This window comes from Monodelphis domestica, chromosome 3 (assembly GCF_027887165.1).
Source record: "Monodelphis domestica isolate mMonDom1 chromosome 3, mMonDom1.pri, whole genome shotgun sequence".
Classification (NCBI taxonomy): domain Eukaryota; kingdom Metazoa; phylum Chordata; class Mammalia; order Didelphimorphia; family Didelphidae; genus Monodelphis; species Monodelphis domestica.
The window spans coordinates 74,271,982-74,392,330 of record NC_077229.1 but is presented as its reverse complement, the minus strand read 5'-3'; the positions used below and the strand labels follow the sequence as shown (position 1 = coordinate 74,392,330).

Sequence of the window (120,349 nt, the reverse complement as noted above, 5' to 3'; positions counted from 1 at the left end):
GATAGGGGAACGGTAACTGCTTTACACCTCAGTTACTTAATAGTCCCACTGGTCCCATCTGTGATCTCCTAGGAGGAAGGGTGGGGTACGGGTAATTTAGCTGCCATTTTCTGTAAGTGAAGAAACAGGCTCTGACTGGGAGAAACCTGAGGGCTTTGGGCTGCCTGACCCTTCTTGGCCTCTGCCCACGTCAGTCACGCTCTTGTCCCTGTCGTTTCTGTCACGCCGCCCCCCCCCCCCCCATTCTCCAAGAGGTCTGAATGTCCCTCCTCTGGTTCCTTTGCTGGATCTTCATTCAGGTCCCACCTGCTCAGCCCAGGGGCCCCCAGGACTGTCCTGGGTCCTCTCCTCCCTCTACTGCTTCCCTTGGTGATCGCAGAGGCTCCAGTGGCTTCCATTATCATCTCTGTTTAGTTTTCAGATCTACTGACCCAGTCCTCATCTCTCTCCTGTTCCCCAAACTCACATCTCCGAAGTGTCCCCATCTTCCCCCCAAACCCTCCCTTACTCCTAACTTCCCCATAAATGTTGAGGGCGCCTTGACTGCTCCTTCTCTCTCCCAACTCCAAGGCTGGAGCTCTATCCATCGGGCCACCTAATTGCCTCAACTTCATTCCTTTTGACGGCTGTCCTCCACATTGGGAACAGTTGCCCTGCTCGCTTCTTCCTCCTGTCTTCCCTCAGGCTTCTGCTCTAATCTCTCCCCCTCCCTGTTAAAGCCAGTCGCTTCACCTATGATTTCCTCCAGTTGCCCTGGATAGAGTAAGAGGGCTCCTCTGTGTGTTTGTATGTCACCTCCACATTCAGACTGTGAGCCTCGTGAAGACAGGCAGTCAGGCGGGAGCCGTGTCTCTGCCTCTTTGTACCCTTGAGCTTAGCACTGGACGCCTCCCACAGGAGTTCTCCATGTTCTCCACTAGGTGATCTCAGAGCCAATCGATCAGCGAGAAAAGGCAGCATGCATGTGCAAGTACAGACAGAATAAATACAACTTCTGTGGAGAAGCTTACCTCTCTGGGGACGCAGTGGGCAGGAAAAACGGGGATGGAGGCAAGATGGGTTCAAATCCAGCCTCCGATACTTAAGCCCAATCACCCCTCTTAATCCTTGGAACCGATAGTATTAATTCTAAGACAAGGTGAGGGTTTAAAAAAAATGGGGATGGTTGACATAAGGAAACTGAGGCAAAAAGGTGAAATGAGTTGCCCAGAATTATACCAGAACAGGCACAGAAAAGTTCCTCAGGAAGAATTTGAATCTATCCACCTGGAGGCCTTTTTAAAAAAGTTGATTTATTTTCTTAAAGCTTACTTTCCAGTGTTAGCATCCAAAGTAGAGGGCCAGGCAGTTGGGGTCAAGTGACTTGCTCAAGGTCACATGGCTAGGAAGTGCCTCTTAAAAGCCAAACATGAGAATGAACGTTTTATCCTACCGGCACCAGAAGTCGCTGGAGTTTATTGAGTGGGGGATGGCTGGCTGGTCAGCTCTGCACTTAAAGAATGCTCCTTTGGCCACTGATCCCATGAGCTGCCCAAGGTCTCCGAGTCAGTAAGTGATGGCCCTGGGACGCTGAGGCAGCTTTCTCTCCTTGTCCTTGTGACGGGGCACCGCAGTGTCCCAGGTCTCTGCCAGATGCTTAGCTCGGAAAGCAGGTGCCTCGTGGCCATTAGCGGGCTCAGCCTGTGGCTGGTAATGAAAATGTCTTTGGTGAGAAGGTGCTGGTGGGTCTGGCTTCTGTGGGTGTCCTTTAGCTGGGATCGCCTCCTAACAATGAGGGCGGATGGGCCTGGGATGCGGTTATCAGGAGTGGCTACTCGAAAACTGCAGGGAGCGCTGGGGATGAACCTGAGAGGTCCAGATGAGGAAATGTCTGCAAACCTTAAAGCAGCTGGGTGGCTCCAAGGATGGACGAGCGCCCAGCCTGCAGACCGCGGGCTCTCCCTCACTGGGTGACCCCAGTTCCCTAGCCTTCAGCCCTCCTCTGCCTTGCAACTGGATCTTAAGACAGAAGGTGAGTAAGAGTTTTTAAAACCCAATACTATGTAATGCCATGATAGTAGGGAAAAGAATTCCTTCGGAGGTTCCCTCCAAATCTGAGATTCTAGAATGGCACTCTGAGTGGGTGATCCTGGCCGCCTTCCCCCAGCTGCCATCCCTGAGCAGATGGCCCTAACTCTCACCCAGGCCCGGCGACAGCTGTTGGGCTGAATATTGGCCTCCGAGACGGGCTTGTGGGAAATAGGAAAGAGGTTTGTGTTGGGCCCATGGAGTTTCCGACTGCCCAGCATGATGGGAAATGACAGGCGAGCCAGTACTTCTCAAGGAATTTCCAGGGATGGTGAAACCTGGTTTTGCTCCCTAGCCTGGCCTGTTTCTCTGGTAGCACCCACCCCGGGGGTGAGCTGAATCCATGGGCTGAAGGGGCACCTTCGCCTGTCTCCAAGTCAGCAGGCAGGAAAGGCCGAGGAGCGGGTGGCCCGGCCATTTCATTGTGCCCTCCCACAGCTGTTGGGAAAGCCTGTCCCCTGATCGGCTGCCACCCTTCTGCTGAAATTTGAGGAGAACCTGCCAGAGATGGCTCTCTGGTTACTGATGAGCCCTGCAGCAATCAGATAGGGGACCTGAGCAACTTTGGAACAGCCCACCACTGAGCTGGAGGTGGCCAGGATGGGGGGAAGGCCTCCTGTGCATTGCCTCTCATCCCTGAAAAACCAGCCAGAAGAAAGGAACTGGAAAGGCTGGGAAGGGGCCATTCCACTCCTGAATGCCACTCAGCAGGTTGGGCCCAGGCCAGGCCTCCTGCTAAGCTCTGGGGGAGGGGGAAGCTCGTCCAGGGTCCAGTTTCTGCTGCCTGGCCAGAGTGAGAGCCATTCTGGGCATTAAAGAGTCTGACCCCATTCATGGGTAAATATTTATTTCATTGTCACCAAGCGCTGGCCAGACACTGTGCTAAGGAAAGAAACACTTGATGAAACTAGCAATGGGTCTTCTTTGGAGAGGGTTACCCCATCTACAGATAGGTATAATGGAGGTAGAATGGGAACTCCTGAGGGCAGGGAATTGAACTCTAATCAGTTAAATGTGTTTACCCTTACCTTCTGTCTTAGGAGTGATAGAAAGTATCATTTATCAATAAAGTAACAGCTGATAGTATCAATTCCAAGACAGCAATAAGAGCTAGTTTATTCGAACTTGCCCTGGGTCACACTGCTACGAAGTATGAATCTAAATTTGAACTCAGGACCTCCTGTCTCTAGTCCTGGGCTTCATTCGCTGTGCTACCTAGCTGCCCCAGTCAAATATTTTTTGAAGTGTCTACTGTGTGCTAAGCACTGGTGATACAAATACAAATAAAAACAAATATGGTCCCTACCTTCAAAGAACTTACACTCTAAGGAGGGAAGACAATACCCAAAAGGAAGCTAAAAAGGGGGGTGCGGTAAGCCATGAAGGGGCCATATTGGAGAATTCCAAATATGTATGGTGGGAAATAGGGAGAAAAACTGCTGAACTCCCTCCCGGCCTTTTTTTTTTTAAACTTCACCTTCTCTTAGTCATAACTAAGACAGAAAGGCAAGGAAGGGTTAGACAAAGGGGGTTAAATGACTTTTCCAGGGTCACATAGCTGGGAATCTGGATCAAGACTTGAACCCAGAACTCCTCATTTCCAGGCCTGGTGCTCTGTCCACTGTGCCACCCAGCTGCCCCCTGAGCCTCAACTTTAAAGAGAAGTGATGGAGCCCATGGCCCTGCTCTTCTAGTCAAAAAGAAGGGATCAGGAAGTATTGATGAGATTTGAGAACCAAGCAAATTCAATTTTGCAGAATAATGAGATTTCCCAGGGATAAGTTTCCTGGGGGAAGAAGGCATGATGGGAAGAACTTTGGTCTTTGTGTTCACAATGCTTGGCACAGTGCCCGGTGCATAAGTAGATGTCAAGAAATGCATGTTGAATTGCTGGGCGAAGCCAATTGGAGGTGCTCTGGGAAGACTGGAGGGGGAGAGAATACACCTCATCATATATGTATTCTCTCATTTCTATGGCCCTTGGGGAGCCTGAGCAGTCTAACCAGCTCCTCCTTACAGAGAGGCTGAGTAAAGCAGTGGGTCTTCCTGTGGGGATCCACCTCAGCTAGAGAAATGAAGAAGTAGGGTGGTTCTGGAACCATCAAATAGAAGCAGCATGGGGCAGCACACAGAGCACTCCTGGGCATCCATTTCCTCATCCATAACAGGAGGGGGTCTGGACTGGGTGGCTAAGGTCCTTTTCTAACCGTAAATCTGTGAACCTGAGAAATAAGGAAGTAGAATGGCTTAGCCATCATAGCAAATGGAGAAAGGAAGTGGGGAGATTTGGAAATCATTCTAATGGGAATAATAAGGGAGTTACCTGCTCAGTTATACTCCTGCACCTTCAACTCCCTCCGCACTCCAGACTCCCACTCAGACCATTCTTGTAGGTGGGTGAGCATTCTGTGTGTCAGGCTAAAACCCAGAATCATCTTCATGATTCATGATTTCCTTCCTTTTCCTCCCCTCCCCTTCCCTTCCCTTCCCTTTTCTTCTCTTCCCTTCCCTTCCCTCCTAATCCTTTGTCCCCATGCCACTTTCCAATTTTGGTTCAGAAAACAATAAATCTTTACTGCCAAAACACAGATCACCCAATCCTATTTGAGTTATCTTCCCCTTTAGAATGTAAACCCCTTGAAGGCAGGGACTGGGTTACTTGCTTCCAGTGCTTAGTTATCTGGCAAATAACATTTACTACCTAGTGTTTCTTTCATTCTGGTGGGATGGCTTGGTCATCATTTCTTGGCCATTTCACTGGAGAAATGAGAAAATAGGATAGTCTCCCAGTAAGCATCGTCCTTTTAAACCACTAAAGGAGGTGGGGTGGGTTCTGACTCTTGTAAAATAGGCCTGGAAAAAGCTGCCCATCTCATCTTTCTTTCCCTAATAGAACTTTCAGCTCTCCTCCTGGTCCAGCTCACAGATCACCTCCATCCCCCTTGGGTGCCCCGACTCCCTCATCTCTAGCTTTTCTAAGAGGCCAAAAGGAAAACAAGTCAGGTGTGCCCAGATCAAGACCAAGCTCACCTTTCAATCCTTTGAATTTGGAGGTTATCATCACAAAGAGGCTATAAATGAGAAATCCTGAAGTGGGGAGGAGGAGGGAGATGGGATTAGATGAGTGTGTGGAAAAATGTAAAGAGTTCTGGCCCCGGGAGTCTGGGGTCTGGAGTTCGAATGTTGACTCTGGACAAGTCACTTGACTTCTTTGAGAGACAGAATGGCACTGAGATAGCCTTTTCAGGTATGCTGGATGGGGGGGGGGGGCAGGGTGAGAAGAGACACAGAAGTGATGGCATTTCCTGAACCCTTCTTGGTTCAAACCTTCTAAGGAAAGTCTGGACCACAAGAGTTCCAGCCTCGAAGCCAACCCTTCCGGGTAAAATGGTCCCAGGAAAAAGAAAGCAGCCACTCTCTCTCTCTCTCTCTCTTTTTTTTATTTGACTCCCTCTTTTTCCTGGGTCAGAGGGTGGCCAGATGGATGGGGTGGTCTTTCAGAGCCTCAAGGACTCCTGGGGGCTGGTTCAGAATCCCGAGTTGCCCGAGAGGACAAGAGCCTCGAGCCTGGCGCCCTCCTCACGGGGGTCTCCTACTGTAAGGTCTCCCAGCCCATGTAGAAACGCACTTCACAGCATTCTCCTGCTGGGGGGGACAGGGGAGTTTGAGATCAGCATATAGTCCCGGCCTGGACCCCTCCAAAGAGGAGGAAATCATCCCCCCGGGCAGCCGGTCTCATTGTTGGGAGGCTCTGATGGCCGTAAGGGATGAGATTGCAGCCCTCTCCTCGGCTTGTTGGACTGGAGCTGGGGGCGCTGCTCTGAGGTATGATTTGGAACTCCGGGGACCAGTACTAGGCTCTGTGTGGGATCTCAGGTCTAACGCTTTCCTCTCTCTTGACCTCAGTTTCCCTGTCTGAAAAGGGGGCGGGGTTTCCCAGGCTAGTGGCGGTGGCGTGTCCCCCACTTTGGGGAACGGAGAGGCGGCCCAGGGGCGGAGCCTGAACCTCCCCCACCAGCTGCTCTTCCTCCTCAGTGCTGCCCACCCACCCACCCGAGCCGCCTGCGGGGCCCCTCCTCCTCCTCCAGCTGCTGTTCTTGCCCCTCGGTGCTGCTGACCCCCATCCCACGGCCAGCTTCGGCTGCTGGCGGGGCGCCACCTCCTTCCCTCCTTCCTCCTCTCCCTCCCTTGCCGCCTCCTCCTCCTCCTCCTCCTCCTCCTCCTCCTCCTCCTCCTCCTCCTCCTCCTCCTCCAGCTGCTCTTCCTTCCCAGGCTGCCCACCCTCCTCGCCCCCCTCCGGCTGCCGGCGGGGCGCCTCCCCCCCCCCTCCCCCCCACCGCGGCGGGTGACGTGCGCTCGAGGAGGGCGGGTGGGCAGCCGGGCAGGAGCCGGGCGAGGGTTCCCCGCGGGCCCGGTGGCGGGTGTCGGGCAGGCATGGCGCCGGGACCGGGGCCCGGGCCGGAGCCCATGCCGAGCTACGCACAGCTGCTGCAGCGGAGCTACCGGAGCCTGCTGGAGGCGGCGCGGGGCTGTGCAGACTGCGGCTGGGAGCGGAGCCGCCGGAGCTGGGCCCAGCACGCGCACCTGGCGGCCGCCGAGCTGCTGCTGCTGCTGCTGGCCGGCCTCGCCTGGACAGCGCTGCGCCGCGCCGCTGCCGCCGGCCTCTTTCGGGTCAGTGGTGCCCTCCGGGTCGAGGGGGAAGGGCAGGGGGCGTAGGCCTGGCCCAGGGTGGGGGGCTTGGGCCAGCGGGGGTCGGGGCCTACCCCAGGGAAGGGGCTTAGCCCGCAGCGGTGAGCTCAGGCCCCAACTGGGGCCGGGAGGGGGCTGCTCTGTGCGCAGGTGCAGGCGCCCCCCGGAATGGGGGACTGGGCCACCGAGGACCCCCTTAAGAGGAGCCCTGGACTTACGCGCCCGGGGGAGGAAAGGGGCGCTCACGTGACCTGGGTCGGGTGGGGGGGACGCCGGGTCGGCTGTAGGGACTGGCCCAGGAGCCGCTGGGGGGCCCGGGCGGGAAGGTCCGTGGAGCGACCGAGAGAGAAGAGATGGCCACAGGGATGAGGTTGAGCTGTGAAGGGCAGTGTTCAGGCGCCTGGGAGCCCCCGCCCTGCGGCGTCCTTGGAAGGTGACTGCGGGGAGCCCCGGTGGCTGGGGTCAGAGCTGGGGCTGACTTTGCTTTCCCGGGCTCCCTGGGGAACTGGCGGAATGCAGGCCCCTCCATCCTGTGGCCTGGCCCTGTCCTCCGCCCCCTGGTGCTGAGCTAGAGGGGGCCGACTGGGCTCCCATGACCTGCCCCAGGAGAGCAGGGGGCCCCTTCCTGGAGAGGCTCCAGGCCCTGGACACCTCCCGACTCCCGGCTCTTGGCTCTCAGTCTAGAGAAAGAGAGATTTTGACACACGCACGCCCCAGCCCCCAGGATTCTGCTGTCTGGGGGTTGGCTGGAAGCAGCCCTGGGAAACTGCACAGGGGGTGGGGAGGCTGTGCTAGGGGATCCAGTGACCCTAACAATGGAGCCTTTCTCCACCAGGGAAGAAACTGTCCCTTGTGTTCCCAGGACATGGGACATAGTGTCAGCTTGCTAGGAGGACCCCCTGGGAGGGGTCCTTGTTCAGGCTCGGGGCCGCAGCCCTGAGTCAGACCCCACACCCTCTTCTAGCTTGGGTCTGGCAGTCTTATTTCTTAACCTCCACACCTCTGCTCAGGCTGAGAAAACTAGAGTTTCAGGACTCCTAGACCACCTCCCTTCCTGAACAAGAGTGATAGGGAAGCCTGAAGCAGCCTCCCTCTATTTGGGGAAGCTTGAGAGTTGGGAATGTTTCTCTTTAGGGTGGCCACTGATGCCCAGCACCTGTGTGCCTGAGTAGAGCAAGTCTGGTCCTTTCCACCAAATATTTGGAGAAAGCTGTTTGCCCTGCCCCTCGCACTTTCAGGGCTTCTTAACCTGAGAGCTATGTTTTTCCAAACTGATGATTTTGTGTTAATAGAATTGGTTTCCTTTGTGATCCTCTGTTGCATTTTCTGCACTTAAAAATGGGATTCTGAGACCCGGGGTGCATCGATTTCCCCAGACTAAGGCCAAAAGGAACCCCAAGATAGCATACAAAAGGTTAAGAGCCCCTTTCTGGAGTCTTCTCTTCTGACTAAATCTCCTTCCTGCCTGCCTGCCTTCCTCCAATCCAGTGCCTCAACCTCTCAGTTGCCCCTCATCAAACTTCCACTTACCAATGTCCTTCCCTAAAATGTGATGTGCAGAATTGGACCCAAGCTTCTACATGGGTCCTTGGTCCAGAGCAAGTCTCCCCGGGACTGCTCCCCCTCCCCCTTCTGCTTATTAATGAAGCCCGAGGTCTAATGAGCTGTCCGGTCACATCATTGACTCATCTCAAGCGTGTAGGCATTGTGACTTCTGGCAGGCTTGCCCCAGGCAGACATGGCCCGGATCATTGAGATCCAGGGATGATGCGGAGTCCTTGATCTGGCCAGCACAGCTGACCCTTTCTTGTCTAGTCCTGCCCCACAGCTACTAACACAGGGGCTCCAGAATTCCTTGGAACAACATTTCTTTGTGAGTGACCTCAGTGTTATGGGAGGGCACCGGGTTCAGGATCTATAAGCCAGGAAAGGAAATGCCCTTCCCACGACCCTCTGCCTTTCATTCAGGAAGGTCTGGATTCTGAGCTGGGTCTCAGCAGGTGGCCAAAGAGAGCTGCCCCCACCTGGGACTCTGTAACTAGCCACCTATGATGACAGAGCAGCTCTGAGCTTTAAGAGAGATGCTTTGTGAGGGAAGATGGAAGGGGAGCCTCGGGAACTATGCCCCAGAGCCTGGGCTCCTTCCATGGACTCCTAGGTTCTCAGTTAGGAGGTGGCACAGTGGGTAGAGTGCCTGGAGTCAAGAAGATCTGAGTGCAAGAGGCAGCTAGGTGATTCAATGGATAGAGAGAGAACCAAGCCTGGAGGCAGGGGGTCCTGGGTTCAAATCTAGTCTTCCTTGGCCGTGTGACTCTGGACAAGTCAATTCCAATAGCCCCAATTTTATCACTCCTCTGCCTTGGAATCAATACTTAGAATCAATTCTAAGACAGCAAATAAGGGTTTTAAAAGAAAGAAGACCTGATCTCAAATCTTGCCTCAGATAGTTTTCTAGCTATATGACTGTAGACAAGTCACTTTACCTGTTTACCTCAGTTTCCTCATCTATAAAATGGAGATAGTAATTATACCCACCTCCCAGGGTCATCGTGAGGATCAAATGAGAAATCTGTAGAGAGCTTAGCATGATGCCTGGCATGGAGTAGATACTATAGAATTGGAAGTTACCATAAGAGAGAATAAAGGAAACTAGAATTAGGAGGGGGCACAGCACACATCTAATCAAACCTATACTTGAGCAGGAACCTCCTCTTCAACTTGCCAGATTTGTGGCCATCCAGCCTTTGCTTGAATGGGGCAGCCCAATCCCCTCTGGGGTAGCTGGGAATGTTTTGCAACTCTCCCTTTGATCCCTGGTCTGTTACTGACCCCACCAAACACTCCCCACCCCAGTTCTGCTCTCTGGGGCCAAGGAGAACAAAACTAATTCTGCCTCTTCATGCGAGAGCCAGGCCAACACTGGAGAACCCAGGGGCCACGTCCCTGTCTCCTCAGCAGAGGGTCTAACTAGCCTCTAGGGCTTCTTTCGGAAATCCAGGACTCTTCTCTCTGGGGCAGCCCCCACTTGTCAATGTGTCTTAAAATGGGGCACCCTGAACAGAAGGCAACAGGACCTTGCACAAACGATATGATGCCTACAGGGGAGAGGGTGCAAATTTGGGTCTGAAAGAGAGCAGAAGATGGAGATGGAGGGCACAAGGGCTGGATAGGGAACCCCATTCTCTAGGGAGAAGGGAGTGAGGTGGAAAAAAGGGGAGGGGAGAAGGGCTGGGTGTGCCAAAGAAGGGAGCTGGACTGACAGCATCTCCCTTCTAGAACTGCCTGGGAGGGGCTCTCTCAGCATGGTTGCCAGTGGAAACTGGAGTGCCTCCCCTGTCACCATGGCAACATGGCCCTGCTCTGGTACCCCCTTCCCATTTTGGGGGAAATGGAGGAGGGAGGGCAGGGGCAAGAGTTATTCCCAGAGCCCAGAATATCTGATCCTCATCAAAGGCCACTCAGGGATTCCTGCCCTAAAGCCTCGGGACCCCTCCTAGTGGAAGGCTAGCCTCTGTGGGGAGGGGTAGAAGGAATCACCCCCTTAGCCTCTTCTCACAATGTGGCATTCTCCATTCCTCCCCTCCCCATCTCCCTTCCATGCCCTTCCTGCCTCTCTCTGTCCTCCTCCCAGTCCCCTCTGCCTCTTCTCTTACCTACATCCAGACAGCTGAGGTCTAAGTTTAGCTAAGAGTGTGGGTTGGATGAGGAGGGAGGGAGAGAGGAGGAAGGCTGGGAATTGTTGAGGAGATAGGGCCTCCCCTCTGGTACTGCCCCAGGGTCAGCTGGTTGGGCAGGGAACAAGAATCAGGGTTGCCTTGGTGGTGCCTGAGGTTCTCTGCCATCCCAGCCGCTCCTGGGGCTGTGGGCACATTGGCTGCTTCTCACTCCCACACTTCAGCTCTTCCCCCGCCTGGACCAGTCTAGGGTAGCCCCATCTGGGAAAGGGTTAGTTATCAACTATTTCCCCCCTGAGAAAGCCCGTCGCTCTGCCAGGGGGCCAGAAGGGAGTCAGCTGGTGCCTGTGTGGGCATGGAGAGCCTGCGTCCGGTAGCTCACGAGCCAAGCAGACCTTGAGACCTTTTAAACTCAGGGTTCAGAGCTGAGGAGACCTTAGAAATGATCTCGTCTATCCCCCCTCTTTTTCTAGTTGTGGAAATGAAGGCTTCAGCCAGGAAATGAGACTTACCTTTAGTTAGAGTAAAAAAGACAGCTCTGTTCTAACTCCATAATCATTTTGCCATAGAGTGCCGGCTTTACCATCCCCATCTTGTGGATGAAGAAACTGAGGCGTCTAGAGGGGAAGAGCTTTGCCCAAGGTCCTAGTTGGCCTCGTCCAATGCTCTTTCTACTAACCCTGGCCTGGGGGAATGCTGGTGTGTGAGACTGTGCAATGCCTCTCAGGCTCGCCCTCTTCTTCCACAGCCGCTGGCCAGATGGTGCCAACTGCAACCCAAGGATGCTGCCAAGATGCCCGAGAGTGCCTGGAAATTCCTCTTCTACTCCACAGCCTGGGGCTACAGCGCCTACCTGCTCTTTGGCACCAACTACCCCTTCTTCCATGACCCACCTTCTGTCTTTTATGGTAGGACCCCGTTTCCTCTTCCCTCCCCAAACCAAGGACCCCTCTCAGCCACTGTGCCCCCTTCGCATCTTACCCTCCCACCCAATCCCCATACTGGCATGTACCTGCACTGTACTGAGCGAGAGAAGGGACCCCAGGGCTATCCCTAATCTGGGGGGAGATTGCCTGCCTTGGGGAATCCTTTATCTAAGCAGGCAGGACAGAGAGCATTCTAGGGGATCCCCTGGATGGGGGGAAGAAATAGGGGGTACAACAGTAATGACACTGCTTGGAGAGTGTAGCTTAGAGCAGCTTTTGCCCTTGGGATAACTGGAGACGTGGGTGAGGTAGGTCAGGGAAGGCTGCCTGTAGGAGGTGAGTCATAAGCAGGGCTTAGGAATAGCTTTTCTATCAGGGACTAAGAAGGGAACTTCTGATCTGATTCTGGACATTCTTCAGGGATCGCTCTGTCAGCTTACAGACAGATTGCTGCTTGTGCTTATTTTTAGGTAGGTGGAGGATTAGGGAGGGCACTTGCAACTTGTGGCTAGGAGTCATGAGTTCTAGCTTGGGTTCTAGCTTCTTTCTGCCCCTGCCTTTTGCTATGAACTTCAGCAAGTTCCTTCCCTTCTTTGTGCCCCGAGGAACGAAGCAAAATGGGGTGAATTCTGCCTGTTGAGCAGTTTTAATAAGACTTTGGCTAGGAAAGGGCTTGGGGGAGCAGGGATCTGAGGGGTGACTGACTGTTCCTTTCCTAGACTGGAAGCCAGGCATGGAGGTACCCAGGGACATTGCTGTGGCCTACCTGCTGCAGGGCAGCTTCTACGGGCATTCCATCTATGCTACCCTCTACATGGACGCCTGGCGCAAGGACTCAGTGGTGATGCTCTTACACCATGTTGTCACCCTTATTCTAATCGTCTTCTCCTATGCCTTCAGGTCAGTGTCACGAGTTCAAGGTCCAGATCTATCATTGACTGTGTGTGACCTTGGCACTTGGTCTCATTAAGCCTGAATTTGCCCCTCTATAAAGTGGGTGAGATGGTAGAATTTGACTAGACAGCTTCTAAAGACCTCATAGCTCTGACTTTCCAAGGTCTCTCCCAGCTCTGACATTCTCTGTTCTAAGCTCCCTCCCAGCTCTGACATTCTCTGTTCTAAGGACTCTCCCAGCTCTGACATTCTCTGTTCTAAGGGTCCTCCCAGCTCTGACATTCTCTGCTCTAAGGACTCTCCCAGCTCTGACATTCCCTGTTCTAAGCTCCCTCCCAGCTCTGACATTCTGGGTTCTAAGCTCCCTCCCAGCCCTGTCATTCCAGGTTCTAAGCTCCCTCCCAGCTCTGACATTCTAGGTTCTAAGCTCCCTCCCAGCTCTGACATTCTCTGTTCTAAGGACTCTCCCAGCTCTGACATTCTCTGTTCTAAGGACTCTCCCAGCTCTGACATTCTCTGTTCTAAGCTCCCTCCCAGCTCTGACATTCTCTGTTCTAAGGACTCTCCCAGCTCTGACATTCCCTGTTCTAAGGTCTCTCCCAGCTCTGACATTCTGGGTTCTAAGCTCCCTCCCAGCCCTGTCATTCCAGGTTCTAAGCTCCCTCCCAGCTCTGACATATTAGGTTCTAAGCTCCCTCCCAGCTCTGACATTCTAGGTTCTAAGGTCCCTCCCAGCTCTGACATTCTAGGTTCTAAGTGAACTCCCAGCCCTGTCATTCCAGGTTCTAAGGTCCCTCCCAGCTCTGACATCCCTGACCCCACTCCACTCCACCAGGTACCACAATGTGGGAATCCTTGTCCTCTTCCTCCATGACATCAATGACGTCCAGCTGGAATTCACTAAACTCAACGTCTACTTTAAATTTCGAGGTGGCGTCTATCATCGCCTCAATGACTTCATCTCTGACTTGGGTTGTATCAGCTTCAGCCTTAGCTGGTGAGCGATGCCCTGGATTGACGCTTCCCCCCACTGCCCACCTGCCCTGCTGCCCGGTCCCCTCCCTCGCCCCTCTATTTCACCCTGGCTGGGTCAGGCAGCTGCAGCACACGGGCATCTCCTGGATGGTGGACAGACAAAGCATTGGACTCATTGGAGAACTTCCCAGTTCTAATGGCCACTGGCTCACTTGTTTCGCTCTGGGATGCTGGGCAAGTGGCTTCGGCCCCCCAAGTTCCCTAATCGTCCTACTCTGTGCCTTCCACCTTCTCCCCAAGGTTCTGGTTCCGCCTTTACTGGTTCCCTCTCAAAGTGCTGTACGCCACGTGTCACTGCAGCCTGCTCTCCGTCCCTGACATCCCTTTCTACTTCTTCTTCAATGCCCTGCTGCTCACCCTCCTGCTTATGAATATCTACTGGTTTCTGGTGAGCCCTGGGGAAGGGTGGGTCTGCCTCCGACCAGGGCTGCCTTGGTGGGGTAAGCCTAGAGGAGGGGAAGGGGCTTGGGGGGTGCAGGAGAACAGAGAGGAGGCAACCATGACATTTATAAGCATGCATGTATGTAGGATTACATGGAACATGATCTATTTAGAAGTTTCTTTTTATTATTTTGCCTTGAAGTACCATGATTATTATACATTCATAAATTTTTATAGAAAATAGAAATGCTACTCTACTTACAAATGCTAGCCATCTATAGCATTTACATATCATAGATGATTTATATTATATAGTATTGCCCAGCACATAGTAATCACTATAAAAATGTTAGCTATTATTATTGTCTCATTGATTCTCTCAAGAACCCTGAGAGGGTGGTGCTCTTTTAATCCCATTTTAGAAATGAGGAAACAGAGGCAGGCAGAGGTTAAGTGACTTGCTCAGGGGTTACACAGCTAAGAAATGTCCAAGGCAGGATTTGAACTCAGGTCTTCTTGACTCCAAGCCCATTGCTCTCTCTACCTGGCTGCCTGTCTCTTGGAAGGGTCTATCATCTTTCTGGCAATAATTGGACTGAGAGGTAAAAGGCATGATATTGGGGTGAGAGTTCTGAACTGAAGAATCAAGAAGACTTGAGTTCAAATCTCATCATTGAAGGAAATGTAGAAACTTTCTGAGCCTCACTTTCCTTCTCTGTAAAATGGAAAAGCCCATATGTGATGGGATGACTGGGGATAATTCCTGGAAATGCCAGTTATTATGATTACTGTGGGGCAGCTGGGTGGCAAAGTGGCCAGCCCCCAGCCTCAGATACTTACTGGGCAAATCACTCAACCCTATCTGCCTCAGTTTCCTCATCTATAAAATGATCCAGAGAAGGAAATGGCAAACTAATCCAAGTATCTTTGCCAAGAAAACCCTAAATGGGGTTGTGAAGAGTAGGACATGACTGAACAACAATAATCTATTATTCCAGTGCAAATGAAACCCAAATCAGAGAAAGGGACATGTCCAGGGTCACACAAATAATAATAACAACAACAATAACAGCAAACATTTAGGTAGTACTTATTGTGGGTCAGACACTGTGTTAAATTAGCTTTACAAATATTCTTTCATTTATCCTTTACAAAAACCCTGGGAGGGAGATGCCGTTATCATCCCCTTTTGTAGATGAAGAAACTGAGGCAAGTGGGTAAAAATGGTTTGCCCAAGACTGGGGCTGGATTTGAACTCAGGCTTAGCAAGTGGCAGAGTCAATTTTGGAATCTTAGTCTTCTGAATCCAAATCCAATAATCCATTGTCCCAACTAGAACATACTGCCTCTTTTGAATAATGTCAGTCCATATTTTCTTAGAACTCTAGAGTTAACAACAAGGTTTCCCCACAACAGATGTGGGCATCACAAGAATTATTACCACTTTAGAGATAAAGAAACTGAGACTTGGTAGGAGAGGGGTTTTGTTGTGGTTCCACGGCTGGTGAATAGTCTTGATGAGATATGAGGGATATGAGCCCCGTACAGGACAGCTACCTGGGTGACGAAGGGCTGTGAAAGCCTTAGTTTCTTCTTTGTTGTTCAGTTGTTCCAGTGGTGTCTGACTCTTTAGGATGTTGAGCCTGGAGTGGTTTGCCATTTCCTTCTCCAGCTAGTTTTACAGAAGAGGAAACTGAGGCAGACAGGGTTAAGTGACTTGCCCAGGGTCACACAGCTAGGAAGTGTCTGAAGTCAGATTTGAATTCTGGAAGATGAGTCTTCCTGACTCCAAGGCTGGCCCTCAGTTTTCCCATCTGCCAAATGGGAAAATAACTCTTGCTTCCCAGCCAGGGTAATTAAAAAAAAAATCAATGAATGTCTTTTTTGCTTTTGCATAACTTTCCCTTTTGCTATTTCCTGCCTCCCTTTTCTCCCCTCTTTGCCAGCCTTTGGTGTCCTGAAATGAAGGAAGGGAGGTGCATTTCCTCTTCTGTGCCCAGGATCTGAGATCCCAGGACCGTTTTCAATTCAATATAAATTCAAGAAGCATTTATTGCAAAGACAGAAATGAAACAGGCCTTTCCCTCAGGGAGTTTCCATTCCTTCTTGAGGGGGAAACAGCCTGGATATCGCCTAGAGAATCCACCAAGAGTGGATGGAAGGCACTAGCTTCGGGGGCGCAGGGGCTGGGAAAGGCTTCTTGCAGAAGGTAGAACTTGAGCTAAGCGGGGAGATGTTTTGTTCAAGGAACAGCAAAAGGGCCAAGGTCCTTGGATCCTAGGGTTGAGGGGAATCAAGCAGACAGGAAGGGGCTGCTAGGTGGCCCAGTGGATAGAGAGTCTGGCCTGGAGATAGGAGATCCTGGGCAAGTCACTCAACCCTGTTTCCCTCAGTTTTCTCACCCATAAAAAGAGCTAGGGAAGGAAATTGGCCAAGAAAACCCTAAATAGGGTTGCAAATATTGAACTCAACCGAGTGCCAGGACGGGCCAGCCTGGGATCAGAGGGGCAGAGCCAGGTGGGCCCTTGAAGGGCTTTTCTCACATTCTTCCTTGGAGGGGAAGGGAGAGAGGAGGAAGAATTTCCCCCTGAAGGTTGTGGAAAGTCATTGAAGTTTCCTCAGGGAGAAAGTCGCTGAGTTTTAGGAAGGGGAGAGCTGGTGCCGGGGGAGGGGGATCAAAGGCCCGCTGACGAGGGAAGCATGGATCTAGTGCCAGGCTAACAGGCTGACAGCGGATGAATGTTTGTGCTCAGATCCCTGGGAGGGAGATGCTATTATTAGGCCCATTTTGTGGATGAAGAAACTGAGGCAAAAGAGTGACCCCAGCTGCCTCTCAGAGGTGGGGGCTTCAAGCCCTGCCTCTGCCGCCTCCTTCACTTGGGACTCCAGGCCAGCTGGAAGGGCAGGCTTGGCAGTTTCTGCAAAGGGGCCCCGCTCTGTCCGGAGGCTGGGGATGGAGGAGGGATGCGGCTGCCGTTTCATCTTTGCCCCCTTGTCCGTTTCTCGACGCCCCCAGTACATAGTGGTGTTCGCGGCCAAGGTGCTGACGGGCCAGGTCCGAGAGGTGAGCGACGTGAGGGAGTACGACGAAGCCGGAGACGGCGCCCGGGCCCTGGCCTCTGGGAAAGAGGGCAGCTCCCCGCCGCCCCCCAAGCGCTGGAAAGAAGAGTGAGTAACCATGGCAGCCTCGGGCTGGGGGAGGGCTGAGGTGGGCAGAGGAGGCCGCTTCAGCTCCCTCTTCCTTTGTCCTCTCCAGGAAGCCTTTGAGGAACGGGCTGGTGAAAGACAAGCGCTTCTAGGGGGCTGCAGACCCCTGGGGCCGCTCTGGCCAGTGCCGTCTAGTGCCCCTCCCCCGCCCCTCCCCTCCCCACTGGCCAGCCCGCGCTCCCTGCCTGGGGAGGGGAGACTCCCCCTTAACCCCACCCCCGGGAATTCACAAGGCCGCATCCGCCCGCCGGGGCTGAGGGCAGGAAGGTCCCCCGGAGTGGGGCACTGGGATGCGAGAGACGGCGACCCCCCCCCCCCCCTCGCCCCATCCTTCTGGGCTCCGGATGGGGAGGGGGAGGCGCTCTCACACCTCCCTGGCCAATGGCGGGGTGAGACCCTCCCGCCGCCCCCCGCCCCGTGCCCTCGCGCCCCAGGGGTGCCCTGAACTATAAGTGGGCCCGGAGCAGGCGCTTGGCCAGCGGCAGACTTCTCTAGGGTGGCTGGAGTCAAGGAAGATGCGGTCCCTGCAGCAGCAGCAGCAGCAGCAGCTTCTCGCCCCCCTGCCCTGGCTCCTGCTCCTGCTCCTGCCCCAGTCCCTGCCCCCGCCCGCTTTGGCCCAGCCCCAGCCCAGCCCCCTCTCCCCCCAAGGCAGTGCCCTGCTCCAGGCCCTGGGGCTGCGGCCGCCCCCGGGACCCCCTCCCACCCGGCCCGTCCCCCCAGTCATGTGGCGGCTTTTCCGAAGGGCCCCCCAGGCCGCAGAGAGCCACGGGGCCGGGGGCGAAGGGCCAGAGGTGCCCCAGGAGCCCGAGCCCCTGCCCTGCCACGTGAAGGAGCTGGGCGTCCCCGGGAACATCGTCCGGCACGTCCTCGATGGCGGTAAATGGGGGATCGGTGGGCAGCTCCGTAGGAGAGGAGGGAGGCTTCCCTTAGTCGGGGGGAGGGGTGCTCGAACTGGCCCGGCTCGCACAGCCTAAATGCGCCCACGGTGGCTCCAGGTCCTGCTCCCGGCTTCTCCCGGCCCCGAGGGCGGGGCTCGGGGGGGAGGGGGAGGGGCTCCGCCCAGTGCGCCGCTCACCCGCCACTTTGGACCCTAGGAGCCGCTGCCCCACTGGAGCCAGCCCTGGGCTCCCTGTGCCTGGAGAAGCCTCTTTTCTTCAACCTCTCCTTCCTAGAGCCTAGGGAGCAGCTGACGCTGGTCCGCCTGGAACTGAACTTCGGCGCCCCCAGAGCCCTCGCCGCTGGCCAAGGCTGGGAGCTGAGTCTGTTCCAGGGCCACGGCTCGCAGCTGTGGGGGCGGCCCCTGCTGAGCCGGCCGGTGCCCGCGCTGCGTGAGCCGCTGCACTTCGAGCTGCTGGGCTTGGGCCCCTTGGGGAATGCCAGCGTCCCCCAGAACCTGAGCTTGGTGCTGGAGCTCTCGCCTGCGGGCGGAGACAGCGGCTTGCCTCGAGGCTTGTGTGCCGAGCTGGGGCAGTCCCTGGAGGCCTCCCTGCTGGTGGTGACCCTGGAGCCCCAGCTCTGCCGGCCCCCCCTCAGGAAGCGCCGGGCCACCCACCTGGCCCCTCCGGAAGGCCTGGACCCTCCCTGCAAGGCTAGACAGCTCTACATCAACTTCCGGGATGTGGGCTGGCACAACTGGATCATCGCCCCGCGAGGCTTCATGGCCAACTACTGCCAAGGGCACTGCTTCTTCCCCGCCGCCACCAAGATGTCCAGCTTCAACCACGCCGTCATGCAGTCCCTGATGCACTCGGTGGCCCCGACCGCGACGCCCCCGCCGTGCTGCGTGCCCGTCAAACTCTCGCCCATCTCCGTGCTCTTCTACGACAACAGCGACAACGTGGTGCTGCGGCACTACGAGGACATGGTGGTGGACGAGTGCGGGTGCCGGTGAGCGGAGCCGGCCCTTCCTGCCTGCCTGTCCCCGCGTGTCCCCGCCCCGGAACCCTGACTAATAAAACTGCTGGGTTGGTTCGGCTCGGGTTTCGCCTGACACTTTTTGGCCCAGAGAGCTTTCGCATGCCCAGATTCCCCAGCCTGCAGGGGGAGCCCCCTGGGGGCAGAGCCCAGGCGGGAAGCGGCTAGTATTTGGCTCCTCGACTTCCCCCTTATCTTCTGGCTGGACTGGCCCCTAGCAGTCATCTAAACCAGCCCTCCTGCCCCCCAAATAGTGCAGCCTGCCGCGTCCAAGCCGGGTTCCTGGAAGGCAGACCAAAGATCCATGTTTTCTCTTGCTTTTCGGCCTACTCAGTGTATTTAATGGGCATTAAGAGTTGGAGTTCATTTCCCTTGAGAACAGGAGTCACTGCCAGAAAGAGCAGAATCCAAATCCTAACATGACCACGAGACCTTGGACCAGTCATTTTACCTCAATTCTCCAGTAACCAAAAATGATAGAAGGTAATATGGATTGGTGGGTCATTGCCCATATGGTTACCAATACCAATGAAATTGCCAGTCTGGTCCCTGTCCTAGTTGCTAAAAACAAGGCTTCACTTTGCCATCCGGGACATGATAATCTTGATTGATTTTGCTAAAGACAAGTTTTCCAGTGGCTGCTGAGGTCAGCTACTAAGGGATCGTTTTCCTACCGTTTCAGTTCAGGTCTGTTTCTCTGGTTCACTCTGGAAAACAGAAAAGGTGACCACCTAGGGACGGGCCACATAGTAGGTGCTACTCAACTGGGCATTTGGAGAAAGTCCTCTGGACTAGAAGGATTGGGAAATATTCAAAGGGCTGCTTCTGCTCCCAAAGGCAGGGTGTGATAGGAAGGGGCTGTGGGGGAAAAGAACTCGAGCCTCTCTTCTGGACTGCCCCTGTTGGCCAGAAGTCACCTCCAATGGCTCTTGGGAGATGAAAGGCTTTGGAGGAACAGGCCTAGGAAAGCAGCCTCAACAAAGCTCCCATTTCCTGCCTGCCTCTCCACATTCATCTCAGGAGCAATTTGCAGGAAGCCCAATATTCAGAAGGAATCAGACTCTGCAGCTCCCTGCAAGTACTTCCTTTGACCCTCAGGGGAGGGGAATCCAGCTTGCTGCTCAGGACTTCACCCTGGTCCAGGCACACAGGTCCCCAGCAGCCTAGCTGAGTAAACCCACTTCTGTGGATCAGCATCCTTCCCAATAACTTCCAATCATTGCAGAAAGGAAGGCCAATTGCAGTCCTGAGCAAGTGAAGGGATTCATTAAAGGGGTGGAGTCCCTCTGCTTTGCTTACCTAGTAAAGTGGTCCCCAGGGCTTTGGGAGCTTGTTGACTACTTCCCTCTTAAATGAATTCTAGCTCCAAGTACGAATGCAAGAGTGTTTTTATTAATATTTTATTGATGGCAAACAGCTTAAAACAAACTGACCAAAAATCAAAAGTAACATCGTGCTGACACTGATGTTCATGGGATTTATAAAACTCAGAGTAACTTGCTACAAAGAAAAAAAATTAAAAGGAAAAAAAAAGCCACAGAGCAGAGGCAAAAGCATTCCAACCAGTGAAATAAGGAGGGGGGTGGGGGTGGGGGGACATTACCCAATGGATTGCATTGCAGAAAGGGTTATAGTTTAAACCTATTTCAAAACTCTATGCACTATGCAGCCTACCCAGAAGGAAGAAAAAAATTTTTAAAGCCCTTCGGCAATGTTAATAAATAAAAGAGTCCATCTCACAGGAAGGAAGGTGGCCCATATGTACCCGTTATCTGTACATTTTAGATGTCTAAACTCTGGAGGCTTTTTTCTTTTTAGGATAGAATGGCCGATTTGCTGTTCGGGTGGGGGTGGGGGGGTTAGGTTAGGGTGAGAGGGAGAGGGATTTTGTGGTGGTGTTTTTTTGTTTTTGCCATCTGTGTAAGCTTCGGGACAAAACCAAAATGGTGGTACTTCCTGGTACCGCAGGTCTCAGATCACCAGCACTGTTGTCCAGAACAGAGTTTGGGGTGGAAATCTAATGACACTTGATCACTGATCTCTGAAAGGAAAAGGGTAGGGAAAAGTCTTGGAAAACTACAGATGAAGGCAGATTTGCTTAAGTGGTCGGCTAGAAAACCTCAAGGACAGAAACCAGAGGGGTTGGCTTTCAAATAAAAAAACAAAACAAAAGAAAACAAAACAAAACAACTACTGCAGTTTATAGCATTTTAGTATACTGGCAGGAGGGGCCAATTTAGAATTTCTCTAAGTGATAAGCGAAATAATTTGCCCCCATCTTTCAGGCCAGAAACCCTTCATGCCCCTTGATCATAAAGCTAACTTAATTCTGGAAGGTTTAAAAAAATTATCTACATTTAGTTAAGTCACACTCTGCCGACCCTTGCCAATTAGGAGGTAGACTTCTTCCAAATTTAGAGAGTTTGACAACAGGAGGACAAGAAGTTGAATGTTCCCAGCACTCAGTTTTTCTAAAAAGACTGCGTGAAGTCAAATAAGAGCCCCAGCAGTCCTGTCTGGAGTTGCCCTATGAGTTTGGGTAGAGCTTAGAAAGACTGGCTGGGTCATTTAAAATGTGCTCTCTGATATGTCACCTCCAGCATCTTTTCCCAATCATGAGGATGCTGTAATTGGTGTTCCACACCTGGAGGGGTCGGTCTCCAAGGTTTCTTTCTTGGGCCTTGTTTGTGGTTGGTTTGTGTTTTTAAGGACTCCTCCAGCTACCTTTGGAAAAGTAGAAAGTCACCAAAGAAGCCACCAGCTATTTAAAAGGCCACCTTCCAACAACTGCCGGTTTGCCCATAACGCTTCCTTCCCTTTTTCAGCCCACTTCAGTAATGTCTTTGAGTCTTTACTTCAAAACCAATATAATCCCCAGGAGCCCCTACTTTTCCCCTTCCTCAGTAGGAGTGAACAGGGCAGGCAGCCTAGCATCTTCTCCTCCAGCGCCACCATGGCCTGGAGCCCCATCCCCTTGTTAAGCGCACGGTTCATCTTACAGAAAAGGCTGGTTTTCAGAGTAGAGTCCAGACAATAGCCTATGAAAAGTATAGAGAAAAATGTGAAAGCCTCCTCAGGATGGACCCCATGAGGTATCAGGGCCTGGGCCCCATTTCCCTCACTGACTGTGATCCCTTGTAGGAAGAAGAGGCTGAATGAGGAAACTTTAAAATTCTCTGAAAGTTCTTGTCCAGGTTGGTGATTCTAATTTAGATTTCTTAAAAATTTTCTGGTAAGATTCTTTTATCTCCCAGGTCCACCGCTAAGATTTCAGAGACAAACTTTAAAAAAAAAGAAAAGAAAAAGAAAAAAGTGCTCCTTTGAAGAATCTCTTAAAAACAAACCCAAAATTTTTCTTTTAAATGAAAAACCCTTTCAGAACACAGGCAACATGATGACACTGAAGTTTCAGAGCCAGTGTGAACAACAAACCCTGCATCTCAGAGTGGAGCTCTGGCCATCTGCTGCTGCCAAATGTGGTGGGTTCTGCCAACTGTAAGAAGGAATCTTGTCTCTGCTTCTAAAATGTGAACAGTTTGTCCTGCTAAAACATAGTCCCCTTAAAAAAAACAAAAAAAAAAACAAAACAAAACTCTGAGATGAGGGTTTGCCATCCCTCCTGCTCTGAACGGTGCTGCCCTGTTCACAAACCAGAGTATGGAATGAAGTGAGCCTTGCTGAAGGCCCTTCTCTCTTAGCTGATTGGGCTGGGGGAGCAGGGACTCAGCTGACCATTCATTCGGTCAGGGCGAGCTGCGGGGGAGCAGTCTGGCGGGCCGGGGGATGCTGAGACAGTCCCGCCTTCCCATGGCGGTGCAGCCAGTGCTCTGCTTCTCTCTCCTCTTCGGCCATTCTCCTCGTCTCAGTGTGCTAGCAGTGGTCTCTCTCTCTCTCTCTCTCTCTTGCTCCTTCCTCTCTTCTCTCCCCATTGGTTGGTTTCTCTCTCTCTTCTCTCTCCCCTGTTGCTCTCACACAGTGATGCTTCAGTTTTAGCAGTGGAAAACAGGTATCCATTTTATTTTATTTTTTTATTACCCAGAATAAGATGCTGATGGACTAAGCTCCACATAAGCTTAGCTCTTCTTTCTTGACCTAGGAGGAGGAGAAAGTGAGAAGGGTTAGAGCTGGGCACAATCTTCTGTCAGATTTAGACAGCAGTTTCCATCAGATTTGTAAAACTCATGTTTTGCTGCCTTATATGAGGTCAGAAGGATTTCCCTATTCTCTGATTTCAGAGAATAGCACAGGATAATACAATACAAGGGAACTGGATTTGGATCCAGCTGATCTAGGTTTAAATCTTGGCCCTGACTGTTACTAGTTGTGTAAATGAATTCAACTTTGTCTGTTTCCTCCTGGGAAGAATACATGGACTAGGGGCAACTAGATGGCTCATTGGATTGAGAGCCAGGCATAGAGAGAGGAGGTCCTGGGTTCAAACTTGGCCTGAGACACTGACTAGCTATGTGACCCTAGGCAAGTCAATTGCCTAGCCCCATGCTGGTGAACCTGTGGCACATGTGTCAGAGGGGACCACTCCCTTCCCCCTCTCCATATGCACCTGAGGACATTTTATCACCTGCCCTTCTGCCCATCAATCCAAAGGGAGTGCTTCCTCCCTCCTCTGTCTGAGGTAAAGGGGCAGCTCATATGTGGAGTGAAGGTGATTTGGGCACTCAGTCTCTAAAAGGTTTGTCATCACTGGCCTAGCCCTTACCACCCTTCTGCCTTGGGACAATTTACAGTATTGAGTCTAAGACAAAAGATAAAGGTTAAATTAAAAAAAATTTTTTAAATAAAAAAACACCAACTGCCAGGTCAAAAGGTTGCCATAAAAAGAAGCGCTTAATTTGTAAGTGGCAATAAGCTATATAAATGTGAGTCATTCACAGCTACTCCAGTCTAACCGTACTATAAAACTACCTGAGATACCTGTGATTAGAGACAAATCACTTGATCCCTCAGTTGTCAAACAGAGGCAGCAGCAGCTCCTTTTATAGGGGGTTGTGAGGGCCAGAGGGGATAGACCAGGTGAAATGTGAGGGTTTAAACTGCTGACCTGCACTCCCGCATGAGGCATGATCATTCTAGAATCTATTTACTGGTGGAATTGCCTCTTCTCCCTACTAGAACTACAACTCCTCCATCATTGTATTTCCCCTTTGAACTAGCACAATGTCTTCTGCTTAGTGGACCCTGAAAGTTTGATTAATGCAAACAAGGCAAGTAGGACTATCCCAATTTTATAGAATAAGAAACAGAGACTCAGAAAAAGCAAGCTGTCACAAAGCTAGTAAGTGATGGAACCAGGATATGAAGCCAGGCCTTGCCTCATTCCACTTCATTTTCCATTATTTCCACTCCAAGTGGTAAGTTTTTTTTTTTAAACCCTTACCTTCTGTCTTGGAGTCAATACCGTGTATTGGCTCCAAGGCAGAAGAGTGGTAAGGGCTAGGCAATGGGGGTCAAGTGACTTGCCCAGGGTCACACAGCTGGGAGGTGTCTGAGGCCAAATTTGAACCCAGGACCTCCCATCTCTAGGCCTGGCTCTCAAGCCACTGAGCTACCCAGCTTCCCCCCCCCCCTTTTCCCAAGTGGTAAGTTTCTAAGACTGAAATTATGTAATATGTAGAACATAACCAGTGGGGAACTAAAAGGATTAGGCCAAGACCTAGAGAAATGTGGATTTGGGAATTTGGAAACATTCTTGTCTTTACCAATAACCTCATAGTCAAAGAGGTGAAAGGCCCATCTTCTAATTAAAGGGTACAATGTATTGCAGGATAATCCATTTTAAAACAAATTCTAATATGGTACTCCAAATGTAAAGGGGGGAGAAGGAGGGAAGAGAATCCTCTTTTTTGAAGTTTTCCTTTTCTACAGTTTTCCCTTCCCACAGCACTTATATGGATTGTCTAAGAGCAGCAAGAATATAACAGTTAGGTTTGTTAAAAAGCACTGGAGGGGGCAGCTGGGTAGCTCAGTGGATTGAGAGCCAGGCCTAGAGATGGGAGGTCCTGGGTTCAAATCTGGCCTCAGATACTTTCCAGCTGTGTGACCCTGGGCAAGTCACTTGACCTCCATTGCCTAGCCCTTACCACTCTTCTGCCTTGGAGTCAATACATAGTATTGACTCCAAGACGGAAGGTAAGGGTTTAAAAAAAAATTAAAAAATTAAAAAAAAAAACACTGCTAACAAAGGTTCTAAAAGGAGCTTACATGGTTCCAACATCCTTCCCCCAGAGTTGACATGGGGATGTCAAAAGAATACCAACTAAGGAAAGCAGGAGACCAGAAGTGTGGTCATGGCTTTCCCCTCTAACTAACTTGGTGGCTTTGGAAAAGCCATTTTATATGAGAGCTATAATCTCTATAAGATGAGACTAGACTGTTACCCTAGAATTGTAGTATGTTCTCATCTGCTTCTACAAATTTAAGTTTTCCATTAGAGCCATTTCTAGGAATTTGATGTTTTTAGGTGGTCTACGATTTGGAAAAAAAAGAGTGAGAAATTAACGTTCTAAGGTTCAGGCCTGATGTGTGAGAAGACTTCTGTAAGACAACAGAGCAAGTCCAAAGCCAAAAAGCACACAGCTCCCTCAGTCCCTACCCCGCTCCCACCAGAGCCCGCCTTACACTCTAATACTGTGACAGCCCTGTCACTCCACCGTGTTGGTATGCCCGTTCTCCTTGGTATGTAGAGTCTTGTGACAGAGCCACATCAATCTGCGATTTAAACTCATCACCAAGGTAACTGTCCTGAGAAAGAAAATTGGTGGGGGGCGGTTTAAAATCCAGCATTAAGACCATCTGGCAACCTGGAGACCCCTCCCCCTTCATAAAGGATCTCAACTGACTTTCCCCAACCCCCCTGCAATCTCTTACTATTAGAGCTGAAGTGCTAAAATGCAATTCTCAGGGATGTAGCTCAAGGCACAAGGCTCTTCAGGGGAGGTATGTAAACAGCCAGAAGGAAAACCCACTTGCAACCTGGTTCCCACCTTTTCTGCCTCTAGCACCTACCATTCTCTCTCCCTTCAAAGAAGGACAAGTTGAACAAAATAAGTTTAACCAATAATGTTAAATGAGATCTCACTTACCTGGGATAATTCTGGTTGGGAGAGCCCTGGCTGGCTCATCTGTGATGGCTGACTCATGGAAATATAGCCCTGAGTCAAAGGACCCTGGGAGAAGGGCTGGGATACCACATCTTGACTGGCCTGACTATTTGGAAGATTCGACTGGCTAGTTCCAGGTATCCCAAAGCGATTTTTCTGGCGTCCCCCACGACCAGTTTTCCCCTTTGGTGTCCCACGGCCTAAAAAGAAATAGTCCCATTTTTGCTTTAGTCATTAGTACTGTCATTATTTAGTCATTATTACTGTCATTATAAAAGATTTAATAGGGCTAGGAGGGATCTTTGAGACCAGTCTCAAAAAAATGCTCATTTTACAGAGGAGAAAACTCAAGAGAATGGAAGGAACTGCCCAGCATTATACAAGCTTAAGCATCAAAGTGAGGATTCAAACCAAGGCCCCAATTCCAAAATTCTATACAGTATATACACAGGTGAATTAAGTTGACCGTTACAGTTTCTGCCAGAACACGAGGGAAGAATGGCAAGGGCCTATACAGGATTATTCCCAAGGAGATCTTAAGTAGGGAAGATACCTGCAGCTGGTCCATTGGCTTGGCCGAAATAGCCTGGTGGTGGCATTGGTGGCATCACAAGGTTGAAAGGAATAGGAATGTTCATAGCAGTGACATGACTAGGTCCAGTGCTAATCATCCCAATCTGATCGTGAGTTTGAAAATACATGTTCGATGGACGTCCTAGAAAGTTAAAACCTTAAGTTGTTTACCTACACAATAATATAGGCTAACACATTAATAATGCTGTTTCCTAAAGAAGAGGGTTGGCAAGCTCTCCAAGGAATAAAATAAAGCTCTAACCCTATGAAACAGAACAGAGTGAAATTAGACTAAATGAAGCTTCAAAGCAAAGAGATGACTAGAAAGCTTCTTTTGAAGTAACTAAAACAGGTATAGGGTAGGAATTTGAGTCATGAAACAAGCCAGTCTCCTATATTATACTTTATCAGGGTTGGGAAGAACTTCATCTTAAAGATGGCTAGATTGAGGAATTACTTGCCAAAGTAGTCACTTTTTTTTGTGACTGTGTATTACCTCCAGCAAGCCTTTGCTAAAAACATTTCTTAAATTCCTCTGTGAGAACAGTTTTTTAAGACAATTCAACAGGCCACACAAGAAAACCAGTCTTAATATTTTGTAATCACACCGAGTTCTTGACTAGAAACATGCATATCTATCAGGTTTGGGTCCAAATGGTTTCAGACAATTTCCAAAAATCAAATCTATCTTCTAAGGGTGAAGATCTGTCACCGTTCAATATATTTAAAACAATTAAGTCTTCCCCACCAACAGAGAAAAGTGATTGGGAAGGCAGATTTGGGCTCGATTTCATTCAAGTGTTTCCCACATTCAGAATGATCCAATAATGGCATAAGCTGCACTTAATGAGGCAGTAACTTTTTCCTCACTAGGGGATATTCAAACTAAGGCAGGATGACTACTTGCTGGAATGTTTTTGAAAGGATTCAGGCAGGGGTTGGATTAAATGACTCCAGAGGCACTAATTTAAGAGTCTGATCCCCTCCCCCCCCCCCCCCCCCAGTCTAAAAAGACTAAAAAGTTAATGGCAGGACTAAGAGAACAAGTGCATAGCCTTCCAATACTGTGGAAGGGGGCAACATTTACTTAGATACCTCATTTTTGGACATTTTCTTTAAGTCATATTAGAGTATTGAATCCTTTACCTTAGACCTACCATGTAATCAACTTGCCTTTCAATAGTTTAGAATTTAGCTGGAGAAGATAACCATCAAACAACAGTAAGCAGCACAATGTCTTAATAGGAATGATAATAATAGCTGACCATGATGCAAATCATTTGACACAGAAATGGATTCTCAGCACCAGTGGACTACAGGACTTTTGGATGTTCTTTTACATGAACTACATTCTCCAGGCCTAGAGGCCAGAGTTCTTTACCAAGTACTGAGGACATAAATATCAATGGTATAGCAAAGAATTCAGAATGACAGGAGCTCAGGAGCCCAATGAAGCCTAGTTCATGGAGAAACCAGGATTTGTGTTGTCTTGGGTGCAGCACTGGGGTAAAAAAGAAAACCTTATATATTCACACTATTGAATCTGACTCTCTTTTAACAAATGAATAAACAGGCTCAGAGAGGAAGCAGTATATGTGTCTCTGATAAAGCCAGGGTGGCTAGCTAGCAGTGCTACTCATCTGACCTTCTACTAACTACCCCAAGGGGAGGGGCCAGGATAAGGAAGATCGTTAAGAGCTGGGGAGAAGAGTTTCTATTTACTGTGGCAAGAAATAAGGAGCCCTTTGCTCAAGGTTCTGTGTGTGTGGGTGTGGCAGTAAGTACAACTAAGAGTAGTTGTGCTGTAAGGTTTGTTGACCAAGCCCTTTAAGGTGCAGTTACTTCACCTGATTTGTATGGAATTACCAGGGTCTAAAAGTAAATATAACTCTTATCTTCATTTTGAAGAGGAGCTAACTGGGACTCAAGAAAGTTGAAAGCTAGGAAGTGAGAACTGGAATATCCTAGAAAGCCAGGATTTCTGACTTTTTCACTATCATTTTGACATTTTGAAATAGGTAATTCTGGGAGATAGGTAATTCTGTTGAAATGGACACAGAGAAGAAAATTAATAAGGAAAAATGTCTGGAGGGGAACATAAGGAGCTTGGATATAGACCAAAATAGAAAAGACAAAGACTGAGTACTTTCTGAACATGATCCTATTTAAGCCTCCCAAATTGGCCTGAGAGTAGGTATTTAGGAACACTCATTACTGTACCACTTACCCAGGTGCTTCCTTGCCCCCTGTGGCTCAGTTTTCCCCAGGCCCTGGATGCTGAACTCATTCTTATTCCTGGGAGAAGTATCCAAGGGCCCCAGTATCTTTTTGGGCAGGGACCATATGCCCACCAAGGTCCCGGGGGCATTGCCAATCTGCCTACTCCCTTCCCTGTCAGCATTCAAATACCATCTAGGTCCTTTCATCTGCTGTAAATTGAACCGACCTATATCTCTTCTCCAATTAGAATGTGAGCTCCTTGAAAGCAGGGAATGTCTCAGTTTTCTATTTGTACCTTCAATGCTTAGCTTAGAGTGAATACTTAAAATTTGTTTGATATATTATAGCTATTAATACCAGAGGTAGGATCTGAATTCAAGTCTTCTTGGCCTTGTCACACTGGCACTACCCACACTGTAACCCACTGCCTTCTAATATACTTTCAGGAGACAGCAGATCCAAGTGAATAGTTCAAGATCTTTGGGAATTCTGAGATGCTGGGAATTTTGGTAAGGATACAGGAATAGAGAGTGGAGACCAGGAGTCATCCGGGAGCTGCCTAGTCTCTAACTTTGGAGAGAACAGAGGCTCTAAGCCTGAGACATAAGCAACGGGAAGAGAAAAGAAGGGAAACCAAAAGAAAATGAGGCATAATGGCTAAAGAGGAAGGAATATCCTAAGAACCAAGGGGAAAAAAGGATTTTAAGGAGAGGTAGCCAATAATATCAAATGCAAGAAAGTTCCAAAAGAATGAAAAAGGACAAAAGTACCCTGGATTTGGCAATAACAAGGCAATTTCAATTGAGTACACGAAGAGAAGATGCAAAGCCTGATGAATAGAGGCAAGGAGAAAGAAACAGAGAAAAATGGAGGCAGACAACAGATTGCATATTAGAGAAGTTGGAATAAGAGGGTATCAGGGAATGCAGGGTTAGGATTTTTCTTCTTACCTTGACTGCTCCTATCATAGACAGATCCTGGGATGATAGCTTCACGTGCATCATACATGGCTGTAGTCATGAACCGGGCTCCCTAGAAATGTAATAGAGGTTGAGAGTGTATTGTACATCACAGAATACTTAGATTTACCTTAAGGTTTGCTAAGCACTTAACAAATACCATCTCATTTGAAGCTTACAACACCTCTGGGAGGTAGATGCTACCATTATTCCCATTTTACAGTTGAGGAAACTAAGGCAGACAGTAGTTAAGTGACTTACTCAGTCACACAGCTGGTAAGGCTGAATGTGAACTCAGGTGTTATTGACTACAAGTCTAGTACTCTACTTTGCCACCTACTCCTAGGTATTATATGCTTGAGTTAGGGCTGCTAGTAAGAACTTAGGCTAGCTAGATCAAATAAGTTAATGAAAGAAGCAATAATATATAAAAAGTTTATCAATTAGAATTTAATCTGGGTCTCTCTTCTCTTCCACTTGGGTTGAAAATATAAAAGTATAAAATGTTTATGCCATTGGCAGGGTTTCTCTAATACAGTAGAGCCCCTTATAACCATGGGGGCTCATTCTAAGACCTACTTCAGATAGTTGAAACCTGGGATATAAACACTTGCTGACTCCATAGAGTTGAACTCTCTTTCCCTACTCCTGAACCTCAGCTTGCTGCTCAGGTCTCCCACCCCTGCAAAAACAAAAACAACCCAACTTAAAAAGCAGACCCTCTGGCAATGCTAATCTGGGATATCTATGTGAATTATATTCTTTGACAATTGCTTTCACATCCTCCTTCTAGTACCAAATGCCATTAATGACTTTATAGCAGTGTAATAAATAAGAAAAACTCCCAATTCCACAAAACACTTGGGTAAACACTTCTAAAGAGTCCCTATCTTCTCCTCATTACTCCATTTATAGCCAAAATAGCAAGTAGTATCACCTCCTCTTAAAGCAAAGATATGTCTTAACTGGGTAGAGGAAAAAAGATACAGCTGTATAATGATGGATACAAGCAAACACCTCAGTTTTCCTTCTTAAGCAAAAAAATAAGCTTGCTTTGGGAATTCAAAATGATTTCTACCACTACTTTCCCTGTTTTGTTTTTAAATAAACTATGTCTTAGTTATTCAAAAGGTACCTTAATATTCTTCCATTCCACAGTTCTTAATATACTTTCTAAATGATTAATACAGCCTGATTTGACACTGAACATCTCAGGACAAAATAGAAAGTGACTTTACAAGGGACAGCTAGGTGGCTTAGTGGATTGATAGCCAGGCCTAGAAATAGGAGGTCCTAGGTTCAAATCTGGCCTCAGACCCTGGGCAAGTCACTTAACCCCCATTGCTTAGACCTTACCACTCTTCTGCCTTAGAACCACTACACAATACTGATCTGAAGACAGAAGGGAAGGGTCTTAAAAAAAAAGGAAAGAAAACAAAGTGACTTTACAGGCCCAGCAAGTCCATGCTACTCATTTGTCAGTTTAGACTGAGAAGTGAAGTCTTTTGTCCAAGGTTCCCCTTCAGTAAGGAGCAGTCAAGTATAGAACTGAAGCCCTTAGGCTCCTTCCTAATCTTATTCTGCTGTTCCTGGCACTGCTGTCCTGCTTCTTTCTCTGGCCTGCCCTCATTTCACTCAAGTCAAACATAGAATCGCTTACAGGGTTGATGGTATTGACAAGTTTCCGGGGCTTGCTGAATTGCATGAGGCTTTCTCGGAGGTTGTTCAGGGGTCCTTCTACCAGTACTTTTTGTTCCTTGTAGTAGTTCAATAGATGATTCCAAAGTGGTTGCTTGGAGAGAGCTTTTGGGTTGCCAACAATAATTACTCCATATCTAAAAAACAGTAAAAAAAAAACACCACCACAAAACACCCTATGTATCATTTAAAGCAGAAAATAGCAACATAAAAAGCTTCTTAAAAACCACATGCATTTTCAATGCAGAAATGCCCTCAAGAGTTAAGAGTGCACAGATTAAAATTCGAACCAAGAGGGGAGTAATTTGACAGAATTTCAGTTGGAATGAAACACTTGAATACAAAAACAATCTCCTTTATAACATATCCAGGTGATCCCCCTGACTTTGGTTAGAGTGCTTAATTGAGGCAGTGAATTCACCACTTCTACTTTTGAGTAGATCTAAAAGTTGGGGAAATGTTTCTTTATAGCATAAAGGCTTAGTTGGCTTCTTTGAAATTTCCTGTCTGCCTGTCTCTGGAATCAAGCCCAAGGATTTGTCTCTATATCATACCACTTCACTCTCAGGTTGATTCTTCAGTACTTCTGGGGCCCTCAGTCCCCTTATGATGCTTCTCTGGAGGCTATCCAAGTTAAGAAGTCCAGAGCCCAGAACCACATGGGTTCTAGTCAAGGCATTGATATCTCTCCATACACAGCATATCTCCAAATCTTCTCAGACCCTCAGACTACCAGAACTAGAAGGATGATTAGCAGATTGAATTATCCTCTAGGTCTGGAGGGGGTCTAGTACTCAAGGTGGCACACTAGCTCAAAATTTTCATTTTTCCATTATGTCCTGACAGAACCTCCCAACCAAGCTAATCTATCATGTATTCTAGCTAAACCTCTTATTCTAGGGGTTCATCCCAAGGTTAGAGTACTGAAGAAGTGCCCCCCCCCAACCCCCCACAGACTGCAAACCCAGAAGTCTAGCTCATTCACAACCACAAAAAGCAGCCTTCGAGGAGGGCTCTTTGACCCCATAGGCCTTCTATAAAAATGTTAACATTTGGAAGGATTCTCTACCATTACTGCTTCAGAGATTCCAGTGAGGCACATAGAAGGTTCCTCAATGAGTTAGAGAAACTTGGGGTTGAAGCATCCTATTCTCTCAGGGACAAGAGGCCTTTTCTGAAGAAAGGCCCTTTCTTCTACAGAAAGCTTTTACTTTAAAAACTGAAGCTGTAAAGGGTTTTGTTACTAGATAGGTCAGATAGACTGCTGGTTTAAGTGCACAAGGTGTATCTAATGCTAAGAAGAGGCACTTCTACAGGAAGAACTGTCAGATAATGGCCACATTCAACTACTCACAGTATTTCCTAGAAAGTGTTGCTATAAGTGGGAGGTAGGTTTGATTAAATAAATCTAACAAGAGGCTTCTACTCTGGGAAGTCTTGTTCTAACAACAAGACTAGGAAGAAGACTTTTCCCCAAATAAGCATATGAAACTGCTGCCCCAAATCAAGGTGTTCCAAACTTCTTCCCACAACTATCATTCTCCATAAGCAAAGCCTACATCAAATAAAAAGGAAGAAAATGGTTGAAATCTTTGTACCTAGCTCGAGTAAGAGCCACATTAAGACGCCTGGGATCATTTAAAAATCCAATTCCTTGGTGCTCATTGGCTCTCACACAGGAGAGTATGATAAAGTCCTTCTCTCGTCCCTGGAATGCATCAACACTAGCTATTTCCACTTCCTGAAAAGAGAGAAGCACCACATAATCAACATGTTGAAATGGCTTAATGAATAACTTTTCCTTTCAATAATTAAAACAAGAAAAATCCTATCAAGCTATGTCAATCAGAGCTATTATAACATGCTAAGTAGATACAGTATTGTCTTGTTTATGATTCTTGAAGAAGATAACGATCTGATGTTATATATATACATGTATATATATTATAAGCCTTTGTTAAATGGTGGCTGAGGGTGAGATAAAATCTTATTAATAACATGGATAATATTTCTATAACATTCATAAAACACTTCTGAAACATGTCAATTAAGCATTATTTTTATTTTATAGACTTAATTTAACCACCATTAATAATCATATCCAAAGCAGAGATAGTGAATTAAGACATAGTCTATGGCCTCAAGGACATAGATTCAACAGGATTAAAAGGATTGGTGAACTAAGTCAAGAACTTCTGTTCTGGCATATAGAAAACCAGAGAGTTGGGACCTGATGGTTTCTAAAGTCCTCAAATGTTTTCTGATTTGAACTCAGGTCACATGACTCCAAATCCCACATGTTTTCCAGGCTAACTCAGTACCTGGTTACCCCTAGAATCCATGCATGCAAGTGTGTTAACTCTGTGTAGCCATTCTATGTCAGAACATCTCTCTCAAGCCTCAAGTCTTCATTTGTCCAACTACTGTGACAAGGGAACCCCAAAGGTTCCTTGCTAGGTGATCCCCAATCACTGGGGACATGCAGCCATAACTCTAAACTCGCACCTTAAACAAAGGCGACTACTCTTGCTGCTACCCTATGCTGCCAAGTGTGGACTCTGGCACAACTTGGGTCTTGAGTTTCCTCTGCCATTTCCTTCTGGGTCCTTTTGGGGTCCTGACCCACTCTGAGCTTTTGCCATTTGGCCTAAATTAATGCTTCTGTGGGTATGCACAATCTCAAGATTCTGTCTAGGTTTTGGGTCTCTTCCAGTCTGGCCCATTCTACCATTTGCCACTTGAACCCCCATCATAATAAACCTCAATTTAGAAGCCCAGATGCAGGGGGAAGGTGGGTGGCTCAGTGGATTGAGAGCCAGGTCTAGAGACGGAAGGTCCTATGTTCAAATCTGGCTTCAGACACACACACATACACACAGCCATGTGACCCTGGGCAAGTCACTTCACCCCCATTGGCTAGCCCATACCACTCTTCTGCCTTGGAACCAATACAGAGTAGTATTGATTCTAAGGTGGGAGGTAAGAGTGTTAAAAAAAAGGAGATAATCAGACTCATAGACCCGTAGCATCATAGATGCCTACACCAGGGGACCTCAGAGGCTACCGGGTCCAACCCCTTTAATTTTACATGAGGCAATGGAATTCTAGGGAAGTACAGTGACTGGCCCACTGTTAGGTAATAGGTATCAGAGCAATGACTCCAAACCAAGCTCACAAGTAAGCTGGCAGCAGGCTTGAATGAATTCCATCTGTTTTCTGGCACTTCTGGTCCCAACACCCTCTACCATACTTCCTCTTTTCATATGGTGCTGTACACTATTGTCTTACATCTTCACTATTCTCTAGTGATGTTTTTGTCTTTAGATTTCTAATTTGTCCCTGACTGAATTTACTTGACCCATTTTTATAATGTCATGAAAAAGCACAATATAGGGCAAGATGGGATAAAGATACTATGAAAATGTTACATTTCAACAATATACCTACCTGGTAGAGTTTTGTATGCAGGGAGCCACTAAATTGCATGTATTGTACCAGATAAGATCGCTGACCTTCATAAGGTGTAATAATACCAATTTGATCTGGCTTGGCACCAGCTTTTAGTAGCTTTGTAGTTATCTTTTCCACATTTGCTGCTTCGGTTCTGAAAAGACAATTTTTAATTAAATTAGATTTTGCTAATTTTTACTCAATAGGAACTGTATACATTTATGTGTATGTGCATGTACACACATACACATGCAACCAATATGTACAATAATAACTCTACTTAAGTCTTTCCCCTATCCCTTCCCACTTTTGAGAGGCATGCATGGAATCCTGGCTCCTATAGGGCTATTTCCCCAGAGCACAAGTTCTGGTAATTCCTACCAAACTTAAAAGGCTTATTAAAGAGTAGGTACAGTAACAATCATTTGAGTACCAATCTATTTAACTTTAGAAAAATATAGGGAGCTGGTCTCATTTACTGCCATTGAGGAAAAATAGCTTCTTGAAGGCTGAGTTTTGCTATAGGGGGTAGGTAGTTTTTTTGGAGGCCACAGACAATTTAGGAAACAGATGACTAAGGAATAAAAGGTATATAATTGTCACTGGCAAAGGGATCACTTATACATTAAAGCATGGGTCTATATAGTATTATACACAGAAGATCACTAGAGATCATAAAAGGATAAGGAATGAGCTTGGGAAGGTATCTTACAGGAATTTCATCAGTTATTACTGAGATTTGAGAAACATTAAAATAGCTACCTCTTCAAAAGTTAACTAGAGATTCCTTACAGGAAAAGACACCTAGGCCTATTTACCTGTTCAAATAAGAGGTGCCTGAACTGGCAATTTCTTCTTGGCCCTGGGTCACATAGAAGAACATTGGTTTATCTGGCTGGGGCCACTGGAAATCAAATCCCTTTTTTACACGATCAGCTATAATTTGAAAAGAAAGAGCCAACTGTCATATCTTCCATTCCAACTATTAAGGTGAGGGCTAAAAGTTGATTGGCTGCTTAGAGTTACAAAATACGACTTCTACCTAAGACATATATTGATTCCTTACTGTGCTATTAGGTTCATCCAAAACTTGGTGTTATATGCAAAATTATTCAAGCAATTAAAAAATTATATTGATACAGGGACTATATTAAAAAATGCAAAACTTGTTAACTGCTTAAAGATCATGGGGTAGGTTTCTTTGGGATGAAAGAAAGGATAAACAGGAAAATTTATCTATTTGCAATAGACATGTTTCATGGGCTCCTGCTATCATCTGGAAAAGTTCTTTACCTGCAGTAACACCATTCTGAAGGGACCCCTCATAGAAGATGTTTGATGGGAAAGCACTAAGGGCAGGGTGCATTCGATACTGCACTTGCAGGCGGATTGGACGGATTCCTAATACCACTAGCCGCTCAAACAGCGACTGAGACAAGCCTGCTTTTGCAGCTTTCTTGCACATGACCACAGGACCCAGCTGGCAATGATCTCCTACGAGGATCAACTGTATCATGAAAAGAGAACACGGACAACTTTTAATCACTTTGAAGAACATACACAAGAAGGAGGCACACAACTAAAAACGTGCAATGCCCCAAAATTTGGCTATTAAGTTAAAATCTTTTGGTTCCTAAAGAATTCTAATTTACCTGTTTGGCTCCAAGAACAACTGGTACCATACACTCTGGTTCAGTAGCCTGTGTGCTTTCATCAATTAAAATGGATCGGAACTGCATCTTGGCAAGCCTTGGATCACCTGCTCCCACACACGTGCAGCAAATCACATCTGCATTCTAGACAACAAGATCATAACTATTTCAAACCTCTAATCTTTACCATCTATCTTAGCTAATACCACATCTCCTAGACAACATATACACAATTTAACAACAAGTTCTCTAAGTTTGCAAAAGTATCATTTAAAAAACAAAACAAAACTGTGTGCCTTCTGCTTTATCTTTCATTTGGTGTGCTCTCTAACCTAAATTTCTGACTGTTTTATGGATGAAAACAAGCAATATAGGTAGAAGTTAGCTCTCAACACTACTGATTTTTCTGAGGGAAAAATATATTAAATTCACTTGACAATGAAATGAGAATGAGCAAAACTAGCTGGGCGAGGGACAGTGTATATAGAGCACCAGGCCTGCAGTGGGGAGGACCTGGGTTCAGCTCTGGCCTCAGGCATGAAAAAAAGAGCAAGGTGATCTTACAAGTCCCTTGTGAAATTCTTTCGATCAGCTGCCACCATTTTAAAGAAAGCTGTAAACCCCACATTTAGTATTTAAGGTACTATATTCTAAATGATCTTCCTTATATAGTCTTTCTGAGCAGAAACAGAAAAAATGTAATTGCATAAACACCTTAGTGAAATAGTCTCTATTGGTTTTGAGAACAAGACTTCAAATAAACAATGCATATCTAACAGGAGGCAAAATGCCTTAATCTGTATTATGAGCAGACTTAAACTGATCCCATGATGTCAAAGTTGGAAGAGATCACAGATGAAAAATAGTTCAAGCAACACTTTGAGAATCTACCCCTTTCTACAACACATTCCAGTTGTCGTGTAGCTTTTGCCTGAAGAGTTCTAGAAAGAGAACTTGCAGACTACTTTTGAGAGGCTCTAATTGTTACAAAGCTTAAAAGCTTTTGCTCCTAGTCCCGCTCTGGTACACCAAGCAGAACAAGTAATCAGTCCCCATGTGATGTGACAACTCTTCAAAAATCTGAAGGCAGTTTTATTCTAAGGCTGCTTTTCTCCAAGCTAGACATGCCCTAAATCTTCAACCAATTCTTATGTAGAATGAGCACTTTCCCTAGATGAGGGTAGCCTTCATTTGGATATCCTTCAATTTATCAAAGCATGCTCAAAAATGAGGCACCAGGAAATGTAATATGAACCTCCAAATGAGGTCTGACAAGGGCAAAATACATCAGAACCATCATTGTCCTAGTCCTGGACATTACCTCTCTAGATACCATTAGGTTTCTGGTTGGCACACCACTTTGCTGGCTTACAGTGAGTTTACAGACCATGAAAATGCCTAAATGTATATTGGATGACTGCCATCTGCATACATCTTGTATCTGTGAGGCTGACTTGGTGAATATGCAAGCATAAGACTTGAAATTTCAATTGCATAAATGAAGTCTTATTATTAGATTCGTGCAAGTGTCTATCTGGCAAGACTTTTTTTTTGGTTAGTCAATAATCATTTTACTAAGTAGTTCAACAGCACAGTGATGAGAGCATTGGATATGAAGTTAGGAAGATATCAGTTCAAATCCTTTCTTAGATACTTGTTAGCTGGGTGATTCTGGACAAGATGGAAGATGGGAGTGTCTTGTGTAAGCATCAGCAAGGAATTGAGAGCTCCAGGATCAAAGAGTACATGAAGGAAAGAGAAGAATGTATAAGAAGAATGGAAAAGGGGGCAGCTAGGTAAGCACAGTGGAAAGAGCACTAGGCCTGCAGTGGGGAGGATCTGGGTTCAAATCTGGTCTCAGACATTTCCTCAACATGTGACCCTAAGCAAGTCACTTAACTCCAAGTCTTTGCTGTTCTTCTATCTTAGAATTGATATTAAGACAGTGTGAAGATTGGATTTAGCTCTCCCCTGATTGTAACAATGAAGGTAATTAGGTCTTCCTTTACTGGGAAGATTAAATTGTAATCAGTATTTTAAGTAGATCTACCCATTTTAACTACAAAAAGGCATTAAGTAACTACAAAAGGTGAAGTAACCAAAAAAAGGTATGATCCAGGAGAAAAGTGTCTTCTGTGATTGTTAGATGTGAAATTTAGGGGAGGTGAAAGAGAGATAGAGATAAAGATAGAGATAGAGAGAGATAGAATGTGTGTCCTTTTCTCTCTTCCTTAATATCTTCCCTATATTGTAAATAAACTACCCTAAATTCCACTTACTTTAGTCATTCATTTTGGGATTTAGAAATTAAATCCCTGGTGACCACTAATTAAAATTTTTTGGCCTCAACCACAAAAAAATTTTACATAACAGAAAGTAAGGATTAAAAAAAGGATGATGAAAAGGGATGAGTTGGGGAGAAGTAGGTTATGAAAGGTATTTAAAATATCACCCTGGATTACAATTCTAATAAGTTAAAAGAAGAAAATTAGATTAGTTTGCTACAACTGTTATTGAAGAATCCATCCTAGTCCTTTGTAATCCAGGTTTGTTTTTCTAGACATTCATTAATAATATTTTCTATAATTATAACTTCTATTCCCCAGTCCCACAAATTGGGAAGTTTATCCTAATTATACTGCATCCTCCCCTTATTCCATTCTCCATAATTTTTATAAGACCAATGAAAATAGTTAAGCAATTACATCCTAATTTTTAGCACCTGAAGATATAATTTATCATTAAAGGCAACTAGATGCTCCCTTACTATCTGTCTACTTATCTTAAACATTAGCTGCCTATTAGTACTGCTTGTTTTAGCCTTTCCAATTCAAATGTTTTTCATTTCCAGGGAGCAGCAGCCCTGTCCTACTCCCCAGTAGAACTCAAAACCTCCCTTCATTGTTAGATTATTTATTTTTAAACACTATTGCTATTCACTATTTTCTGAAAACAAAGATTAAGAATATAATTAATTTCATGTTTTCATTATGGGCATGTGTCCTCTTCCCTCCAAAAGAAATTGATTTAAAAACAGAAATGAATTTTGGGTTTTGTTTCCACAGAACTAGTGCAGGTCAGTTTGAATGATTCTGTTGCCTGGCCTTACTTCTATCCTAAGCTGGTCAGCAAGTTGGTTGTGCATCCACATTAGTTCCTTCAGACACCTCCCTCCCTTTTTCTCTCTTCATCAAAATGGCTCATCTTTAGACTACCATTCCCAAGAACTTTCTGTACCTTCAAGGCTGACTTTCCTGCAGACATTTTAGTTTATGAGATCATGCTTGTATTTCACCTGAACCTTCTGAAAAGGTATGTGTCCATTCCCTCTCATTTCCATAAATGTAAACTCCCAATAATTAGTTTCCTCATTGTGGGTAAGATTTGCATCCATAATAAAAATTTCTCCTTTTTTTTTTTAAAAACCTTCTGAGAGAAAACTCATTTTTTAAAATGCCAAGCCAACAATTCACTTTGTTTTGGGCAGAGAGGCATCCATATAATTAAAGCTTCTCTCTATCAAGCTTGTAATGTTTCCCAAATTAACCGAACTTCTTTTTTGCAGGTGATCTAATGAGAAATCATTTCTGTTTCTGCCAATGCTTACCCTCCCCTCCCCTCCATGGTTCCTTAATTTTCTCATCTTCTTAATATACAAGACTCTCCCGACCAAAAAAACATATCTACAATCACCCCCTTTAAAGTTTAACTATGCTGTTTCTTCTAATATATACCTTTCCAGGGGCATATTCCAGTCTCATTTTGCCACACCTCAGTGATGCCTATATGAGGTCAAATTTGCCTCCTTGCATCCCAACCACTAATTTATATGCTTGGTACTCATACTTGGTGAAGATAGCAGAGGTCACTGCTCTTTATAACTAGCTCATGTCTCCAGTTTTACTATCTCTGCTGATATATTCTTTACCTTACATTATAGCTACTTTCCCCACTTTGGTAATGTTATATAGCCTTTCCCACTTATAAAAACAAACATTTTCTAACATTTTAAGCTCCACATTCTCTCCCTCTCTTTTCCCCTATCCCATTCTGAATTCTATTTGGTATCAGTTATACAGGTGCTCATTTTAGTTACTCTTTATGGTTTCTTACTTTCTCTTTTTTGGGCAACTAATTGGCAACACAGTGCACATAGCACCAGGTCAGAAGTCAGGAAAAAGACTCATATTCCTGAGTTCAAATCCAACCTTAGATACTTATTAGTTGTGTATTCCTGGACAAGTTACTTCACCTTGTTTATAGCACCAGTTTTCCTCATCTATAAAATGAGCTAGAGAAGGAAATGGCAAACCACTCTAGTATTTTTGCCAAGAAAACCCCAAAGAGGGTGACTAATTGAAACGACTGAATAACCAACCAAATTTTTCCTTTTCTGTTTACAGCCCATTTTAATTAGAATCATAATACACCAGACAATATATTCCTACTGACTCTTGAGATGCACTCCCTCTCTGACCAGGAATTGTCATTGCTATATTTTAAGCTACATTTCAGAAATCCAGGTTTTTATCAAGAATCATATTCTTAATCTGCTCTTCACTTCCTACATCTGCCTCTCTTCTGAAGCCCTTATATGGACTAGTAACAGTAATGATCCATGGTCCTTTCCAGCTCTAACATTCTGTGTTTTTAAGTCAGTCTCACATTAATACCAGAACAAACTCCTCAAGGGCACAGACTGTTTTCTTTTTAGTTTCTGTAGTGCCTGGCACATCATAGGTACTAAATAATGGTTGCTGAATCGAACTGCTATACCACTTACCATAAGCAATTCTCGTTCAGCAGTACGTTTCAATGCTCGATAACGCTTTTCATCAGCAGATGAAAGTTCGCCTGTTTCATCTTTCAATTGTTGTAATTTCTGGAGTTCAGGCATGCTGTAATGCAAAAAAATTATAAGGACCTGAAAGTAACTGTTCCTCTACATTTTGAATCAAAAGGAAATGCTAGCTCACTGTGATTATCAGATGAAATATACAAGAAACTTCAGGTGACCCAATCTAGAAGCACCCTGTGGACAATTTCTTACCTATCCATGTTCCTGATCTGGTTGTGCAGAGCCAAAAAAGATACAGGAGAATCAATTGCTTCTCGGCTTTTAGCGCAAAGACGAACAACTTTCAAACCAGTTTGATGAATCTTCTCAGTTAACTGATCCACAGCTATATTGCTTGGAGCACAAACTAGCACAGGCCTTAAAAATAGAAAAGGCTCGCTATTCAAAGGGGCTTGAACTAGTAATCAACAGACAATACTGTTCAGTTAAAAAAATCCACCACAACACAATAATATATCTGTGATTTTATCAAGGTTATGGAAATTTACTATTAATGTAGAAATCAAACTCTTCTGTGGCATAGATAACTTCTAGGGAGGTCCAGAGGTTAAGCGACATGTCCAGTGTAAGACAGTATCAGAAGCAGGATGTGAATCCAGAACTTTCAGACTCTAAGTCCAGCATATTATCTGCTATTCCACTAAACCTCTACAACACAATATCACTGTTTTTTGCTTGTTTGTTTGTTTGGGGGGGGGGGGGGGGGTGAACGCAAGCAAACATTGATAGTCAGAAATGTTGATACAGGAATACACAGTATTATATAATGGATATCGCTACCATTTTGGAAATACCATTAACAGTATGCCATCATAAGCCAATCATCCAGCTACATGGCACAGTGGATAAAATACTGGACATGAAGTCAATAAAAGCCAGAGTTTCAAATTCTGCCTCAGATACTTATATTTGAGTGACTCTGGGCAAGTCACTTAAGTACTCTCAGTCTTGGGAGTCCTATATTGACAAATAAGGATAATACTGCCAGGGTTATTATGAGGATCAAATGAGAGAATTTTAAAAGAATTTTGTAAACCTTAAAATGCTAGCTTTTATTGGTCAGTTAGCCAACAAGCATTTATTAAGTGCCAAGCACTGTGCTGAGTAAGCACTAGGAATACAAAGAAAGGCAAAAGACACAGTCCCTACCCTTAAGGAAGGCACTAGAATTATGAGGAATTAGGAGGGGCTCTCTGCAATAGGATTTCAGGTGGGACTTGGGGAAGCCAGGAGGCAGATGAGGAAGACCATTCTGGAAGGAGGGGTGGGGATTTAGGCTTACAAGGGCTTTTTAACACAAAAAAGAGGCTTTGATGGTTGATCATGGAAGTAAGCAGGGAGCTGGGGCCTCCATTTTAGGAAGACCTTTTTTCACCTGATTGGGGATGGGCTTGGAAGCAGACTGAAATTTTATGAGTATCAAGGAGAAGAGGGTGACTGAGACTCTCAAGGCTGCAGAGAGATCAAGAAGGATGATGCTTAAGCAAAAGTCATTGGCAATTAAAAGATCACTGGTAACAATGGAAAAAGCCGTTTTGGTGGATGGCACCATCAGAATCCAGACTCTGGAGAGTTAAGGGAAAAAAATGAGAAGAGCATAAGTCAAAGCACCTATTAGAAATAGTTTTCTCAAGAACTTTAGCCACAAAAGAGAAATGTGGAATGATACTCAACGGATAGAAGACCAAGTGGAGATGTTTTATGTTTGTAGATGGGAGGAAAGCAGCATGTAGGTGGGAGAGCAGGGAGAGTGAAGATGAGTTAAAAGAGTAAGGGGTAGCAGTAGGGGCAAACAATCTGCTGGATAAGATGGGATGGAAGGGGATCATTTGTGCATTGAGGGGATTTGCCTTGACAAAAAGGGTTACCATGTAAAAGACAGGATGAAGGTACTATTAAAGACACAAATCAGACAGCTGATAACAATCCAACTAAATGTTCAAACTGGTGGTATCAACTCTTTTGAAGATGTCCCAAACTATAATTGCTTTCTTCCATTATTTTTACAGAATGAATGTTAAGCATTGCATGTTATTTATTGATTCTCAGACTTTTCCTTACCCGCTTTTTTTCCCACACAAATGCTGTTCAAAGCCAAGTTAAATTTACATTCTCTTGCCTATATTAGGGTTCGTAGTACCCATAAGTAATGGAATAGTCAAAAATGAGGGAAGAGAAAGCAGGAATAAAGGAGTGCTATAGAGAACATCTCCTCTTTCCCCCCTTATACAATGGGTTGCCTTTCTAAGGTTCCTTCCAACACAATGTCCTGAGTTCAGAATTCAAAAGCAGCAGTACTGTCTTTTAATTTAATTACATGAAAAGGACTTCAAAGTAAGGTAGTAAAAACCCATTATTTGAACCCTATACATAGTATTGTAGTGAGGTTCCAGTGTCAGCAAGTAATATAAATTATAGCAAAGACAGTCTGTTGAAAGCAACTTTTTCTTTTTCAAACTTTTTTACTTCTGCCAGTAGAATTATGATCCTTTTTGTTTCCCAGATTCTTCTCAGCTCTTCCTCTCCTTTACCTTACATACCCAATCAGTTGCCATTTTTACCTCCACAACCTAACTCCCCCTTCCCCCTCTCTAAAAAATCCTAGCCTTCCTTCTCAGAATGAATATTGTGTATTGGTTCCAGGGCAGAAGAGTGGCAAGAGCTAGGCAACTGGGGTTAAGTGACTTACTCAGGGTCACATAGCTACAAAGTGTCTGAAGTCAAATTTGACCCAGGACCGCTCATCTCCAGGCCCGGTTATCCATCCACTGAGCCACCTTGCCTCCCTCTCCAATTTCTTTCTATATTATACTAGCTTATTTCAAGGTCTGTATCTCTTGCCTGGATTGTTGCATATGCTCTAGAGCAGTGATGATGAACCTTTTAGAAACTGAGTGCCCAAACTGCATCCCTCTGGACACATACCCCAGACAGGGGAGGGAGTGAATGCTCTCATTGGGCTGCTGGGCAGAGGGGAATAGCCCCCTTTGGCATGTGTGCCATAAGTCCATAGGTCCACCAACATGACTCTAGACCATACCACACATAGAAGGATTTATTTTCTTTAAGTCCAGGCATAACCATGTCACCCCCCCCCCTCCTTCTTTGGCTCCCTATTTCCTAAAGGATAAAATATAAACTCTAGTAGGAATATGGTATGGAATTTGGGTTTCCCTCCCCCAATTCTGAGGCCGAGTCAAATCAATGCCATTCTTGTATCAGACAGCAATTCAGGATAGATAATGCTTGTGGTTACAGAACAGAAGCTCTTATTTAGGGCTAATGCTTTTATGAGGACTGAATAAATGTCTAAGTAAATTAGCATCACATTCTGATCAAGTGAGATAATCCATAGTAAACTGTAGATTTCTAGGTAACAGCAACAGATAAGTTCAGAAAGGTCAAATGTCTTGCTTGAGGTCACACAGGTAGGACTCTGCCCATTTTCCATGCTTGGAATGTGTTCCCTCCTTACCTGGGTCTCACAGAATCATTCTCCTGTTTGCCACTCCTATTGGAAACTAAGTTCCTCATGTAGGCAGCTAGGGGGTGCCATAGTGCACAGAGCATTGAGCCTAGCTAGAGTCAGAAGGAGTGAAGTACAAATCTTGCATCAGACACTGATCCTGGGCAAATCACTTAACTCATTTGCTTCAGTTTTCTCATCTGTAAAATGGGAATAACAACAGTACCTCCCTCCCAAGGTGGTTGTGATATTTATAAAGTACTTTGTAAACCTAAAAGTGCTATATAAATGTTAGATCTTATTACTGTCTCTAGGGATGGTTTCATTGTTTTTATTATTTCCAGAGTCTAACCCAGTGGTGTACAGGTGCTTCATTTATGCTTCTAATTACTGTCTGAAAAGAATATCTTAAACAAACATACCCATTGCCTTGCCTAGCCAAATGGTAGACAATTGTAGCTGATGTTACAGTCTTCCCTGTACCAGGTGGTCCCTGGATGAGGCTCAAAGGTCGTTGCAAAACAGTCTTTACTGCATATACCTAAGAGGGAAAGAGGTTGTTCATTAAAACCAAGCAAAGAGTTCTGTTCAGTTTTTTCATTCCTGCTAAAATGCAATATATCAATAATTTATTGAGTTTGTTGAAAATTGAGACCTGAGAATGATTGAGGTCAGGGAGTCCTTGTGCTGTAAAACGTTTTGGCAGTTGGCATTTAATAATCACATCCTCTACTTCATGACCCAACAATTTGTGGTAAATGTAGCCAGATACTGAGGTTTCATCTACAGCAAATGTTTTTAATGCACTCTGCATTCTGAAAAGAAAAGACACTCAAGTTTAGCAGAAGCTATAATCAGAAATATGTTTACCAGCTTCAAAAATCATTAAATAAGATTCTGAGAGCATTAATCACATGGTGAAGGCATTATTCAGAGATGACAAATATGTTTTACTCAAACAACTAGAGTTTGGGATGTCAGATTTTGGAAAGAATACAGACAATTTAGAATACATTCTGAGAAGGGTGACCAGGAAGGATGGTGAGGAAATCTATAACTGTGGTCAGATATTTGGCTGGGACTATAGTCTTAAGAAAGAGGGGTGGTGGAGGAGATGGGGGACAGGGATGATTAAATTGTGAAATTACAGCAAGACAAAACATCTCAGTTAGGAAGAATTTCCTAACAAAGAAAAAGCTATACAAAAATTGTAAGGGCTCCACTGAAAAGTGATAAGCTCCCTGTAAGTGGTTTATATATCATGTATATTGTGAAAGGAATTCATTTTTTTGGGTACAGGTTAGACTACACAGCTCTTCAAACTTCTAACAAATCATGATACAGATCAACTCCAACACTACACAGAATACCTACCTGTCAAATGAAGTGGACTTCCATACAAAATCCACTTGGAAGTTATGAGTAACTTCTACAGGGGCCCCGACACTACTCCTCAATTCAATTGCAATTTCATCACCATAATCTGGACATCTGAGTTAAGGTGTCCTAATTAAAAGTTATTAGACTCCTCACCCAAATTCTCAAAACATTCGACATTTTAAATGATTCAGATGGCTTAATATTCGGAGCCATATTACAATTGGCTTGAAAATCTAATTAAAACCTATAAATCAGTAAGTTTTCAAAGTGCTCTACACATGATTTCTTTTGATCCTAATAAGCCTTTGAGGTATAGTGCAGGTATTACAGTTCTATTTTAAAGATGGGAAAACTGAGTCTCACAGAAGTTAGATGGCTTGCTATAATGGTCATATGCTTGTAAACCCCAGAAATGAGATATGAAACCAGGTTTTCTTGGATGATGGCTTCAGTCTTAACCTTCACTCCTACACCTGGCTCTCATCTTGCCTCCTACCAGTGCTTTCTACTGGTTCAAGAACATCCAAGTACATCAATCAAAACGCCTCCACAGTGTGCTAGGCCTCAAAGGAGCTTATGTTTTAGTAGATAATATAACCTGTAGGAATCTTGACTCATCAAAAAACTGTTCTAATCATTGGCTTACCTGTCTCCCCAATAAAGTACCCTTTGGAGGCTTTGACCTCCCTAACCACTATGCAAACTCTCACTAAACCATTTCTCTCTTACTGCTAAAAGGATGTTTTTCTTCTGTAGCTAACTCCAATGTTCTGTTAGAAAGGCCATATATTAAAAAAGGTTTTCTCCTTCCAGTTAGATCCTGGCTCTGACCTGTCTTTTTCAATTCTGACCTATCCTCCCTGCTATTTCTTTTAAGGACATAATCAGCAACTACCCATGGTCTCCCTCACATCATTAGTCTAGGTGACCTCTCTCTTGCAAGTCTATGACTTTCAAGTCAAATCTCATCTCACTTAGTGCCCTACCCTTTTACTCAATCATACTCAAATTTTGGCTACCAGGGTAAGATAAGCTTCAGTTTTAGATAGATAGTTCCCGGAACAGGATGTGAAGGAAAAAAGAGCAGGTTCTATATTAATAGACCATCTCTGTTCAGTTCAGAGATCCATTCTTCCCTGGTATTCATCTCATCCACACATACCAACAACACAGAGAAGAGTTACATCTTATATCCTGGAGCAGTAGCCAAACAACAACTATTGGTTTTATCTATTTAAATAAACAGTATATAAAGGTCCACAGGTGAAAAACAATACCACTGGTGCATAATCAATATGCATGGTCTGTAAGGTATGGACTTTGAGGATTTTCCCTTCCATTAAACTATATCACTCTTACACCAAAAACATTCATGTATAAGACAGTAAATTGAGACAGATAATGTTTGTGGTTACAGAACAGGAGCTCTTATTTAGGGCTAATACTTCAATGGGGATCAAATAAAAGTCTCTAGGTACATTATTAGCATCACATTCTGATCAAGTGAGATATCTCTGGGTAACAGCAACAGACAAGCTTATTTAGAAAGGTCAGATGATTAGCTTGGGGTCACACAGGTAGGAGAGGGTAGCAATAGGATGTGAACTTGGGTTCTCTAGGCCTTGTGCTCATTCATTCCATTATACCAACAATGGCTCTCTCACTACTGCATGAATGAATCAGTTTTCTACTGCCCTGACATAAGACATTTTCTGGACAATTTAAAAAGGATACTATCTGGGACTTTAATGACATGGCCGATTCCCTTCCACAGAGGTGCGAGGTCACCTTTATAGCGAAGGCAGATTTCATCTCCCTGCATAAGACGCATATCTTAAAGGGGGAAAAAAAGAGATAGGGGAAGAAATTAAAAGCAATTAATGTCTAAACATAGCATACTGGTATCCCAGTTAAATTTTAGGTTACAGATGTTGAACTAGGCTCTTCTCTTCATAAACTAACAGCTACTTACAATCACAAAAATTTTAAAAACTCAAAATCACCTCTCAACCAAATTATGACTAAATCCTCATTACCAGAGTCAGTCTTGGGCAAGGTGAAATAAGCGATTCTCTTCTTGTTGAGGCCCAGGTCCCATCTGACTGTGATGTTATCTTGAGTCTAGTAAATAAGAAAAACAAGATCCCTTGTTCATCTTCAAAACTTGTGAATTATTACAAACCTAGAGGCCCTCAACTGTACCACAATACCATTAATAATTAACCAAATTAATTAAAAAAAATAAGTATTTGTTGAAAACCTATGTGTCAGGAATGGTGCTAAACCTTTTACAATTATTATCTTGATGGATTCTCATAACAATCCTGGGAAGTAGGTGCTATTATCATTCCCATTTTAAAGAAGAGAGCATGGAGGCAAACAGAGGTAAAGTAATTTGTTCAGTTATACTGCTGCTAGTCAATGCCTGAGGCCAATTCACCCAATGCTCTATCCAGGATGCCCCCTGCCTCTAGTTTACCTGCAACAACTTAAGAAAATTCCAAATGTCAAAAGCCAGGGAAACTGGGACTAGATAGGATGCTGAAGTCTTTTAAAAAAGTAGCTCTAAATACAAAAGGCTGCCGATTATTAAATTATGAAAATTTCAAAGAAATCTGGAGGAAAAAAATCTGCTATAGATATTAATGAGTACACCCAGTGGATTACAGGAAGGGGATTATGAGAGAAGGGAGAAAAGAGCAGAGCCAATACAAATTTTGTGGGTCTTAAGTTTCTCAATTCCTAAAAATACTACCTTACCTTACACGTCAAAAGTACTTTACTGTTAAGTGATTTGATCCTCAATAATCCTATGAAATAGGCAATACAAATATTATTATCTCTATTTTGGAGATGGAAAAACCAAGGCTCAGAAGTTAAAGCAATTTGCCTAAGGTCACACAGCTAACAAATAGAACAGCCAAGACTAGAATCTTAGGCATTCAGACTTCAAGTTCAGGGTTCTGTTAGCTGCTTAAAAAATTCCAATTATAACATATATTCTTATCTAATAGGCAACACCTTTAATAATCTCATGGCTAACCATGTGACACCTCTGGTAAAACCATCCTTGAACTTCTTAGCAAACTTTTCCCCCGAGAGAGAATCCCCTTTGTAAAGAGCTTCTTTTGCAAATATTTATTTTGTAAAGAACCAAATAATTTGGTTCCCTAAAACTCTCTCCCAATCTTCTTCAAATTCTTTCGTAACCTCTCAGGCTGGTTCTGACTTGGCCTTACTAAAGAGTAAGTTAGTTATAATTAACCAAAATAAAAACCATAAACTCCAAATTACTTACAACTTGTATGTGTGTACACACAGACAGACACACCCCACTTCCATATTTTTTTTGGATAGAAAAGCTAAATCCTGACCTATAACAAACCAAATTCTATTAAGCCCATGCCAACACCAATTAATATTTCACACAAATTACCTGGGATTCTTTAAGTTTCTTATCATAATCTGCTTCGAGTTTGACAAGTGGGCCGAATATATTTTGATACTGGTAAGCATCCTCATACCGCAGCAGGACATGCTGAGGTTCCTCATCAACACCTGGCTTTTCTAGATCTTCGAGTGTTGCTGAAGGATTTTCCTGGAAAGATAAATCAATCGTCATCACAATTCTATAGTTATTCAGGTTTCCAATGCTGCTTCCTCAAAACTGCCTTATATGTCTGGCTACATCATGTCAGATATGAAAACTCAGATTCATAAAGGTCCAATGACTGACCTGACCAGAATCACATAGCTAACTAACAAGGGTTGGAATCATGATTCAAACCCATGGCTCCCAATCAGGTTATTTTCTCTTTCCATCAGGCCACAGGGTACCTAAAGTGTCCCCAGAATCAAACACAGGCACACACTAGGCATTTAATGACTTTGATGAATGAACCATGCACTGGCACTGGGTACAAAAAATGTTCTCCCATACCTCAGTCCTATTAGCAGCAGATGCCCTCCCCCCCCAATCCCTAACAGAAAACTGATGACAGTTTCTTTTTAAAATTTAAAAATAAAAATTATTTTAAACATTGTAGTAGATTGTTAGATAATTTAATGTGGGGAGCCATCATACCCCCACTGTCTGACAAGAGTCATAGTCTGGGGAAATGGAGACAGCAAAGCAGCCACCAGAAAATAAGGAACCCATGGAACCCCCTCTATATGACTTCTCTAACTTCCCTTACTAATGGAATTGTTATGATTATTGTTCTCTCCTCAATATAGGAAAAACAATGAGAGCAAATACTTATAGGATTAACACTTATGTCCCACTTTAAACCCCTTAGAATAGTACCCCCAAAAGATTACATTCATAGAATCAAAACCCAAAGATCACTACCCATTGTCCCTCCTTTCTTTCTTTTAGCAGAGGTACATTCAGAGGTCCCACACCCATTGCAGGCCAAGCATGACAGATACATCAATCATTCCTCTGAAACACAAGTTACAGATACACTTCACTGGTTTGTTATGTTTACCATAACCAGGCAACTTTGCCAGGTGCTTGAATCAAACACAAGAAAAATGCAACTTGGAAATTGAGGAAAATTCCAATTCTGGTCTGCTTTAAGTTACCCTCTATCCCTGTTCCTAGCTATGAAATGTTTTGTTACTCATCTCCTAAGTAATTGTGATTGATTGTGAAAGCTGATCAAAAGCAACAATGATTCTCCTAGCTGTTCAACCCATAGGTCAGGGGGAACTAACCTACAGATCATCCTGTTTATGTCATTCATCTATTTCTGTTATAGCAACAATGTTTCATTGACTATCTCCTTAGGCTCCATGTCCGTTGTTAGGTTCTATGGAAACATGTATATTGAGAAATGACTGAATACCAGAAAAGTATGTACTCACTGAACCTATAAAATAAATGCAAACCCTGTGCATGGCAGAACACTGTGTGATGCCTAAACACAGGACTGAGCATACAGTGTCTCTCACCACTTATTTGACTAATCGCCATATCTAGACAGAGGACCCTGAACCTTGAGAGACCACAGGCTTGGCTCTCAAAAATTTAATCTTAAATTTTGTCCATGAATCCTTCTTCTAAACATTCTCAATAAAAGTTTATGCCACTGTGATGGCATAAAAAAACCACTGACCGTGGAGCCATGATGCCTTGTGTTTGAATGATGCTACTACTATATATGTGAACTTGGGCAGATCATTTTCTCTCCAGGTCTTGGTCTCTATTTGAACAAGAGAACTGAACTGTGAATCAAAAGTGCCTGAGTGAGAAGCTGAATTATTTCACTATTCCATACCTAACTAAATTATTCATCTTCATTGTTCCTCAGAACTACTAGTAAACTACTCTCGGGAACAAGTTAGACAACACTAGAAACCATAGGACTAAAGATGGAAGGAACCTCCAATCACAGTCTGCCAGTCCTGGATAGGCACCCAGACATCTGGTTCAAAATGCATACATCTTTGTGACTAAGGACTTAGTGATTTTCTTCAACATGAATTTTTAATTAATTTTCTCCAATTAATTTGTCTGGAGTTAATGAAAGAATGATGTGATGAGTTATAAAGTTATCACAGATTCTAAGAACAGAGTATTATTTTAGTAATCAGAACATGCTGCCTCCACCTTCTATTACCCATTGTCTCCCATGACCATTTCTTTTTCCATAAAAATATCAATAACTGGACCATCTGCTATGGTTGACAGAAAAGTCATAAATAGGATCTATAAAAAATAAAAATGGACAAAGTCATCAAAGTTTTTATCAGATGCAAATGATTTTAGTCTTGACAAGTAATGCACTGATACTCCAAGAAGACCAATCTTTTAACAAAGTATAGTACAGTCCCTCTGATTGAATTATTTCCAGGTTGTAGTTTCTGATCTCAAATCCAGGAGATCTTTGGCACTAGAAATAACCTTGATTATGGTGAATTACATAGCATGGACATTTGTCATATAGGAATTAGAACACTGATTCTTCCCATGAAGACACTGAACAGCTGGCATGTAGCACGAACACTTTTATCATTTAGTCAACTGGCACACTCAGTATTTAATGAGAAAATCTAGTACAGTTGTAGATATAGTGGCAAATCATAATCTTCTAATTTCCACTTTGCATTTCTAATTCATAGTCAAAACCTATTTTATCCTCAAGGCATAAGTAGGGGAGTTATTTAGTCATACCTACACTTTAGAAATTCACTTTAGCAGTACTGTATAAATGGAGGATGGCCTAGAATGGGAAGAGATGACAAGTAGGAGGCCAAACAGGAGGGCATTGAAATAATCTAGAGGCAACAGTAAATGACAGCTTGAAGTTAGATGGTGGTTATGTGGATAAAGAGAAGAGATTGTGTATAAGAGATGGCATGGAGGTAGAAATGTCAAAGTTTAGCAACTGACAAATAATCAGTAGTTTCATTAAAGATAAAGACAACAATGAGGCAATATATCAAAGTTTGTGGGTTGTAGTCAAAACAGTACACTTAGGGGAAAACTTATACCTCTAAATGATTATATCAATAAAAAAGAAAAAGAACAATTTGACAAATTGGGCATGCAATTCAAAAACTAGAAAAGCAACATCAATATATGGGTTAAGAATGAGAAGTCTAGCCAAGATTACAAACCTAGGAGACTAGTACAGTGGTACCTTTGACAGAAACAGGAAAGTCTGGAAAAGGGTGGCTTGGGAGTGGGAGGGAAGGAGGCATGTAGATGGACAGATGGGTGAATTTTGTTTTGGACAGGTTTAATTCAGAATGGCTTTGAAATATCAAATTTCTAAGGTCTAATAGGCAATTGATGATACAGAAATGAAGACTAGAGATGACATGGAACTGAAGCTTAGAGGAAGAGACTGTAGCTGAATGAAGAATAGTCCTATAAATGATCACACACAGAGAAGGCATAGGACAGAGCCTTGAGCAATTACCCACATGGGTGATAAGCCAGGGGAAAGGAGAACCAGGAGATGGTTTTGAGGGGACAATCGGGTCTAGAGAAGTTTTTTGTTTTTGTTTTTTTCTTTTTAAAAAGGATGGAAGAGATTTAGGCTCTGCTCAACAGCACAGCAACCACCATAAATTTCTTTCCTATAACAACACTTCAAATAGCCAAAGGCAGCAATGATGTTACCTTAAACCATCTATTTTCCAGGTTATACATCCTTGTTTCCTTCATACAATTCTCAACTGCTATAAAAGCCCCCTTTCCCCTGAAAATATAGCACCCTGAGATGAATACTCCAAACATTGTCTGATCAAGGCAGAAAACCTATGGAATTTATGGAATCAAAGATTCAATAGTGAATAAACAATAAGGAATTAATTCCTCAATGTATAACCAAAGCCTAAGTCTGATATAATGTACGAGTCATTTTAAGTTTTTTTGAGAAGATCATACCTTCCAAAGTTCCTCTAGTTTGTTAATTTGTTGGGCTGTAATCTGGCGTGCTCTCAGTTGTTCCTGCTCAGATGGAATCTTTACCAACCAGGAAAGAAAGCAGCGATCTTGGATCAGAGGCTGCCACTGTGAGCTGTCCCAATTGATATCCTTTAAGCTGCTCTGACTGGCGCAGGGTTGCCTACAAAATCCAAATAAAAAGGACAATGCACTAATTTATCAAATGCTAATTAGTAGTTTATCTAACAGGTTAAAAAAGAGGACTTGCCCACTATCTGTGTGCTTTGACCAAAAGCTGGCCTTATCACCCAAATTCTAAAAAATGATTTTATTCTTTTGAGATTAAATTTCCAAACATTTCAATTTTTAATTTTTCAAAACTCATGAAATGCCTTTAAAATTTTACAGAAATATTTTTCAGATTGTCTAGGATAGCCATTCTGCTTCTTCATATTGAACAACCGAAAAGGGGGGTAAAGGAGAAGTGATTCTCACAGGTGAATAAAGACTCAGAAAAGAGACTTTTGGCCCAAACAGACTTTTACACAGAAAAAAAAAAAGAACAAATTTATAAAATTCATCTATATCCAATGTAATATGTTTAGCATTGAAGTAGGTAAAAGGATAAATAACATGTAGTGCCCACCTACCAGAGCTTATTGTGATTGAATGGAAACAAAATTTATAAAGCAAAAAGCAAAAATCCCCATAGAAACCATTGCTGAATTTTAACTTTTACCCACAGAGCCCCTGTCACAAAGTATGAAAACTCATTATCTTTGATTGAATTTTATTTGTTTGCCCTTAAGTCTCTGAACGGTGCACCAATCACTAAGGCTCTCTATGATTAAAAGTAGCAGAACATTTGATTTAACTTTGTCATGTCAGTGGAACTTCCTTCACAGGTATAAACTTCTCCCTCCCTCCCTCCCCCAAAATGTGTCAAATTAAGTACTAGGAGAGCTAAAGAGAATGAAGATATTTCCTATCCTAATACAGTTCACAATTTTATTTCGAGAAAGGGGAAGACATGGGATAAATCACACAGACAGGTCAAACAACTATAAAATAGCCATATAGAAGAATATAACTGCATTGAATAAAGCAAAAAAAAAGTGTGATGAGAAATCCTAAGAATCAAAGGGAAGGCATTAAGATAGGAGTTTTTTTAATAAAGGCCCGATGAAGTCTTACCTGCAGAGGAGTACCACTACTGAGTCAGCTTTGGCAGGTATGAAGCCAAGGAGAAACACATTCCGACACCCACAGTTATAACACTCCAGCACTGTCTCCCCCAGGGGCCCATCCTTGTGGAGAGTAACCTCTTTGCATTTTGCTCTTACAAGATGATTTACAATATGGCTGAAATCAGGAAAGAATTCAGGCAAGGTCGAAAATCAAGAATAAACATAAGAGTTAATTTCTAATTTTCTCACTTACAAATGAAATATTCATAGTCAATTAGCAAATACTTAAGAACATCTCACTCATCTTAGTATCACTGGAGAATACTGTATTCCATATAACAATTATTCAGATATCTGAAGTTTAAAAAAAGATTTTAAAAAATAAAAATTTTTCTAAAAGTATTATTTCATCTTAAATGCTCTAAGAGAATACATAGACCATACTTTTTAGGCTATTTTTATATCCTTTTTAAAGAAATTTTAATAAACATTATATTCTCAAATGCCTTTAGGAACTAAGGAAAGTAGCTGTTTGTTCTGCACCTGCTGTGATCCCATAGTTGAGCCTGCATTTAAAATTATTAGTCTATTCCTAATCACTTCTTATTGCTCATGGGTCATTTTTTCACTTGTATCCAATTCTTCATTATGTTCCTAAGAGTGAAGGTTCAGATAACTGACTTAAAGAAAAATCAGGGAGAAGCCAAGATGGCAAAGAAAAAGGCAGAATCTTGCCTGAGATCTCCCAAATTTCCCCTGAAAAACTTTAAAATAACACCTCAAAAAAATTCTGGAGCAGCAGAATCCACAAAGGCAGAGGGAAACAATTTTCCAGCCCAAAGCAACTTAGAAGGTTGGCAGGAAAGGTCTGTCACACAAGGGTGAGTGAAATGCAGTCCAACTCAGGCAATGCCCAGAAAAGTTAGTAGCAGGCCTTTGGGACAACTGAAGCAACTGGCTTCTAAAACTCTTGGCCCACAGACAGCAAGGGAATCAAGACAACTAGCCAGAAAGAAAATATAAGAGTTCTTTTGGTGGCATTGAGTGCAGGGCTCTGTTCATTGTCTATCCATGGGCTGCAGTCCCAGCACAAGGAAGGAGCACTCAAAACATCAGAGAGTTTGTGGCTTCAGGGGAGTGGAGACCCTAGTCACTGTTCCAGGTCAGAAAAGAGTACATATGATTGCTCAGGGACCAAAGCACAGGCCAGAAAGGCAATAAACATATTTCTCCTTAGATCATGGCCCCTTGAAAGAAATGAAAATGTAGATCCCCAAAACTAGTTCTGAAAACAGCAGCACAAAAAATAAGTCGAAACTGTATATATCCAAACCCTCAAAGAAAAATTTGAATGAATTAGACTCAGGCTCAAGAAGAATTCCTATAAGAGTTCAAAAAAGATTTTAAAAATCAAGTAAGAGATAGAAGACTTCAGAACTGAGAAAAGATTAAAAGATTAAAAAATGAGTGATACAAGAAAATTATGAAAAAAGCCAACAACTTAGTAAAAGGGGCACCAAAAATACTGGAAAAAAAATCTAAAACAAAACAACAACAACAAAAAAACCCTCACAGGTCAAATGGTAAAAGAGGCACAAAAAGTCACTGAAGAGAACTTAAAAAGCAGAATTGGTCACATAAAGCTGTATAAAAATTTGCTAAAAAAGTAGAATTAGCCAAAAGGAAAAGGAGGTACAAAAGCTCAAAGAAAAAATTAGTTCTAGTGCAGCTAGGTATGTCTGTGGTTGGGAGCCAGGCCTGGAGATGAGAGGTTGTGGGCTCAAATTTTCCCTCAGACACTTCCTAGTGTGATCCTGGGCAAGTCACTTAACCCCAACTGCCTAGCCCTTACTGCTCTTATACCTCAGAACAAATACCTGGTACTAATTCTAAGACAGAAGGGAAGGAAAAGAAAAGAATTCCTTAAAAATTAGAACTGGGTAAATAGACCACTGTACCACTAGTCACTATGAAAGGCACACTATAAGTGAAAAAACCAAACCAAAACAAGATGTTGACCACTGAACCTTAAGTTGGAAGGCCTCAAGCACCAGCTCCATCTCTTACTAGCTGAAGGGTAAGTTGAATTCTCAGTCTTTTCTCACATTTATAATATTGGGGTAATAAATTGTTGTGCTATTTACTATAGCAAAAAGCAAAGCCTTAGAAGTATTAAGATCATTATATTTTCTTTGTACAGGAAATCCAGAATGGAAAATACAATTTGAAATTTGGTAGCAGGGCATATTGGTTTAATTGCAAAAGAAGCTGAGCTTCAAAGAAATAAATTGTAGAGCCTGAAAACATAAGGTTACAGTTTCTGCTTGCACAAAATAAACAATCATTTGAAACTGGGGAGGTGGGGGGGGGGGGGGAGAGTAGAGGGGAGAAAAGAGAGGGAGAGCGAGTGAGTAAACTATGGTACATTATAGTGAATACTATTTAATTTCTCTTTGAGGGACAAAGAAAGTGTCTTGAAACCAGACAGTCAGAAACCACCATGTGAAAGTACTTCTAAAGCAATTCCAAATTCCCTCCCTCCATCCATCGAGAAGGGATGTTGCCCATGGATTCTGTTCTTGGATCAGAGATATGCCACATTTGAAGATAAATTGCTTTAGGTTATAATCAGCCAATACAATGATGCATCCCTGTTGTCAGCCTCTACTCATTTGGCAAAATGCCATTTGCTTGTTCTAAAAGTATTCTTGAAGGATCCTATCTCTGAGAATGTCAATCTATCATTTTCCTCCTTTTGGGAGAAGTATTTATATAGCAGTTTTAGTGACATGGAACTGATGGTTCTTTAATATAGCTAAGGGATTATTTTGGGTACTTCCTAGATTTGGGAGGAGCCATTTTAGATTATGCAATGTACACCATACAATTAAATAATGTACTATGCTAATACATTAAGGCTACCATTGCAAAGATATGAATTGGGTTAAATATGTTCTTCCCATTTTGCTTTGATTTCAGAATGACAATTATTCTTTTGACAGCCTTATACTTGAGGGGTATTAACTAGAGAACTCCAAATTCTTTGTAAGAATCACCTTTATCCATCATTTCAATTTGGCCTCTGGATTTAAGCTTGAAACCTTAACTTCCATCTTTTCTTGGCATACATGATTAATTTTGTACTTTTTGATTCCAAATGACATTTTTATATCCAGTTATTTTTTAATATCATTAGACAAAAATGATAAGAATAAAGGACCTGGTCATTATGAAAATCAGAAGTGCCCTGAGGATAGAATAACTTCTGTTCTAAAAGACTCAAACTGGTACTCCAGTCATTACTTCCTCTGAGAGCACAAGATTCTTTTAGTGTCCTATAATGGTAAAGGCAAAAACCTTAAGATCAAACTGGCATGCCAAGAGCTCATCTTGCAAAAAACATAAATAAAACTAGGAAGAAAATTAAGTCAACCATACTTGCATAGAAAAAAATAAGCACACACACACACATCAAAAGTAAATTTGAGAAGGCATTCACAGAGCATCATCTGTTTTAAGTTAAACAAGTCACAAAGGAGAAAAAAGTTCAGGTTTGTTTGCATGATTTTCTATTGTACTCTGCTTCAACATCCATACAACTCTAAGAAGTCTGATTAAAGATCTATGCATTATCTGATGAGCTACCTGCCAGAAGTGTTTCCTCGTCCATTACAAAACCATTTCTTGCTAGTATTGCAGTAAACCACACAAGCCGGGTCATGGATGCCACAGTAACTAAAAAAGGAAACATATCACAAAAGTTAAAAAAAAGTAGGAAGGTTTACTGTCTGCTTTTAATTTGACATGATGCAAAATTCTTTACTTTTATATTCGTTAAAGTTTTTCATTAAGCAACTTCAAGTAAGATAATCCCAGGAATAAAATCAAATTCATTAACTGTGGAAGCTTAAGTCTTGAAAATTCAAGACAGAAAAATTAGGAGAATTGCCAAGAATTATTCTGTAATGGGCAACAATCTGAATTGAAACCACGTTTTTTACTTGTTTGACAGAATTATGAATGGATGCCAGTTAAGCCATTACTGTGTCTTCTAAATTCACTCTGGCAAATAAATGTCCCCTCAACTATAAGCAATGAAAGGTTAATGTCCAAGACTAGTTAACCCTTTATAAATAGGTTAACAAGTTTTCAGTTTAAATTAGATATAATATATCCTGGTACTGACAGCATAAAGATAGGGACTAGACCTATGAATTTCACTGGCAGAGGCAATTTTCTCAATGATGAGGAAAATTCCACTACCAACACTGGCTTGGCATATTCCTTATAACTTTTATTCTTAAGATATATTCCTACAGCACTGAGAGATTGGTGACTTTCCCAGGGTAAAGCAGCTAATATGTGGTACAGTATCTGAATTCAGGTATTCTTGGCTCCCAAATCAGCTGTCTACCAAGTTATTCAGAATTTACTTTAGACTAAGAAGATCTAGATTTTCTAGTCCTGATACTAACAAGGAGGAAGCTAGACCTTTAGTCAGTAAGACCTGCTTCAAATACTTATACTGGCTTAGCCTCCTTTTCCCTCAGTTTTCTCTTTAAAATGGGGCTAATAATAGCACCCATTTCACAAGGTTGTTGTGAGGACCACAGGAGATGACAAACATCACTTTGGAAACCACAACATACAGAGAAAAGACCACCTTTAAAAAAGATTATTAATAAAATGTGAATTTAGGCCAGTCATTTCTCTTCTTCCCTGGGCAGCAGTTTTCTTGCCCGCTGAATAAAGGAAGATAATGTAGAAAGTTCCATCTATCTGGGTCATCCTGACTGTGTGGACTTTAATTCACAGTCTCTTCCAAATGATAGTTCATGGTTCAATTGCTCCAGAGTACATAATTAAAAATGCTAGTTTTACCTTGAGCATAATCTAATTTCTATACTGTATTCCCAGGTCTAAGATTCTGCTACACTGAGCGGTAAGAAATGACTACCTCATTTATGCAGTACTTTTTCTTTTTTTAAAAAATCTTCGTCTTAGAATTAATGCTTGTATTGGTTCTTGTATTTTTGTATTAGAAATTGTATTGTATTTCTGCATTGAAAAGTGCTAAGGGCTAGGCAGTGGGGATTAAGTGACTTGCCCAGGTCACACTGCTAGGAAGTATCTGAGGCCAAATTTGAACCCAGACCTCTTTTCTCTAGGTTTGGCTCTTTATTCACTGAGCTATCTACCCACCCCCTTACACAGTACTTTTAAGATTTACAAAGTATCTTCCATACAACAAGCTAGGGGAAGTATATGCTATGAGCAATATTCTTTCCATTTTACATATAGAGAAACTTAAGGACTTGAGTATAGTGCTCTCCCACTTTAACTTACTTTCTTCCTAGTCTACGAGAATCCTCCTAAGGGCTTATAGATCTAAGCTTCATTTAACAAGAATCAAGTGAACTCTCCTGGGCAGGGAGCAGTTTAAAGAGTTGTCCTTAATTCTTGGCTTGATTCACAGTGCTGCTTCTTCAGAAAACCTCACTATTTGTACTGTATGCCTGTCAAGAATTCAAAAAAGCTCAAAGCCTTCTACAATGTTAGTAAGCTTAATGAGAAAATCTCCATGCCAAAGGTAAAACTTACCCTTCCTAAGAATTTTACCAAGGCTACTCTGACATGCTAGGCAAGGCTAATTTTTGGCTCTGAAAAAAGGAGACCCCCAAAGATCAAAATGTTAAAAGCTCCAAACTAAATTTTAAGTGTGAAAGGAGAAGGATGGGGTAGAAGAAACACTTAGCTGTAGTACAGTGGAAAAACATTAGAACCCCCAAACTTGGATCCTCTATATTTGTATCTTTCTGTCCCTCTCTCTAACACATTCTCCATGCTCATAGTAACTTCTAGGAACCACATCCTTCATGGTTCCTCATCCTGGGAATGCTCTCACTCCCAACCTCTAACTCTTAAGAATTCCTCTAGGTCAATAATGTGCAACCTTTTGAGATTGGTGTGTCAAAAGTTGCCAAAAACAAAAACAAACAAACAAAAAAAAAACTGAGCATAACTGGAGTGGTGTGTCACTTTGATAATTGTAATATATCACTGTATTTAATAAATCAAAAACAAATTATTTAACTTACCTGCTTAGTGACATCTTTGTTCCTCTGTCAGTCGGTTTCTTTTGTTGGTCTTGATATTATTTAACTTGTGTGGGGTGCCGTGAACCAAGATAAGTGAGGGGGAGGGGGAATTCTTTAACTAACCTGCCTATTAGTGACTTTTTTGTTGCTGAATTTCATTGGCTAAATCTTCAATTAAAGGTTGGTATTTTGTACACTTCAAGTCCAAGCAAGAGCTACTAACTTCATCTGTCAATCTGTTTCTTTTGCTGGTTTTGATATTATTTAACACTGAGAATAAGGTCCCATAAAAGTATGTAGAGGGGGAAAATTGTGAGTAAAGCCACTGCTATATTTTTCAGGGTGCTAAAAGTGTCTGGTAATGGGTTCCAGGCACTTCTCCATTGAATGTGGGCCAGAGTCCAGCCCAGTCTTCTGCAGGCCTGCCCCCCAAAGGAGTACCACAACTCACTCCCCACCCCTCATGGCCAGGGTGTGGAGCACCCCACCTCCCCCATGCCGCAGGTCATCGAAAATGGCTACGCATGTCAGTGCTGACACACGTCATAGGTTCGCCATCATAGATCTAGGTGCTAGTGCTATTCCTCTGAGGCTACTTTCCACTTACTCTGTATTTATCTTGTGCTTACTTGATATACCTCTCCCATTAGAATGTATGCACTTTGAGGGAAATGATTATTTTGAGTCTTTTTATTGTATCTCTAGCAGCCTGGTATATAAATGCCTTTTGATTGACTGATTTTAATTCTGACTCAGACAATGACCACAGGCAAGTTCATATTTCTTTGTCTTAGTTTCTTACTAGTATAATTATAGAGTGGAACTATATAATCAAAGGTCTCCTTCTAGCTGACACTCTAAATATGAGTTTTTTCTTTTCTTCTCCCATTAAAAAAACAAAACAAAACACCTCTTACCTTCCATGTTAGAATAAATAATGTGTATTGGTTCTAAGGCAGAAGAGCAGTAAGGGCTAGGCAATGGAGGTGAAGTGACTTGCCCAGGTTCACACAGCTAGGAAGTATCTGAGGCCAGATTTGAAACTAGAACCTCCTGTCTCTAGGCCTGGCTCTCAATCCACTGAGTTACCCAGCTGCCCTCTAAAAACTCAAAGATTCTGAAAATGTTTGTATGTTTATCACCCCCCCACCCCCCTGCATTGGAAGAAGCTCACAGTTTTCATGAATTCCTTTGACAAGCTCTATGTAAACAAATCAACTCTGGATTCATCCTATCAATCCAGATTTTCATCACACCATAGTCTTCACTTAATACACACCAAGATAAACGATAGTATTTGGTGCTTGTCATTCCTAGAGCCATGTTAGGGTTTGAAACAGAGGCTTTTTTCTTACCTGCAAGCATGCACAGGGAGATCCTTTGTATAGTAAGTATCTTCTTCATCTTCCTCAAAATTCAATTCGGCCAACAGTTGGCTGGTTTTAGCTACACTGTCATCCACAGCACCGTTCTGCAGGATACCATCAGGTCCATTAACCTAAATCAAAAAAGCAGTTGAAAGTTTGTTTTTAATAACTACACAGCACATTCCCCCCGCCCCCAAAAGTGGAAGTCAGTTCAATTTCCACGTTTAAGAACTATTTTGCCTTGAAACAATACTGCTTGTGTGTCAATTTTCATATATTGTTTTTCACTTAGTAATAAGTTCATAAGGCTTAATATTTATTACTCCCTTTCACAGATACTTCTGTTTGGACACCATAATTATTTCAATAGCACCCAACTAATGTTTCAAAGAAAAAAGTGATTAAGCAGAAATAAGGTTGGTTAAAAAAATTATATTCTTGCAATTGTCATGTGAGAAAAGACAATGTAGGTGTCTCAAATGTTACAACTATTAGGTAAAGTCTTTCAATCTGTTTTTGTTCTTATTTTTACTAAAAAAGGTATTAAAAAGCTTGAGGTGGATATGCCTTTATTAAACATCTTTTAATGATATTCTATTCTCTACCAAATAAAGTTCAAAATCCTTAGGCTGACAAGAGAGGTCTGCTTGGTTCTGTCTTTCCTCTTACTCATCATTCAAACTAACTATTTTACCCTCCCTTGTATCAATATACTTCCTACCTCTATGTCTGCTCACACATCATTTTCTAGTATAAGAATGTCTCATTTATCTCTAAGTACTATCCATCCTTCAAGATCAAACCCCAAATGCCACATCCCCCATTAACCCTTCTCTATTCCTTCATTTAAATGGCCCCTGTTTTTTCTACCTCTCTCATATATTTAATACAAATTAAAATGTACTATTTAGGTTAAGTATCTAGTGGCTCCCTACACCACAACTAGATTATGAGCATTTAAGGTGAAGGACCTTTTCTTATTTATCTCTTCCAGACTCAATGCAAAGAGCACTACATAGCACACACTCAATTTTTTACCTCTCATAAATCCATTAACATCAAGATATTCTAAGTATACTTAACTATCTAGATAAGCAAATTAATTATGTTTAAAGACCAAGTTACAAACAATCACAGCAAGTATCTCCAGAAGAAACAGAAAAAGTATTTTGATTGTTTCTTGGAACCACACTAATTATATTACTAGTAAGTTATAATACCAACATCTTATAAAACTGATCTATGAAATTCCAAATGGAATGTACAATAAGATCAAGAAATCATATGAGAAAAACATCAATTAGATTTTATCACTCAAGAACAGTAATGTCTTTTAATACATTTACCCTATGTTATAAGTCATCTTATTAAAAATGCTCATCTCGACCCTTTTCACTATGACTTTCAACCTTTCTTTATAACTATCAAAATCTCCAATTGAACTGAGAACAACAATCCCTAATTTTCAGTGTCTTCCCTCTGACAAAGTTCACATTCTCTTTTTTAATCAGCCAACAAAAGGCTAAGACAGCATGGGGGTGGGGGTGGGGAGGTGGAACCAACAATGGCCTATGCAGAGATCAGAATTCTAGTCCTACTTCCATCACAAGCTTAAGTAAGTTGACCTCTCTACTTCCTCATTTATAAAATAGAATTTGAATAACCTCTGACCTATCAACTCAAACAATGATCATAAAAACATATTCATTGAGTTCTGTTTATAGTTTAAAACATTTTATGTATAAATTATCTCATTTGATCCTCAAAATAGGCACAAAGAAAGTGTTAGCCCTATTTTACAGATAGGGAATTTAATTTAAGCCCCTAGGAAGGGAGATCTAAATATATTAAGCAGCAGAGGTTTTCTGACCTCCTGTCCAAAGCTATTCTGCCATACTGATAATGTTTTGAGAGAATGATGGAAGTCTTGCCCTATGCACTTGTTCATAACTATCATCTTCTCCAACATCTGCTTATCTGATTCTATTCACTGAAGAACTTTGGGCCTGGTACCACACTAGGCACTTTGAAATGTAATTGTAAGGACATTTTCTTTGTCACTGCACAACCCAATTTTCCCAACAAAATTCACAGAATTGTCATATTAGATCCTTACAAGTGTTTTGGGAAATGGTCCTTATGAAATGTGTAATAATATGAGCCAAGAACTGAATATGCTTTATACACTCTCTGTGGGAGTTAGTATATAATTTCTTATCAAGCTAATTCCATTTTTATGACATAAAGGAACAATTTTTAGTTCTGACTTTGTGACTTCCTGTGTTGCCTACAATCCTCAAAAGGGATATGTGTGTCTGTGTATGTCTCTGTGTGTGCATGAGTGAAGATGTTTAAGATGTTTGAGCAAGGAATGAGAAAAGTCATCTAGTCCATTTTCTTGTTCAACAAGTAAGGAAACTTGAGGGCCAGATGGTTAAGGTAATTTTTCCAAGTCATAAAGCCAGGAAACTGCAGACGCAGGATCTAAAACACAAGTTCTCCTTAACTCTAGATTTGGTGCTCTGAAACTCTTTTTTGACTCGGTTCTTCATTTGTAAAATGGGAATACAGTGGAGAAGGAAATGGCAAGGGCAACACACTCCAGTATCTTTGTCAAGAAGACCCTATGGAATAGGTCATGTACATAGACTATAGAACAACAAAAAACTCAGAATTCTGCTGGAGTATAATGAAGAGTGTGTTGTGCAAAGCCCAAATGGAAAAGGGGAATCTTAGTTGGTGATATCTCTCTGGATCATCCTGTTTATGCATGATATTCTAATGAATGCAGCAAATCCTAGAACAAGACACCTGAACCAAGATGAATGATTACTCAAGAGACTGATTTAACTATCCACCCAGGAAAAACAAAATGTAAAAGTACTTCTTATCCAGATCATGACAATGCAGAATGATAAGCAGCCTACTATTAATTCTTAAGTATTTATGCCTTTTAGCAGGGACCATATACTAAATGATAAATGAATTCAACCAAGACAGAAATGGAATTTCCAACCATTTCCAGAAATGGAAATGAAAATAGTAGGAGATCCTGTAGCACTATCAACATCCCAAGCCCATCTTTTTTGCCAGAAATACTATTGTGTGTGTTTTTTTTTTAAACCCTTACCTTCTGTCTTGGAATCAATATTATGTATTGGTTCCAAGGCAGAAGTGTGGTATGGGCTAGGCAATGGGGGTCAAGTGACTTGCCCAAGGTCACACAGCTAGGAAGTGTCTGAAGTCACATTTTAACCTAGGACTTCCCATCTCTAGCCCTAGCTCTCAATCCACTGAGCTACTCAGCTGCCCCCACTATTATATTTTAAGCTATGGAACAACATAAGGTTTTTTTAAAAAAATCAAAATTATGACTGACTCACTTTAAGTACAAGCAGGCAAGTACAGTGGCAATAATTATAGGAGGGGGGAGGATAAGGGTGGTGTAGGGCAATGCTTAAACTTCACCCTCATTGTAATTGGCTCAGAGAGGGAAAACTGAGTATAATCTATCACTCTACAGAGAAGTAGAAGGGGAACAGGACAAGGGAAGGGAGTGGTAATTGAAGGAAGGGGAAAGTGGGAGATGATAAAAAGCAAAATACTGGTGAGGAGGAACAGAGTGAAAGGAAATAGAGCAGGATCTAAAGGGGATAATAAGATGGAAATAGGTTCTGTTATACATGTATAACCCAGTGCAGCTGCTTGTCAGCTCTGGGAGGAGGGATGTGTGTGTGTGTAATCATGAATCATGTAACCATGGAAAAAATATTCTAAATAAAAAAAGAAAAAAATAATGATATGCACTCAATGATAATAAAAGATACTTGAAGAAAATATAAGACTGGAAAAGGGAGGGTCACGAGAGCAAGAAAACAGATGGACAGCTTGAATGTTGCTGCAGTGGAACTCATGGCATGTTAGGACCTAGAGGAAAACTTCCAAAACACGATGTCTATGGAGAACTTCTGGAGAGTAAGGACAAGATTAATGAGGGTAAGAAGGCAGAGGTAGGAGTACTGCCACCCATGAGATCACAGATCTACTTAAGTATATTGTTTTAGTTTAACCATACAAACCATGTGCAAAACCATGCAAAGCTCCTTACTATCTATAAACCCTGCACCATATATGCTATTCTTTGCCAATCATACATGGCACCTCTTTCATCAGATTATTTACCCACCTTGTTTCACTACCTCAAACATATTAAGAGACAGCATAAAGAAAATATATGGAATGTAAGGAAACCTTCCTCCACCACTCACTGAGAGGTTAATTTTATTCTTAGCCAGGATTATCCTTTAGATTTCCTCTACTATATTCCAGCTCTTTGTACGGAAGCCTCATACACTGGAAGAACTCTGACCTCCCTCATTGATTAGTCTCTCTCCCAGAACCTCTACTTTCAGAGGGCACTTAGATCAGCCTTGGCTTAACTTCTTTCACCTTCCTTCACAATTAGAATATAATTTATTTGAGGATAAAGACTTTCTTTCTATGGGTTTGCATTTCCAATATTTCTATGGGTTTGCATTTCCAATATTTAGCACACAGTATGAGCTTAAATAATTGCTAACTGATTTATAACTGATTTCTCATCCTACCTCCGTACTTATTTCCATCATTCTACTAGTCACCTAAACTCAAAAGTACTAGTCTCCTCTGGATTGGGGGATGGGAAGAGTGGCCAAATCACATGAATTCTTCCCTGAGAAGGGCTCTGGCATTTACTATTCCTCCATGTATATTGTCACCACTGTGCTTTAAGTCTTTTCCATTTCTTGTTGGGAATACTGACCTTCATGTTCTTCCCTCTCCAAACGATCCTCCATACAGATGGCCAAGATTATCTTTCTATAGCCTTTGTCTGATTAGGTCTTGTTTCACACCTCTCTACTCCCCCCAAAACTTGTTCAGTGGTTCCTACTGCTTACAGGATACAATATAAACTCCTTACTCTGACATCTATAATCTGAGACTAACTTCGCTATCTTACCTGTTTCCATGCTGCCACATGCCTCCCAGTTTCAGCTAAAATAGATGAGCAGTTTTCCAATCTCTTCTGTCTCTACTATGTAGGTACTATTTACATGTAGTCTCTGCTGATAGAATGTAAACTGAGGGGAAGGGACTGTTTGATTTTTGCCCTTGCATTGTTAATATCTGTTGGTGCTTGGCACATAGTATATACAGCCCCTCTACTTTTCCTTCCTCTATTTAGGCACACTTCATCTCCAATAATTTCTCATCTCTATTTATTGAAATTCTTTTTTTCTTATAGGCCCAATTCAGCTTCTACCCTTTCTCCTGAAGCCTTTCCTGATGCTTCCAGCTGAAAATGGTTTCTACTTTGCCTCATCTACATTTTAGCTTATATATTTTTTGGATACATTTTTTACTCCTCCTCCAGACTCCTAAGGAGATGCCAATTTTCATCTTCTTATGTCCTGCTTCCAGTATGGTTGCCAGGGAGGTATAAGTTAAAAATGATTACTGAATTAAACTACATATTAGTAGCTACAATTTTTTAAGATTACTAGTTGGACAAATTAAATGACCTGTGTAAAAGTTCTAGTCCATTTTCAATTACCTGCACTAATGCAAGGAAGTCTAGGCTCAGATAATTCAAAACAGGAGACAATCTTGAAACAATGATTAACTTTTTAGAGACCTTAGGAAATTTTCATTTCTGTTCTCCAAAATGAGGCCCATGCTCCCATCCCTTCCCTCCTTGTCCCTTAATCCTATAAGCACATTCACCCTTCCCTTCCTGAATCCTGACTTTCACCTAGCTCAATCACACATTAAAAGGGTGCCTCTAACACTTCCCCCTTTTAAGGTGGCCTGGAACCCAAATGTCACCTGTGGTTAAATAGTGAAGAAAGACCATTAGTACCTATACTCCTATACAGAACTTTTAAGTAACAATTTAATAAGGTCTGCTCAAACGCTCCTTGCCTTTGACAAACTCTCTCTCCTTTCCAGACAAATTTTTGGGAAATTATCTATACTCCCAATCTTTAATGCTTTCTCAGTTCTTTAGCAATCACTGCACTCTATTGGAACTAGTCTTCAGAATCACCAATAATATCTTTTCTTTATTTAAAATTTTTTAAAATTTTATTTGGTCAATTTCAAACATTATTCCCTGGTTACAAAAATCATATTCTATTCCTCCCTCCCCTCCCCCCTCCCTTCCCATAGCCGACGTGCAATTCCACTGGGTATTACATGTATCCTTGTCCTTGATCAGAACCTATTTCCATGCTGTTGATGTTTGCACTAGGATGTTCATTTAGGGTCTATATCCCCAGTCATATCCCCCTCGACCCATGTAATCAAGCAGTTGTTTTTCTTTGGTGTTTTTACTCCCACAGTTTTTCCTCTGAATGTGGATAGTGTTCTTTCTCGTAGATCCCTCCAAGTTGTTCAGGATCACTGCATAGCCACTAATGGAGAAGTCCATTACATTCGATTGTACCACAGTGTATCAGTCTCTGTGTACAATGTTCTCCTGATTCTGCTCCTCTCACTCTGCATCAATTCCTGGAGGTTGTTCCAGTTCCCATGGAATTTTATTATTCCTTTGAGCACAATAGTATTCCATCACCAACATATACCACAATTTGTTCAGCCATTCCCCAATTGAAGGGCATCCCCTCATTTTCCAATTTTTTGCCACAACAAAAAGCACAGCTATGAATATTCTTATACATGTATTTTCCCTTATTATCTCTTTGGGGTACAGACTCAGCAGTGCTATGGCTGGATCAAAGGGCAGTCTTTTAGCGCCCTTTGGGCATAGTTCCAAATTGCCCTCCAGAATGGTTGGATTAATTCACAACTCCACCAGCAATGCATTAGTGTCCCAACTTTGCCACATCCCCTCCAGATTTCATTACTTTCCTTTGCTGTCATGTTAGCCAATCTGGTAGGTGTGAGGTGGTACCTCAAAGTTGTTTTGATTTGCATCTCTCTTATAGGAGATTTAGAGCACTTTTTCATGTGCTTATTAATAGTTTTGATTTCTGTAACTGAAAATTGCCTATTCAAGTCCCTTGCCAATCGATTGGAGAATGGCTTGATTTTTTGTACAATTGATTTAGCTCTTTGTAAATTTGAATAATTAGACCTTTGTCAGAGTTTTTTGTTTTATGAAGATTATTTCCTAATTTGTTAGTTCCCTTCTAATTTTGGTTACATAGGTTTTGTTTGTACAAAATCTTAATTTGATGTAATCAAAATTATTTATTTTACATTTTGTGACTCTTTCTAAGTCTTGCTTGGTTTTAAAATCTTTCCTTTCCCAAAGGTCTGACATGTATACTATTCTGTGTTCATATAATTTACTTATAGTTTCCTTCTTTATGTTCAAGTCATTCACCCATTCTGAGTTTATCTTGGTGTAGGGTATGAGGTGTTGATCCAAGCCTAATCTCTCCCACACTGTCTTCCAATTTTCCCAGCAGTTTTTATCAAATAGTGGATTTTTGTCCCCCAAAAAGCTGAGATCTTTGGGCTTGTCATAGACTGTCTTGCTGAGGTCACTTACCCCAAGTCTATTCCACTGATCCTCCTTTCTGTCTCTTAGCCAGTACCATATTGTTTTGAAGTCCACTGCTTTATAGTATAGTTTGAGATCTGGGACTGCAAGGCCACCTTCCTTTGCATTTTTTCATTGTTTCCCTGGATATCCTTAATCTTTTGTTATTCCAAATGAACTTTGTTATGGTTTTTTTTTCTAATTCAGTAAAAAAGTTTTTTGGTAGTTCAATTGGTATGGCACTAAATAAATAAATAAGTTTGGGTAGGATTGTCATTTTTATTGTTTGCTCATCCTACCCATGAGCAGTTGTTTTTCCAATTGTTTAGTTCTAGTTTTAATTATTTGGACAGTGTTTTGTTTTTGTGTTCATATAGTTCTTGTGTTTGTCTTGGCAGATAGATTCCTAAGTATTTTATATTGTCCAGGGTGATTTTAAATGGAATTTCTCTAATTCTTGCTGCTGATATGTGTTGGAGATATATAGAAATGCTGATGACTTATGTGGGTTTATTTTGTATCCCACAACTGCTAAAGTTGTTGATTATTTCCACTAGCTTTTTGGTTGATTCTCTAGGATTCTTTAAGTAGACCATCATATCATCCGCAAAGAGTGATAGCTTGGTCTCCTCATTGCCAATTTTAATACCTTCAATTTCTTTTTCTTCTCTAATTACTACTGCTAGTGTTTCTAGTACAATGTTAAATAATCGAGGTGATAATAGGCATCCTTGTTTCACTCCTGATCTTACTGGGAATGCATCTAGTTTATCCCTATTGCAGATGATGTTGGCTGATGGTTTTAGATAAATACTGTTTATTATTTAGGAAAGACCCTTGAATTCCTATACTTTTTAGTGTTTTCAATAGGAATGGGTGTTGTATTTTGTCAAAGGCTTTTTCTGGGTCTACTGAGATAATCATGTGATTTTTGTTGGTTTGCTTGTTGATATGGTCAATTATGTGGATGGTTTTCCTAATATTGAACCATCCTTGCATTCCTGGTATAAATCCCACCTGATCATAGGACCAATAATATCTTAATTGCTAAATCCAGAGGCTTTATCTGAGACTTCATCTTTCTAGACCAAATATTCTTAATGAATGGGCTTTCCTGAGGTTTCACAACACCACTATCATCTCACTAATGTTCCTCAATTTCCTTTGCTAGATCATCCTCTGTGTCCTGCTCCACATACCAAGGGTACCTGGAGAATGTCCTTGGCATTCTCCATTCTCTTGACACATTTTCTCTCAGTTACTCCAAAACCTATATATCCAACTTTCATCTCCCCTTATCTTCAGTCCTGCAGCTCCAATTTGACATCTCACGGGCACTTTGAAACCCCATGTCCAAAACTAAATCTTGTACTTTCCTCCAAAAACCCACCCCTTCTTCCTAACCCCTCTTTTTTTTTTGTCAAGGGCACTTATTCTTCCAATCCCCTAGGCTCACAACTTGGAGTCCTTGTGACTCTTTCCTCTACCCTTCCCCCCCAATTCAATCAGTTGCCAAAACAGGTTCAATCCCTTTGTAGCTTGCATCTGTCCCCTTCTCTCTCCACACCCTCTCCTCCAGTCTTTCCTTTTCTAATCTATCCCCCAATAAACATTAATCACTTACTATGTTCCAGGCACTGTGCTAAGCCCTAGATACCAAGAAATGTAAAAGACAGCTCCTGTTTTCAAGGAGCTCACAGTCTAATGGGGAAGGTGACATGCAGATAAGTTATGAACAGGATAAAAATGGAAATATTAAGAAAATGGGGAGACACCAAAATTTAAGAGGAATTGGGGAAAGTTTCCTATAGAAGTTGTGATTTTAGGTGTAACTTGAAGGAAGCCAGAAAAGCCAAGAGGCAGAGTGTTCACAAATAAAACCAGAGCTAAGCAACTGGAAAACCATGAATTGTTCATGGGTAGGCCAAACCAATACAATAATTTAAAAAATAGCAATTCTGCCTAAGTTTACATCTTTAGTGCCATACCAAATTACCCAAAAATTATTTCATAGAGCTAGGGGAAAAAAAATCATAAAATTCATCCAGGACAAAAAAAGAGCTAGACTATCAAGGGAATTAGTAAAAAAATAAAAATGAAGGGAGGTGGCTTAACTGTACTGGATTGGTACTGGCTAACAGAGTGGTGGATCAAAAGGGAATAAATTAGATACTTAACACACAGGTATAAATGGCCATAGAGTAAGCCGGTGTTTGACAAACCCAAAGGTCCAAGTTTTTGGAAGAATTCACTATTTGACAAAAACTGCTGAGAAAATGGAAAAACAGTATGGCAGAAACTAGGCATAGACCAACACTTCACACCACATACCAAGGTAAAGTAAAGTCTTAGAAATAGTGATACGATAAATAAATTAGGGGAACACAAAAAAGTTTTCTTGACAAAGCAAATAAAGACATAGGCAACATTATAAGATATAAAATAGACAACTGACTACATTATTAAAGTTTTTGCACAAACATGATCAATGCAACCAAGATCAAAAGGCAAACTGGGAAAAAAATCTTTATAGCAATTCTCAAATACATAGAGAACAGAGGCAAACTTCTAAGAGTATAAAGCATTCCCCAATTGCAAGTGGTCAAAGGATGTGCATAGGTAATTCTCAGATGAAGAAATTAATACTCTCTTTAAGAGTCATATGAAAGAGTACACCATTAATTAGAGAAATGCAAATCTAACAACTCTGACATATCTCACATCTATCAGATTGGCTAATATGATGGAAGTGGAAAATGATAAATTTAGGGAACCTTGAGAAAAATTGGGACATTAATATACTGTTGGTAGAGCTGTGAAATGGAAAAAAAAAAGATCTCAATATGAACTGATAAAAAGTAAACAGAACCAGGAAAAAGCAATACTGTATACAATGATCAACTGTGAATGACTTAACTATTAATAGCAAGGGAAGGATCTAGGACAACACTAAGGGATTCATGATGAAAAAGGACAACCGCTGCCATAGAAAGAATTAAACAAGAGTCCAAATGCAGATTGGAACATACGATTCTTTTTCCTCCATGAATTTTTCTCTAGTTTAAACAATATGTGTCCCGTTTTACAACATGAAAAACATGGAAATATGTAGTTTATGATAACATATGTACAATCTAAATCATATTACCTTCCTTCTTGGGGAAGAGAGAGGGAGGAAGAGAACACTGATTACAAAATGCCAGTAAATAAGTATTAAAAATTTTATGGACAATCTAGGGAAAAAAAAGAAATGTAACTGGGAAATGTTTAAAAATTTTAAAAATACAATTCAACTGGAAAAAAAAAAGTGAAACTAACTGCCTGGAGCGGGGAGATGGAGTATCTTTCAACTGCCTGGATTCAGAAATGTGGTTCAGTGGATAGTCAGGCCTGGAGTTCAAACATAACCCCAGGACACTTTCTGGGGGTGACACCCCCCTCACCACCCCTGCCCTGGGAACTTCAATTGCCTAGCCCAGTGAAGGTGAACCTATGGCACAGATGCCAAAGATGACACATAAAGCACTCTCTGTGGGCACATGTGCCTCCCTTCCTCCGCAGCATAATGAAAGTGCACAGGAGGTAAGGAGGGCAACTCACAGGTGGCAGAGCTGAAGGGGAGCAGAGTACTTGGGCCACTCCCCTCCCTTTCTTTATACTCACTGAGGACATTCTTCGATTCCCCCACCCCTCCACCCAACAGCCCAATGGGAGAGATTTCTTCCTCCCCTATGTGGGGTGGGAGCATGGCACCAGGATCTCTAAAAGGTTTGCTATCACTGGCCTAGCCCATTTCGCTTTTCTACTTGGAATCAATACTTGGCATCAATTCAGAGTCAGAAGATAGGTAAAGATTTAATTTAAAAAAAAAAGAGAGAGGGGGCAGCTGGGTAGCTCAGTGAACTGAGAGCCAGGCCTAGAGACGGGAGGTCCTGGGTTCAAATTTGACCTCAGCCACTTCCTAGCTGTGTGACCCTGGGCAAGTCACTTGACCCTCATTGCCTAGCCCTTACCACTCTTCTGCCTTGGAGCCAATATACAGTATTGACTCCAAGACAGAAGGTAAGGGTTTAAAAAAAAAAGAGAGAGAGAGAGAGAGATTACTAGTATTTGGAGAAAGCAGTTTCAACTATGTGAAGTCAGAAGTTAGATTTTAGAGTTTAAGAAGACAATGAGAGGAAAGGAAATGAAGGCATCTATTACAGACTGCCCTCAAGAAGATTAACTATAAAAGGAAGAGATAAGGGATGACAACAAGCAGGGATGGAAAGATTGAGGTTTTTTTGAAGCTGGAAGAGACATAGCTATGTAGGTCTGTAGGCAGTAAGGAAGCAGACAGCAGACAGGGAGAGACGGAAGGTGAGTGTGAATGGTATAACAGGCTATCTGAAGCCAAAATGCTATTCCCAAAGCAAAGGCCTAATCTTGTCATGTTCCTACTCAAAAAGCATCAGTGGCTCCCTAGATCCTCCAGGATAAAACCAAATCCTAACATAAACTAATTCTGGGAGAAAAATACATCTTTTTTTTTTTTAATTTCAAGTCCTTTATTCATCATTACAGGTGATTGATTACACAGTATTCCTCCACACTTCCTGCCAGACAAACTGGTCTAGGTACTGCTTCCTGTAAAGCTCATTCCCTCTCCATCTCTATCACACCTTTATACAGACTACTCTTCATCCTTGCAATGTTCTACCCCCTTCCTTACCTCAACTTTTGTAAAGTCTAGCTCCTTTCAAGGGTCAATTCAAGAGCCACCACCCAGTTCTTAACCCTTTCTCCCACTACTTTCTTTAATTATATTTTACATTTATTCATGAAGTGGGGACAATCACAAAATATATCAATAAAACTTTTCAAAAAGGATTTATTTGCATTGTGCTTGCTCCTAGTAGGATCTAAGCTACTAGAGGGCAGAGTGCTTTGTTTTTGTATTCCTGATACCTAGTACAATACTTGGCACATAGCAGGTACTTTTAATGGTTGTTGACTTCATGTGTCCCTCCCCCCCCCCCCATAAAGGGCAGGAGCTGGTTATTATTAATTGTATCCCCCAGAGTGTTCTACAAATAGCATGCATCTAATTAAAAAACAAACAAACAAAACAACCCTTACCTTAGTTCTTACTATCAGTACCAAGACAGAAGAGGAGGCTTATGTGTCAGACAATGTGCTAAGCACTTTACAAATATTTTCTATTTTAATCCTGGTTCCGAGGGAAGTGCTATTTTAATTCCCATTTTACAAATATGGAAACTGAGACAGGTAGAGATTAAGTGACCTGCCCAGCTAGTAAGCATCAAAGGCTAATGTGCTCTGGCCACCAAACCTTGACTGCCAGTATAGGAAGTTTTAGTTTTGTATAACAAAGCATAGATCCATGCTTTGCCTATGTGTGGGCACAGTGAAACAATAGTTCATCCAGGGTCAATTCAAAGGCCTCCAGTTAATACACTATTTTCTCAAACTAATCTATTTCAGTGCTGGCTGTAAGAACATTTTCCCTTATATCAAAGTATCTACTTCTCTGAAATTTCAACAAATTTCTCTAAGTTTTGATCTTTGGCACTAAGTAAAGCAAAGATATTCTTCTATACAACTTTCCAATGTGGCTATCAGGCCCAATCCAACCACCACAAGCATTTATTAATATTTCCACTTACTACGGGTGCTCGATGCTAGAGATATAAAGGGGAAAAAAAAAGCTGCTGATCTTAAGGTGCTAATTCTACCCCAGGAGTCAACATATGAATATTTAATATAAAACATAAAATCAATAAAAGGTTGTGTAAGGAGAGAGGATATTTGTAATTAGGGAGGGGGGAGTGAAAGGCTTCATGTAGGAGGTGGTAAAGTTGAGTATTGAAGAAATTAAGGAATTCTACAAAGGGAATGATTTCCAGGCAGAGTGAACAAGCCAGTACAAAATCAAGAAGAGCTATATGAGGGGATAGCAAGACAATTAATCTGATTAGACTAGTGCAGGAAAAGGAAGTGACCCTTCACCTATCCAAGGAATTACATTCCACAGACGCCTGCCATAGGTGAAAATACAAGTAATGGCGTTACATTTATTTTATTATTTTTCTATATTTTAAGACTTTATATATAAACCTTTCCCATTCTCCTTTAAATCTTTCCTATACTCTTTATTGACCTACAGTCAACAAGCCAATTAGTGCTCAGGAAACAGAACACTGCACTATGGTTAGTCGCCTTTCATTCCATCAGTCAGTAGTGTGTCACAATAATAAGTGTAACTACCTGATACAGAATTGTGTGTGTGTGTGTGTACACACACACACACACACACACACACACACACATATATATATATATATATATATATATATATATATATATATATATATATATATATATATATAAAAACCTGCAATACAGCGAGGGATGATGGTATAATGAAGTTGGAAAAGTGGGTTGATATATCAGGATGTGAAAAACTTTAAGGCCACACAGAGAAAATTCTATTTTATCCAAGAGGCAACAGGGACCCAATGGAGTTTACTGAACAGAGAATTTATATGGTCAGACCTATTTACAGAAAATTAGTTGCAGCTGTGTGGAGGATGATTGGTGTATGGAGAGAATTAAAACAGGGAAAGGTTAAGGGAAGGTAATAAACATTATATAGTGCCCACTACCTGTTAGTCATTGTGCTAAGCACTTAGAATCAATATCTATATATCTCATTTGATCCGCACAACACCTCTAGAAGGGAGGTGTTTTTATTATCTTCATTATACATCTGAGGAAACTGAAGCTAAAAGAAGTTAAATGACTTGCCCAGAGTCACACACAGCTAATAAGTGTGAGATCAAATTTCAACACAGGTCTTCTAGACTCCAGTCATTTATCCACTATGTCCCCTAGCTACCTCTAATTGGAAACCAATTAGGAGGCCATTCCAATAGCCCAAGTGAGAGGTGATGAGAGCTGAACTATGATCATGGATGTGTGATAAGTGAGAAGAGAAAAGATTGAGAGATGTGCTGTAGAGGTAGAATATAGGTGAGGCACTGTGCTGGGGATCCAAAGCCAAAATGGAAAAAATTCCCACCCTCAAAAATCTCATTGGGGTGGAAACAAGGGTAGGATGCAATATGTAAATAGAACATGCAAAGGAGAAAGCACTAAGAACTAGAGAGTTAAAGGAAAAGTTTTGCATTGGAGGAAGCCCATGAGTTGAACCTCCAAAGAAGTCAGCAACTTCAAGATCGTAAAGGAGAAAGATGGTAAGTAACCTATATAGAGGCATAGAAAGTAGAAAATAAAACAATGAATTTGGAGAATGGCAAATAGGCCAGGGTTGGCTTAAATAGTATGTTAAGAGGAATGTGAAATAAGCCTAGAAAGTTTGGATATACGCAGATTGGGATGGTTGCAGGATATATTTTGGAGACAGAATTGACAATAATCCTGTATCTTGGGATAGCTAGGTGGCTCAGTGGATTAAGAGCCAGGCTTGGAGACTGGAAGTTCTGGGTTCAAATCTGATGTTACTGCCTAGCTGTGTGACCCTGAATAAATCACACACCCCCACCCCACCCCCAGCCCATACAGTTCTTCTGCCTTAGAATAGATACTTAATGTCTATTCTAAGACAGAAGGGAATGGTTAGGGAAAAAAAAAATCTAAAATCTTCCTGGAAACATGGAAAAAGTATCATGAATCAATAGGAAGGAAGCATAGGTTTACTCAACAAAATATCTTCTGATTACCAATTCTTGTCATACTTCATATTGAAAAAAAAAATCTATCTAGGACCCACCTCTACTGCTAAAGTCTTTTCTAACCCATAGCATGCTCTGACAATGTTTTTGATACCCTTAGGAGGATCCAGGAAGATCACAGGAACTTTTCCTGGGCTCTAGTTTTTATACTAGATATCAGCTAAAACATCCACAGTAACTCAACATTTCTCTTTTCCCTCTTTTTTAAAGTCAACTGAGGATGTTGTATTAGGTAACCCAAAGTTCCCAAGCCTTATTATACACCAATTTGATTTTCTAATAATTAACTCACATTGTACAACTGAGAGAATTATAATGATCACTGGATCTAAATGGACTGTATATGGACTATGGTAGTCCTAAGACTTAATAAGCACCCATACTGCCTGTAAATTTTAAGTTTAAATTTCTGATCCAGAACTTCAGATACACAATGAGGTTCAAAACAATCCCCAAAGCTCTCATTTCCATTTCAATTGAGTTTATGAAGCCCCTTCCATAGCTCTCATCTTACAATTACGACTTCTCTACAAATAAGGAAATAGAAATTCAGAAAGCTGAAGCAACTTCCACAAGGTTTTATATTTGTGAATCAACATTTTTGTTTTTTTTTATTTATTATTTTATTTATTATTATTTATTTATTATTTTATTTATTCATCCATCCATTTATTTATTTGTTCATCTGTTTATTTATTTAGGTCCTTACCTTCCATCTTGGAATCAATATTGTGTATTTGGTTCCAAGGCAGAAGAGTGGTAAGGGCTAGGCAATGGGAGTTAAGTGACTTGCCCAGGGTTACACAGCTGGGAAGTGTCTGAGGTCACATTTGAACCTAGGACCTACTATCTCTAGGCCTGGCTCTCCATCCACTGAGCTACCCAGCTGCCCCCCTCCCCAACATTTATGATAAAAGCAAGGGGTAAGCTTAAGTTAATTTCACCCTCAAGTAAACTGACCTGAAGTGGGGGAGGGGCAGGAAAGAGAGGCACTATTGGCCAAAGGCCATTCTATGAATGGAGCTGAAGGTAGGCAGTCTTCTTACCCCTCTGGCAAGCTGAATGGATAATGAATAATATGTTAAATATGAACAACTGGAATTTTCAGTGTTCTTAAGGTGTTTTACAATGTCAACACATTTGAACCTCACAACAGTCAGCAAGTATTAAAGGTATCCTCTTCCTCGTTTTACAGATGAGAAAGTTCAAAAGCACAGAAGTTATCTATTCTTAAAACTAACTGCTAAGTGTCAAGAGGCAGGATTTCAAATCAGGTCTCTTTCTTCACTTCAGGTATGGCACTAGGTTCAGATCCAGTCTGACACTTAAAGAGTTGCATGACCTCAGATACTGTACTAAGAAAAAGAACATTACTAGTCATTTGGCTTCTCTCATCTAATCAGAAATCAAAAAGCAAACAATACAGATTAGGTTCTCTATTCATTCCTAGTTAAGAAATTTGCTTCCCTTGGCATTTCCGTTAAAAAGACCCAAGTTCAACATCAGGTCAGTCCTAAAATGAAGCCAACTCCAGTGTCTCTTAAGGGATAGAATCAATAACTCCTTACTAAATGTAACTAAATTCACCAACAGAAAAGCAAAGCCAACAAACCCTGGAAGTAAATTTACTCCCACAGTTCTTCCACTGAATGTGGATAGTGTTCTTTCTCATAGATCCCTCTGAATTGTTCTGGATCATTGCATGACTGCTAGTAGAGAAGTCCATTACATTGGATTGCGCCACAGTGTATCAGCTTCTGTGTACAATGTTCTCCTGGTTCTGCTCCTTTCACTCTGCATCCATTCCTGGAGGTCATTCCAGTCTGAAAGTACATTTAAATGATCCCAAGGGAAGGCCTATCCTAAGACCAACGGGAAAAAGTGATAGGGTGGCATATATCAATCCAAAAGACAAAATTCCTAAAGATTAGACCATTAAAACAGAACAAGATTTTCCCAGTGGGGTAGTAGTTCCCTATCCCTAAAAATCTTCAAGCAGAGATAAGATGAAGATTCATCAGGAATATTTTGTGTCAAGATTGGGTTGAATTATTTTTTCCCAAGGCTGTTCTACAGATGCAACACTCATTCGCTGCAAATTTTTAACAGTACAAAAAAATTTATAGCCAAAAGGTTCTAACATCTATAAAATGGGAAACCATTTCACAAATCTGGTGAACATTTCATGGCCTTCAATACAAGCCATTAATCAACCTGCTAAGTAGAGACCCTCACAAAGCTACTGGAGACCCCGTCACCTCTTTGTTATTCCATCATATCTAACACGTTGTTACCCCATTTGTGGTTTTCTTGGCAAAGATACTGGAAAGATTTGCTATTTCCTTTTCTAGCTCATTTTACAGAATAGGAAACTGACACAAACAAGGTTCAGTGGCTTGACCAGGGTTATGTGGCAAGTAAGAGTCTAAGGCCACATCTGAACTCGGATCTTTCTGACTGCAGTTCCAGAGTTCTAGCTACCTTGGTCACTGCTGAATCACGAATCATCTAAAACCACCTAACCGTATTGTCACTTAGACCACATCTCAGAAAAACTTGGTCAAATGCTTTGCTCAAAAAGCAAAACAAACCTAGGTCAATTATATCAACAGCATTTGCTTGCTCTACCAGAGTAACAACCATACCAAAAAAGGAAGGCTGGGTTAGTATGAACTGTTCTGGATGCTAGCTTTTTATGGGCACCATTTCCTTTTTGAGATGTTCACTAACCATTCCTTTAATAATGCATCCTACACTATTGCCAGGAATCAAAGTCAAACTTACTAACCAATAGTTTGAACACTCCATTTGCCCTGCACCATTCCCATTTTATGGTTCCAATTCTCTACAGACTTCAAAGATTGCTGATAGAGGGTCAGCAATTCTGTCACACCAGCTTAAGACTGTGGGATATATTCTTCTGAACAGGTGGCTTGAACTCAACAAGGGCAGATAGAAGATAGGTTCTCTTGTAACCATCTTTATTGTCTTTTCAGTCCAAAGATCATTTTCCTTGATAGAGAAAACAATGGCAAAATAAGTGCTGAGCAATTTTGACTCTCAGTAACCTATTATCAATAAGCAGGTCTGTACTTTTTAAAAATCAAACTCTTTTAAAATTAGATAATAAATGTAAAGTGCTTTGCACAATGCCTGGCATACTTTACTAGAGAATTTGTTAGCAATTATTTTTCCACAATGTAGTGTGGTGGTGTACATTTTCCTTGAGAATCTTAATTCATTCCCATCTTTATCAATCTTTAGGTTATTTGTATATTAATATGCCATATTTATGTATTAATCTTGTTACCTGGCTTTGCTATCTTCTGGGCAAGCTGCTATCTTCTGTGGCTGAATAGAGTATTTCAAGACTACTTCTTCCCCCCTCCCCAATCTGTTCCATTGTCTTCTTCCTTTAACCTTCCTCATTTTCTTCAATATGAAATTTCTATCCTCTCAGCACCAGGCCAGAGTACGGGGGAGGGGGGGGGCGCTATACGGTGTAGTCTGAGAAAAAAACACTGGAGTAGATGGCCTTCCAGGGTTCCTACCAACTCACTGTGTTTTTAAAGGAATTTTATGCATGTTTAAATAAAATGTATCTGGTATTCAAGATGAACTTAAGCTAGTACCTGATATATGCTACGAATTGACAAGTACTGAGGACTAAAAGGCTATACTTGCCCCTCCCCATAGTCTACTAAAACATTAAACCCTCACCCAAAAGAGTGAATATTTTGACACCCATTATTTCCTTTTCCTACAAAACCAGAAAACCACCCTTCTGAAAGGTCTAGGTTGTTCTTTCTCATGAAGTACTTCTGCTAAACAGGAATTAAGTCTGTTGGAAATGTGATAGTCTCAGTTTCTAGAAGGCAATACAGTCCAACAGAAGAGCACTTAGCAACCTCAGGTAGCCTGACACATTCACAGGCATTATTAATACACTGGCATCTGGTTTTTTTGAACTATCAAACTGGTGTCACGTTTAACACCAAGTATTGAGAAAGGGTTCCTACTCTCCTTTATTTTCTCCAAATGTAGACTCCTCACACTATAGTACTCCAATATGATTCTCCAGAATTCCAATGAATACAATTTCCTATTAGATTAACCATGAACAATGTTCCTATAAGATGCCCCCCCAAAGGGAAAAAACAACTATATTACAGCAATTACCACTATTCAAGCAGAATTATTCTTTCTACACTTAATCATGTCACTTCCCTATTCAAATGACTTTCTCCCAAACAAGTTCCTTTCAAATTCTTCATGATCTATTGTCACTATCTATTCAACTTTCTTCTTCATGCCCAACAAACATAATCCATTCCTTTCAGACCTACTTTTGGACTGGTCTTTACACATTTCTACCTCAATACCTCAGCACATATTGTTTATTGATGTTCCTCAAATTCTACACATCTGACTACACTACTTTCTTTTTTTTTTTTAAATATTATTTTATTTGGTCGTTTTCATACATTATTCACTGGAAACAAAGATCGTTTTCTTTTCCTCCCCCCCCCCCCCCCCCCCCCCGCCTTTCCCTCTCCCATAGCCGACGCATGATTCCACTGGTTATCACATGTGTTCTTGACTCGAACCCATTTCCCTGTTGTTGGAGTTTGCATTATAGTGTTCATTTAGAGTCTCTCCTCAGTCTTATCTCCTCCAACCCTGTAGTCAAGCAGTTGCTTTTCAGCGGTGTTTTTACTCCCACAGTTTATCCTCTGCTTGTGGGTAGTATTTTTTTTTAGATCCCTGCAGATTGTTCAGGGAAATTGCATTGATACTAATGGAGAAGTCCATCACCGACTACACTACTTTCTAAAACGTTTGCAACAATCTGACAATATCAATAATTGACATGAAAACTGATTCCTTGACAGAAAACTCAATTGATTTTATCTGAAAGAAGGTACTTCTAAATCTACAGGAGGATGACAATAAAATTTGATATTAATGTAATACTTTTGTACTGAAAAATTATGACAAACATGGAAAACATATGAAGTGATTTTTTAAAAGTTCAAGAGTAGGTACACACTGACCATGACCATTTAAAAGGATATTTTAAAAATTAGGGCAATAAAACTTTTCTAGAAAAGAACTTAGAATGGGAAGAAGGGTTTTTGAGAGAATGAGTTGACTGTATAGAACACAAAGCACTAGTCTGCCTTGGACACCCACCTCCCCCCCCCCCCCCCCCCGCCCCAATTGAAGATAAAGTCCCTTCCAGTAGGACTGGCCTATTTCAGGTCTATATGCACAGGCTTAATAAATGTATTCTGAATTGATGAGGCCCAGCAACAGTTTAAATTAGCTAGTTCCTACTAGTTCCACAGTTGAGTCTACTAGGAGACCTAAAAAGTATGCACCCAACAATAAGCACTTTATAGAAGTATCACAGAATATAGCAAGAAGTTCCCTGTGAGGTCCAAGGATGAAAGTGATCTACCAAAGAAAGTGAGTAACTTCATAAAGAAGAGAATATTTAAGTCGGAATTTGTAGAAGAGACAAGCAGGAATAGGGAAACAGGGAAAGAGAGGGAAAACCTTACAGACATAACAAACCAGCATAAGCAGAGGTCATTGTTTGGATGGCAGCAAAAACTGCCTGAAAGTATCATGTGTGGAGAAGAATGATAAGAAAGATGATGAATGATTGGCTATACCAGATTAGAGAGAATTTTAAATGACACACAAAGGGTTTTAAACTTGGAAGGCAAGTTCAAAAATCAATCATTGAGGATTTGGCCAAGAACAACATGATCTATAGTCAACAAACAATACTGGTAGTAATATGGAATAGAGTGGAACAGAGTAGAGTACAGCAATACTTTACTGCAATTGAACCTAAGTGGGTGATAAAGAGCTTATACTAAGGTGGCAGAAGTAGGATGATAGGAATGAATTAGATATCAAGACATCTTGGGGAAACCATATCAAAAAGACTTGGGAAGTATGAGAAGTTTGTGGGGGATGTCAGATTCATTCTATGTGTATGCACTCTCTCCATAGCTAAAATTCAACCAGCAGAGGCTCTAACATGGCCCTGCACTGCCATCAATTTTTCACTACTGAATTGTATATCAATTTAAAGTATAAACCCCTTCCAAGTCTAGGGAGATAGTAGGCCCTAACAAATAGGTTTACCTCTGAAGAAACTGGATCGATTGCTTCTACCCAACACTGGAAAATTCATCTTAATATTTTTCTACTTACATCAAGTACCTCTTTTGATGTGCATTTCCATTACTAGTAATTTGGAGCAATCTTTCACATGAGTTGCTAAAGGCTTGCAAATCATTTGAGAATCGTTCATATCTTCTGACAACTTATCCATTAGAAAACAGCTTTTGGCGTTTTATATTTATGTCACATGTGTATGTTATCTTGGTCATTAAATCCTTATTGGAGATATCTGATGCAAAGATTTTCTTCAATGAATAATACACTTAAGTGCTCCATATATGCTAAATACTGTAGATACAAATATAAAAGCAAGACAGCTGCCTTTAAGAAGTTTACATCTTAAAGGGTGAGACAACATATATAAGGGAATGATGTGCATGGAAGGATGTTTTAGTATGGGAATGCTGAGTAGTTGACTGACATGTTCTGTTTAGTTACATTGGCAGCATTGATTGGTTTGACTTCCATGGACATGGAAGTGATTTGGACAAGGGTGAGGGATACATGGCAGAGGATACTCACTCCTATGAGTTTATCAACTGTGTCTCCTCTTATCTTGACTACACTGAGTTTGTTCAGAATTATCTATTTTACTTTTTGTGATTACTTTTATCCCATTCTTTACTTCTTTTAAGAATTTCCCACCTAACTGCAGAAATGAAGGTATCTTTGATCTGGTTCTCCTATAATTAAAAACAAACAAACAAATAATTTTTAAAATTCATGCCTCATCCATTTTGGTCTTATTGTGACTTATAAAATGTTGAAATCTAATTCTATCAAACTGCTTTCCAGTGTTCTACCTGTAACTGTTGTCTGATTAATAAGATTCCTACCTTATTCCTATTAAAGGATTAATTAGAAGAGAAACAATTATCAAGAAAATTAAAAGGTTAGATAGTGGCTAAAGTTTTTTTAAAGCTACAAATATAAATTAGAACCAGAAAGGACATTTCAGAGCATCCAGTTCAACACCCCTCATTTTACCCACAATGAAACTGAGGCTCAAACTCAACAGATCAGTTTTTCAGTTCAACAAATATTAAGTGCCTACCATTTAAGCCTTGTAGTTTGTGCTGGGGAATACAAAGAAAAGGCATTGTGACATAATGGAAGGTCTGTGTGCTTTAGAACCAGAGATTAGGGGTTCCGTGATGACTTTAGGCAAGTCACAACTTCTCTGGGTCTATATTCACACATCTGTAAACTGAAGATTAGATGATCTCTGAAATCTACTACACCAGATCTATTATCATCTTTTAATATTTCTAATAGCACAACCTAGGAAATCATCCTATTAGAATGGCCAAGAAGCAGCTACAGCAGGGTAACAAGTGTGTAGGCTTTCAAGAAGACCAAAATTTGAAATCTCATTATGCTACCTATGTGACCTTGGTCATGTTCCAATCTTGACAGTTTCTGGTTTCCTTCTCTAAAATGAAGGGGTTCAAATTAGGTCCATTCCATTCTAAAAACTATGACTCTTGTCTCACCCCCAGAAGGGATCGAGTTAATTGAGTGCTTCATTTCCCCTTTAAACTTTGGATTTCCCTCCTTTTCCAATTGAGTAATTAAACCCTGAAACAAATCCTGCTAGTTCAATAAACATTAGGGAGGAAAAGTGCTGTATACTCTGGGTTAGTAGAGATAGAGTTACTGCAAGGCTAACATTTTGACTCTAGTTTTTGAAAGAGGCAGCAAAGTGTAACCGAAAGATCACAAGACCTAGAGCTGGAAGACTCAGACTTGGTCACTTGGAGTACTGCTCTAAATACAAGCCATATTTTCCCAAATATCTGACTCATGATAAGATACAGACACACAGCACTATTATTATCTGCATTATATTTTAGTGTATGCCCATATATTTCCTACTTGGAAAGGAATTTCATTTGAGGAATGTGGCCCCTATTTGGGTCAATACCAAACTAGCTTCAATTTCTTCTTCTGTAAAATTCCTATCTTGCAGGATGATTCTGAGAATCAAAAATTTTATGTATGTATGTATGTATGTATATATGTATATGTATATATGTATGTATATATATGTATACACACACACACACACAATGTATCCTCTAAATACAAGTACCATATAAATATGGGATGCTATTTGACCAAAAACAAGTTTTGCAGAATAATGAAGTAAATGCAAAACCAAAATGAAGGGGGGGAAGGAAAAAAGGCATTTAAAACTGTTAAAACCCACATTTAGAGCTACTGTGGACCATATTAAAGTCATCTCTAAATACAGGAGAAAAAATGTATTACCAAAATGAACCCCAAATCTACAGAAGACCACTGCAATTGCTGCACCAATTTTCCTTAATGTACAAACTGCAATCAAAACACACTTTAAAAGTCTAAGATGAGGCAATTGGGAATCAAGAATTTTTTGTCTAACTTCAGGTTAGGAAAGAGACCAGGTTTCTCACAATACTATATCCACAATGCAAAAATCACCTTAAAGGGGGGGTGGGGGGGGAGGGGCAATGTAGTGGTGGAGGTGGGGGGAAGAGAACCTCATACTCTATCACACCTTTATGCTAGTTCCTACTTAGAGATCTGCAGATCTGTTTAATCTGAAACCTAGGGAAAAAAGCAAACTGTGATGCTCTAGGTATGAGTCTTTATCTTAGTGTGAGATCTTCATATAAACCCCATTAAGTTGGTAATATTTCATATTTTCATAAGTTGGTAAAATTTTATAGTTGAGAAAACAAGTTTTAGATAGGCAAAGTTATAAGACTTGAGTTAGAGTTAAAACAAACTTTGGTACAGGTTTCGATTCCCAACTTCACTGCTTCCCCCCCCCCATTCTACCTTATTATATATATATACTACATGTAAACTTTTGACACAAGATTTTAGCAATAATTCCAATATTTCCAGGAAAGCACATCATTAGCAAGAACAAAACTGGACAAACCAAGTAGTTTGTAATATTCTAAAAATGACAAATCTAGAAATCATATTTCATTTGGGAGATACAAAGATACTTAAGAGTCAACTTATTTTTAACATCACCGTATTTTCTCATTATAGATTCTATAAGAAATAGAGGTCAATTTAAAAAATACACAATAGCAAGCTGATGGGGCTTCTATCTCTCACTCTCCTGTTCTAACTATACTATAACGCCATTCTTTAACCAGCTGTTCATTTAAAAACAAAACAAAAAATGATATAAGTACTGGAGTGGAGGTCAGGAGAAACAGCTTTTATTCTCCACTAAGTCACTCCACCTCTCTGTGTCTGTTTTCCCATCCATAAAACGAGGGAGTTGGATCAGATGATCTTCAAGGTCTCTCTTCTTAGTTCTGACATTTGATGATTCTAACTGGCAAAGTCAGGGTAATGAAAAAAATAGCATCTCAACTAATCAAGTATTTTTGTCATCTAATTTTTATTAAAAGTTGTCAAGATCATAAAAACCATTAAAAAAAACCCTGAATCATTTCTCATAATAAAGCTCAAGTGTCTCTAGTTTAGGATCTCCTTTCTTACAGTTGATTACATCACTAGTTCCTAAATTCAGGTAAGATAAATAGTTCCCAAGTGTTTTGAGTACCTAGTGACAGCAACTGCTACAAAAGATATTCTGATTATGCATGCCACTTGGGAATCTTGCCAAACAGCCCCCTTTTCCATATTCCTTTAAATCAAAGTTCTCATCCAGCCCACCAAAATCTTTTCTCCTTAAGTAGCTGTCAAAAATTGAACCAGAGTTCTTTTAAATTCATAATTGAATATTAATGCAGAAAAATTTTCTAGCAAAACCATTAAATTTTACTTCAATAATCTCCTTAATGGCCTGAGTTCTTGTCACCAGAATGTTAATTCTTATGAAAATGACCAATTATTTTTAAGGACAAATGACTACTACTAGTCAAACAAACCAAACTGGAGCTTTCTGAGCTATCAAAGTATATCAGCAACAAAACTTATAAATTGGATAACATTGCCATCAGAAAAGTTACTTTAGACAAATTGGTGTGAAGCAATAGTAGACTACTCAGGTTACAAAGAATACACTTCATCAAGGTAACTTCCACAAATATCAGCTGCTATTTATAATTTAAAAGTTTTTCTTATACAAAACATCTTAAATACTTCTTAAGTACATAATGTCTGCAATCACCATGTGAATTGTAAAGTGTTTAAGTAGATAAACTGCCACCTTCCTTCTAGCTCTTCTTACCCTTCTACAGAGCATAAAGGCTAATTAAAAAATAGGGGTTCACTCCTACTTTCACTATGTATAATTTGACACATTTGCTATTATGTTTTATGTGAAAGTGTGTGTGTAAACTGCTTTGGTTAATTTGCTCTATAGGCATTGTTTTACAGAGCACTAACACACTAAAATGTTAAAAATTTCTACCCTCTTTCCCTTCATAAGTTTCTAGGCAAAAATCCTCCTTCAGTACCTGCAAAAAACCTGAACATGTTTGCACACCTGTTCACGCAGATGCCCCACCCACCAACTTGCCACCTTTAAAGAAATAATATTGTGAAGTGGTTTGGTGTAGTGAAAAGAGCACTGGCCTTGAATTAAGAAAGATTTGGATCCAAAAAGCTCAATCTCCAAAGTACAATAGGCATATGACTTCACCTCTTAGAAGCTAATTCCCTTGTCAAACTTAGAACTCAACTTGTGGTTAAAATTTAAAAAAAAAAAAAGAAGAAGAAAAGCTCCAAGCTCAGATTCGAAGAATTGAAAATATTTATTTTTATAGCACTATAAGGTTCACAAAAAGTTCACTAACATGCTACCAAGGCAGACCAAATATCACTTTCATATTACAGATAAGTAAACTGAGGCTCACAAAGATTAACTTGCCTACCTAGGGTCACACTGCTATTAGGAATCAGGTAACAACCAACCAAGGACATGGGTCAGGCCAATCAGATAAGAAAAGAGGGTTGTATTCAGGTTGGGATCCCAATCCAGTGGCAGGAAGTGTATTTGTTCTAAAGTATTTCGTAAAAGTTAAAATACCTGTTGCTTTCATAAAGGGTTAAAGTTTTCAACAAGGCAAAGCCAATAAGGAGAAAAATGACCCATCATTAGTATATACATTTGAACCTTGAGATTTTGCATAAGAAATCCATAAGAAATTGCATAAGTTCCACCCGTATTTTTTTCTAAAATTAATAAAATTTCTAAAACGACTATTTCTATGATATCAGAGAAAAAGAAATTCAGATTTGAGTATCAAAATTGCATCCCCTATACATCCTGGGCCTGGCAAAATTAGAAGAACAGGAAGCCTGGCTCAAAGCAAAACATCATTTGCTAGACCAAGTATTTCCAAGTGGGAAGAAGCTGGATAAGTCTGTGTGGTGCTGGGGGTGGGTGGGTAGTAAGAGGGTATTAGAACATCCCAACCCAGGCTGATTTTTCAGAAGAGGGGTTTCTGTTTCAGAGCAGGAAGAAAATCTCTGGTCAGGTGCAATTCCCCCTAAAAGAGTGGGTGGCTTTGGAGTCTAGAATGGGTGCCCCCCCCTCACCCAGCTTTAATCCCTCCCAAATGATACCAATTCTGGAAGGGCATCCCCTCTCCATAGCTCTTCTCCTTTGGGAGAAGCCTACGAAGTGAATTTGGGGGAGGCTGGGGAGAGGAGGAACGGAATCAGTCTCCTTCCTTTCCTCCTCTCCCCTTCTAAGCCCCCAGAGGGTCACATCTTCCCTCCAGGGGGTGAAGGAGAGCCTTGGCTGGGAATCCAGTCCCTTCCCTTCACTTCCTATAGCGCTGGGGCAAGTCACTTCCTCCTAGATCAGAGAATCGGTAGCCACCTCCCCCGGAGGTGGGGATGGGGGGGTTAAGGGCAGACCGAAGTGGGGGGATCCCCTTGGCCAGCGGGGGCGCTCGCGGAAGGGCAGGGCCCCGACCCTCCTCACCTGCGCGTCGAGTTGGCCCGCGGTTCCCCCGACGCCCGCGGCTCCGGGCCCGCCCGCGCCGCTGCCCCCGCCGCCTCCGCCGCCACCGGGGCCCCCGGGGGGCGTCTGGGTCTGGCTGGGGAGGGTGAAGTCGGTGAACTCGAACTCGGATCCCTGAGTGTCGGCGCCCAGCAGCTCGGCCTCCTCCGTGTCCAGGAAGGTGAGCGTCTGCGAGCTGGGCCCGTACGCCTCCACGCTCATGGCGCCGCCGCCGCCGCCGCTTGGGGCCGGGCCTGCTCTTGCTGCTGCTGCTGCTGCTGCTGCTGCTGCTGCTGCCGCGGCCGCTCCGCTTCGCCTCACCTCACTGGCCTCGGCCGCACTTCGCACTCGAGGGCCCGGCTCCGCCCGCGGCCTCGAGCCTGCTTCGGACCCCGCGCCCAAGGCCTGGCCGCGCCCGCCGCCCGAACCGAACCGACCTACCGCGAGAGCGCGCGCGTCGCCGCCGCTGAGACCCCGACCAGGGCCTCGCCTCGAAACCTCCCTCCCCTGCCTCCTCCTCTTCCTAGTCTACACGCTTAACCAGGAACCGCCGCCGCCACTGCTGCTGCCGCCGCTGTCGCCGCCGCTGTCGCCGCCGCCGCGCGCGTGCCCGACGCTACCTCCACCAACCCCCCAACTTAGGCCGGGATTCCGCTCGCTCCCTTCAGTCCCCGCCTCCCTCGGAGAGGACGCCGAGAGCGTGCTGACGATACACGCAAGGCGCACGAGGCGAGGAGGGCGGGAGAAAGAAAGAGGGGGCGGGGCGTGGGAGGTGGGGCTAACGCGTGGGCGGAGGCCCGCCCTTCTACTGCCCCGCCCCCTTTGCGGGGGTGGGGGGACCAGGGAGAGGGACGTTGGCGTCCAACCGCCGCCCGACACGTGATTCCAGTAGTTCTCCCTCTCTATCTTCCCTCCTCCCTCCTTCAGTCCAGGTTGGTGAGGCAGGACGTTCAACGTCTAACGTCAGCTGTGCTCGTGCGCCTCCACCTGGGTGGCGGGATTCTAAGAGGAGGGGCTAAAGCTCTAGTCCCTCGGGGCTCTCCCCCAGACCCGGTATTGGGGATTCCCGCTCGTCTGTACCCGCACGCGCTCCCTATCTTCCTCCCAGCCCTGCCCTCCCAGAGCTCGAGACTCCGGCTCCGACCAGCATCTAGCTGAGGGGGCGGGGCTAGGCTGCCCTCCACTTCCGTTTCTTTGTGATCCCTATGGTTCACATGAGGAAACTGAGGTTCTGGCTAAAACAGGAACTCTAGTTCTGTATCCCAGAATTCTTGTCGGAACCTTTCTACCTTCTCTTCCCCGGGTAATTGCAAGCCTGGCGCTTTGGAAACCTAGAGCTATCAAAACACAAATGGTTGTAAATCGACTGCTAACTTGTTGGACAGCACGGGGTAAAGGGCGGAGCACGGTTAGCACCTACTGCAAGCCCCCCTCCACCTTGCTAAGACTAACTTTCCCCGCCTGATTCACAGCAGGTGGCTGTGAAGCCCAAATGGGAATGTATGTTGAGGGTTTTGTCGTCTTTAAAGCACTAACTGCAAAAGCCATCCGTTATCATTTGGCACTTGCTGTGGGCAGAGCCCGGGGACAGCTCTGACCTAGACCCTCAGGATCCCTTAGATTTAGCTTGTCTCTTCCATCACCGAGCTGGGAAGATCGTCTACAGTGCACTGTCAAATGGTCAAATCGCCTTTGTCCGAAGTCTTGGGCGCTGAAATGGCCCCTCCTCCCCTGAGAGGCAGCCAGCACATTTCCCTTTGGAGCACCTTTAGTTGTAAGAAACTTTGCAAAGGTGCTTCTCTGCAACTCTTCCCTCCCCGGCTTGCCCCATTGCTTCTAGTTCTGCCCACTGAAGACCAGCAGAATTCCAACAAAAATGCTCCCAGAAATCCCAATTCCATTTGAGATTCTCTCAGATAACCACATACAGGCACTGCCCCAAAACAGGAATAACACCAGGCTAAACTGTTCCTTCCGCGCTTGTTCTCCAGCCCCCTTCACTTCCCTGGAAGCCATCCTTTGGATGCTTTCCAGTTTGGTTGTACCCACCCTAAAAGGTGTCCCCACACTCCACATGAGGTCTGACCATAGCAGAGGACAGTGAGACTCCTGACCAAGGAGCTCTATGTCTGCTGTCAGCACTAACCAACTACAATAGAGTATGTTAGAGCTTTACCATATCTAAATCTGACCTCAGACACTTGCTTGTGACCCTGGTCAAGTCATTTAACTATTGGCCTCAGTTTCCTCATCTGTAAAATAAACTAGAGAAGGAAATGGAAAACCACTCCTACATCTTTGCCAGGAAAACCCCAAATGGGATCAAGAAGAATCTGAGGGGACTAAAGAATAACCACAAAAAGGCGAACTTTGTGGCCTCTTTAGAGTGATTTCCCCATCCTTGGAAAGTTTTCATACCAAGATTAGAAGCCCAGCAGGTCCCATAGTTTGTGGGAAATATGAACTGGACCAGAAGGCTGCTTTTGACTTTTAATTGTACATGATAAATGCTTGGAGAGTCCCAAGACAAAGTGCCCTGTGGGTTGAGTGGCTATTATTGTCATGATTATTCCTAAAATACATTTAAGGTTTGCTCAGGTCCTGCCCTCCTCCTCCTGCTATCTCCTCTCCATTTTTCACAGAATCACAGGCTCTTGGAATTGGAAGGGACCTTCATAGAGTTATGTTCAATCCATACTTGAACAAGTCTCCACTCTACATCACGGACAAGTAGCCATTCAGCCTCTGCTGGTCTGTTCAACTTTGGGACAGCTCTAATAGTCAGGAATTTTTTTCTTACCTCTTCCTGAAATCTGCCTTACAGCTTCTTCATTCATTCATTCTACAAAGATTTGGTGGGAAGAGGGGTGTCTACAATGGGCAAAATGCTGAACTTGATGTTAAAAACTTGTTATATACTTTTTAAAAATGATGTTTCCACCCTCAAGGAGAATATTCTCCAGAGAAGTGGCAAGGGAAAGGATATAACACAAACAGATGTAATACAAATTAAGGTGCAATAGAGACCATAGAAGAAAACTCGCAGAAAATTTGAGAGGAAAGAGAATATTTTCACCCGGGAAAGAGGATTAAGGAAAGGTTATAGAGAAGTGGTAGCACCTGCAATAATCATTGAAGGAAAAAAAGAATTTTGAAAGACATAATAATAATAATAATAATAATAGCTAGTATTTATATAGTTTTAAAGATGACAAAAATTCCCAAATATGAACTTATTTTATCCTCCAACTCACCTGGGAGGTAATTATTATCCTCATTAAAATGGATGAGGAAACTGAGACAAAGGTTAAATGACTTGCCAAAGATCCCATAACTAATAAGTATCTGAGGGCAGATTTGAATTCAATTCTTCCTGAATCCAGGGCCAGCGGGATAGCCACTGCACCACATATACCCCACACATGGGGATAGCTGGGGAAACACTAGATTGTGTTGTGATCAAGTTTAACTATTACTAGAAAGGAAATAGCAAGTCATTCAAGAAGCTTTGCCAAGAAAACCCCATGGGCAGTATAGTTCATAGGGTCACAAAATGGCAAACAGAACTGAACACCAGTTTAAGCCTGTAAAAGAAAGCTGCAGCCAGATTAGGGAGGGCCTTGCTGGGGACTTTCTGTTTTATCCTAGGGGCAATAGGGAGGCACTGAAGGATTTTGAGGAGGGGCAGTGACTGGAGGATTATTTTGGCAGCCGTGTAGAGGATGGATTGAAGGCAGAATAGGCTAGAAGTAGAGAAATGAGGTAGGAGGAGATTTTATAATCTGGAAAAGAAGTGTCAAAAACCTGAATTAGAATGATGCTGGCCAATGGAGTCAATAGAAAGGGTGCTGTTTGAGAGATGTAGTCAATCAAACATACAAGCATTTATTAGGGACATGTGTGTGCTGAGAATGGGGATGAGACCAAATCTAGTAACTGACACTGCCGCTGTCCTCAACAACTCTGATTTGAATTGAGGAAGCAACAGATCAAGCACTATTTATGAAGGATTATACTGTACAAAGCAGACAGAAGGTAATTTCAGAGAGGAACCAACAGTGGCTGGAGGGACAAGGAAAGGCCTCTGGCGGAAGGTAAGATTTGCCAGGCCAGGTGGTACGATGGATAGAACACCGTGCCTGGAGTCAGGAAGACCTGAGCTCGTATCCAGCCACAGACACTTACTAGTTGAGTGACCCTAGGCAGGTCACTTAACCTGTTTATTTCATTTTCCTCATCTGTAAAATGAGCTGGAAAAGGAAATTGCAAACTATTCTAATATCTTTGCCAAATAAGCCCCAAATGGGGTCATGAAGTGTTGGGCATGACTGAACCACAACCTGAAGGAAACCAGGCAAACGTAGAGGCAAAGAGAAGTGAGGAGGGAGATTGATGGGAGAATGAATAGGATTTGCAATTGATTGGATGTTGGATGGAATAGGGGAAAAAGAAAGGAAAAAACCCCAGAGGACTCTGAAGTTGCAAGCCTAGATGACAGGCATCTTCCACGCAAATAAGGGGAGTTTGGCAAATTTGTAGGAAGGATTAACAGGTGGCATTTATATACCTCTCTAAGGTTTGTTTATAAAGCATTATGGACATGTAAAGTAATGGACATTGGTATAGTGCTTTAAAGTTTGCAGCCAGGGAATGGCAAAGTGCTCAGAGCTTCTAACCTGGCATTAGAAAGTCTCATCTTCCTGAGTTCAAATTTGGGCTCAGATACTTACTAGCTGGGTGACCCTGGGCAAGTCCCTTAGCCCTGTTGGCCTCTGTTTTATATCTTTGCCAAGAAAACCCCAAAAGTGGTCCTGAAGATCCAGACACAAAGAAATGACTGGACAACAAATTAATGAACACTCTCCAGACATCAGGATCATAATTGACTTTCATAGTGTACTCTAGGGTTTGCAGAACACCCTACAGGCATCATGATAGTAATAATAATAACATCATGATAATAATTTAAAGTTCTTTGAAGTTTCAACACTGTCTACATTTATCTTTTCCCATTTGAGCCTCCCACTGGTCCTATGAGGTTCAGAATGGCAGTGACTCAAAGCTGATACTGTCGGATCTCCCAGTCATCATTCTCAAAATACACACCTGGCAGACGGCAACCAAAATGTTGTCTTTCAACTGATTCCTGAAAATTCAGCATCACGGAAAAGCCAGAGATCACTGTGGTTCAATTGTTCAGTTGTATCCGATTCTCTCTGACCCCATTTGAGGTTTTTTCTGGCAGACACTGAAGTGGTTTGCCATTTCCTTCTCCGACTCATTTTACAGATGGGGAAAATTGAGGCCAACATGGTAAAGTGACTTGCTCAGGGCCATATAGCCTAATAAGTGTTTGAGGCCAGATTTGAATTTAGGAAGATACGTCTTCCTAACTCCAGGCCTGGGTGGTAGTCGGGGTTTTTAAACCCATTTGAGAGATGAGGAAATAGAAACTCAGAGAAAAAAGCAGTAGGTCGTTCTCACAAAGCTAGTCAGTATCAGAAGCAAGATTTTAGCAAAAGTCCTTGGATTCTCCACTAATGTCAAGCACAAAGAAAATTGGGGCCAGTAAATCCTATATCAGAAGTCCTTCCGGTCTATATGCATGATGACTTAGAAAATCACAAAGCAGCATTAACTACAGCCTTTTTTTTTGTTAAATATTTCCCCAAGTACATATCATTCCAGTTCAACTGCATCAGGGCCTCATGATTGACACGTCTGGGTGACACTGTGTACCATGGGAAGATGATCTCAGTTTTAAACAAATTAATTTTGATGTATGGAGGAAATAATAATAAACATAATGGGGACAACTAGGTAGCAGGGAGGATCAAATACCAGATCTAGAGTTGGGAGTGGGGCGGAACCTGGGTTCAAATCTGGTCCTGGAAGCTTCCTAGCTGTGTGACCGTGGGCAAATCACTTAGTCCAAATTGCCTACCCTCTGCCACACTTATGTCTTAGAATTGATACTATAACAATCCGACCAGCGGTTACTACATAATTTTCCTTTGTGGGTTGCAGCTTGAAAAGGAGAAGGGATAAAAAAGATGACTTTCATAGCTAAGCCAAACATCCTTAAATGCCTACAATGGGGATTCTGTGACCTAGTTTCCAGATCTCTCACCATTATGGCCATGTTCTTGTGGAGATATACATATCCAAATATATATATATATTTGGTGGAAAAAAATGGAGAGATGTGGATTAGAAGACAGTAAAATTAGACTGCTTCAGAACTGATTAAATGGCCAGACTCAAGAGTTAAGTTCCTCAGTTAGATAGTAAGTTTCTTCAGGGCAGGAACTATCTTTTGTCCCTTTTTGTATCCCCAGCACTTAGCACAGTGTTTGGAGTAGTTGCTATTTGGGAAACGTTGATTTATTGGGTGACTGATTTGGTTTCAGTTGTTCGTTGTGAGCTGGGCAAGAGGTGGAGTGCCCCAGGGATTGGTGCTTGGCTTTATGCTCTCTAACATTTTTATTGAGGCGTAAAAAGGCATCCTTTTCGGTTGTGGACAATCTTGCTTATTTCAAGAAGCAGAAACAAGAACAGAAATACTAGGGTTGGGGGGGGGAGGGAGCCCTGCAGAGAAAAAGATGTTAAGGATGGTTAAAATGTCCCATTTCTAAGAATCTAATTTGCATCTATCTTGAGGTCTACTCTTGTGTGTATAGGATGTATTTATTAATTTTAAGTTTATATAAGTAGGTAGATATGTATGTGTGTGTTACCCCTTTAGAATGCAAGCTTATTATGAGAAAGAAAGGTTCTGTTCTTCGTATTTATATTTGCTGTGGCTAGGACACACACAAGATAATAATAATTAATAAATGCTTGTTGGTTGATTGATGACTCTCATATGGACTTTGGAGTTAATATGTTTAGTGACTTGGGGACAAATGTATATTGCCTAGTTATAGCTTAGCTGGTAGGAATATAGATTTGTGGTTTATCACTATGGAATAAAAGAGTCATCTGAATGAAGAGATCTTGTTGGATCAGGAAGAGCTCCAAAAGGCCGAACTTGGAAGAGCTGTGTTGAGAGCAAAGCTGATCTCAAGAGTGCCCTCCATTTGGGTGTGAGAAGAGACCTTCGAGCTTGCACTGCCAGCCAATTTCTGCAAGGACTGACTAGAAGAATAAAAGCTTTCCCTTTCCCTACAATGCCACCTCCCACTCATGATCAAAAATCCCTCAGAGACCAGACAAGAGAGCAGACCCCTCCAAAGTCCTCAAGATCCTAGGCATAGGTTTTCTGACTGCTAAAAGAGTATAGCACCCTTCCTTAGGAGCCCAAAAGAAGGTGGTCTGAGCTGAGCAATTAACATAGAAGTGATTCTTTCAGTGAACTGTGGCCTAAACAGTTTTTGAGGAAAACAGAACATCAAGCCCCACAAGCCTGAGTTGTGATCTGCCCCCGGTAAAAGGGTTCCTTCTCCATGTGCCTCCCTGCAGTGGTTCCGTAAGTTCACTCTCACTCATGAACACTGTGTGCATCAGTGGGAGATTCAGTCCCAAGTTTATAGGCAGAATTTGAAGTTATTATTCTAGCTTTGCCTTCTACTTATTAAATATTTCTAATTAAGAATGAATGGAAATAAGAATATGAGCCATTCCCCAAGTTGATAAATGGTCAAAGGATATGATCATGTAGTTTTCAGATAAAGAAATCAAAGCTATCTATATTCATATAAAACACCCCCAAATCACTACTGATTAGAAAAATACAAATTAAAACAACTCTAGAGTACTACCTCACATCTATCAAATTGACTAATATGACAAAGAAGGAAAATTATAAATATTTGAAGGGCTAGGGATAAAAAGGGTCACAAATACACTGTTGGCAGCATTGGGAACTGGTCCAACCATTGGGGAGAACAATTTGGAACTATGCCCAAAGGGCTATAAAATTGTGTGTATCCTTTGACCCAGCAATACCATGAATAGGTCTGTAACCCAAAGAGATTTTAAAAAGGTGAGTAGATGTAACATTTATTTATTTAAAATATTTATAGCAACCCTTTTTGTGTTGGGAAAGAATTGGAAAATGCTAAACAAGTCTATCATTTCCATGGAAATGATTGTGCTATAAGAAATGACAAGCAGTATGCTTTTAGAAAAACCCGGAAAAGCTTATATTAACTAATACAAAATAAAGTGAGCAGAACAGGAGAAAGTTGTACACAGTAACAACATACTCTATAGCGATTAACTGTGACTGACTCAGCTGTTCCCAGCAATATAGTGATCCAAGACAATTCTTTTTTTTTTTTAACCCTTACCTTCCATCTTAGAATCAACACTATGTATTGGTTCCAAGGTGGAAGAGTGGTAAGGGCTAGGCTGTGGGAAGGTTAAGTGACTTGCCCAGGGTCACACAGCTGGAAAGTGTCTGAGGCCAGATCTGACCCCAGGACCTTCCATCTCTAGGCCTAGCTCTCCATCCACTGACCCACACAGCTGCTCTCTCCAAGACAATTCTAAGATGGATTTCTGATGAAAAATGCTATCATATCTCCAGAGAAAGAACTGAAGAAGACTAAATGCAGATTGAGGCATTTAAAAAAAATTATTTTTCTTGAGTGTTTTTTTGTCTGCATTTTCTTTTGCAATATGATTAATAGGGAAATGTTTTGCATGGTTGCACATGTATTTGTTGTTTTTCAGGTGTGTTCAACCCTTCTTGAGCTAATTTTGGGGTTTTCTTGGCAAAGATACTAGAGTGCTTCGCTATTGTCTTCACTTCCCCAACTCATATTACTGATGAAGAACTGAGGCAAATAGGGTTAAGTGACTTGCCCAGGGACACATAGCTAGTTAGTATCTGAAGACAGATTTGAACTCAAGAAGGTGTCTTCCTGACTATACATACACCAGGCACTCTATTCGTTGTTCCACCTACCTGCCAAAGAGAGGCCTAGTTTCCAGGAATAAGACAAGTGATAGTCCCTTGTACTCTGATCTTGTCAGATTTCATCTAGAGCATTGGCTTTAGTCTGGGGCATTACATTTTAAACAGGACTTTGATAAACTGGAGCCTGTCTAGAGGAAGGCAACCAGGATGGTGGAAGATCTTATTGATACTTGTCTTCAAGGGCAGTCATGAGGAAAACAAATTCATTTTATCTCATTTGATCCCCAAGGGACAGTGAGTAGAAGTTTCAGAGAGGCCAGTTTTAGGCTTTTATGTCAGGAAATAATTACTAACAAAGTTATCTAAAAGTACATGGAGTGTCTGAAGAAGGCATCATTTCTTAAGTATATAGAGACTTGAGTCAAATTTATAAAAATACAAATAATTCCCCAATTGAAAAATGGTCAAAGATTATGAAGATATAGTTCTCAGATGAAGAAATCAAAGCTATCTCTAGTCATATGAAAAAATGCTCCAAATCACTATTGATTAGAGAAATGCCAATTAAAACAACTCTGAGGTACCATTTCATACCTATCAGATTGGTGAATATAACTAAAAAGGAAAATGATAAATGTTGGAGGGGATGTAGCAAAATTGGGACACTGACGCACCGAGCTATAAACTGATCTAACCATTCTGGAAAGCAATTTGGAACCATAGCTAAAAGGCTCTAAAACTGTGCATACCACTTGACCCCTCAATACCAGGTCTGTTTCCCAAAGAGATCAAAGGAAGAGAGAAAAGACCTATTTGCACAAAAACATTTTAGCAGCCCTTTTTGTGATGGCAAAGAACTGGAGACTAAAGGGGTGTCCGTCACCTGGGGAATGGCTAAACAAGTTGTGGTATACGATTTTAACAGAATGCTATTGTGCCACAAGAAATGATGAATAGGATGATTTCAGAAAAACTTAGAATAAACTGATGCAAAGTGAAGTGAGCAGAACCAACAGAACATTGCACACAGCAACAGCAATATTGTACAACGATCAGCTATAATCAGCAATGCAAGGATCCAAAACAACTCCAAGGGACTCATGGTGAAAAAATGCTATCCACCGTCATATAAGGAATGGATGGAATCTGAATGCACTTCTCACATTATTTCCTTCATGAGTTTTTTTGTTGTATATGTGGTCTGTGTTTTCTTTTAAAACATGATGATTATGGAAATATATATTCTGTGATAACACATGTATAACCTATATCATAGAACCTGCCATCTCAGGGAAAAGGGAGGAAAGAGAGGGATGGAGGGACTATGAGATTGCAAATTGTCAGAAAACAAATGTAGAGGATTATTCTACATGTAACTGGGGAAAATATAATAAAATATTACTGGGGGGGAAGTACACTGGGCTGCCTTAGAGGTGGGGCATTCCTAGGACCTCACAGGCATTCAAGCAGAGGCTAGATGACCACCTGTCAGATAAGTTAGGGTGAGGATTACTTTTGGCTATGGATTTTACAAGAATTGATATAAGGGGGGGCAGCTGGGTGGCACAGTGGATTGAGAGCCAGACCTAGAGACAGGAGGTCCTGGGTTCCAATCTGGCCTCAGACACTTCCCAGCTGTGTGACCCTGGGCAAGTCACTTGACCCCCATTGCCTAGCCCTTACCACTCTTCTGCCTTAGAACCAATGCACAGTATTGATTCTAAGACAGAAGGTATGGGTTTAAAAAATTTAAAAAAAAAAGAATTGATGTAAGGATAGATATTGTATAGGAATCTAGATTGTAAGATTTATGAACAAAGGTAAGCTGGATGTGGTCCAACAGAAAATGAAAAGACTGGAGAGCAATATCTTGGATACCATTGAACTTAAATAGCTGAGAATAGGTGAATTCAATTCAGGTGACCATTACTTATACTACTGTGGGCAAGAATCCCTTAGATAAAATGGAGTAGCCCTCATATAAAAGGGTAAAAGAGAGAAGCAGTAGTGGGGTGTCACCTCAAAAATGACAGAATGCTAGTTGTTTGAATTCAAGGGAAATCTGTTCAATATCACGGTAATACAAGCCTGCGCTCCAACCACTGATGCCAGAGGCCAAAGTTGTTCAATTCTATGAAGCTCTACAACATCCGCTAATAACAACGTCCCCCAAAAAGATTCATCATGGGGGATTGGAATGCTAGCGGAGGGAATCGAGATAATTGGAATAACTGGCAAGTTTAGTCTTGGAGCACAAAATGAGATGGAGTTTTGCCATGATAACTCGCTAATCATAGCAAATACTCCGTTTCGACAACCCAAAAGGTGACATGGGCCTCACCCAATGGTCAATATTGAAACCAGATTGATTATATACTTTGCAACCAAAGGTGGAGAAGCTCCATAAAGTCAGTTAAAATAAGACCAGGAACTGACAACAGCTTAGATCATGAACTTTTTATTGGAAAATTTAGACTTAAATTGAAAACAGTAGGGAAAACCAATATGCCCCAAATAACATCCCTTAAGAATATGAAATGGAGGTGGAAAATAGATTTAAGGGATTAGATCTGGTAGACAGAGTGCCTGAAGAACTATGGACAGAAGTTCAAAACATTGCATACAATGTAGCAACAACAACAACAAAAAATCTCCCCCCAAAATAAAAGCAAGAAAGCAAAATGAAGGTCCTGGGTTCAAATTTGAACTCAGACACTTCCCAGCTGTGTGACCCTGGGCAAGTCACATAACCCCTAGCTCTTACTGTTCTTCTGCCTTAGAATGGAATTTAGTATCAATTCTAAGACAGAAAGTAAGAATTTAAAAAAAAAAAAGAAAGAAAAGAAATCCAGGGAGTTCCAGAAAAATATCTACTTCTGCTTCATTAACTGCACTGAAGCTTTTGACTACACGCGGATCACCACAAAGCCTGGCAAATCTTCAAAGAGATGGGAGTACCAGATTATCTTACTTGTTTCCTGAGGAACCTGAATGTGAATCAAGAAACAATAGTTAGAACTGAATATGGAACAACTGATTGGTTTAAGATTGGAAAAGGGGTACAACAAAGCAGTATACTTTCACCTTATTTATTTAACTTCACGTGAAATGCCAGGCTGGACAAAACAAAAGCAGGAATTGAGGTTGCTGAGAGAAATATCAGCAATTTCTCAAATGCAAACAAAACCACTCTGATGGCAAAAAGGAAAGAATTGTCTTTTGATGAGGCTAAAAGAGAAGAGTGTAAAAGTTGGCTTGAAGCTTCCCATTTAAAACAACAACAAGGAGAAGAAAACTAAGGTCTTGACAATTAGCCCCATCACTTCCTGGCAAACAGGGAGAAGAAACGGAAACAGCATCAGATTTTATATTGCTGGACCCAAAGATCGCTGCAAATGGCGACTTCAGCAGTGCGTATTTGAACAGTATACTAAAAAGCAGAGACATCACCTTGGCAACAAAGGTCCATATAGTCAAAGCCAGGGGTTTTTCCTAGTAGCAGTCAATGGATTGTAAGGAAAGTTGAGTTCTACAGAACTAATGCTTTTGAATTGAGGGGCTTTTTTTGTGGATTTTTGAGAATCCCTTGGATAGCAGCAGTTAATCTTTAAAGAAATTAATTCAGACTATTCATTAGAAGGTCAAATAGTAAAGATGAAGCCTAAATACTTGGGCCACATAATGAGAAGACAGGTCCTCATTTTGGGAAAGATTGAAGGCAAAAGGAGGAAGGGAGAGCAGAGGATGAGATGGATAGATAGATTATGTCCCACAAAACCCATCAACTTTGTGAACTCCCAAATCCCGGAATTCCACCAGAGTGTGTTGTGATTCCATCTCTCCCTTAGCATTCCAAACTTGTCCTTTGTCCTCGCTGTGTCTGACTTCCAATCCCTTAGCCCTTTGGTTCTTTCCCAGGTGATCACCCTTGCCACAGCTACATTCTTTTGTTTCCCTGACCTTCTAGTTCTACTCTACAGTATCCTCTTCAATTTTTGTTAAATCTTATCTTCTGTTTTAAGATGATACTAAGTTATTAGCTCCAAGGCAGAAAAGCAGTAAGAGTGAGGCAATTGGGGTTAAGTGACTTGTCTAGGGACACACAGCGGGGAAGTGTCTGGGGCCACTTTTGAACCCAGGACTTCCTATCTCTGGTTTTCTATCCACTGAGTCACCTAGCTGCCCTGCATGGAGAACTTCTTATGTGAAATCACACACCAGAAAGTCATGCTTTAAGTTTTTAAAAAGATCTTTTTTTAAAACCTCAATTATTCCCAGATATCCCTTTCTAATGATCCTCAAAAAAAAAATGAGCTTACCCTTAGAATAAAGAAAAACTAATTTTAAACAAAACTAAGAGATGCTGTGGCATTGCCTGATAGAATGTGCTTCTGTTCTCATTTTTGAGGCCCCTTCCAACTGGACATAAGATCCCTTTGCTTAAGTATCACGTGATAACACCTGTATAACCCAGTGTATTGCTTGTCAACTCCAGAACTAGGGAGGGAAGAGGGGAGGGAGAGAACATGAAAGGAATCATGGAAAAATATTAAAAAATTTTAATTTTAATTTTAAAAAAATGCAAACATAACATAAATAAATTAGATCCCATTCCTAAATCTTTGACATTCTATCTCTCTGTTCTGAAGTGTCTTCCTTTCCCTCCTTGTTCCAAGTTCTAAAGACCCTTTCCACTCTCACATCCTATGTTCTATGTTCTAAAGTCCCTGCCAACCTGGATATGCTCTGCTCTAAGTTCTAAGACCCCCAATAGCTCTTTCCTTATGGCATTATCTTCCAAGGTCTACATCCCCTTCCAATTGTAACATTATATGATTTCATAACTATGTATCTATGAACCTTTTTTTCATGGAAGCAGGGAATTATTCCCAAGTGGCCTTTAAGAATCCCTCAATGGGGGGCAGCTGGGTATCTCAGTGGATTGAGAGCCAAGCCTAGAGACGGGAGGTCCTGGGTTCAAATCTGGCCTCAGACACTTCCCAGCTGTGTGACCCTGGAAAAGTCATTTGACCCCCATTGCCTAACCCTTACCACTCTTCTGCCTTGGAGCCAATACACCGTATTGATTACAAGATGGAAGGTAAGGGTTTAAAAAAAAAAGAATTCCTCAAGGGAAGGATGATGATGAGGATTTAGGTGCAACAGTAAAGTACTAGCGTCAGGAAGAGCTGAGTTCAAATGTGACTACAGACACTTCCTGTGTTACCCTGGACAAGTCATTTCTGTCTGTCTTCTGTAACATGGGGAATTTAATAGCCAGCCTCCCGGGGTTCTAGTGAGGATCAAGTGAGATATCTGTAAATGCTCAGCACAGTGCCTGACATATAGGGGGTGCTATATAAGTGTAAGCTATTTATGAACTATTATTATTAAGCAGAAGCACGATACACTGGTTCTGGAGTCAAAAGGACTGAATTAAAATCCTACCTTTTGTGGTAACTCCAGGATGTCCCAAAAGATTTAGTGAAATTTGAGCTGTGAAATCTTAACTCTGCACTAAAATATATGGTACATCCTGGACACTTGTGACTTCGGGTAAGTCACTTATACTGGGCTTCAGATTTCCAATCTGTAAAACAAGGGGGAACGGAACTAGACAGCATCAGAGGTTCCCCTTGACCCATGTTCCCATCCTTTTGGCCAAGTTAGCATCATCCCAATAACTCCCTCTCCTAAAACGTCTTGTACATCCCTCTACAACAGCTCTATGAGAGAAGAAGCCACAGCCTTGGGATGGCACTAGGCAAAGTGTCAGAAGCGAGTCAGAAAGAAAGAGCTCCAGCAGGAGAGGTGAGTGGTGCAGAGAAGGATGGCGGGGACTCCAAGCCGGTTCTCTTGGGTTTCCCAGTCAGTCCTCTCAGAACACACCTGGCAGATGGCAACTGAAATGGTGTCTTTTCACGGATTCCCGAAAATTCAGCCTCACAGCAAGTACAGAGATGATGCGGTTTCCCCCCTTGTTTTCCGGGGTGCTGTTATAATGACATCAGTTAGAAATTGGGGGGTAGATGGGGAAGACCTATCTGAACACGCTGAAAGCGGACTAAGCAGAAGCCTGGGGGGGGGCGGAAATAGCCAAACAATTAACAAGCATTTATTAACAACTGATAGATAGGGTGGGTTTTGTCCTTATTCAGTCATTTCAGTCATGTCTGACACTCCATGACCCTGTTTGGGGTTTCCTTGACTACTAGATACTCCGATACTAGACTAGTTTGCCATTTCCTTTTCCAGTTCATTTTAGAGGTGAAGAAGCCAAGGCAAACAAGGTTAAATGACTTACCCAGGGTCACACAGCTAGTAAGTCTCTGAGGCTGGATTTGAACTCAGGAAGATGAGTCTTCCTAACATCAGCTTCTGTACTCTGTCCACTGGGCCATCTAGCTATTCCCTAGACATTGGAGATATAAGTTCAAAGAATAAAACAATCCCAACCTCCAAGGGAAGTTCTAACTTCCTAACTAACTTTCCATAGAGTGTATCAACAAGGACATATTCATGAGACCTAGATCAGCAGGAAGAAGATATACTTAAAAAAAAAATCCTTACCTTCTATCTTAGAATTGGTACTAAATATGAATTCTAAGGCAGAGGAGCAGTGTGGGCTAGGCAATGGGGGTTAAGTGACTTGTCCAGGGTCACACTGCTGGGAAGTATCTGAAATCAGATTTGAACCCAGGGCTCCTATCTCTAGGCCTGGTTCTCCATCCACTGAGCTACCCAACTGCCTCCAGGAAGTATATTTCTGGCCTGCAGAATGGCCACCACAAAAGTGCAGTGAGAGGAGTCGAAAGAAAAAGTAGAAAGTTAATGCCTACTTATTATAGCTTTTTTATTATATTATGTCATAATATAATATATTATTATGTATTATATGCCATTGATTAATTAATTAATAATATAATACATAATTATATTACAGCCCAAGGTTTGGGCTGAAGGGGAAGTGAGAAAATGAATCTCCCTCCTCCCTTCATCCAAGTGGAAATACGGAAAATTGATCTTGAACTGTAATAATTTTTATAAGAAACCTTCCTTAAACCTCAGGCTAGCTTCCAAGTGATTTACTGGCAGGTTTCAGAGCATGTCACTGGGCTGGTTTTTGGTATGGCAGGGCGGAGTCCTGTTCCGTATTTGTCTGTAAACAAGAGCTCTCTTGGGCAAGGGAGGCCAGCCAGCTCTGGCCGCCATGCTCTAGGCAGCCATGTTGACCCAGCCACTTGGCAGAATGTGTGAGCATCTTCCAGATCTCGACAAGGGCCCTCCCTTTCCTCCCATGAAGGAATGAGGAAGGGCTGGAAAGCTGAGTCTGCCTCCTCAGTGAGTATTTACCAATCACAACTGCCTTGGGATGTCCAGGGAGAGACTGAGGGGTGAGTTCACAAGAGGCACATGTTGGCCAACTTGCCACCAGAGCGCTCTCTTTTGCCCCTCTCTTTGGCTTCACTTGCTAATTCATACATTAACTTAAATTTAATAAATGCTGACTCTTAAGAATGCCGGTTGTTACAGAGGACCGCGGATGCCCACCGTCGTATGTACTGCCACACTCTGATGATGGGTTGGACAATTTGGCTGAATTTATTTTCTTTGTTCTTATCCTTTGTCACATGGGAGCATTGGTGCACGGAGTGAAGAGGGATCCCAAACACATCCAAAATGTCTTTAAAAAAATGGCACCATCTACACTGTGAGTCATTTAACCTGTTGGCCTCAGTTTCCTCATCTGTAAAAATGAGCTAGAGAAAGAAATGGCAAACCAGTGTCTTTGCCAAAAAAAGGATCCTTTTTGTCTTTGCCAAATAGGATCACAAAGAGTTGAACACAATTGAAAATGACTGAACAAATAAACACTAATTGAATTGACCTAAAAGAGGATATCATGTAATTAGGATAATCACTGTTTTCAACACATACTCTCATTTGATATGTTAATTTAATATACACATTTTTCATAAACATTATTAAATGCCTACCATGGGCCAGGCACTGTGTTATGAGCCAAGGACACAAAGAAACCCAATAGCCTGTCTTCAGGGAGCTCAGAGTCTAATTGGGGAGATGCCATGAAAACTGCTATTTATAAACAAACTATATACAGGATGAACTGGATATAATCATGGAAGGGAAGCACTAGGATAAAAGGGGTTGGGAAATACTTTTTTTTAAAATTTAAACCCTTACCTTCCATCTTAGAATTAATACTGTGTATTGGTTCCAAGGCAGAAGAGCTAAGGGCTAGGCAATGGGGTTCAAGTGACTTGCCCAGGGTCACACAGCTGGGAAGTGTTTGAAGCCAGATTTGAACAGGGACAAGAAGACTGGAAAGGTGAGAAGAGTTGAGCTGATGAAGGACTTCAAAAGCCAAGCAGAGAAGTTTTTATTTGATGCTGGAGGTAATTGGGAGCCACTTGTTTACTGAATAGGAAGTGTGACAAGGTTAGAGAAATGGACTTTGAGAATCGTTTACATAGAGATGATGTGTGAATCTCTGGAAGTTGATGAAATCGTCAACTGAAATAGAGAGGGGGAAGAGAAGAAGGCCCAGGACAGAGCTCTGAGGGACACCCACAGTTAGTGGGCATGACCTGGATGAAGACACCTCATAGAAGCCAGGAGAAGCAGGAGAGAGCAGTGTCTGGAAAACCTAAAGAGGAGACAATGTCAAGGAAAAGGCTAGAGAGAGGTCAGGAAAGGTTAGGTTTGAGAAAAGATCTTTAAATTCCTTCCCCCCTCACCACCCCCTGCCACCCTGCCATGTTGAATAAGGTGTGAGGTTAAACAGAAGATTTTCCCACACTCTCCATATAGATTTTCCCACACTCCATATTTAAAGACTTTCTCCTTGATATAGATTTGCTGATGTTCAGTGAGTTAGAAGATCTTCCCACATTTATAGATTTTACCATTAGTATGGATTTTTGCTGTTTAATAAATTGAATTCACATTCAAGTTTTTTCTACTCCCACTATATTTATACAATTTCCCATTAATGTGCTATGAAGAATTTGAAGAAAGCTTCCTTCAAAGCTAAGGTTTTTAGACTAAAGAATAATTAAAGGCTTTCTCCTATTAACAGAGCCTTTTTTCCCCTCCCAGTATGAATTCTTTGATGGTTAATGAGGAATTCACAAGTAAAACTTACTAAATTGGCCACACTGATAGTTTGACTTGAGTGTAGATCTAATACTGACAAGTTATAAGTTAAACCAAAGGATTTCCCATGCTCTTAGGGTTTTCCCCAATATGGTATCCTTTGTTTGTCAAGTTTGTGGCACTGATGGAGGACCTTCTTACACTCATTAGATTCTTAATGTTTTTCTTCACTTTTATTATTTAAACCCTTACCTTCTGTTTTAGAATCAATACTGCATATTGGTTCTAAGGCAGAAGAATGGGAAGGGCTAGGCAATGGGGGTTAAGTGACTTGTCCAGGGTCATACAGATGAGGCCAGATTTGAACCTAGGACATTCCATCTCTAGGCTTGGCTCTTCACCCACCGGGGCCACCCAGCTGTCCCCTTTTCATTTTATTTTTAAAAGGTCTTTAGGATTGGCAATCAAGAGATCAGTAGTAACTTTGGAGAGAGCAGTTTCAGTTGAATGATGAGATAAGAAGCAAGAAAGGGTTAAGAAGAAAGTAAAAGAGTTTTATGGTATGGATTACTGTATTATGCTAAAGAATTATGTTTGTTTAGCTACATTTTAGTTTTTTTAGTATGTTTTTATATATGAAAACAATGTCCTTTATCAATGAATATTCAGTCAATGTTTGTCTTTGGAAATAAATAATATTGTCCTCATTTCTTAAATAGAAAGAGAAAAAATTTATAAGAACATGAGTCATTTCCCATTTGATAAATGGCCAAAGGATATGAACAGGCAGTTTTTATTTAAATTTTTTAAATTTTACTTATTTATTTAAAGTATTTTTCCAAGGTTACATGATTCCTGTTGTCTCCCTCCCCTTCTTTCCTCTTTCCTCCCCCCCTCCTGGAGCTGACAAGCAATTCCACTGGGTTATACATGTATTATCACTCAATACCTATTTTCATATTATTCATTTTTGTAATAGAGTCATCTTTTAAAACCAAAACCCAAATCACATACCAATGTAAACAAGTGATAAATCTTGTGTTTTTCTCCTGTGTTTCTACTCCCACAGTTCTTTCTCTGGCGGTGGGTAGGGTTCTTTCTCATAAGTCCCTCAGGATTGTCCTGGATCATTGTATTGCTATTAGTAGCAGTCTATTACATTTGATCATCCCATAATGTTTCCGTTACTCTGTACAATGTTCTCCTGGTTCTGCTCATTTCACTCCACATCAGTTCATGGAGGTCTTTCCAGTTTTTATAGAATTCAAGCATGAACAGGCAATTTTTAGATGAAGAAATCAAAACTAACTCCAGTCATGTGAAAAAAATGCTCTAGATCACTATTGATTAGAGAAACATAAATTAAAACAACTCTGAGGTACCCCCTCATAATTATCAGATTAACTAATATGACAAAAAGGAAAATGACAAATGTTGGAAGGAATTTGGGGAAAAAAGGACACTAATGTACTGTTGGAGGAATTGTGGATTAGTTGAACCATTCTGGAAAGCAATTTGGAACTATGCCCAAAAGGCTATAAAATTGTGCATACCCTTTGGTCCAGCAACATCACTACTAGGTCTCTATCCCAAAGCAAATTAAAAAAAAAAAAGGAAAAGGATCTACATGTACAAAACTTTTTATAGACAAAGAAGAGAAAATGGAGGGGATTCCCATCATTTGGGGAAAGGCTGAACAAGTTGGGGGTCTATGATGGTGATAGAATCCTATGGTGCTATAAGAAATAATAAGTAGAATGCTTTAAAAAAAAGCCTAGGAAGACATATGAACGGATACAAAAGGAAATAAGCAGAATCAGGCAAACATTATATACAATAATAGCAATATTATAAGAATGATCAACTATGAATGACTTATCAATTCTCAGCAATCAAAGAGCTAAGACAGTTTTGGAGTCATGATGAAAAAAGCTATCCATTTCTAGAGAAAGAACTGAAGGAGTCTGAATGTAGATTGATGCATACTATTTTTTAACATTATTTTTTGAGGTCTGTTTTCTTTCACAATATGACTAAAATGGAAAATATGTTTTGCATGACTGCACATGTGTAACCTATATCAGATTGCTTACTGTCTCAGGGAGGAGGGAAGGAGATCATTTGGAACTCAAAATAAAAAAGTGTTAAAATTATTTTTACCTATAATTGAAAAAGATAAGATGCTTTAAAAAAGAAATAAATAATATTACCTTAATGAAATCTACTTTGTACATCTGTGCAAGGAATGGCTCTCTAGAAAGGGTGGGGACATATCTGGAAATGAAGATGATATTAAAAACAAAAAATATATAAATAAAAATAAAAATTTTCAAAAAGCAACAAAAGCTGGAAGGGAAGAAATGAAAGGTTATCTAGTTCAGTCTTCTTACAGGGGATCACAGACTCAATATACTCGTGGTTCAAATTCCAGAGCTCAGGAAGTCATCCAGGGGCAGAATTTGTGAGGCACTAACAGATATGAGATTGTCCCTGGCTCTGTTCTAGGTCTAAGAAAGGGCAGTGGAAGCTGTCTTGCTTTCAGTAGGTTTTGGAACAGGAAGCTACATGGTAGAAGGGGGTGATGAGAACTATACATGAGTGTTCACAGTCTATTTCCTGTTTTCCTTCCATTAATCATGTGGTTTGGGGGCTTCCTGGGGAGGTAAGGGATGAATGGCCAGAAGAATGGCACAGATCTGTCCAGAGGACATAATGGCATGAAAGCAACACAACCAGACATTGGCGCAGCAGGAAGAGCTCCCAATCAAGATTGCCAGATATTTTGAAGCTTCTTGGGCTAGTGAGCTAGAAAACAGATTTTCCTCTCCACCACTTTTGTGGCTTTCCCTCATTTCTGATCTATGATACTAAAATCTTGAGTGAATATCCCTTCTTCCCTGATTCTTTTCTCTTGAGCTGATGATTAATGGTCGATTGGGCTAAAGGGGCAACTAGGAGGAGGTTCAGGAGATCACTGTAAGCCTGTCCCTTTCCACTTGATTTTCTGTAATAAATTATGCAATCATGGAGTGCTAAATCTTTGATACTGGGAATGCAGTGAATAATAAACTGAGAGAGGAAGCTTCCATAGGATAGGGGTTCAAGAACTAGGTACAGAGAAGAGATGACATATTTTAATGTGTGTTTTAATCCACAATTTAACAATCTTTTAAATGATTCCATTTCACCCCCCAGATCAAGAATTCTTGACCTTTTTTTGAGTTTGGGAATCCTTGAGCAATTAGTCAGTCCAGTGAAGCCCATGAGCCCCTTCTCAGAATAAGGGTTTTAAGTTCATGAAATCAAATACAGGGGATTACAATGGAAATCGATTATGTCGCAATAAAGATGCATTTTTCCCCCTAAATTCTCAGACCCTGAAATCTGTCCATCGTTAGGATTCATTTCAGATCAATTTTGATTAAGCCAAGCTAGTTAGTGTCAATCTTTGAGGTTTGTAGGTAGGAAGAGCAAAAGTGTTTGCAGAATCAGTGACTAGAAGTGAAGCTTGGGTTTGTAAATAGGAAGGGCGCTGTAAGTGCTTGTAGGCTAAATACCCTCTGCTGGCCACTGGGGAAACGAGTAGCTAGGCTATGCCAACCAAGTCCCAGAGAGAAATGGACTTTGGGAGCTGGTGGCTCAAGTATACCGCCACCTGGTGGACAATTCAGTTACTGCATGCTCTAGCCTAGCTGGATACTTAATGTAGCACTACACCACTTTTCTAGAGGTTTATGGGAGTCAGTCCCAGCTCCCTCACTATTTCTGTGACCTTAATACTTGATGAAATTACTCTGTCACTTAGCCACTAGAGCCACATTCTTTTCTTCTCATCCTGTCTGCATGCTCTTCACACTTTGAAACTATCATTCTCGCGTTCTGGATTTTCTGAATTTTTTTATTTTTTAACCCCTTCTCTTCCATCTTAGAGTCAATACTGTGCATTGGTTCCAAGGCAGAAGAGCGGTAAGGGCTGGGCAATGGGGGTGAAGTGACTTTCCCAGAGTCACAAAGTGTCTGAGGCCAAATTTGAACCCAGGACCTCCCGTCTCTAGGCCTGGCTCTCCATTGAGCTACCCAGCTGCCCCCTCCTTGAATTTTTATGGCACTGTTCTATCCTGGTTCTCCTCTTGCCTATCTGATCACCCCTTCTCAGTCTCCTTCGCTAGATCATTGTCTGTATCTTGCCACCTTAGTGTGAGTTCTGCACCTCCGCTGTCACCTTCTACAGAAGATCGGCCTATCCTTGTCTTACCAGTTGTTGGTGCCTTTTTCTCCTAGAAATTGTTTTTTATTGACATATATACCTTCCCACCACCACCTATTCATATATTTACAGGAGTATTGGCAAGATATATATATATATATATATATATATATCTTGATATCTCAAGCTATATTTATATACTCATATCTTGATATACATACATATATGTACACATGTATTTTCTTTCTAGTGTATGTGTTGTTCTTCTCACCCTGCCCTACCAATAATATGTATATCAGGGGACTACCCAAGGAGCCCAGCTTGGCATGCCACTAAGGCAATTCTACATGTGGGAGTGGCTAGTGAGCTTGCTTCCTGGAGAGTCATTACAATGTTTAATGGGAATGCCTTTAGAGAGATTTGGAGCATTTGCAAACATTCTTTAACTTGTTCCAGTTGGCTAACTACAGGGTGAATAAAAAGCCTTTTAATTAGTCACAACTAAATAGAGAATTGAGAGTACAATCAAAAGGTACTAGATGACTTCATATATTTTCTTTGTTTGACTTCTTCCTACCTAGTTGTGTTCTATGAGATAAGAGAGAAAATGCTGAGTCACTGAGGTCCAGGAGTGGAGTCCATGCTATATTTTATAGCCAGCTTGTCAAGCTTTGACATCCCAGGAAGAGACTTTCAGGACCCAGCTTGGTAGATGAATCAATGAACTTGGTGGGACTAATGCTATGTAGAAATTAACTTAGATCTGAGTCTCCTTCCCCTGGAGACTGATTGTATAGGGGAGTGTGTGTCTCTGAAGTGGCAGAGGGAAATGTTTGTACTCCTATTCTTGCTATATCTTCAAAATAATTATCTATTGGAAAGGCTAAATGATGCTAATTTGTTAAATGGAACTGGGGTACTAGTCACTAGTGACTAACAGTGGGGGAAACACATCCAGAATTAGGCTCAAACTGATAGCATTAGAAGAGAGAGAGACCACAAACCCTCAAGGGTACCCCTCGGACCCTGAGAGGAAGATTATACTGGCCTTGCTCTGGGAGAGTGAGGCTAGAATACTTCCTTTGTTTCTATATCCCCACCCACCTAGCACAGTACCTGGAACATGGAAGATGCTTGGTAAATGCCTGCTTGATATTGAATGAGTCATACCAAAGTGGAATAGCCTATATCAAAATGGAAAGGGTTTCTCCTAACGAATAGTCTTCAGTTGGTTGACCACTCATCAGAGATGCTATTGAGGGGATTTTTAAAAAATTTTATTTAGTCAATTTAGAACATTATTTCTTGGTTACAAGAATCATATTCTTTCCCTCCCTCCCCTCCCCTCCCCTCCCCTCCCCCCTTCCCATAGCCGACCCGCAATTTCATTGGGTATTACATTTGTCCTTGATCAGAACCTATTTCCATATTGTTGGTGTTTGCATTAGGATGTTCATTTAGAGCCTACCTCCCCATTCATATCCCCATCAACCCATGTGATCAAGCAGTTGTTTTTCTTCTGTGTTTCTACTCCCACAGGTTTTCCTCTGAATGTGGATAGTGTTCTTTCTTGTAGATGAGGGGATTCTTTTTTGATTGATCCATTCATTCAAGAAAGATTGGAAGAATGAGAAGATAATAAATCACATTTCTCTAGTTTTAAGGTTTATAAAGAAACTCCTCATTAGGAAAAAAGCAAAAACTCAAACTCATTTCCCAGGAGAGGAACTAAATAGCTGTCAGATAGGGCAGACCTGCCTAAACTGATCAGAGCAACAGGGGTGCTGGTGACCCCATGGGCTGGCTTCTGAGATCTCTTCTAGTCCTGAGACAAAAAGGAGCCAGTGGAGGGGAAGAAGCTTAACCAGAACTATGTTATTCGCTGAGAAAGAGACTTGAGATTCTGAGCTGAAGTTACTGCTTCTCTTGCTACTTATTAAAAATAACTGCTTGATAAGGGCCCCTCCCTCACCCTCTGAATTGTTTTTCTGCAATAAGACCTCTTCTTAGTTGTAGCAATTGCGATTTGGGGAACGTAAAGGCCAGAATGAAAGGTGATTTATTTGCCCTCATTCATTCTCATTTCTCATTCATTCTTAATCTCTTCCTTCTATTGTAAATAAACCACCATAAAATTCAATTCTGACTTGAGTATTTCATTGGGATTTAGAATTTAAATCCCTGGAAACCACCAAAATTATATTCAGTCTCAACTCTAAAAATTTACCCTTAACAGTCATAGTCTCTAAACAATCATCCTAATGCAAATATCAATAATATGGAAATAGGTCTTGATCAATTACACAAAAACCCAATGGAATTGCTCATTGGCTATAGGAAGGGGGTGGGAGGAGGAGGAAGGGAGGAAAAGAACATGAATCATGTAACTACAGAAAATTTTTCTTAATTAATCAATAAAATACAATTTTAAAAATTAATAATCTCATTCTCCTAAACCTTTTTGAATGAATGAATCAAATTTATGGAGACAGGTAGGTAATTCAGTGCATTGAGTGCCAGGTTTAGAGAAGGGAAGACTTGGATTCAAATTTTTCCTCAGATACTTCCTAACTATGTAACTCTGGGCAAGTCACTTAGCTCCCATTGCTTAGCCCTTATTGCTCATATGCCTTGGAAGTGATACTTAGTATTGATTCTAAAATGGGAGTTAAGGGTTTAAAAATATTTAAGTGCTTACTATGTGTCAAGTACAATGTTACATAGTGGAGATACAAAAATAAAGACAGTACTTGTCCTTAAGGGGCTCATATTTGAATGGTGGAATAGAGGAATGATAGCCTGGAAGATACATTTTAGTCTAGAAAGTTTAGAGATGGTGGATGAATAAAAGAGTAAGTTGACACATCCTATCCAGGAACAATGAAGGTTGATTTGATCACAATTCATTGCTCCAGGAAGGATGATAGGAGTGAAGGAGAAAGGAAAGGATAAGGAAATTCCTATAGAGCAGAAGTTCTTAACCTGGGGTCCACTGATCCCCAAGGGTCCACGATTTCAGGAGATTCATGAACTTGGATAGGATAAAAATCATACCCTTATTTCAATATAATCAGGTTCCTTTGTCATTCTATGTATTGTATTTTGTGTATTTAAAAACTTTATCCTGCAAAGGAGTCCCTGGGCTGTGCCAGATAACCAGAGGGGGCCAAGATTTAAATCAATTTAGAATTTAGAACCTTTGCTGTAGTCTAAAACATGACCTCTGTTGTAACTGGCTTAAAGGTTATTGGAGAGGAGAGAGAGGGGTGAAGCTCAATTGGAGATTTCCAGAAATAGTATTCTGGGAGAGGCAGCCACACTCAGAATGTAGAGAGGGAGAAAAGGAGATCAGCAGGTTGGAAGTGCCTCTAATGCATGTCCTCTGGTATGGGACTTGAGCTGGCTGGTGAGGAGACAGAAACATCCTGGGCTGAATCATTCTCCTGCCATTATTCTTTTATACTGAATATTTTTAGGGCCATGTCTGCTCCAAGCATTTGAAGACTTCCCTAGGCAGAATAGGTAGATGAGAACAATTTGTTCCAGTGACCATGGAGGTGGCTGAAGCAGGCTTTATGGTGTGCTCAGAACTTGGCCAGACATGGAAGGTGCCTCCGTCACTTACCACAACCTGGGCCATTGCCAGTTGTGCTAGCTTTTTTTTTTTTTAAACCCTTACCTTCCATCTTGGAGTCAATACTGTGTATTGGCTCCAAGTCAGAAGAGCGGTAAGGACTAGGCAGTGGGGGTTAAGTGATTTGCCCAGGGTCACACAGCTGGGAAGTATCTGAGGCCAGATTTGAACCTAGGACCTCCCATCTCTAGGCCTGGTTCTCAATCCACTGAGCCACCCAGCTGCCCCCAGTTGTGCTTGCTTTTGCCTTGCTTTAATGACTCTGGCTGAGAGACTGATGGCTTTCTGAGACTCTGCTTCCCTCAAATCCAATCCATCTGAGAGTGACATCACCCTGTGATGCCATTGATGGTCTTCAAAATGGAAGGATAAGCATCCACAATGATACTGATGTACAGAAACTGCACAAGTGGATACGATGACTGCTTTGTGTAGTTCTATAAACATTCTGATGGTTCTTGGTCTAAGAGACCAGAAGCAGACAGGAAATGACAGGGATGACTACGTGGACCGTATCTAGTCTCTGACAGATTCTGAGTCCTTCTACTAGGTGTCTTTACTTTGAAAACTTCTGATTCCATACAGCTTGGAGATGAAGAGAATTTGGTTTGGAAATATCTATTACAATAATTGGGATTTTTTGGCGGATTGATGCTACTAGTATTAATAGTAATGGGTAGATTAAATATTCTGTCTGCTTCTTGTAACATCATCACAATAACTGTCAATACTATAGAATGTCCAAGTTTGCAATGTTTTTTTTTTATTTCATATATTATTTCATTTGAGTCCTATGGACATACTATGAAACAGATGCTATAAGCAGTATGATTCCCATTTTTGAGATGAGATGACTGAGACCCAGAGAATTTAAGTATCTTGCCTAGGGTTGCACAGCTAGTAGGGTTAAGTCTTTCTAACTCCTGACCCAAGGTTCTGTCCATTATACCTGGAGGTAGGTATGTGGCAAAAACAGATGCTATCTATAAGTGTTATGATTCCCATTTTCGAGATGAGATGACGGAGGCCCAGAGAATTTAAGTATCTTGCCCAGGGTTGCACAGCTAGTAGAGTTAGGTCTTCCTAACCCTTGACCCAAGGTTCTGTCCATTACACCCAGAGATAGGTATGTGGCAAAGTAAACAGAATTAGGGAAGGGAAGGAAAAGGAAAGAAGAGTCTGAGGTCAGATTTGAACTCAGATGTTTTTGCCTCAGGAAGACCTGAGATCAGATATATTCATAGTAGGAACTTAATAAATGTTTGTTTTCTTTTTTTATGCCAAGCTGCCTCTCAGAATTCCCCTATTGATCCAAGTTTCCCCCTCAACAGTCATGCTTACTTGTCGTTCTTTGGGGCAGCGGGATGGTTCAGTGGTTAGAGAGCCACGCCCCGAGATGGGAGAACCTGGGTTCAAATTTGACCTCAGACAGTTCCTAGCCGTGTGCCCCTGAGCAGGTCACTTAAACCCAATTGCCTAGCCTTTCCTGCTCTTCTGTCTTGGAACTGATACTTATATCAATTCTAAGACAGAAGGTAAGGGTTTAAAAAACCCTCTAACGTCCTTAGGAGTAGGGATTGCTTTAGTCAATCAGCCCACCAGGCTGCCTTTATTAAACACTTACTGTGTGTGTCAAGGCACTGCGGATGCTAGAGATATAAATAAAGGCAAAACCTAGTCCTTACCCTTAAAGAGTTCCCGTTCTTGCAGCACACTTGTTGACTGATTGCAATGGGGACACTCCACGCAAAGGACGCCATATCTATAAAGATACACACATGCACGTAGGAAGTGGCCTCTGAGGGAAGGTCCTTGCATTGAGGGGGCCAAGACAGGCCTCTTTCTGAAGGTGGGATTTGAGCCCATTCATGAAGGAAGCAGAGGAGAAGGGGGGCGGGCAGAAGAAGAAGAAGGAGAACGTTCCAGGTATAAGGAACAGACAGGAGATGGAGTGTCACATGTGAGCCACAGCAAGGCCAGCACCTATTACACCAGCATCTACAAATAATAAGTAGTTCTTAATAAATGTTTAGTGATTGATTAGTTTGATTCTTTTTTTTTTTTTAGCCCTTCCCTTCTGTAATGGTAATACTTTAAAATAGAAGGGCAAGGACTGCGTTTGTTAACAGGGTTAAGTGACTTGCCTAGGGTCACACAGCCAAGAAGTATCTGAGATCATATTTGAACCCAAGTCCTCCAGATCTGATACTCTATCCACTGTACCATCTAGCTGTCCTGATTGGTTTAATTCTAAGATGAAGGCCTCTAGAACTAAACGTTCTAGCAGGGTCCTGACCAAGGCAGAGAGAGGGATGATCACCTCCCTTGTTCTGTACATCATCTCATCCATTCCCACCTCTTACATCTGGGAATCCAAGGACTTCAGAGCTGAGAGGAATCAGTAATCACAAGTACTTCTAAAGAGACCCCAACCATCTTCCACAGTCTTTTCAATCTCCTCCAAGGCTCCCAAAGCGGCAGCATTGAGCCTGTTAAAACTGAATTCTTCTCCTAGACCAAGAGGGGTCTCTCTAGGGCAAGGAGCCTGCTTGGATCTCTGCTATTCAACTGAAAAAGAGAAGGCTCAGGGCTCCGAGCTGGGATCACTCCTTCTCTGGCAGCTGTTAGGTTTTATTTTCTTTTTTTTTAACTGCTAGGTCAGAACCGTTCCTTTATCCCAAAGCTGTATTTCTTTGCAGTTACCTCCCTCTGCTCAGTTGTGGCAACCCACGTATACCTGAACCTCTGATCCTGGGCCCTTCCCTGCACTAAATATTTCCAACTAGTGAGCCCTCTCCTACTTTCCCCAGGTTGCCTTCACTGGGTCCCTGTTCTGGATTAAAAGGAGCTTCTCATGAGGGATATGTGTCCCACCTTCCACGCCAGCCCCAAGGACACACCCTAATTGATGCTGGTTGGAAAAAATCACTGAGCCAGGGTCTTTGAAGCCTTGGCCTCTTTCAAAGCCCTCACTTTCTCGGACAACCCAGAAAATCCATAAACAGGCCTAGTGGGTCCTGTGGGTGTGGGAAAATGGTTAGCTCACACGTCTTTAAATCAAATCCCGATTTTCTTTCCCAGTGCCCTTTGCTGCTTTTAAAAATATTTTTATTTTTTTGAAGGTTGGTTGAGTTTCATTCCTTACCTCCCTTTGTCCATAGTGAGTCAAAGCTGGCTTTGAGGAAGCAGGTAGGGGGAAGGGGAAGTGGGACGTGTCAGACCCATTCAGGTGGTCTGGGATTACTATCTAGCTGGAATCCCAGAATCTTGGAATCTTGCAGGATGGCCAGACATGTAGGGGTGATGACTTGTAGTGTCACTACGGATACTCTAATGAATAATATCATAGATTTTGGAATTTCTCAGAACATGAAGTGGCATAGCTGGAAAGAACAGAAACTGTCAGGACTGAAAGACTTAGAATACAGGACATCAAAGCTGAAGGGTCCTATAGCACAGAACAGTGATGGCAAATCTTTTAGAGATTGTGTGCTCTGTGTCACTCCTCAGAGATGGAATTCTGAATCCCTTCCCCCTTAACCCTGGAGAGGGGAGGGAGGAAGCACTCCTACTGGGCTGCTGGGCAAAGGGGTGGGTGAAGTGAGGAAGGTCCTTAGGTGTAGTGGAGAAGGGCAGAGGAGCAGCTCTGCCTGAACCCTTCTGCCTTTCTAGCAACAAACTCTGGGGAATGATGACCTGCATGCCCACAGAGAGGGCTTTGTGTGCCTTCTTTGGCACATGTGCTATAGGTTTGCCAACATGGGCATAGAATGTCAGAACTGGGAGGATCCTTAGAACTTAGAATATCAGACCTGGAAAGACCCTTAGAACAGAGAATGTCAGAGCTGGGAGAGTCCTTAGGACAGAGAATGTCAGAGCTTGGAGAGTCCTTAGAACAGAGAATGTCAGAGCTGGGAGAGTCCTTAGGACAGAGAATGTCAGACCTTGGAGAGTCCTTAGAACAGAGAATGTCAGAGCTGGGAGGGAGCTTAGAACAGAGAATGTCAGAGCTGGAAGATGATCCTTAGAGCAGAGAATGTGAGACCTGGGAGAGACCTTAGAACAGAGAATGTAAATGCTGGGAGGTTCCTTAGAACACAGGATGGCACTCAATCAACAAGTATTTCTTAGACATTACTATGTTCCAGACTCAATGCTTGGTGCTAGAGATAGCAGGAAAGATGAAAACAATTTCCATCCTCAAGGTGCTCACATGCTAATGGAGGGGGGAGTCAACATGCAAATAATAATGAACATACAAGATACATATGGAGGAGATGGAAGGTCATTTCAGAAGGAAGGCATTAGAAAAGGCTTCCTGTGGAAGGCAGACTTTGCGAGAGTCCTAAAGGAAACCAGAGTAACTAAGGTGTCCAGATAAGGGAGGTAGAGCATTCTAGAAATGGGGGAATGGGGAGCATTAGAATGTCAAGTTCAAGGAATAAGGAGGAGGCCACTGTAGAGGAACTATAGAGGGTCTGGAAGAGGGTAAAGGATAAGAAGACTAGAAAGATTTTAAAAAAGGGGCAAAGATGGTGGCATTTAAACACAAAACAAGGGCAGCTAGGTTAATCAATGGATAGAGAACCAGCCCTGGAGTCAGGAGGATTCTGGGTTCAAATCTGGACTCAGACACTACCTAGTTGTGTGACTGTGGGCAAGTCACTTAACCCCAGATGCTTAGCCCTTACTCTATTTCTGCCTTGAAACCAATTCTAAGAGAGAAAGTAAGGGTTAAAAAAAATACACACCAAACAGAATCTCCTAGAGGTAACAGGGGCAAAGAAGAAAACCTTAGAATATGGAATTCAGAGACATCACAGATCACCTCATCCAACTGCTATGAGAAAAGGGAATCTCCTCTACAACAACAATGAGAAATGGTCATCCAATTT

The 120,349-nt window shown here is 42.0% G+C and overlaps 3 protein-coding genes and 1 long non-coding RNA gene across 5 annotated transcripts; 2 read left to right on the top strand and 2 right to left on the bottom strand.

Moving 5' to 3' along the window:
- Positions 1–2,897: 2,897 nt before the first annotated feature.
- Positions 2,898–7,535, bottom strand: LOC103098315 (uncharacterized). Its single transcript, XR_465789.3, has 4 exons — positions 7,008–7,535; positions 5,098–5,709; positions 4,391–4,485; positions 2,898–4,289 (listed from the first exon to the last, which is right to left on the bottom strand). It is a non-coding gene; the product is annotated as an uncharacterized LOC103098315 (long non-coding RNA).
- Positions 6,320–18,848, top strand: CERS1 (ceramide synthase 1). Its single transcript, XM_001370431.5, has 7 exons — positions 6,320–6,738; positions 11,179–11,338; positions 12,076–12,256; positions 13,086–13,247; positions 13,526–13,673; positions 16,683–16,834; positions 16,923–18,848. The coding sequence occupies exons 1-7, from the start codon at positions 6,502–6,504 to the stop codon at positions 16,963–16,965; spliced, it is 1,083 nt and encodes a 360-aa protein (XP_001370468.3). The 5' UTR covers positions 6,320–6,501; the 3' UTR covers positions 16,966–18,848.
- Positions 17,389–18,848, top strand: GDF1 (growth differentiation factor 1). Its single transcript, XM_001370408.5, has 2 exons — positions 17,389–17,749; positions 17,968–18,848. The coding sequence occupies exons 1-2, from the start codon at positions 17,389–17,391 to the stop codon at positions 18,762–18,764; spliced, it is 1,158 nt and encodes a 385-aa protein (XP_001370445.3). The 3' UTR covers positions 18,765–18,848.
- A 1,323-nt stretch (positions 18,849–20,171) lies between these two features.
- Positions 20,172–90,308, bottom strand: UPF1 (UPF1 RNA helicase and ATPase). Of its 2 annotated transcripts, none has more exons than XM_003340740.4 (24): positions 89,616–90,308; positions 62,201–62,343; positions 58,393–58,482; positions 54,755–54,922; positions 53,561–53,741; positions 49,598–49,759; positions 48,198–48,282; positions 47,896–47,994; positions 46,156–46,264; positions 45,437–45,596; positions 45,204–45,322; positions 41,508–41,672; positions 41,241–41,355; positions 36,458–36,601; positions 36,099–36,312; positions 35,624–35,741; positions 34,803–34,959; positions 32,954–33,096; positions 31,318–31,492; positions 29,649–29,730; positions 26,459–26,620; positions 25,888–26,105; positions 25,424–25,546; positions 20,172–22,879 (listed from the first exon to the last, which is right to left on the bottom strand). In XM_003340740.4, exons 1-23 carry the CDS (start codon positions 89,853–89,855, stop codon positions 25,427–25,429), a joined length of 3,369 nt encoding a protein of 1,122 aa, XP_003340788.2. In that variant the 5' UTR covers positions 89,856–90,308; the 3' UTR covers positions 20,172–22,879; positions 25,424–25,426. The 2 variants fall into 2 exon arrangements, with proteins under 2 accessions (XP_003340788.2, XP_056678133.1); XM_056822155.1 differs by lacking the exon at positions 89,616–90,308 and adding an exon at positions 84,765–85,474.
- Between the last annotated feature and the right edge of the window lie 30,041 nt (positions 90,309–120,349).

Bases quoted from the DNA above. Each gene is read 5' to 3' on its own strand.
- GDF1 (XM_001370408.5), top strand. From the start codon at position 17,389: ATGCGGTCCCTGCAGCAGCAGCAGCAGCAGCAGCTTCTCGCCCCCCTG. The intron at 17,750-17,967 runs GTAAATGGGGGA...TTTGGACCCTAG, and splicing joins CCGGCACGTCCTCGATGGCG to GAGCCGCTGCCCCACTGGAG.
- UPF1 (XM_003340740.4), bottom strand. From the start codon at position 89,855: ATGAGCGTGGAGGCGTACGGGCCCAGCTCGCAGACGCTCACCTTCCTG. The intron at 53,742-54,754 runs GTAAGACTTCAT...TGGATTTTGTAG, and splicing joins GTAGTGGTACTCCTCTGCAG to GCAACCCTGCGCCAGTCAGA. The intron at 41,356-41,507 runs GTAAGAAATTGT...TTTGCATTACAG, and splicing joins CAGATCAGGAACATGGATAG to CATGCCTGAACTCCAGAAAT.
- CERS1 (XM_001370431.5), top strand. From the start codon at position 6,502: ATGGCGCCGGGACCGGGGCCCGGGCCGGAGCCCATGCCGAGCTACGCA. The intron at 12,257-13,085 runs GTCAGTGTCACG...CCACTCCACCAG, and splicing joins GTCTTCTCCTATGCCTTCAG to GTACCACAATGTGGGAATCC. The intron at 13,674-16,682 runs GTGAGCCCTGGG...CGACGCCCCCAG, and splicing joins TGAATATCTACTGGTTTCTG to TACATAGTGGTGTTCGCGGC.